This window comes from Pan paniscus, chromosome 7 (genome assembly GCF_029289425.2).
Source record: "Pan paniscus chromosome 7, NHGRI_mPanPan1-v2.0_pri, whole genome shotgun sequence".
Classification (NCBI taxonomy): domain Eukaryota; kingdom Metazoa; phylum Chordata; class Mammalia; order Primates; family Hominidae; genus Pan; species Pan paniscus.
Genome location: NC_073256.2, coordinates 52,550,919 through 52,695,097, shown reverse-complemented (window position 1 = coordinate 52,695,097; position 144,179 = coordinate 52,550,919).

The following is a 144,179-nucleotide window of genomic DNA, read 5'->3' as shown; positions in this document are numbered from 1 at the left end:
TATCCCCAATTTCTAGGGCACATGGTAGGTACTCCATAAATATTTTCTAAGAATGAAAAAGACCTTGGGTATTTACCTAACCTCTGAATCTGTTTTCATATATAGTGAAATAATTACCTGTACCATAGGCTTATTGTAAAATTTAAATGTGCTAAAAAATGGAAAGTGTTGTATACAATGTTTTTTAGCATGTAAAAGATTTAGGAAGTTATATATTACCACTCGTTACATTTTCATTACTATGATCACTACTATTACTAGCTAATATTTCCATTATTGATTGTTCACAAGTGACTATAGATTTTACATTAAATTGGGACTCAGTTGGAAGATTTATAACCTTCAATTAACCCCTAATACACACAGGTCCATAAATGTGGAAAAAAATCTATGGCTTCTTCCTCCATCAGAATAAATGATGGTCTGGCCGTGTCACTGCTACAGGAGAGAATGTTGAGGGAAAGGACCGAGAAATGCGAGTTTTAAGTGAAGACTTTAGGATTTATTTCCGGACATTAAAAAAAGGTTCTTTCATTCTTCAAACGGTCTCATCCCCTAGGAAGTTCCTGAGCTCCTTTTCAAAATGGCAATGGTGGTACCCACCCTGACTTCTAACTTGTTTGTGTCTGTCCATACCTACCCTCATGCATAACCATCTAATTGGCACCCTCTGTCCTAGAGTGGCTTATAATCTAGTTTAGGTGCATACATGAGGGAAAAATAAATTTAATGTTATCATACAAAGAAAAGATTAAACAAACTGCCTTTGTTTTGAGAAAAAGAAAGAGAAAAAATATCTCTGTGAGAGTCAGAAAGACTTCACGTCTGTGACTTTCTTTTAGGTCTTTGGAAAAACAGTTGTGTGTGTGTAATGATACATTTTGTCTCACTTCTTGGCCCTTGATAATGATGATAATGATAAAAATGTTTATTATTGATATTCTTATTATTGGTATCCAGGGATGTAGATAAAAGATATCATTGCATATTTATTATTAATTGTTAATATGTTATTATTACTATTATTATTCTATTATTAAAAACTATGTACCAGGCCCTGTGCTGATACATTGCATGCTATATTCTCATTTAATACTCTCAACAAAGTCATGAGACAGATACTACTTTTATCTTCAGTTTGTAGGTAATAAAACTGAAGTTTAGCAAGGTTGAGTAACACGCCTAGAGGGAGGATGGAACTAGAACATCTCCTAGGCTCCAGTCTCTTCCCTGTATTTAGGGAGTACAAAGTTGAGCCCCAGTGCTTGGAGCACAACTGTTTATACATGCTAATTGGGATTAGGCTTACATTTATTCTGCTTAGGTCACAAATCTTATTGTCCAGGCATACATGTCAAGTCTGATCAGCAACAACTGAAGCTTGGAATTGAATTTCCTGTGCTCTTTGCCCCCAACAGCTTGCAGGTTAAAGCTAAATGTATGTGTTATCCATCTCCACAGCTGGGAACCAGGGACATTTATTGGCCTAAAAGTTAAATAGCACAGGAGACATTCTCATCCAAACCAGACTCTTTTGTCTTCTTCAGTCAGACTTGTGGTGACATTCAAGGAAACCGTGCCCCAAGCAAAGTAAAGGTACTTTTCCAGGGATCTTCTCTGGGAAGGAAAAAAAAAGGATGCCTAGACAGAAGCACAATCATACAGTTTTGGTAGTCCCTTTCCCTTCCTGATAGAAGAAACTGAGAAACAAGGTGAAACTAATTTATTGATAGACATCAGATATAACCAGATTTATGTTGCATAAATGAACACAGGTCTGGTGGTCCTGGCCCTTCCCTGCAGGATGGAAATGTTAGTCCACAGCTCACAGTGCCAGGTGATTGATTGCAGGGTCTGAAAGAGGCCTTCGTCAGAGTCAAGAGTGAGTTACAGAAGCAGAGTTCTATGTGTGTGCTCAGTACCAATGATGGTCAGCCCATAAACCTCAGGCAGCTCCAGCCCACATTCGCTCCCACATGTGAATACTGATTTCATGCTGGTTGATTTTATTCTTATGGGCCTAAAGAGAGGACAAGAATGAAGAAGAAACCATATAACTAGAACAACAGAAATCATAATTACTGGTGCATTCTACACAATATTATACACCCTAAGAATGGCAGAGAGAAGACAGAACTATTTCTCATTGGTTTCATTTTTCTCTATCAAGGTTAGTTTTTAAAAATACATAAAGTATGGGAACAGAAAACAAGACTGAGAAGGAATTACAGCCTGATATGGTTTGGCTGTGTCCCCACCCAAAGCTCATCTTGAATTGTAGCTCCCAGAATTCCCATGTCTTGTGAGAGGGACCTGATGGGAGATAATTGAATCACGGGTGCAGTTTCCCCCATACTGTTCTCGTGGTAGTGAATAAGTCTCACAAGATCTCATGGTTTTATAAGGGGTTTCCCATTTTGCTTCTCATTCTCTCTCGTCTACCACCATGTAAGATGTGCCTTTCGACTCCCACCATGATTGTGAGGCCTCCCCAGCCACATGGAACTGTGAGTCCATTAAACCTCTTTTTCCTTATAAATTACCTAGTCTTGGGTATGTCTTTATCGGCAGCGTGAAAACGGGCTAATACATACCCCTAGCTAGAATAAAGCCTCATAACATAATGTAAACTGATCTCCAATCCCAGAGGAACCTCCTAGGTTTAGATGAGGTCACAGGAACATTTTTGGTTAACCTTGTTGACAGTGAACTCTGGCATCTCTCCAAAGTTGCATACTTATTCAGACAAATTTTGTCCCAATTCTTAATATACAAATATAGAATCTAAAAATATTACTTTATAATGTCATTTCCAGAAATAATGGGAGATGTATTAATGAACAAGTGTGGGAACAGAGGGACCCTATACTGCTTTTCAATAATTATTACACTTTTTCAGAAACTTCTATCCAAGTCCTGTCATTCCCTTTTGTGTGGCTGTGATGGAGCCAGCGAGAGGAATGCTGTGTGTGGACACCATCAAACATCTTGCCGAGATCTGGAGACAAGAAGTCTCTCCAAGTGTTTTTGTGGAAAAAAAAAAAAAAAAAAGAGAAAGACATTCATGAAAGATAAATCACTAAGTTACATTTATTAGCAAATTTTGAATTGACTAGCAGTAGAACCTCAAATACCAAGACTCTGACTTTTGCCTTATTGGGGTCTATGTTTCTTGTTTTGCATTTTTTAAAAAGTCTTTTGAAAAGGTATCTTTTGTCTAATTTGCAAAGTAAGGCAAAGTTGAAAATCAAATAATAAAGTATTGAGAAACAGGATGCAAAAAGGACTGCCATATTTGTAAAGTAAAATCATGAATTAAAAAACTGAAGTTCAGCAAGGCTAAGTACCATCAAATAACACTAAGCTAAGAAACATATTTGTAAGAAATGCACAGGAAAAGAGACAATATTCATAATATGTAAAGTTTTCCCACAAGCTAATAAGAAAAATGCTAAAACTCCAATAGATATAAATACATAATTCATAAAAGAAAAAAGATTATATACTAAGCTGTTCAGGAAATATGTTGAACTATACCAATTAAATAGTAAAAATAGTAATATCCTATATTCTCCCATTAAAATATCAATAATTAGGAACTTACGATGTTTCATTTTAGTAAAGATAGATTTGATGAACTTATGATAGAGAAATTTAACAATCCCGGTCAGTATACATTTGGCACAGCACTCTAATCCTTTGACACATTTTTTCACTTCTAGGAATCTTTCCTAAAGATCTATAAAACCAGGCCAAGATTTACATGCCAAAATGCCCACCTCCAGCATCATACATGCAAGCAAAGAGAAAGAAGAGAAGGAGAAGGGTGTGGGAGAGAGAAAAGCAGGAAGAAAGAAGAACAGGTGAGAGGATGAAAAGAGGTAAAACAACATGTCCAAACTTAAGAGTATGGTTAATTAATTATAAGACATTCATTAAATGGAACTTTATAGATGACCATAAACCCAATGCTTTTCAGTATGTTAAATTACATGAGAAACTACTATGATTAAGGGTTATTTAAATCCTAGTGCCAAATTTTCATTAATCTCTATTAAAAATCATCTCTACCGATATCATTTAGCAAAGCTGTGATTTAACAAAATTTTGTATGGAAAAGATGAATAATTTATTCCTGCTACTAGACTGTGAGCAAGTTTCCAAGTAAGTGCCATAGCTTTTTGACACATTATCTAGACTGCATGAAAAGCACTTAGTTAAGTGTTTGTCGCATAAATGATTACAGACTCAGTATGTGGCTTAGCCCAAGCTTCCTAGAAGACAAAGCCCAAGACAAAGCTTAGATGCTTTGCTTTCATAGAAATACTAGGGCAGCAAGATTGGAGATAGGGACATGAGGCGGGGAAGGAGAAAAGCAAATAAAAGCCTGTAAGTAATAATGTCACCCATATCTGCACAAGAAAACTTAGCTGATTGTTCCTTCATGCAGAATGTCTCCATGCACTTTGAACTGATTAAACACATTAAAACATCTCATCAGAAGAAGGAAGGACAAAGAAATATACTGGCTCTCTTCTTTCATCTGTCATTGGTCACATTTTGTCCTGGGGGGCACTAATGTTCTCACACATCTATCTGTATCACCTGGCCCTTCAAGTGTCCACTGGAGAAGCCAGATCTCATGCCCCAGGGCACTTCATCTGGGTCCTAAAGCCATGAGTTGAACCAGAGCTTCTCTTGCTGTAGATGGGTTGAGTCCGAGTATTTGAGGAGCTGAGACTTCTGCCACAGGGGAAACAACAAGGGCAGTGCTGGAGAGCAGTCTAAGAGAGGGGAGGGAGGGATGGCTGGAGAAGTCATGAGAGGTGTCAGCTGCATCAAGACTCTACAGAGCAAGTGGCAGAGAAACCTGAAGGCAGGTGGAACCAAGCAAAACTGGAGAGGTACATAACTTGGGTCTGATATAATTTGTGTTATTATTTTGATATCACAAATCTGACATATTTAACTGCAACAGTAGAAATTATATCCTGGACAAATCTCATAATCAGCCTCTTGTGACTCTCTAAATTCAAACCATAGATGGAGCATTGGGTTCACTTCCAGTTGTCCTAATATAAGAAAAAATAAACACAAAAAAGACATAAGAAGCAAGTGACAGCCATAATAAGGGAAAGTCAAAAACACACTATTTGGGTAAATGTTGAAGGCACTGTGAATATGTGTCAAGGAGAATAAGAGGAAGAGGAGGAAGAGAGAGAAAAAGAAGGGAGGAAGAGGAGAGAGAAAAAGAAGGGAGGAGGAAGAGAAGGGGAAGAAAAAAGAGAAAAAGGAAAAATTGTTAATAGTCTTTAAATTCTCTATTAGCTATTATATTACGAGGTTATTCAGATATTCAACTGTGATGTATGGAATTAAAGAATTTGAAGCCTGGCTAATTAAATGCAAGCAGGATCAACGGGATGTGTTTCTTATTCAGAGAAGCTAATAAAATTTTTATCATTGCTTTCCTTTACTGGGCATCAGTTACCTCTGACAATATATAATGCTATTTCCAGAAAGAACATAAAAATAGTAAAATAATAACAAAATACTAATAATAACAACAACAATCATGAAATAAGGTGATTGTTTTGCACACATACAGTATACCAGAGGTACAAAGAATATTGATGCCCTTTATCTTTTGTTTTTTAACAACAATCCTGTCTTAAGCAGAAGAGATGAAACTTGGAGTGATATAAAAGAGGAAGAATGATTCTGGAATACGGGGATTGTAAAAATGACTGCAGCCTTAGGAACGAGAAAACTACAGTAATCATTGGTTTTGTGTTAATCTTACAGGCAGCAATGTCTTTGTTCCTGGGTTAAATGTGAGAGTGTCAAATCATCTATTTCCTATATTACCCTCTCAGGCTGTCAACTGTAATACCCATGCTGAACTCCAACTAGTCATTTTCCTAGGCTTCTAAGAGACATCAGTCATTTCTGATGGGACAATTTCTGCAAACTTCCTTGAGTATTTTCATGCAGTTTCATTCAAGTACTGATCACCTCTCCATCCTGACCATTTATCTGAGCCCCATCAAGATTGGATTATATTCCTCTTTCCTTGACTATCTCCAAAGCTTAGCGTCTCTTATCTGCCTCTTGTCTAATGCTTTGGGAGAATTTTCTCCAAATCTGTTTTACCCAGAATCCATTAGATGTAATGTTAGCTTGCCTGATCTCAAATTTGAATATTCAAACTGAACCTATTGTCTTTGCTGCTGTTGCCTTTTTTTAGTGGTATATGACATTTTTAGTGATATATGACTGGAAAGCAATTAACCTACTGTATTAGTCCATTCTCACACTGCTGTAAAGAAATGCCTGAGACTGGGTAATTTATAAAGAAAAGAGGCTTAATTGGCTCATGATTCTGTGGGCTATACAGGAAGCATAATGCTGGCATCTGCTTGGCTTCTAGGGAGGCCTCAGGAAACTTATAATCATGGCGGAAGGTGAAGGGGGAACAACAATTCACATTGCCAGAGCAGGAGGGAGAAAGAGAGTGGAGAGGTGCCGCACACTTTTAAACATCCAGATTTCATGAGAACTAACTGTTGCCACAACAGCACCAAGAGGAGATGATGTTAAACCATGAGAAATCATCCCCATGATCCAATTACCTCCCACCAGGCTCCAGCTCCAGCACTGGGGATTACATGTCAACATGATATTTGGGTGGGCACAGAGATCCAAACCATATCATCCACCACGATTTAAATTTTGCAAGACATATCACCTCCAATAAACTATGTGCTCCTACTCGGCTGAGAACTGGTTTTATTTTAACCTATATTTTAGGTTCAGGGGTACAAGTGCACGTTGTTACCTAGGTAAACTTGTGTCATGAGGGTTTGTTGTACAGATTATTTCATTACCCAGGTGTTAAGCCTAGTACCCATTAGTTGTCCTCCCTGATTCTCTTTCTCCTCCCACCCTCCAGCCTCTGAAAGATCCCAGTTTGTGTTATTCCTTTCTGTGTGTCCATGTGTTCTCATCCTTTAACTCCCACTTATAAGTGAGAACATGAAGTATTTGGTTTCCTTTTCTTATGTTAGTTTCCTAAGGATAATGGGCTCCAGCTCCATCCATGTCACTGCAAAGGACATGATTTCATTCTTTTTTATGGCTTTATAATATTTCATGGTGTATATATACCATATTTTCTTTAGTCTATCATTGATGAACATTTAGATTAATTCTATGCCTTTGCTATTGTGAATAGTGCTACAATCAACATACATATGCATGTGGCTTTATAATATACCCAAAAGAATATAAGCCTATTATAAAGAACTGGTTTTCTTTAAATACTTTCTTCTCATATCACTATTCAGACAAAGCCTCTCATGAGGCCATTACACCTGCAGAATGACATCCCAAAGCCTGAGCTGGCAATTCAGGCACTCTGCGACTCTTCTGCCCCTTCATCAGCACCCTCCACATTGCCCAAACTAAATATGTCTGATCACATTAGACCTGCCGCTGTTGTACCTTGATTTGTGCCCTTCCTCCTTCTCATGGTGCCATCATCTTCCCATAACTTTCTAAAGTCTCCCAATTCTCCAAACATCACCAAGTCAAATGTCCTCCTGGCAGCCCTCCATGATTCTTTTATCTCACAGTGGTGTCTCTCTCTCTCTCTCTCTCTGCTTAAGATTTGTTACATTTATTTCTTGGACCATTCCTATGATAAAATGGTCAAGTTCTGCTTGGTTTTGCAAAATACCTTTTTATGGATATGAGTTTCATTTGTGTCCACTAGATTTACTATACGATATGTTTCCTTATAATCTCTAGAAGTTGTAGCACATATTGGTTGCATAGGATTCAATTTAGAATTATTCAGGTGTTTATTATTTTTATGCCAAAGTTTAATCATTTTATATATGCCACACAAACATACGCACACACACACACACACATACACACATCAATAAGACATATCTAAAAGTGCAATTTATTACTCCATTCTCTCACTACTATAAAGAACTACCAGAGACTGCGTAATTTATGAAGAAAAGAGGTTTAATTGGCTCACATTTCTGCAGGCTGTATAGGAAGCATGGCTGGAGAGGCTTCAGGAAACTTTCAATTATGGCAGAAGGGGAAGCAGGCACATCTTACATAGCCAGAACAGGAGAAAGCAGAGGTGGGGTGGGTGGGCACACGCTTTTAAAAAACCAGATCTTGCAATAACTCACTCACTATCATGAGAACGGCAACGAAGGGGAAATCCACCCCCATGATCTAATCACCTCCCGCTAGAACCCACCTCCAATACTGGGGACTATAATTTGACATGAGATTTGTGTGGGACACAGACCCAAACCGTATCATGCAATAATAGTCGTCTTTGGGAATGAGAGGGGAAAAAAAATTCTCCTCCTTCCCAAAAAAGTCTGGCCTGAAAAACTATTTATCAAATGAGCCAGTTCTTAATTGTTTTGTCTATATATAGTATTATCTAATTTAACCCCCACTCTAAAGCCTAAAACACAAGTCTTAATCTCTCCAAGATTCCGTTCCCTCACCTATAAAATAAAGATAAGAATTTTATCATTACACAACCAGTATACAACAGAGCAAAGATCTGAACCAACTTTTGTCTGACCCAAAGTCCCTGCTCTGTACACCATACTATGTCACTGCCTGTGAGAATTAGGAAACTTAAATTCTAAACTTACCTTTGGCCACCAACCTTCTGGGTCATGTCCTTGAGCTTCCGAATCCTGAATTCTAAAATAATAGAGGCTAGACTACATCAACAGCTTTAAAATATATATATTTTATTATGACCCACAGTAAGAAATTGTACATTAAATTTCAATTCTCTCTCTATATATAAATACCTATAAACATGCATATATGTACATATACACACTATATTAGCCCGTTCTCATGCTGCTATGAAGAAATACCTGAGACTGGGTGATTTATAAGGAAAAGAGGCTTAATTGACTCACAGTTCTGCATGGCTGGAGAGGAAATGTGAAACTTACAATCATGGAAACTTACAATTATGGCAGAAGGCACCTCTTCAAAGGTGGCAGGAGAGAGAATGAGTGCCAGCAGGGGAAATGCCAGGTGCTTATAAAACCATCAGACCTTGTGAAAACTCACTCACTATCACAAGAACAGCTTGGAGGAACTGTGCCCATGATTCAATTACCTCCCACTGGGTCCCTCTTAAGACAGGTGAAGATTACGGGGATTACAACTCAAGATGAGATTTGGGTGGGGACACAGCCAAAATTATATCACATGCATATGTAAAAATACGCAATTATATGGAGAAAATGCAAACCTTTTTATTAACATTTACTATATGAATATGATCTATTTCCTATTATTCTTTTTTTATCCTATTCTATCCCATTTTTTAAAATGCTTATCTACAATCCACTAAATTCATTTTAAAACCACTTAGAATTTGACCCCAGATTAGAACACTTCTGAAATCCTTTTTTTCTGTACAGTGTAAGGTTCTGACTTTGACCTGGATGACAGCCGCAGGGTAGAATCCTAGTCCATGGACTCAGTCTGCCTTCACTTACCAATAAAAATACAGGTCAACAAACTGATGGAGCTCTGGACCATGAGGTTTCATGCAAGCTTAATCGCTGACATATCCTGTGGACTAAGGCATACCACCTGTATCTAAACCTTTATCTATAAATTGAGAAGAATGAAAACCCTCACTGATCTCACAGAATTGCCACAGGGAAAACTCAGAATGTCTGCAAGCCCTTTGGAAATGCCAAATGACCCCTTTCGAAGTACTTCTTTCAATGCAACAAAAATGTTCTATAGCGGGCACCATCATAAAAGTGAAAAGAAAATATACTGTCTATATCTTATCAAATTCTCACCTCTGGGTCCTTGGCAAAACCTAGGTAGATGTTTTCATAGTGCTCTATCCTAAAAAAAAAAAAAAATACATGATTCCTTTATGCTAAAAAAAAAGAGTAGAAAAATGAGAAGAGGTGATCCCTATTTCAGAAACCTTGTGTATAACCTCAGAAAAAAAATTCTTTTTAACTGTATTATGGATTTGAGTATCTTTTCAATATTTTATGAAAAACAGAGCTCTGAGGAGGTAAAGTAAGTTTTGAAATCTAATTCAGTCTATTGGGTCCAGAGGAAGTAGGCTACAACTGAAGGTGGCGTTTCCTATTGCATGCGATGTTCAAGCCAAGAGTGGGTGACCACTTGGTTAAGAAATTGTAGAGAGCTTCGATATATGCAATGCTAGGGAACTAGGTGCCATTTACTATGACTGATTTATCTGGCAAAAATGTATTTAGCACTATCCTATGCCAATTGGAAAGATGGCCAGTTATTCCCTTTTCTGTAGTCACGTCCTTTGCCACCTGACTGTGCATCTCTTCTCAACACAGCAAAGCCTTCCCCCTTCCCGTGCCCCTGAATCTGGACTGATGGACAACATTGTGCCCATTCTGACCCCAGCCTTTAAGAGGCCTCACTCTCTTATGACCCTGACCAGCTGCCATGAGAAAAAGTCTGGACCAGCCCGCTGGATGACAAGTAATAATCACCCACATCACAGCAGCTAATAGTCATCTGACCACAAGACATGTGAGTGAGGCCATCCTAGACCAGCCAGGCAGTCCCCTATTGACCTAACAGCTGACCACAGATAGATTATCAAGCCCTGCTGAGATCAGCAGAGGCTTACCTAGATCAGCAGAACTAACAGACCCACAGCTTTTTTCTTTTTATATTTTTTATTTTTTTTGAAGCAGAGTCTCACTCTGTTGCCCAGGCTGGAGTGCAGTGGCATGATCTTGGCTCACTGCAACCTCCACCTCCTGGGTTCAAGCGATTATCCTACCTCAGCCTCCCCAGTAGCTGGGATTACAGGAGCGTGCCACCATGCCTGGCTAATTTTTGTATTTTCAGTAGAGACAGGGTTTCACCCTGTCGTTCGGTCTCAAACTCCTGACCTCAAGTGATCCGCCTGCCTTGGCCTCCCAAAGTGCTGGGATTACAGGCGTGAGCCACGGTGCCCGGACTAGACCCACAGACTTTTATACAATAATAAATACTTGTTTAAGCCCCTGAGTTCTGCGGAGTTTTCATATACAGCAAACAGCTTCCCAGCCAGACCCTGGGCTAGGCTAGACAGCATTGAACAGGATGAACAACTAAAATGTCTTTTCAACCCTAAAACTATTTTATTTTTAAAAATCCCAAGCCCTATAACTTTAAGTACCACCAGTACATGTATATTTGTCTTTCAAATGAGTTAAAAACTAACTATAAACCAAAGCTCTAGTGTATTCTCCCTGCCGGCCAGTGAGCATGAGCACACTGTTGCAGAGAACACTGCTCTAGCTTACTTCAGACCTCAGGTTTCCACAGGTGGCACTGTGATCCCAGCATACAGAAAAGGCATGGCTGCTGCCCACTTTCACTTCTCCCATGAGGCTTCCAACCTAGGAAACCACACAGATCCTCAAAGCAGCTTTGCCACTACACAGATGTCCCCTGCCTTCCCTATGTTGTTGGATTCTGCTGAGCTCTGCCTCCATTTAAAAAGCATTAGTACCTGACCACACTGCCTAAAGGGACACTGGGGCCTGGGAGAGGAGGTCAGCTGTAGATAGACTCCTTCATTTATATCTCCCTTGAGCCCAGGATGGTGTTCATTCAGGCTCTGAATGCTGTTACAGTATAATTAAGAGGATAGCTTAGGATGCTCTGCTTTCTAAATCAAACTAGAAATCTCCCCTTCTTTTTATCTCTGTATTATTCTTCCTTACTTATGCCAAGTCGGGGACATCAGAGAATTCTTTTTTAAAATGTGCTCTGTTCTGTAACAACAAAGACAGAACAGCCACTGAGAGAAAAAAACAGAGCTGAGTTCCTCCTGGTCCCTCCCACTCCAGGTGCAACGAGACAGCTCTGGGCTACCCAGGCCTTCCTGTCTCCCATTGTTTCTGGCCGCCTGCATGATTTTACCTTCCTGACACACTCTTTGACTTTTTATGAAATGATGAGGAATTAGCTTAAGTCTCAGTCAGATGTAAAAACAATATCTGTCACTAAGTCTCTCTGCTATGTCTGAATAGGAAGAAATACCTAATATTTTCAGACAGGGAAAAGGGAAAAATAGATGAACAGGATGGACAAATAAACTTTGTAGTTTAAGTAAATTCAAATCCACTTGACATTTTTCATATGCTCTGCAAAGGACAGGGCTTGTGTAATAAACCTGTTACCAGCCACCTTCCTGCCACTGCTTTACAGGAGTTTGTTCTCTAATGATATTGTAAGTGTTGAAATGGCAGCTGCATGCAATATTTTACAAAGTAAATAGTTCTAAGCTCTTGAATAAAGGGAGAAGTTGATAACTGGAAAAAACTATTCACTCAACATTCATTCAGTTATTGGGCATAAATCACATACAAGTACATTATAGAGGCTGAAGGCACTACAGAAAACAATATTCTAGAAAATGGAAAGAAAGGACCCATTCATCCTTAATTCTCTCCCCTAGAAAGAAGGCTTTGGGCAAGGGATATTTAGCTCAGGACAGATGCAGGGAATATATATTTTGGCCTAATAAAACTAATGTCTTAGTTTATAAGTAAAGATATTAATAAAAGCCATATTAAATAGCTATATCATATAATTATATGGCAGGCACTGCTCTAAGTAGCTATATTCTTTTTATTAACAAGAAATCAGACCTTGTTCTAAGGGCTTCTGGTGGATCACTTGTGTGAAATGAATACAAAAGGTAGATTTTGATAAATTTTCCACGCCCTCTTTTTTGGTGGAGACCGGCCATGAACGAAGTCCAGGCAGCTCGACTTCAGAGGCTGCACTACACATTGTAACGGCTATAGTACACTGCCCCATTCTAGGTTTATTTGAGCTAAATATTGTCAAAGATATAATAATATGAGAGATATTATTTTTTCCTATAGCTAGGAAAGGAAGGGGGGTTCTCAGGTAGAGAACCTGATAGAGAGATGTGACAAATTTCAGCGAGTCTAGTGAAAAATTAACAACAGCATAGAAAAACAGACACGTTGAGTTCATCACTTGATACCATATTCACAAAACCAGAGGTAATCTCCCATTCCCATCGTGCCCCCACACACCTCAGGTGCCAGACTAATTTTTATCTCCATTAAGCAGCAGTGTGGTATCAGAATAACACCTGAATAGGCAAAATAAAGAAGGCACAATGGCCCTGCACATCAGAGTCACACAAATGTAAATTTGTGAAACCTCATAGAAGCATCACTAAAATTTATACTAATTCAAGAAGTCTAATTTGTTTAAAGACCTCATCCAGGAAGGTCCCTATCATATTTCCCCCATTTCTGACCTAGAACTCAATATTGGAGAATAATGAACGTTTTCTCCACCTGTCTGATTAGAAATATTCTCTTTTGCATTTTGGGGCCTACCATAATTTGAAGTGTTATCTCTGTTGCATTTTTCAAATGAAATTACTTTATAAATACCTCAAAGGCTATTGTGAGAATCAAATTAGTTAGCAGATGTGAAAGTATTTTGAAAAGTTCAAAATGTTATAGAAATAAAAAGTTATTTGACATGCTGTTGGAATGATAACAACCTAAGTGTGCTAATAGGCATTGCTTTCTCATTATCGAGACAGACTGGGGTAGAAATCACACTAGATCGAGTCAGCCTTGTCATGTTCAGATTCCAGCTCTGCCACTACCTAACGAGGTGACCGTAGGCAAGTCTCTCACCCATTCCCAACCGTGATGTTCTCATTAGTAAAGTGAAAAGGTGAAACGAGAAAATTGGTGAGGTCCTTTTGAGTTCTAAATAGAATTTCTTGTTGACACTTTTTCCAACACAATTTTTCAATTATTTCAGGAAGACGAATTTTACATAAATATATATTTGGGGAAGAAAAAAGATATATATCTTTTATATATACATATGGATTATAAAAAATATGCATATTTATATATAAAATATATGGAATATATATATATATATCTTTTATGTATATAGGGAAGCCACTTTTGAAGCCTGGTTCTAAAACAATAACACAGTAATTCTTATGTTGGAGTTAACTTCATTCCAGCCATTTTGAATCTACTTTCAGTCATCTGGGTACATTTCTTTGGGCCTATCTGGCTTGTAGCAACTACGTCACCCACCTCTTCTGTGAAGCTTTCTTTAATTTCTCTAATCCTAGCTCAGGGCTTCCTCCTTGATTTTCCTATAGCTCTTTGAGCTGCTTCATCAGCAGTCTCACCATCATCACCATTACCATTTGGACAACAACAATCATTCCTGGGAATCTGTCCACTCTATACTAGGTGCTGTTGTAAGAGCCAATGCATTATCATTGATGCTCATAAGAACTCTGAATGGCTGGCTTAATTCTCCTTATTTCACAGATTAAGAAAATGAGCCTCAGAGGTTAAATACATTGTTCAAATTCGCACAATTCAGAAAGAGGTAAAACCAAACATCACACTCAAATCTAACTGCAAAGACCTTTTTTCTTACTAAATCATAATGTCTCATGACTTCTAGTCTACCAAGAATGTTTGTACTGTAATAATTTGGAGGCGGAGCTTGCAGTGAGCCGAGATTGCGCCACTGCACTCCAGCCTGGGAGACAGAGCGAGACTCCGTCTCAAAAAAAAAAAAAAAAAAATCCTCCCTTCTAGGTTGTAAACTCTTTGGTGGTTGAGAATATTTGTTCGTTTTTATGTTTCTAGTAAATGTTACTATCTCTGGTCTGAAATGCTTGGGACCAGAAGCGTTTTGGATTTTAAATTTTTTCAGATTCTGGAATATTTGCGTTATACTTACCGGTTCAGTATCCCTAATTAAAAAATTCAAAATCCGAAATGCTCCGATGATCACTTTCTTTGAGCAACATGCCAGTGATACAGGAGCTAGATAGAAATTATTTAGGCAGATAGGGTAAAGTCCTCAGCAAAGCTTCCCTTTTAATAAAAAGCAGCCCCTCCATTATTTGTTTTCTAACAAAGAGCAGCCTGAAAAACTGAGCTGCAGACATAGACAAGCAAGCTAGAAGCTTGCTCGGGTGAATGCCTGCAGCTGTGCCAATAGAAAAGGGCCACCTGGAGGCTCGACATGGCGGTTCCACCTTCCTTTTTCTTTGTCACCAAGTGTACAGTAAGGAACAGGCAACATGGTGCTGGTCAGGTAGAGAACCCATCTGCATAATAAAAGATTAAAGTGGAGGTAGCCAGATTTTCGTGCACTATGCAAATAGCACAACTGGTCTGATCAATCTTCTGTGCCCTATGTAAATCAAACGCCGCCTCTTCAAGCTTATCTACAAAACCTCTTACTGTTCACTGTGGAAGCGGCAACCCATTTTCGCTAGGACCCCCCTCTCTGCAGCAGAGAGAGTTTTTCTTTCTTTCACCTATTAGACTTCCTCTCTGAATCTCATCCTGGTGTATCTGCATCCTAGTTTTCCATGCCCGTGGGACAATAAACCTCAGGTATCACCCCAGACAATGATGCCACTTCACCAGCACTCAAAAAGTTTCAAATTTTGGAGCATTTCAGATTTTCGGATGAAGGATACTCAATCTGTACCCAGCACAATACCTATAACATAGAAGATGCTCAATTAATGTTTGTCAGTTGAATAAATTATATCAAACACAGGGCCATTTTCTTCTGAGTATTATATTTAATACACAGTAACATGATTCCCTATAATAATGCACCATTTTATAGTGGCATTTTAAATCAAGTTCTTGGGCCTATAAATTAAGTAGTATGGGATTTCTAGCTGCAGATATTCTAAAAAGCATTCCTAAGTGCTTCAAAATAAATTCTTTAAAGTCTCAACGTTACCATAAGCTCTCACTTAGTAAAGCAAGATCTTCAAACAATTATATGCTTCACTGTAATATCATAAGCACATAAAAAATAACTGTAGTACAAAGAATTATCTTTTATCTGTCATGGGTATTATGGTTTCACCTTCAGACTTGCTTCACTGCCAATGTAACCTCTTTCTCAAGCTCACTCATTTTTTCCCAAGTGAATTCTGGACATTTTTATTCACCCTTCCAAGAATTATTTCATGCCTAAGCCAATCTTAGCAACTTCCTCCCTGCAAGCATAGTTTGTGGAGTTTGTCTTGTATGGTTCCCTGCTACTTGGCATTAAGGAGCTGAATAGATACATGGTTTGATTAAATAACAACAAATAACAGTACTGGCTTTGCTGCTGATTATTCACCTTAATTACATCACTTATCAATGAAGAACAATATGATTTATATCTATTGTTGACTTTCAGGACCTACCTAAGAAGACTTATAAGGACTACATCAGTACAGATATTTTTACTCAGTTGCATGCTTCACATAAATCTGAGTATTTACTAATAGAATACTCTGTGCTCAGCATTGTCAAATACTGCAGCAAATATGAAAAGCAGAAGACATGGTCCCTGTTCTTACGACCAGAGAGAGAGAAGAGTTATACAGAGAGAAAAAATTAGAGAACAATGCAAGGCAGAATATAATCAAATTCTCACTTGTTTAGAACAGATAATTATCCTGTAGCACTTCAAAAGAGGAAGAGATTATATTGTCACTATTGGAGCCCATGAACACATGGGAAAGCAATAAACTAATTATTAGGCTAATGCTTCCTAGAGAAGGCCTATTTGATATAAAACTATTCGGAATCCCTAGGCATAGCAAATGCTGTTGTGGTTGTGTTTGTTTTTCCCATAGATGTCTCTTCCTCCTCATAGCTTCAAACTACAGTAATTCTCGAGGCTTAGCTTCCAGAACTCCATTGATTTGTACCCTCCTTTCTCTCTTAGGGAACTATTCCGATATAAGCCCATGAATTTTATGCCAAATCTTTGCTTCCATATTGTCAATCTAACCTCTTTCTCAAGTTCTAGTTGTGTTTCTGAACATTATCATTCACACTTTCAACAATTATATATAAATTAACAAGTGCAAAATCGATCATGATGTCTTTCTCCACACAAGAAGCCCCCCTTCCTCACATTGATATTTCTATCAGCCAGGCAATCTGAGGTATTTTTTAGTCCCATCCATACAACTTCTATCCATGTTTTTCATACATTTCATCTTCCTCCTATTATTTTGTCTACAATCCTTACTAAGACATTGATCACTAAAATATACTCTTTAACTAGTCTCCCTACATCTGATTTCTACCTCTCCCACCCTCGTTTTCCCAACCCCTCCATCTGTCTCCAGAAATTTATCACCTGTGATGTGCACCAAGGCAGGCAACGAGCTGGGACTGAAAAAGGACATGCCTTGACCCTGAAGCCAGGTAAAGACGCATTCGCATCTCACCCCAACTTCTTTATTTGCCCTGTAAAATCTCTGAGATTTATTCTCATCTTTAAGCTTGGAATAGTACTATATATCTAGCAATACTATGAATATTTAAATGAGATAATGTATAAAAGTCCAACACAAAAGAAGAGCCTAACTAACAATCTTTACAATAATAATTATTACTAGAGGATGTAGTAAGGTACTCAAAACCCTCCATGAGGTACCTTCAATCTGCATGTCTGCATTAGAGAACAATGTAAAGCAGAATATAATCAAGTGTTCACTTGTTTAGAACAGATAATTATCCTGCAGCACTTCAAAAGAGGGAGAGATTATATTGTCACTATTGGAGCCCATGAACACACAGGAAAGCAATAAACTAATTCTTAGGCTAGTGCTTCAGTACCTAAACCAAGAAGGTCTACCTTCATATTTCTGCTTATATGTTTTTTACCATAGGTGAGATGTTTCCCCTCACATTTCTTTCAACTAGAACAAATATTATTTATTCTTCAAGACACTTGTCTTGTCACTGACATCTTTAATGAGGTTTCCATGCCCACTCTAGTCTAAAGTGAGCCCACCCAACAGATGACTGGGTCATTTGTATTTGTTTTCTATACTAGCCTTTCAATTTAAACACATAGTGACTTGTTACACATTTTTTTACTGATATTTAATGCATGTCACTATATTGGCTTCCCAATTAGAATAAAAGCCCATGAATGTATGGAATACAATTTATACCCATAAGCCCAGTGCTCTTCTCAACGTAGGCACTTGATAAATATTTGTTGACTTGATAAATACAGGACTACATTAATAAAACAAAGAAGTGAGAGTTGGCAAAATAATTAATGACAGAGTCATATTTTTGTGGGAGCTGAATGCTAAGAAAAGGCAGTGGCATGATTAAAGTGGAAAGTGGGGAAGTCTGATACATCAGTTCTCTCTACAGTAGATTCTGACTGAGGACTTGAAAAGCAGAGAGATTAGACAGGAGTCTTCGTTAAGAATTATAAGAAAGGAACTCAATCTGGAATAACAGAAACATGGTAATAGTATAATTCAGTGAGTATTTTAAAGAAAGAAACAAGACAAGGTGAATCAATAAATACATCTTGAAATGTAAGCAAAAAATAAATGAGTCAATGTTTCAAGATTGAAGCTGACCCTGTGAAAGAAATGGGAAAAGTCTAAAGACAGTCTGTAGTGAATGAGAACACATTTTTTTATATGCTGCGAGTATTGTAGGACATGCAAATATGGATGTCTAATGGGTAAGCTTTGCAGTCAAATTAAGAAAACGCCTTATAAAGTATCAGTGGAATTGGTGAAAACTCCCAAAAGATGGAATTCTGTCTGTCATCTTAATGCTTCAGATAGTTGCACGATCTTTAAACTTGTTCAACTATGAGATAAGAAAAAGCCTCACAATCATGCTTATTAGTTACCCAGTTCAGACCTTCAATTTGTGTAGCTAGTCTAGAAAACCATAAGAACGAAGAATGTAAATACAATAGTATCATTGTTAAAAGTAGTTCTCTCACTTTCAGACTTTCTCTGCCCTTTTCTACCAAAGTTACAAACGGTTGGGCATGGGTTTGCATGGGAAAGAAAGAAATTTACCTAGGCAACTTCTTATGGCTAAAAGGAGTAACAAGGACTGCATTTACCCTCCTACCTGAAACACCAAAAAACAGACAAAAGATGTGCAACAATTGTTTTTAAATACTACATATGGACAATAAGGATAGTAATCTCTGAGAAATGAAAAACTATAAGGTGAACCTTAAAACTGTCCCAGTTAATGGCCTGAAATATTTTTTAAGAATACAAAACAGGGAGTTTGAGACCAGCCTGGCCAACATGGAGAAACCCCATCTTTATTAAAAATACAAAAATTAGCTGGGCATAGTGGTGCATACCTGTAATCCCAGCTACTCAGGAGGCTGAGGCAGGAGAATCACTTGAACCTGGGAGGTGGAGGTTGCAGTGAGCCAAGATTGTGCCACTGCACTCAGCCCGGGCAACAGAGCCAGACTGTGTCTCAAAAAAACAAACAAACAAACAAATAAAAAATACAACACAGGGAGAAGGAACCCAAAATATGGCACAGTCCCAGGGTCGAGGAGCCAGAGCCGAGAGTCCTAGGACATCAAAGCAGCTAGGAGAGAGAAAGCTATGCAAAGAAAATGCCAGAAACCTACAAATGGTAATGAGAAAGTCCTCCAGGGTCAAGGAAAGAACCATCCAGAAAGATTCAAGGAAACTGGACCTGGGCTCGAGCAGGTCCAAAATAGCGCCTGTTCCCATCATTCAGACTGAAAAACATAATGACTGACAGGATGTTGTAGTACTTAGAATAGTCTTGTCCAGACAGTGGGAAATAATTAGTCTTAGGCCAAGCATGGCTCACCTAACAAACCTTAAAAGTGAGAGATGAAAGGAACAGATTGTTTCCAAGTAATTTACCTGCAACTCAAAACAAAGCTTAAAAAATACATGTAAGAATACAAAAATACCTAGCATCCAAAAAAATAAAATTCACAATATTGGATATGCAAAGAAGCAGGAAAAAACAGTCCTGAATGAGGAGAAGAAGTAATCAATCAGAATGAAACCAGAATGGACACAGATGTTAGAATTAGCAGGCAAAGACATTAAAAAAGCTATTATAACTGTGATCCGTATGTTCAAATGTTAAGTAAAGACATAGGAGATATTTTTAAAACCATCCAAATATAACTTGCAAGGTGAAAACTGCAATATGTGAGATGAAAAATACACTAGATGGGATTAACAGCAGATTAGATATTGCAGAAGAAAAGACTACGGAATGCAGCAATAGAAACTAAAATGAGATTCAGAGAGAAAAAAAATCTTTTTAGAAAATAAAAACAGCATCAGTGTGCTATTGGACAACTTCAACTTCAAGCAGCTTAATAGATGGATGATCAGAGGCTGTGGAAGAGGAAAACAAGAAATATCTGGAAAAGAATGGCTAAAAGTTTTCCAAATTTGATGAAAATTATAAACATACAATTCCATGAAGTTAGATGAACTCCAAGAACAAAACCATGGACAAAACTAAATAAAAGTACATCATAATCAAATTGCTTAAAACCAGTAATAAGGAAAAAACTTATCAAAATTCAAGCAAGACTTTTACAGATATAGGTAAGATTATAAAGTCTAGATGGAGAAGCAAATTAACTAGAATAGCTAAAGCAATTTTGCAAAAATCGAGACTATAGTGGAACGGCCACTCTACCCAATATTAAGATTTATTATGTAGTTACAGTAATCAAGAACAGCACAAATATGCCCAACTGATTTTTGACAAATACTACAAAGGCAATTCCATGGAAGAAAGACAGCCTTTTCCACAAATGGTGTTGGAACAATTGACATCCATAAGCAAAAAGATAAATCTCAAAATCTTATGAAACATACAAAAATGAATTGAAAATAGAACATGGCCTTGAATGTAAAATGTAAAACTATAAATACTAATCGACTACTTCAAAACATTTACATGTGGATGGTCTGCTTCCTTCCACTCGGAGAATGTTCATTACATGACAGCAGGAATTTTATGTTTTATTCACTGCTATACCCAACATCTATAGCTGCTGACACTTAAGTGGCATTTAATAAATTATGTTTAAATATTACACAGAGACTACAGTATTAAGAGTATTAAATTACTCTTCTTTGCAATGCCAGCAAAATTCCAGACTTCTGAAGAACTGTATTCCCAAACAAAGATTAAGGCAGGTTGTAAGGAGAAAACATGTATTAGATTACCAAAGTCTAGAGGCCCAATCTCCCTTCCAGAGAACCAACCTCAGGGAATATAGAAGCTCCAGAGAACCTACTTCCTTTCCAGAGAATCTACTGCAGGAAATACAGATGATCCAGAGAACCTTCTGCAGGGAATGGTAGCCAATGCCACATCTTCTAATCTACTGTGGTGTTCACACCAGGACATCCTTCCCTGAGCTGCTCCTCACCAATCACTGAGAATAAGGAATTACTTGAAGCAGGCAATTTTTGTCTCTGGAATTCTTCCAATGGGTAGATTTGGCTTGAGACTCTGCATCAGTCTGGCCAAGACTTTCACAGAACTGCACTGCAATATGAGGCTATTTCTGGCCATTCCTTCCTTCTCTGCCTGTTCTCACAGGTGTCAAATCTGCATAGTGGTCTCGGGGCTCTTTTTGATTCTTCCTGACATTTCTTTCCAGACATCCCCCCACATTAAAAAAAAAAAAAAAAAAAAAAAAAAAAAGAAACCTGGCACCTCTAATCCTGTTTTCATATCTGATTCTTGGGAGAACTGATCTAACACACAAAGGCACGTAAGCCTGTTGGTGGTGGAAAAACATCAGTTTCTTCACATAATTTTCCTAAACACAGGGGTCATCACATGACTGCAAAAGGAAGGTTTGAAAAAGTCAGGGAAAGAGTTTTCATTAGACAGTGTATTAGTCCATTCTAACATTGCTAATAAAGACAACCCTGAGACTGGGTAATTTATAGGGGAAAAAGGTTTAATTGACTCACAGCAAATTAAAGGGGACATGTTTGCCTCCCCTTCTGCCATGACTGTAGGTTTCCAGGACTCAGGAAACCTACAGTCATGGCAGAAGGGGAAGCAAACATGTTCTTCTTCACATAGCAACAGCAAGGAGATAGTGCCAAGCAAAAGAGGAAAAAGCCCCTTATGAAACCATCAGATCTCATGATAACTCAGTATCAGGAAAACAGCACAAGGGTGACTGCCCCCAGGATTAAATTACCTCCCACTGGGTCCCTCCCATAACATGTGGGGATTATGGGAACTACAATTCAGGATGCAATTTGGGTGGGGACACAATCAAACCATATCAGAGAGTTAGGAACTAACTAGACCACAGGGCTTCATTTATCTGGGAGATCAGTCCCAGGTAGGGTGTTCCTGCTTTGAGTTTATCTCAGGATGCAGAATGGTTTTTCTTTCCATTTATGGTATGTGATGTGATTATTATTTATCCAATAGGGCAAGGTGCAGATTTTGCTTTCTCAGAGGTACAGATACCTCTGAGAAGTTTCATTGCCCTGGGTTTCTTCACACTGGTTCCAGTTTGCTGGTTACCTTTAATACACTCTGAGGCAAGTTCGCTGAACATTTCTGGGCCACAAATATCATCTGATCAAAATCTCTACTGTTAGAGATGGGATACCCTAGGAGCCATTTTGCTGATTCTGCAATCTGTAAGGCAATAGAAAATAAAACATCTAGTACTATCAAGATCTTGCTATTTTGGTAAGCATCTCAAAAGGGTAAAAATAGAAAAGTGTTTTGAAGCAAATTGTTGCAGTAGTGTTTTCTATATTGTGTTACTCTGAAATGTGTGTACATGTTTCTGGTGGGGGTAGGGGGAGGTAGGCATTTCTCAAAGCAAAGTCCTCTCCAATTCCTAGTGATGCTTATGAACACAGGCAACCCAGCAAGAAACCCCTGAATTCGTTTCTCAAGCGTTGTGACCCCGGACCGCCAGATTCTCTCTGCATTAGGCCCCAACTAGCATTCAAACTGCATTGTCTCTTGAACGCCCTCACAGAACTCAGTATGAGGCCTTCAAAACCATTGTATTCCAGCCTTTGTTTGAATGGGGTTGTCTTTTCCTCATTCAGTCTGCAGTTCATTCACACTGTCGGAGTGAATCCCACTGTTAGCCAGACAGGGGTCCCGAGAGAGGACATGTTGGGTTCTGTATGTTTAACTTTTTATCCTTTGTGTCAACCAGTTATGTTTCTAAAACATTTCCAATCCCCTAGCTTCACAGAAAACAAATAACTGTGCACAGCCCCCCTTCTTCCTTCATCCCTCATAAATAATCCCCAAGAAGGAGGATGGCCGCAGAGAAAGGGCCTGAATGCTGAAGAGTTTGGTACAGCCAGCTCTAGCTCCACCTCAGAGAATCATTTTGCAGCCAGGCCATGAAGCATAGGAATGAATTCCAAACTTTTCTAGTGTGATAGAAACAGAACAGAGTACTACCTTCCAGGCACAGTAGCAATAATTTTTTTAAGTCAAAATCCTATGTCACGGGAAGAGTTCAGGGCATAGAGTAATGGTTCCAATTTGGTCAAGTGTTTTATGTATGATTGAGACAAGCTAACATGATTATCTCTCTAGGCCTCAATGTGTCTATGTGTTATGAAGCAGTATTACACAATGGTTAAATATGTGACTTTGCAAGCTGGATTGCTTAATTTTGAATCCAAGCTTTGCCACCAGGAAACCTTGGGCAAGTTACTTGAAGTTTTTGTATTAAGTAGCTTATTCTTTCCTGTCCTGTATAACAACAACAAAATCTCAGTGCTTATCACAATAAAGGTTTATTTCTCACTCATTTGCATTATGGCTATAGAATACCTATAGCTCTGAGGCTTGGCTCCCCATATCTTCCTCATTGAGGAATTTAGCTGAGATAAAGCCTACATCTTGGCCACATAGCGGATGTGTGATATAAAAAAGCCAGGTCCAGCCATGTGACGGCTCTTCCAGCATTTGGCTGAGAAGGGCCTATTATCTCTTCCACTCACATTTCATTGGCTTCAACAGTGATATCAAAATGCAAAGAAGTACCATCAGGTGTCACTTAACAATGAGGATATATTCTCAGAAATGCATCATTAGGCAATTTTGTCATTGTACAAACATCTGAGTGTACTTACACAACTGTAAATGGTGTAGCCTACCATACACCTAGGCTGTATGGTAGAGCCTTTTGCTCCTATCAAACCTGTGCAGCATGATACTGTACTGAATATTGTAGGCAATTGGAATACAATAGTATTTGTTCATCTAAGCATAGAAAAGGTACAGTAAAAGTACAGTATAAGAGATAGAAAATAATACACCTGTCCAGGGCACTTACCATGAATGGAGCTTGCAGGAGTGCAAGTTGCTCTGGGAGGGTCAGTGGATGAGTAGTGATATCATTTGGATTTGAGTCCCTGCCCAAATCCCATGTTGAATTGTAATCCCCATTGTTGGAAGAGGGGCCTGATGGGAGGTGATGGGATCATGAGGGCAGAATTCCCCCTTGTTGTTCTTGTGCTAATGAGTTCTCAGGAGATCTGGTTTAAAAGTATGTAGCATCTCCCTCTTCTCTCTCTTCCTCCTGCTCCAGCCATGTAGGATGTGCCTGCTTCCCCTGTGCCTTCCACCATGATCATAACTCTCCTAAGGCCTCCTCAGCCATGCTTCCTGTACAGCCTGCAGAACTGTGAGTAAATTAAACCTCTTTTCTTCATAAATCACCCAGTCTCAGGTAGCTCTCATTCATAGCAATGTGAGAACAGACTAATGCAATGGGTGAGTGAATGTGAAGGCCTAGGGTATTACTGTACACTGCTATAGAATTTACAAACACTACACTTAGGCTACACTAAATGTATAAAAAATATTTTTCTTTCTTCTATAAATTAACCTTAGCTTACTATGACTTTTTTACTTTATAAATTTTTTTTTAACTTTTTGGCTGTTTTCTAATAATAATTACCTTAAAACACAAATACATTGTACAACAGTACAAAAAATGTTTTCTTTCTTTTATATTCTTATTTTTAACGTTTTCTATGTTTTAATTTTTTTTTTTTTTTTACTTTTTAAACTTTTTTTGTTAAGTACTAAGACACACACCCACATATACATTAGCATAGGCCTACACAGGGTCAGGATCATCAATATCCCTGTCTTTCACCTCCACCTCTTGTCCCTCTGGAAGGTCCTCAGGACAATAATACACATGGAGCTGTCATCTCCTCTGACAACCATGCCTTCCTCTGAGAAACCTCCTGAAGGACCTGCCTGAGGCTGTTTTACAGATAACTGTTTTTCAATAAGTTGAAAGGGTACAGTCTAACATAATGATAACAAGTATAGCAAACATGTAAGCCAGTAACAGTCATTTTTTATCATTATCAAGAATTACATACTGTACAGAATTGCATGTGCTAGACTTTTATAAGACTGGCAATGCAATAGGTTTGTCTACATGAGCATCACCACAAATGTGAGTAACACATTGCAGTACCACATTATGTTGGCTATGACAGCACTAGGCAACAGGAATTTTTCAGCTTCATGAAAATCTTATGGGACCACTGTCCTAGTTGCAGTTCATCAGTGGCACATGACTGCATATTCCCTTCATATGAAGGATAAACAAGTCAAACAGCAAAGGGCAGGGATCCCTGGTCCTCTTACATGAAAGGAGGTAAATGCTTGTGTACAAAATGTAATCTACCTCTTGCATCTGACTTCCTCTATCTGTAAAATAAAACTCATAATAATAGTACCCATTTGATCAGGTTGTTATAAAGATTAAATGAGTTTTCATATGAAAAACATTTAAAACGGCACCCAGAATACAGTCAACCCTCATTCAATGTTAGTTATTATCTGTCCAATAGGAATAATGTAACTTTTTTTTCTACCTCATGGGGATATCTAAGGAGCTTATTATTAATGTTTTTGTTAGAGATACTATGTGAGATAAGAGAAATCCTATTAAGTACCATATAAAACTAAGAAATTTTATTGTATTAATGGCAGTTAATAATGTAGATGTGTGCCCTTTACTCATCTCCATGGAGATTTCATTGAGAAGGCTTCAAAGGGTGTTGTTAATAGCACAATATATCTTGGAGATACCATCATCATCATCATCAATAGCAAAATAAATCATTCATGAAGTCCCTATTATACATGAAGGCTTATACTCAGCATAAGAGATGTGAAGATAAATAAGATCCAGCCCTCTACGTGCTTACAGCCTTCTTAGAGAGACCTTTTTTCTTTATGTGCCTTAACTAAGTACCCACAGAAGAGCTCCATGGGTGGTGGAGCAGGCCATAGCTGCTACTGGAAGTCAAAGGGGGAATGACCCAGAGAGCCACAAGCTGGGAAATAATTCTCAGAGAACAAGACACTTGAAACAGCGCTTTAAGGAAAATGGGATTCATCTAACCAGACTAGAATAGAAAAGACAAATAATAAGAGGAAAACATAAGGTACAATGTCCCCATTTTCAGGAAAAATTGAAACCCTGAGAAAGCGCAACAGATGTTATCAGTTGGCAAAATGAAAAACAAAATTAGGTTCCCTGGCACCTGGTACTGGGTGAAATTCTCCTCTAGACCTCTGGGTTTCTGGATAAAAGTGTCTCATCTTCTGCTGGTTTACTTACTGTATTTATTTCAAGATTTCATCTTTCTCCCTGTCATCCATCTTTTTATACTGTCATGTGACATGTGAAACACATTTTAATTCAGTTACAATAGTATTTATCACCTGTAAGCATCTACAATGTATCTTTTATAAATAATATTTTTTAATCCTCATAGAAACCAGTGACTTATTTAACATTATCTCCAAATTCACCTACTAAAGGGTCACATGAGTTTTCAGACCGAGGCACTTTCTCCCCAGGGCTGATGCTCTTTTCCACATCACTATACTCTCTCCCACTAGAACAGAAAGCAAAATGTATGTGTGTGCATGTGGGTACATGTGTGTGTGTGCAGATCCATAAGCATGTTCTGCCACATGTGTGTGCATCTTCATGTTCATCTGCTTTGACATGGCCACAGCACCCCTGGAAATGCCTTCAGTTGGTCAAATGCTTCTTCCCACTTGCTAAATGTCAGTGCATCTGACGCTGGTTCTTAATGCTGTTGATTGATTGCAAGTCAATTGCTGACTCTGAAGAATATAGAAAACCATAAGAATAATTTCCTTGTTAGTTTATTTCAAAGCCACTGATGATTCTGCATCATGGTCACATTTTGGAGGCTAATGAGCCTAAGTGATCTAGGCAAGGGCAGGGGATTGCAGGGAGCCTGCTTGGAAGGCAGAGGGAATTGTTAGGCCTCAGGTGTCTCATCAGGGATAATGGGGAATACCTCAACTCACGTGTGTCTCAGTGGTTCAGTCTCTCTGGTGAGAGCAATTTAGTAACAGCCAAGTAATTCTTGCTGTCACACAGCTGCCTTGTGATCATGCCTAGCCCTTTAATATGAACCCAAGAGCATATGGGAGAAGATCTGAAAGTCATCTCTAATAAGATTCCCGGTACTGTCCACTTCCATCACCAAGCTCTCAGTGCATGTGGGTGCAGTGAATGCATTGTGGAGACACATGCACACATACAGAGCATTCCATAGGTCTCTTAATCATACCAAGACCTCATAAGCTCATTAAGTTCATTATTCCCCAGATTTTGTTATATAGTGCCTGAGTTTTAATTGGAACTTAAAAAATTTGTGGAGGGAAGAATGAGAAAAAAGGAGGAAAAAAACTACCCACACGATGGAATTTGGAAAAAAAAATTTAGAACCCAGTGCTTAATCTACAGTGAGATTTTTCATTATAATGTCAAGTTCTTTACTCATGAAATTTTCTATCTCTTTCCCTCAGGCCACTGCAGATCTGCCCATCTGTTTTAATTTGGATTACCACAAAAGCAGAACTTGATGCAGGGCATTTGAGCAGGCAGTTTATGTGGCAGGTAAGCCAAGCAGAGTGAGAAGCTAACAGAGTAAGACAGTGCAGGAGGTAAAGCTAATATAAGGGTGAGATACCAAGGTCACCCCTGTGTAATGGGAACTAGATTTTTCCGGGATCTTCTGAAACATACTATTGCCGTAATTGCCAACCAGAAACTCAATGGAGCTCCATTGCCAAATTGGATCAAGGTTTGATCATGCACCAGGAAGGCTGAGTGGGCTCCTTCAAGCATCCTACGTGACAGTACCAGAAAGTTCCTAGCGAGTAAGCAAGAAATCCATTGTTTAATTGAAGCTCAGTGAGGTCATCAGAGACAGAAATCTAACCAAGAAATCTATCAAAGAAGTCTAACACAGTCCATTCCTTGAGCCACTTGAATCTAAGTTTACGCCCTAAATAGATTCTTGCCATCACAGAGCCCTTAGGTTGGTAGTAAGCTTAGTCTTCACAAAGGACCCAATATGAAATGATTAAACAAGTTAGTCTTTACTACGGCAACTAGTCCCAAATCCGTAACTTAGATTCAATTCATCATCCTCTATTTCCACCATCCATTCCAAATGTGCCTTGCCCTCAGCCAGAATTTCAGTGGATCTAGATGTTTTCCTGTTAGGGTAACACACATCTTTTTTTCCTGAGAAGTTTCATTTTCTAATTGCCCTACACTCAGCAGGCCATGTTTACTGCAGTTGTCCATTCATCCTTTTTACTGAGCATGAAAAACACCAAAAGACACTCCAGTGTACCATTGAGTTCCCTGGATAATCCTCCCCATCACTAAATGTAGTAACAAAGCTAGATCTTTATAACAATCAGGGTCAATAACATCCCACTGGAAAACCTTATTCATCCCCTCATGTAAATGTTTTATTCTCTGGGAACCAGAACCTCCAAACGAACAATGCCTAAGGTTGCTGCATGGATGAAAAAGATAAATTCCACAAGTGGATCACTTACAATTATTGTAAGATGAACCCATCCAAATTTCATCCTTTGGTTCTTTGAGCTGTGTTCCTACCTAATGGGGACATAGGATAAGATATTGGTTTGTTGGATATACTGAATCCTAGAGGAGAACACTCCAACTCCACAGAATTTGTCTTTAAATTGTCATTTTATTCTTTTAAATATAATTTTTAGTTTTTATTTATGAAAATACTGGCAGCAAGAAAAACAGGCGTGGGTGGGTTCAGGCACTGGGCACAGTAGCTCTCCTACAGGAGGTGTTCACATGGCTCACAGGGAACTGCCTACGTCTCTACTTTTGCAGATAGAGAGGGAAGCAAGTCTGATTTTTATGCCAAGAAGAACTCCAAAGCCTCCTTTCCCTAGACATAGGGTTTGGAGAGCTTTGCGCCAATCAGCTGAGCTGGATTTTCCAGCTGGCCTAGGTTCAATATATGTCCATTAGGTAAATAAGTTGTCATTTTAACTGACCTTTTTGAAGCCTATTTCAATATTCCATAAAGCTAGCTAGTTCTGTGTGATATGGAATAGGGTTGAACCAGTGATTTCCATGGTTATGCACATCTGGTTCCATTTTCTCAAACCGGTAAAATGCACACTCATAGGAAAATTAAGTGTAGTTAGGGCGAGAATGAGGGAGGAAACAAGTGGTCCTAAGAACCGACGATAACTAGTTGGAACAGATACTGCATCCCCTGAAAGGAGGAATGATTGACAGACTCAGGTAAAGCAAATGACAAAAGGAACCCAGTTTTTGAATTAATATAAGGGAATTCAAAAGATTTTCAGAGCATTTTAACACCCACATCTTGATTTCTGCCACCACTTTCCAATAAAAAGAACTAGGACATCTTGGAGAAATAGCAGATTTTAAGACTGTGGCAGAAACTTTACAAGATAAACTGGAACATCTTGTAAGGTAACAATGTAATATAACACACAATGATGGAGTTGTGTGGAAAGGACACAGAACACAACTGAAAGAGCTCCAATGCTCAAAGAAGAAACCACTTGTGCAAGAAAATAAAGTAATATTGGATTACAACCCAAACTATAATAAATGTCCATGAGTCCATAGTAATATAAATAAATAACTAAAATAAACAAATGGGGCAGAATAGACCAATCTCCTGGTCAGAAGAATTTCAAATAATTTATCCAGATAGTTTTGCCTCAAGGAGATGGAGCATATCCCTCCTATGTGGGCTATGCATAATGACTTCCTTCTAAAGAGCAAAGTGTAGAAAGCAGAGAAGAAAAGCAATGTTACAACGGAGAAATCTGACGAGTCTAAGGTGTAATGACCACTAAATGTAGTGAGGCATCTTGGTTGGGATCCTGGAACAGAGAGAGTATTAGGTAAAAACTACAGATACCCAATATACTGAAGACTTTAGTTAATAGTAATGTATATTCATTCATTCATTAATAGCAAAAAAATGCACCATACTAATAAAATAATAGGAGAATCTGGATTGGTATAAGATGGAGAAAGGATCCCAAGCATAAAAATAAAGAAAAATCCTGAAATTCCTTCAAGAAAAATTCCAGGCATCCAGCTAGCCCCAGAAGTGATTAAGTAAATTGTTAAACAAGAAGGTAATAGTAGCTGAAGAACAACAGCCAAGGAAGTTAAAGCTGCAGAGATAGATGTTTGCTTTCACTATAGAAACTGAAGATAACATCTTAACATATGTCCCTTAGTTGCCTTTCAGAGGCTCCCACTTAGGAACCCCACCAAATGGATGGACCTGCTCTTCAACCCCAGGTAAGCAGGCAATGAAGACTGAACTTTAACCATTGTTCTTCGTTCAAAGTTTCTTCCTGAGGGACTTGGAGCAAGTCACTTCCTCTACCCAGTTAACATTTTTCTACAAATATTACCCCAAATTTTGTAAACAATCTTCTCTTCCTTCACCAATTGCAAATCAGAAAATTGTTAAATTTATCTCTGACCTGTAACCCCCATTTCAAGGTATCCCACCCTCTTGAGTGTAAATCAATGAGTAACCTCCATGTATTGATTTATGAGTTTGCCTGTAGTTTCTGCTTTCCTGAAATGTATACATACCTTTACAAATCCTTGCCTTCAAGCCATTTGGGAAGTCAGGATTTGAGCATTAGCTGCCTAGTTCTCCTTGCTTGGCACCCTGCTGCGAAAGCCTTTTTTTTTCTATTGCTGCAAACCTTGGTGTAGTTGTCTGATTTTACTGTGCCAAGTGAGCGGACCCCAGTTCAGTCCAGAAACAGGTATTTGACAGGTTTGTGAGAACTCTTTGTGCAATTTCACAATTTTTCCATAAATACAAAACTGTTATTAAAGAGTTTATTAAAATAAATTATTTTTCTTTTCACAAAGCTTTTTACCAGAGAAGATAGAAAAGGGAGAAGAACACTTGAACTTGGAAAAGGCGAACGAATGAAGATCAAAACTATCTTAGCTAGATTTCCTTGACAAAGGAGAGAATGAGGCAAGGACTTACATTGTTACAGGAAAAGGGGCCCCGATCCAGACCCCAAGAGAGGGTTCTTGGATCTCGTGCAAGAAACAATTCAGGGCGAGTCCACAGTGCAAAGCAAAAGCAAGTTCATTAGAAAGTAAAGTGGTGAAAGGACAGTTTCTCCATAGACAGAGTAGGATGTTCCCGAAAGTAAGAGAAGGAACGCGTCTACCCTAGGTACAATGCTGCTGTATATGGGGAGATGTGTTTTGTGATAAAGGATTACTTTTCTTAATTACTATATTTTGCAAGAATCGATATTATTATCTTTAAAGCAAAATTAGGAATGCCTTTGTTCTCCGGATACCAGGATATCTGGACACTCCCAAGTCTGGGCCTGTTTTAGTAAACATTATTAATTTTTTCCTTTAACCATCAACATCTAGAGGCTAGGAACACCTAACTTTCTGGGAATGCAGCCCAGCAAGTCTCAGCCTCATTTTCCTGGCCCTCACTCAAAATGGAGTCGCTCTGGTTCAAACGCATCTGACATATCCCCCCCTCCCTTTACAAGAGGACCCTTAATCCTAAGGGTTGCAGAGGGATGAACATCCATCTTCTGTAACTTCTTCAGGCTGAATAGGGGCAATGATATTCCTGCCTAACTATCAGGGTCTCTTGCATTCAGGGTAGAGCAAAGCTCAGTCAGAGCATTGGTATGGTGAAGGTCATTCATAATTCCGAGTTCTGACAAAAGGTGATATCTGGGAGATTAATAAGTGTCCAATTTAAGAAAGCATTGAGTGAGCTTGTTTTGCATTCTTACACAAAGAGTATAACCACAATATATTCCACAACAGCAAAGCAAAATAAGTGAAATCATTCCAAGTAAACTAAACAGGAATGCTTTCCAAACACTGGGCAGTTGTGGGAACCAAGCCTATATACGGTCAACTGATAGTGCATCAATGGCAGAGATGTGAGTGTCTAAAGCTTTCATAGCCTGGGTAAAATTATGTGAATAGTCTGGAACATACACACAACATTCAGTTTTGATCAAAGCACAAGTTCCCCCTTGGGCCACTGTTAAAATGTCCAAGTCATAGGGTTTTGTAAGGCTACCTGCCTAATCTGAAAAGTTTCCTCAGTTAGGAAGGTAAGGGCATGGGATGTATTATTGAAAACCACAGCCATGTCCTTGGCTAAGGCTTAAACTCATAACTCAATACTGACTGCAGCTGCCAGTAGGGAAAATATAGCAATCAGACAGAACCACCAAGATCCTCGCTTTTGTCGCTTATGGCAAGCTTTTACAATTTCCCAGTTAGACGGGAGAGAGTCCAATAAGGTGAGGATACAACCCAGCAGATAAGGACCACCTCATATACACCTTCCAGTACAGTTATAAGGTAAGTACGACCAGCCAAGAGTTCCACAAGCCCATAACCATTCCCAAGGAGAAGGGTAGGCATTCATTTTTGGCAAATTTTCTTGCCACCTCATCCACATCTGGTCTGTTAGAAAAAGGTCTGATTACATTGTTGAAATTACAGCCATCTCATATCATGGGCTTCTGTCTGGTGGTGACTATTATTGTGCCTTTCAAAACACAGAGGCATTTTGCCTGATACCTGCACTTGAACAGCTGTCATTCACCCAAGTTCATTACATATAGCATAACCTAAAGTTGGGGTGGAGTTTAGCTGTTTTCTAATTAGATTAAAAAGGTGTCTTCTTGTCTCTTCATAGGAAGGAAAGGGGCTAAGGTGGCTATGATACATGGGAAGAGAGGGGCTATGTTTATAATTATGTTTATAATGTTCAGTTTCCCAATCATAATAAAATCCCCATAAACTTAGTTTGGCTGGTTAAATATGCCAGGGTAACCCGGAAGTGGAGGAAAGTAGCAATTCTCCACATACCCAACAGTTTGTCTGATTATGAAGCAAGGCTAAAGTCTATGCCCATTCAGTAAATAAGTTACTTTCTGCATGATTTCAGCTTATACCTAAAAGTAAAATGCCAATCCATATCTTTATGTTATGCATCCCTTTTATTTCTTCTGAACAGGAGTCGGAGGTCACTGATTGGCTCACAGGAATAAATGGGATCATTCTCTGGTGTTCCATCGGTCTTTGGGACTTCATAAGAGATAGGTTTAATTCGAGATAAGTGGACCCAGCTATTTATTCCCAGAAGTTTAAGTGCAGTTGGGGTACTAAGGAGAACTTGATAGGGTCCCTTCCATATTAGGGAAAGTTAATCTTCTGGGGATCCTTCCTTCCAAGTTTTTAATAGGACCCAGTCTCCCAGATGTGTTGTAACAAGATTCTCTTCCTTAGTGGGGGAAGAGAGTTTTTGATTTCCATATTCAAGGAGTCTATTTTGCACTTGTCCTAAGTTGATCACATAATTCTGTAGCTTGAAAGTAACTATGTCTATTAGGAGGTCTGTAGTTAAGAAAGGCCTTCCACACATAATTTCAAAAGGGCTGAGCTGCAGATTTCCTTTAGGGGCCACTCAAACCCATAATAAGGCCACAGGTAATAAAGACAGTCAGGTTTCTGATGTCTCTTGGCATAGTTTGGCAAGAGTCCTTTTCAGAGTTTGATTAGCTCTTTCTGCTAATCACTACTTCAGGAGGCCTGAAGACTGTGCCCTCCATGCTGAGTAAAGGCAGTACTGAATTCTTAGGGCTGAAGATGTGTTTTGGATAATTGTCACTGTGAAAGATGGGCCATTATCGATCTGTAAGATTTTAGGCAGCCAAAATCTAGGAAGCATTTCCTTTAGTAAGAGTTTGGAAACCTCAATTGTCTTTTCAGACCGGGTAGGAAAAGCTTCAATCCAACCGGCAAAGGAGTCAACAAATACTAACAAATATTTAAATCCTTTACATGGGGCCATCTGAGTATAGTCTACTTGCCAATCTCCACCAGGGTAAGTTCCCCTAAGCTGAACAGGCCTTACGAGAGGAGGAAGTAAAGATTGGTTATTTGGGTTATTCCGGGCAGATAGTTCACAGGCACGAGTTATCTGCTTCACTGTTTTAAGTAAGCTTTTTCCTATAAAAAGCTGGGACATTAATTGAAACAGGGACTCTCTTCCCAAATGGGTAGAATCATGCAAATGCTGAACTATTTTCCACTGATTAGCACCTTGTGTTAACAGTTTGTTGCCCTGTTTCCCTGGTGCACAAAGCTACTTCCATCTGTAAACCAGGATTATCTAGAGGCTCATCATTGAAATCTGGATGGCTGGAGTAAACTTGCTCCATAACTTGTATACAAGAATGATCTAGGGTGCCTGTGGGTTCAGGCAAATAGGTAGCTGGATTCAAAGTCTGGCGTAGTTTAAGAATTATATCAGGAGCGTCTAGCAACAAAGCCTGATATTTATTCACAGGAAAGAAGGAGGAGCAATTTCTCATCTACCTTGTGATTTCCAAAAGATACTACTGTATGCAGCTAAGTTAACAAATCGCTTCCCAACAAGGGGGTGGGGCATTCAGGAAAAAACCAAAGCCCCTGAAGAGCACCTTAAAGGATAGGTAAAATGGCACATATGGGCTTGTCCATCTATCCCCTTGACCATACAGTTTTGGGGTGAATAGACCCATTATAATGGGTCAAAACACAGTAAGCATTCCAGAAGGAAGTGAATATTCTTACCTGCCATGTCAAGGGTTACCCATGTCTCCTTGAGAGATATGGCTAGTTGTCTCACAGGAGCTGTGGTGGAAGGTCTCGGGCCGCGTCACTCTTGGGTTTGCCTGGCTATTTCAGCCATCATTGGTTTGGGTGCCGATGGCTCCCTTCAAAATGCTGGGCAATCCCTCTTCCAATGGCCAGTTTTCCTAGAGTGTGCACACTGATTAATGCCCAAGGCATGGTGATTCAAACACTCAACTTTGGGCTTCCCACCTTTCAGCTTCCCTTGCTCAGGCCAAGGGCCAGGAGGGCAGCCCCATGTGGGAGGTGAGCTTAAGGCTGCAGCCAAGAGCTGCACCTTGTGGGAGGTCCTTCTTGCTCTTTCTGCTTCCTCTGTTTTGTCCCTGTTATTAAAAACTAAAAATGCCACATCCAAAAGCTGCTCCATAGGAGTTTGGGGACCCATAGCTGCTGTTTGTAGTTTCCTACAGATATCAGGAGCAGACTGGATTATAAAATGTACTCCCAGAAGGATTTGTCCTTCCCTTGAGGCAGGAAAACTGTTAGTATATTTCCTCATTACCTCAAGGAAATGTTATTGAAACAAAACTGGATTCTCATTTGTACCCTGAGAAACTTCCTTAACCTTTTCAAAATTAACAGGCTTTTGCATACATTTCTTCAACCCTTCCAACAAACAAGTGACCCTATGATCTCTCCTCCCCAAGTCCTCACTGCTCCTTTGACAGTTCCACTCTGGGTCTTGATCTGGAACTGCTGTACCTCCTGCCTGATATATATTATGGTTCGGGTTATGAGCCAATACCTCCTCTGCATGGGTCCTATCTGTCCCCAAAATGCATCGTTTCTCTTCCACTGTACAACACAGATACAACAAAACATGCAGATACTGCCAAGTTAAACTATAGGTCGGAATTAATTTCTCAAACTCATCTGTGAATTTTCCTGGATCTTCAGAGAAACCACCAAGCTTTTCTTTACATAGAGTCAAATTGGACATAGAACAGGGAACATGTACTCTTCACAGTGCCTTCTTCCCCATTTGCTGCCTCTTTAAGTGTACAAAGGTTTTTCTTTGGAGGTTGATAGGAGGCTCCACTAAGAGTAGTACTCGCTGGCTAAGTTCCCCAGGGAGTGGTGGGTATAGAGTGGGACTAGATGGGTAAAGCAGGAGGGGATGAAGGGTTCTCAATAGAACTTTCAGGTTAACTACAGGGAGAAAGGACTGACACATCTGAAACTTCAGAGCTGACAGAGGAGGTTTTGCTCCACCCAAAACTGCCCACTGAATTGGGGAAGGGGGCTTGCATTAAAGGATCATCTAGTATGTCTAGCTCTTTTTCTTCTTTTCCATTTATCAAACATGCACACACCTGCTGCAGGGTTTTATCCTGAATTAGCAGGAAAAATGCTTGGACATATGGTATTTCATCCCATTTTCCCTCCCGCTTACAAAACAAATCAAGTTAAAGTATAGTATTAAAGGACATTTAATGGTAGGAGGCCATTTCTCTTGTTTTTCCAAATAATACCAAGGCCAAACAGTATTGCACAGAAACACCAGTTTTTTCTTAAGCCCATTCCGTTTAAACTGGTCCCAGTGTTGAAGAATACATCCTAGTGGCGAGTTCTTTGGAATCGTTGCTGTCGTTCCCATGAAGGAGTCAGGTGACGTTGAAAGAAAAGTTCCAAACCTCTGAGATTGGGCTGCCAATGGCCAAGTAAAGGATGATAGAGGTTTTTAGACTGGCTGCATTAATGAGGGGATCCCTGCTGAAAATTGGATTCTCTTATACACATTATCCAAATAGTATAAGTGAGCCAAGCCATGAGTCTTAGATAAACCACAACATGTATTTCAACAAAAATATCAAATAAGGCAAAGAAAATAAAGAGGAGATTTAGATGGGAATGACGAAGCAGGTTCTGGGAAATAGTGGCAGTAAGGATTGGACAAGAAAAGCTGGTTTGCCCAAATTCAAGAAAAAACTGTTTGTTTGATTTTTTTGGTTTTTTTGGTTTTTTTTTTTTTGGTTGTGTGTGTGTGCAAAATGAAACAAAACAGCAAGAAGAAAAGTCCCCTGATTTTTATCCTAGTGCTTCTCGATCACACCTAGTCAGCATAGCAGCAACAAAACATAACCACATCTAATCTTATTGCTCATAGCTACTAAATACCAAATCTCAATCAGCAATTTTAGAGACAGGGTCTTCAATGCTTTTTGTTCCCAATGTTTCACAAGCAAACAGATGGAAATTGGGAGGCACACGGAAGAATAAGTTAAAATCTTTAAGTCCAGTTAAATGAAATCTCCTGAAAATGGCAGTGAAACAGAGACAGCAAACCAAGAAATTGATTCATGCTGCAAGGAGGACAAGGCAGGTTAATACCTGTCCTCATGAGAGTTCATGAGGGAGATTTGCAGGCATGCTTTTTTTTTTTTTTTTTTTTTGAGACAGTCTCGCTCTGTCACCCAGGCTGGAGTGCGGTGGCGCGATCTCCGCTCACTGCAAGCTCTGCCTCCTGGGCTCCTAGGTTCACGCCATTCTCCTGCCTCCACCTCCCGAGTAGCTGAGACTACAAGCACCCACCACCACGCCCAGCTAATTTTTTGTATTTTTAGTAGAGACGGGGTTTCACCGTGTTAGCCAGGATGGTTTCCATCTCCTGACCTCGTGATCTGCCCGCCTCGGCCTCCCAAAGTGCTGGGATTATAGGCGTGAGCCACCGTGCCCAGCTGGCATGCTCAATTTATGACAAAGACACAAGGCATTATAGGTCATTCTAGGTGAGAAGGAAATGAAGAGAAGGGAAGTAGAAACTGATTCAAGATTCACTCAAAAGGGCAGATCCAATTCAATGAAAGGCTCACTCCAGAGATGTGAGTAGGTTGGCCGAGTACCTTTTCATGGGGACACTATTTTCTACCAGAGGTTTGGAAGCCGTTGCTATAGTGAGCAGAACAGAGTCCCAAAAGACCCAAGCAGTTCTTTGCAGGTAGTTTATCATGTGCTAGCTAACATGCACAAAAGTGGAAGGAAGAAAGGTCAAGGGGCAAAAACTCTAATCCTTGACAGGCCTCCCAGTTGAGGTGCTGTCCTGAAATAAGCCAGCACACTAGGAAAGAGTCTGGCAGAAATCTAGAGCAGCAGCTGAGATAAAACTTGCAGTGATCACCAATTTTTCCAGTTCTATTCCTTCTGGATACACACCAGCATTCTATTACCCCATCAGACTTCAAGTCATGCTGGCCATGTGTCTTGCTGTGGCCAATAAAAGCAACGTGAAGAAAAGAGACAGATGGATACACACCAGCATTCTATTACCCCATCAGACTTCAAGTCATGCTGGCCATGTGTCTTGCTGTGGCCAATAAAAGCAACGTGAAGAAAAGAGACAGACACAGGACTTCACGGAGGAAGTCTACAAATACTAGTGCATCATTCAATATATTTTTTTTCTTCCTCTGACCCAGTGACTGATGACATTTCAGATGGCACAGGCGTCTATGGTATTCATATCTGAGTAAGATATGGAGCAGAGCTCCCAGCAACCTGAAATGGGTTCTCCAGGGGAACAATAAACAGATATATATTTTACTAAACTGCTGAGATTTGGGGGCAGTTTTTTACTTAAACATAACCTAGTCCATCCTAAGAGATAGAGAAAAGCAGGATATAAGCTCAACCAACCCAAAAAAGGGGAGCACAGTGAATTAGAGTGAGCCCTGTGTCCCAGGACTTAGAAACACCAGGTGGCTCATTTTCTTGGCAGCAAAATATCTCCAAGGGAAAGATGAGAAGCCAGCAATCATAACTGGGCCCCCGGAGCCCAAGCCTTATTCTATGCTCCTGTGCATGTGTCCAGCAGGGGCATATGAGAAAGGTACCAAGGTTGCCACTACACTCTCCATCTCTGGCCAACTTGGCGATATGGTTAGCCTTTGTGTCCCCACCCAAATCTCATCTTGAATTGTAATCTCATAATCCCTATGTGTCTAGAGAGAGGCCTACTGGGAGGTGAGTGGATCATGGGGGTGGTTTCCCCTGTGCTGTTCTTCTGATAGTGAGTGAGTTTTCATTCATGAGATCTTATGGTTTTATAAGGGGCTTCCCCCTTTGCTCAGCACTCATTCTGCCCTGCTGCCCTGTGAAAAAGGTGTCTGCTTTCCCTTTGCCTTCCACCATGATTATAAGTTTCCTGAGGCCTCCCCAGCCATGTGGAACTGTGAGTCAATAAAACCTCTTTCCTTTATTAATTACCCAGTCTATGACAGTTCTTTATAGCAGTGTGAGAATGGACTAATACACCTAGCCATGAAACTAGGTTAGTATTTTAATCCACAGATGGGGACAAATCACCAGCTTACCCATGAGGACCTGGAAAAAGCAAGTTCAGAAAATAAGAAAAATTAGGTGGTGGTTGACATTTTTCCTCCACTGAATTTGGTCACCAGTCTGTTCTTGAGATCTTTTCTCTCTTTGAAGTTTGCCTTCTCTCTCTTTGGTTCCAATTTCCCATCTAAAGTGAATCTCATGAATGCCTGTGTGCTGCTGTCATCCTCAGGCCAACACCTTCCAATGACCAGAGGAAAACTGGATAAACTCTGGTTTCAAAGCAGCCTGTCTTTTTAATGTGCCCACCAAGTTTCTCCTCCCTGTGTAAGGATAACCTTCATGGAGCAGAGATAACTGATCATCAGTGATCCCAACAATAAATCAAGGTGCTCATTCCACTCCGGTTACCACCCACTTCTCAATCTCTGTGTGAAAACCCACCACTCACAGGCATCTCTCTCCTTCCTTCTGTCCGCTGCTTCACTTCACCCTCACACTTCTCTACTTTTTCAATATTAGAATTATGTACATAATAAAACAAGCCATTTTCAAAAAAAGGAAAAGAAGGTCATTCATTCTTTCACAGGCCCAAGAGAGGGAGCTGGGGAAAATAGCCCCAAAGCATTTTACCATGGATTGGTTCTCCTAGAATCCTTTAGGTTTTCCTGTTACATACTAAGGACCTCTTCAAAATGGCAGTCTCCATCCTCCAAGAGTCACAAACATAATAGGTTTCTCATATTGCCTGATTTTTCTAAGCTTCCCAGTTCCAATAACCTCCGTCTTCTCTTGCATCTGGAACCTTTTGACTTTACCTATTGATCATGTGACCTCTTCCATTGCCCATCCTCAGCCCATCAGAGTCCTCATCTCTCAAGAGCAGTGAGGACCACTTTGGGTGACTCTTTCAGGCTTAACTTTGAAAGTTCACTTTTCTAGTAGGTTTTGTAATCACGACTCCAAAAAGACAAGCTGTTCTTTACATTTCAGTTTCTACAACGTAAAAGCCAAAGACTTTCCGAGTTTGAGGTACGTCAGTCAGGGGTCACTTAGAAGCCCAACTTAACAAGATTGCTTTCCTCACTGTGTGAGCTATTTAATTCCTTTTAGCTCTGTTCTGCTGCTGACTGATTGGCAGGAGAATTGTTTCAAGGTGACTTCCAAGGGACTGTATGTACCCACGTGCAGCATGTTTGCTGGAAATCACAAGCGATAAGAACTATGGTTTAGGTCATTATTTTTACCCGAGTAAATAAGAAAATAAACATACCTATCTGTACTTTTTATTTTAATTTGGCTTCATATGTTTTATACAGCCCATATTATTATTATTTACTGTGGTTTTCTTTTGACTATTTCTCTCTAGCTGTACCTAAGTGCTGGAGTTTTCCAAAGTATATCCCTGTTCTGCTTCTTTTCTCCCTTGACATACCCATCCTGTAAGCTTCTGCACTTATGTCTGGCCACTTATAAAATATGAACAGATTCATGTGTATCTGTTGCTTTCATGCAAACAATTAAAGAACTGGTACATAATTATCCATGCTGTCTCTTTCAGACTCACTACATGGAAGGAAATTTTGAAATGGTGGCTTGGTAGCAACCTTTCTCTACGTGGGTAACTTAGTGCCTGTGATGCACTAATCTCCCTGCCAAATTGACTTAAAAAGAAATAAATATTAGTGTTTTAAGGCTCTGTGATTCGCAGCTTGCTTGTTAGAACATAGTAACCTACCCTACCATGACTGGTTAGTGGGATCCACCTACCTATGCAATCGAATATCACTAATGCTTTCCTTTCCTTGACTTTCTATACCCAGGTGGTAAATAAATCCTGATAGCTCAAACTTCCTAAAGTTACTTTGACTACTGGAGTATTTTTTAAATCTGGTTTGTTTATTCATTTTTATTTAATTTCTAGAAAATCCTTATGAAGGATTTTTTATATAGTCACCTATTTTAAATAATAAGTCTTTAAGAATATCGGCATTATTTTATTTATAGGACATGGCAATCTTAGAAATTGAAGCATGTAAAAGCATATCCAAAACATAAGAAACTTCATCATAGAAGGAGAGTAACTCTTCCCAAACCACTACTTTATGAGATAGATATGCCCATCCCTAGTATATAGTTCCGTCAAGAGAGATTGCAGATAGAAAGGAAAATCAGGACAAGAGGATGACAGACCAGAAAATTACCTGCTTTCCCAAGCCTTTCAGTCTCTAGAATTTATGACAATCTTACTTTCTAGAGTGAGCCCAAACACTAAACCTAACCAGAAGCTAACTCACCCTATTTTTCTCCACACTCTTTCCCCTCTATAATTAACCACTCCCTGTGAAAGCAACAAGCCAATATTATTATCCCTAATTAAAAAAAATAAATGTAAATAAGGCAGAATGACCATTTAACTAGATCAATTCTGCACATTTGTAGCCCAGAAAGGTTGCTTCCCAGGGATTCTGGTTAGTAGCTAATTTCTCCTTGCACATGGACTGCCTCCTGCTGTCTGTCTGCCATTCTTTTTGGTGTGGACCTATAAGTTTAGAGAAAAGTGCTGCCTAAAAATAATATTACTAAGCATTATTTTTATTAGTTCTCTTTTTATTCCTATGAGAGTCTCTCTAGGGAACCCCATGTTATATTTGGAAGACAGTAACATGGATATGCAAAATGGAATGAGTGGTGGCTGTATTTTCTCTTCAGCTACTAAGCACCCAGGAGTCTTACCTGGAGCAGTATTTAAACTCACATATTTAAATCTAAAGAATAATTTTTAATGGCTGGTGCCCTACAGGATTTACTGACTATTATTCCCACCTTAGACATAAATAACCAAGTGACAGGCAAGAGAAGAAAATTAGTTGCTGGTACAGTCTCCATAAAAAACTATAGAAATTGCTGAGATTATATTTTCCTAAAGTAAAAATTAATAATAGTAAATTAATATTAATCATCGGTTGATTATTGTTTTAAGGCAAATTCTTCCAAGATCAAAATGCATTTAGGCACCTCAGATTGCTTTTTCTTCTCTATAAATTCATTTTTGAATACTTATTTAACCATTTTAAACAATTTGAAAAATTGCTAGCTATTAGGATTCTATAATTTTTTTCAGAATGAGTATTTTTAAAGTTGTAGATTTAAAAACATAGAAGGAAAATGCTGACATTTTCTTTAAGCAAAAAGTTTCTTTTCTCCTCTCTAGCTCCCTCTTCCTCAACACCTCCCCATCTTCCCAACTCTCCACCCCTCAGGAATCTGTATTCCTGTATATGAGGGTGTGATTGAGGAAGGTCAGAATTTAAAACATTAAGAGAAAACCCACCTGAAAAAATCCTTGAGAAAGTCTTCCTCAAATATGCCTACTTCCTCTGTGACATGCAGAACTAACTGGAGATCTCCTGAAGAAAGCTGATAGAGTTCTCAGGTAGTCATGGAATAGGTGGGCTCTGGCCAGGGAATCACAGCCATAAATGCTGCCAGCAACAAGTTGAGCTTTGGAACTCATTATCTGAGTGGAATGGAAAACCAAATATCCTATGTTCTCACTTATAAATGAGAGCTAAGCTATGAGGATACAAAGGCATACGAATGATATAATGGACTTCTGGGACTTGAGGAGGGGGAAGACTAGGAGCAGGGTAAGAGATAAATAAACTGTATATGGGGTACAGTGTACACTGCTCAGGTGACAGGTGAAATAAAATCCCAGAAATCACCACTAAAGAATTTATCCATGTAACAAAAAACACCTATACCCCCAAAATTAAAATGAAAAAATTTTTAAAAATTCACTGAGTGATGAACTAAGGATAAGCTTGCATTCTCACTAGAAGTAAACTAAAACCTGTACCCTACTATATCTCCCTCTAGTCCATTTTGTCTTTGAACACTTGGAAAGTGATTGCAGCTGCTTGAGGCTGTAGCTTCCACACATTCCAGGAAGCACTGCACTCACATCCACCCCTGCTACCCTGTATAAGGAGTCCCCATACCACCTCTAAAGTCTTCCTTTTTGAACATACAAGTGACATTTTATGTGCAGTGTTGGCCCTAGTTGTTCGCTACTTTGGGTGTCATTTTCTATCATGGTGTTATTTCAGTCATGGTTGCTTTCTCTTGTATGTGCTTGGATGAACACTAAGTAGAAATTTCTAGAAAACAGAGGATAGAGCTATTTGGAAAATCTGGTAACAAGAAATTCAGAATTAATCATGAAGAGAATGGAGCAGAGCTAAGAGATGCCATCAAGAGAAGAGTGACTGTCCAGAAATCTGGGAATCCGCATGGGAAAACATCCGAGTGCTTAGCATGGTCCTCCCGCAACACAATGCAACCCCAGGCTTCCTCCTCACCCTCCCTTTGTCATGCCACCTCTCTTATTTACTAGACTTAGGTCACATTTTCTTTCTCTGTTTTTCAAATATGCCTGTTCTTTGTTGGGATATCTGCACATGTCTCTGTGCTTAAAATACTCTTGCCCCCACAGTAATATTCTCTTGTTTCTACCTATCCTTCAGGTCCCAGATTAAGAGCCACTCCATGTGGGAGGCCTTCCATGACCCTCCAATCTAAACAAGATTCCCTGACTTTTATGCTCTCATAGGCCTCTGCAGATCTTTACACTTAACTACAGTTTATAATGATATGCGTGTCCTTCATCCACAGACACGCAGTAGTACATGTAATTTCTACCTCTTCATTATGCTATCAGCTTCAAGAGGTGTGGGGCATTTGTTAGTTTTGCTAAACGAATAGAGCTCTGTAAAAGCACAGTGCTTGGTACTTACTAGGATGAGTCATGGTTATTGAATGAAGAATAAACACTTGAGCAAGCAAGTAACAAACTAGTAAAGCAACAGAGGAGATTATATTGGCAAGAAAGAGTTAGTAGGCAAAGACTATTTTAGACGAAAGCTGTAACAATAATCCTAGTTATGTGCTTATCTTTTTGTACTTCCCAATAAATTTAACCTCCTTCATTTCATTAGGGACCCAGAAAGAGAAGCATAGTGAATGGGTACATGAAAGGCAACTGGCAGCTTCTGACCTACTCTGGAGATCCTTTTCTTGTGTGTTAAGTGGTTATTTTTAGTAACAAAACCTTGCATTTTTGTCACATCTTAGGCTTTCCAACAAGCTTTTCTATGACCTTTTTGACATGCTCACACCTGAGACATTTCCTATTCTGGTTCCAGCTGGATTTTCAATGTTTCTATAATAGGTTTTGCAGACTTTTCCAATATTAATATCTCTTAGGAATTTAAATCTTGTCTGTATATTAGTTGGGTCCACTCCAATTTGGTCATTTCTGTTCTATTGATACTCATTTTTTTAAACATAGAAACTATAAAAACAAATGATTTAATTAGAAGTAAAAGGTAGGGTGTGTGCCTTATTACATTAACATGAAACGTAGATTTCTTTCTGCTATATCCTCACCTTCCCCAGGAACTGCTAAATCTCAGTCTTGGTTATGGTCTTATGTGGCCTCAATCTATACTAAGATCCTATAATTACCCTTACCTAATTTTCTAATACAGTCCTAATATTTTCTAGAGCCCTCTCCAAAAGGTCAGTACAGACTATCACTGCATTTGTTTAAGTCCACTTAGTAATATTTAAGACTTTCCACTTTCACTGCAGCCGCAATTGCTGCTACATTACTCTTTCCCTTTTCATCCATCTCTGTCTCTTTAAATTTGTGCATCCATGCATTGTATTACATTGTTGCAGGGAAGAGCAGTGTTTTTGTCCAATCTGAAAAACCAACACACTAATTTTTATCTGATGTACTGTGCACATTTGGCTCCTGGCGTTATTCTGTGCTGAGCTCAGTATTCTGCGCACTACAGTAACTGCTGTGGTTCCTTTGCAGTCTTCATAGCAGCCCTCAGGTACAGATGATTCTTTTCAATCTTGTTGGCCACCATGACTACATGGCAAGGAGGTACAGTTGTGCTGTCTGTTATGGCTTCACACTGTCACTGTCTCTGGTTTTACAAGACTCCTGGGTTTCAACAGTCACTCCAGTTTGGTTAATCCTTGGGTCCCAAGGATTTTCATAATCTCATTTAAGGTAGGAAGGAACAACTTATAGGAAAGGTACGTTGGGAAAACTACTATTTTCTAAAGAAAAAAACATACGCCTCTTTTTTGTATGTTGTTTTTATACCTTTTGTCAACATGTAAGAACCCTGAATCATGCTGAAATTGCTATTTTCATAACAGAAGTCCTTAACTATTTTTTCTTTTGATTTTAACTCTTTTCTGAAGTGATCTCTACTTATATTTTCAACTAAATTAACATATTTGATATTTATGTCCATTCTATGTATCAAACAGGGCTGGTACTACTATTTTCTTTTTCAGATAATAATACTGAACTCAGGATACTTATTTATTAGAGTTGGGGTCTCGCTCTGTTACCCAGGGTGCAGCACAGCGGCATGATCGTGGCTCACGCAGCCTCAAACTCCTGGGCTCAAGCAATCCTCTCACCTCAGCCTCCCAAGTAGCTGGCACTACAAGCATGAGCCACCATGCCCAGCTGAACTCAAGATATTTAATTTACCAATGGTTACACAGCTTGTTCAAGACAACTAAGAAAATGCAACTCAGTCCTGATTCTAAGCTCAGTGTTCTTTTGGCAACATTATGTAATCACTGTGCTAGAAATAAAATTACTCCCTTTATCAATGCCATTCTGTGCTTTTCCTCATGCACCCAGGCATTTCTTAGGCTTTAGGGACATGCATAGCTATGCATGAAGGGAAGAAATTATGAGGAGCAAATAATGAAATATTGATTAAAAGGTAAAAGAATAGAATAGAAGGATAGTGGTCTAGAAACTTTAGCATGAATTAGAATTGGGAAAATAAACTTAGAGCTTTCAAAAGAAAAATAAAGCATGTAATTGTGTTTTCTCTCATATATTTCCAGTATACACACTTATTTCAATGGTATAAGCATTTTGCAGGCAGAGGCTTCTTGACATCTTGAAAACTGATGACACTAGAATGTACTGATGAGCCAATAATTGTGTGTGGCATTTCTGAACTCTAGTCCTAACTCTGTCACTAGATACATGTCTTCCTATTCTAAGATATTCTATTTTTAACACATTTTCCAAGAAGGAGAAATAATTTTTTTTCTCCAAAGGAAATGTAGACATTAACAAAATGTTTTGAATAAAACTGGAAAGTCTTTAACATCATTGCTATAGCAATGGAGTACTCCTAAGCCCAGTAACCAAGAAACCATGAAATTATTCAACCTAACTTATGTTCATCTCGAGAGAACTTATCACACACAAAGCCTGTGTGCCCTTGAAGAGCTTTTCTGTTGAAGTGGGTTGTACCGATTATATACTGTTCTCTTTCAAAGAAATTTCTCAGTAAGGAAAAGATAATGACAATTGTGAGGGGTTTCTGTTTGTTTATTTCACTGTTTTTGAGTTATAAAAATGGTAGCTGTCACTGAAAATGTGTGGGAGGTATAAATGGGGGGAAGTAGATTTAATAAATAAATGACTAACAGAAGGCTGTTAGAAACTGTAGCCATCTTAGTTAAAATATTTCTCAAGAGCACTCAAGAGAAGGACCGATCAAGTATTACCAAAGGTCAAAGATAGCCATCATCTTTCTTCTCACAGTACACTTAAAAATAAGCTTGACAGTGCACCACAAAAGTCAGGAAACAGGGATTTACAGATAGAAATGACTCCGTTAGTTTTTCTGATTCATCAAATGAGATCCTAGTCTAACAAATGATTCTGGTGAGGATGATCAGAACCTAGCTGGAGGAAACTGCCCTAGTCATATAGCTTCTTCAGATGACTTTTACTTTTTATTTTCTATTGTCAGGTGTTGGCTGCAGGTTTGATGGTGCTGTAAGAAACCTGCTGACCTAGTGTATGACTCTTAAGCAAAATCAGGATCATTTGGGATTTATTAATGCTGATTTCACTTTGGGCAGGAGAGCCAGGAAGAGTTGTCAACTCATGTTTGTGTCTGTCCCATGACTGAGTAAATGTATGTTATTCTCTACTTACAGAAAATGTCACTTGGCCTGCTCTTGTGTTGCTAAAATGGGATAAGGATTAATGGTGCAGACAGTTCTGTCAACCGTACTTTAAGCTGTCTAAATGGTTTCTACAAATTCCCACCTATAATGGACAAGGTCAAAAGCATCGAGGAGGTGTCACCTCATTAAGACTGAAATGCATCTGGCTCCAAGCCCCATGCAACTAACCCTGATACTAAAATTAGTCATATATATACTTGAGTACTCCATCTTCCTATATCACATTTGGTCCCATTAAGCACAGAGGACAGTTAATAAAGGAAGAAAAATTATTCCAGCTAAATTAATTGAGCTCTAGTACAAAGGAGGGTGAGCATTGCCTTTCAGTCTATTTCTAAAAGAACAATGGGGCTTTTATTGTCCATAATGCTGAGTGCCTGCACTCTTATTTAATTCTCTCTTAGGCTTCAGGTATAAGATTCCCCCAGCGGAGGGAGCTCAGAAGTGTGTTTCTGCCTTAGTTTCTTCAGGAGAAAAGTGTGCTGCATACATCTAAGCAAAAGAAAACAAACACACATACAACTCAAGCACATGAAAAAAAACAAGATAACTCATGGTTCATCATATGCTATCAGCGAACTTGCATAGTGCCTTTCTCTGTAGCCATCTGGGGGCAGGAAGTTTAATATGTTCATGACCACCCCCCCCCCCACAAAATACACAATACCTTCTAAGCATATTATCATCAGAAGAACAAGTTTATCTTCATGCTTACTTATGAAAAGAATAAACCAAGTTTAAGATTGGGAGAGACATGGAGATCATTTAGTTCAATACCATCTCTCAAAAAATTTTAAGTCAGTGAGGTTTGAAGACTTACCCAGTGATCTGCTAGTTCATGAAAAAGCACTGATCAGGCCGGGCGCGGTGGCTCACGCCTGTAATCTCAGCATTTTGGGAGGCCGAGGTGGGTGGATCATGAGGTCAGGAGATGGAGACCATCCTGGCTAACACGGTGAAACCCCGTCTCTACTAAAAATACAAAAAATTAGCCGGGTGTGGTGGTGGGCGCCTGTAGTCCCTGCTACTCGGGAGGCTGAGGCAGAATGGCGTGAACCCAGGAGGCGGAGCTTGCAGTGAGCCGAGATGGCGCCACTGCACTCCAGCCTGCGTGATAGAGTGCGACTCCGTCCCCCCACCAAAAAAAAAAAAAAAAAAACAGCAGCACTGGTCAAACCCTAGGTCTCCTAGAAGCTGTGACACTGCAATTTCTGCTATTTTCACTGAACTGCACTACTTCTGGCCATACTAGAAAGAGTTCCCTAACATTTTCCTTGAATGTAAAAAAATAATGCATTTTCTATGGCCAAGTTTTCACACTTCAGCAGGCCTAAAAATCACCTGAGGTCTGCAATAAAAATTCAGACTCTTGAGAGATATACCCCCAACCCACCCTCAGATATTCTGATTTAAGAGGATGATGCCAAAAAAAAAACAAAAAACAAAAAAAACTACTTTAAAAATCTACTTTAACAGGCCCTCAGATGATTTTAATGCAGGTAGACCATGAAACCCACTTTGAGAAATACAGTTCTACATGACTGATTATAACAATGATGAATAGGTTGAGAAACAATAAGATTCTTTTTCTATTTTATGAGATGCAATTAAATAACCTCCCTGTCTTTATCTCACACCCTGAGCAAAAGTAATTTTTATCTTCTCAACAAAACCTATAATTAGAAAGATTTCGAAGGACTTCTTGTCTTATCCTCTCTGCTTCCTTTCAAATTCTATGCCATTGACTCTATTTTTTTCAGTCACATTCTGATGCTAAAATGAGATTTAGGGATGATCAAAATACAAATATACCTGAAGCCATAATTTCACTTTATCACTCTATTTTCCTTAAGTTAGTTCAACCTTGCATACAAACAAAATAAGTTCAATTATCTGTGGCAGATTCTGTGAGGATACTTAGAGCAGGAGTTCCCAACCCCCAGGTACCCATCTGTGGCCTGTTAGGAACTGGGCCACACAGCAGGAGGTGAGTGGCGGGTAAGAAAGTGAATTTTCCTCTGTAGTTGCTGCCACTCCCCATCGCTTGCATTACCACCTGAGCTCTACCTCCTGTCAGATCAGCAGTGGCATTAGAATCTCATAGAGCATAAACCCTACTGTGAACCACACACGCAAGGGATCTAGGTTGCACACTCACTATGAGAATCTAATGCCTGATGATCTGTCACTGTCTCTTATCACCCCCAGATGGGAACAATCTAGTTGCAGGAAAACAAGCTCAGGGCTCACACTGATTCTACATTATGGTAAGTTGTATAATTTTTTCATTATATAAAACAATGTAATAATAATAGAAATAAAGTACACAATAAATGTAATGTGCTTGAATCATCCCAAAACAATCTCCTGCCCCCAGTCTGTGGAAAAACTGTCTTTCATGAAACCGGTCCTTGGTGCCAAAAAGTTTGAAGACTGCTTACTTAGAGACACTAAAAGTAGTCCTTTACGTAGCTTCAAGAAGTAGGGGAGGTAAAGCACCAGCATCTCTTAGGACATTTACCATTCTTATTGTTGTGATAGAGCAATTGCAGTACAAAGACATGAAAATTCAGAGTGGGAAGAATACTTTTAGCTCAGGGAAACAATGCAAAGCATGTAACAGCCATAGAATCTGAGCTGAGAATTGAAGAACAAGTCAGGAAGGGTAAAGGGGAAGAAGTAATTATTGAATGTGTACAAAGTGCCAAGTATTTTGACATGACAGAAAAAGAGAAAGAATGATGCAGTATTATTCCTCTGGGAAGAAAGAATAGATCTCCATTTAGTGATGCTCTGTCACTGATGAACAATTTAGATACTGTGAAAATAGTCTGTGCATGGCCAGGATAAGCTAGGAATGGACTCCTAGGGAGAAAAAAAACACAGTTTTTACCTTTTTGAAAAATGTATTTGATATGGTTTGGCGTTGTGTCTCCACCCAAATCTCATTTCACACTGTAATCCCCACATGTCAGGGGAGGGTCCTGGTGGAAGGTTATTGGATCACACAGGCAGTTTCCAACAGTTTCGCAACATAACTGTAGTGCTGTCTCATGATAGAGTTCTCATGAGATCTGGTTGTTTAAAAGTTTTGGCACCTTCCCCTTTGCTCTCGCTCTCTCCTGCCACTATGTGAAAAAGGGGGCTTGCTTCCCCTTCGCCTTCCACCATGACTGTAAGTTTCCTGAGGTCTTCTCAGCCATGTGGAACTGTGAGTCAATTAAACCTCTTTTCTTCATAAATTACCCAGTCTCAGGTAGTTCTTTGTAGCAGTATGAGAACAGACTAATATAGTATTCTTTAACAAAACCAGAGAAAGTTGATCTGCATAATGAAGTTTTTGTTTTTTTGTTTTTAATTTTCTCCAGGTAAGAACAGAAAAAAGTGGGGGCAGCAGAACAAAGTGTTAGGCAGATCTGAGGTCAACAGTGAGGCAGAACCAGGGATTAAGGCCAGAAGGGCTCAGGTAAAACATGCAAATACTCACATCCTGAAAGATACCAGGAGGGATGCTGGCCTATTTAATGTATAACGGGTGATGTTAATAAACTAATATTGATTAACGTTAAATTTTAAAGGATGGGTTAATACCAACTGAATGAGTTAACCACATCCCAGGGCCTGACATCCAGGTACCATATTCTGTATCGTCCTTAATACAAACAAACGAGGTAGGACTTATTGCTGTATTTTTTGTAAGAGGAAGCTGAGGCTCAGGGAGTTAAAATGACTTGTTCAAGCTCAAACAGCTAGTAAATGATGTCACTGTACAGTTAGAACCCAAAATGGTCTGATTCTAAACATCCCTAATCCTTCTACTATTTCCTGCCACCTCCTAAAATATTTGAACTTGTGGAAATACAAAGTGAACTATTTTGTTTTGGTTTATTAAGGTGCTGAGTGAGCAAAGCTCTGCCCAACACAGTAGCAACATCAAGAAGACGAGAGAGAAAATATACCACGAGTAGGTTAAACCTCAGTCAGCAGAGTTAAGACTATGGTGACACCAAGAAAAGGACATGGGCACATTTTAAGCACTTTTTTTTTAAGCACTTTTTTTTAGTCTCTCAAGAAAAAGAATTAATGGGTTGATAATTGCAGTGCTCAAGCTATGAGCTCCTTAAATGCAAAGAATTAAGTTCTCACACCTTGCAGGATAAATGATAATTTGCCAGTAAAAAGAGACATATTAGACCTGTCATAAATGGGGTTTGTAATATTCAGGGCCACAATGGCAAGCGAATGAAAGTTCCACATTATCGGTTTCAGCTTTTCTGGTTAAATTAACATCTCCAACAATACAACCTTCTGGAAGGAAAGGAAGAAAGGACCGGGGAGTTAGTGGGGGGGAAAATATTCTGATGATGAAAATGTGCTACTAAATTAATCTAACTTTATTTGTTATGAGTAAGAAGAAAACACTGAGACCAAAACACAGCTGCACATATTTGATTATCTAAGCTCGTCTCTGTGTTTCTTTTGTAAGTTGCTGCCACTTCTCTCTACTTCTCCCACACAATTGCATGACCCTGGAATTATCACTCTCTAATCTTCCATAGGCAATCCCACTCTCTGCACTCTGCTTCTTCTTCCTTTTCTCCCAGAGCATCTGTTTCAACTGCAGCTTCCACATCCTCAAACCTTCCCTAAACACCTCAGCTTAACCATAATCTTTGCCCTAGTCCCTCAGCCACCTCTTTTCAGTTGCTCTCTGATTTCTTCCTTACCTTTATTTTTCTTCAAATGTGCTTATCATTAGCTAGAATTGTTTTACAGCTCGATGTGTCTGTTGATTGTCTATCTTCCACCACCCAGCCACAAACTCAAGAGCCATGAGAGCAGGGACATTTTCTGAATTGTCCCAGAATCTAGAATATTTTCCAGGACCCTTAATGCCTAAAAAAAAATTTTTGAGCATTAAATTTATAAGAGAGGTAAGTATATGACTAGGGAAGGGAGAAGTCACATGCAGAGCCACTGACAATTTTTCTGTTTCCCTTCACTGTAATCTCCCTGGACTAAGAAGCCAGTTGGGCCAGCTGTTACCATCCCAGCCCCTAGAACAACATGAAGTTGTGTGTTTGGAACATCTTAGTACACTGAGGGTTAACAAGGCTATTTCGTAACCTCTTGAAAAACCCATGGGCTACTTGTACATCTGTTGAGATAATTTTGCTTACAAACCCCTGGCAAACAAAGCAAAACATAATGGTGTCCAAAGGATATAAGAAATGGGTGGATTTAGAAGCAAGGGAAAGTCTTCTTCATTGTCTTCTTCACTGGTCTGGCCACAGTCTGTCTTGTCTGAGGTCTATTTATGTTTGCAACTCTTCAAGATTTAGAGAACTTTCCTTCCCGAAAACTTGTTTATAGGCTTAGATGACCATGTAGTGTTCCAATTTGTCCTGTGCCAGCCCCATGCAGTGCTGTTTGCTGCACTTTTGTGGGCTGTTGCCATGGCCTCTACAGATTAATGGGGACCTGGAACCTTAAACAGGGGAGCTAGGACGGGGTCTCTATGCAGATACTGAAGAAACTATCTTGACTCTTCTGACAGATCTCTTTTGGCCAAGTCATCCTCCAATGGGAAGAGAATACTCTTTCTTGATCCATTTCTTATAATCCCATGTCTAAAACATAGAAGCAGGTCAGGGAGGCAATATTGAAGAGGAAATTTCATCTCCCTTCATGACATTAAATTTTTTTAGATGTGAATCTTGGGAAAATTAAATTTTCTAAATTTTAGGAAATTTATCTCCATCACTGATGTAATGATTATTATATTATAGGATTGAGAGACTACAGTGATATTTTTAACATAACACATTATACATAGTAGACACTGAATAAAAACATTTTTTTCATAACTTATTTGCCCAGGTGTTTGAAGTTATATGCCCAGGTGTACTCATTTATGAAACCTCTCCAACCCTGCTCTTGTGTTTAAGTGAGAATCTGATTCCTCTTTCCATGTGTTCCCTTAGGCACCATGTTTCCTGAAATTGTTGGGTGCAAATAGCGTTTCCTTCCCCTACATCACAACTCTACCGATTCCAAACCCAGTACACTCACTGTTTTGTGTGGGAAGAGTGCATCATGCATGAATAGCTCCGCCTTTTGGCTACTTTCCTTATCAGAGATTAATAAAATATCCTGTAGCAAATGAATGATCAAGAGACACAAACCCCAATAACCTCACTTTTGAAATTAACATTTTATATGCATTCTCTCATTTAGGCCTTCCAAACCCGTGAGGTAATTATGTTATTGGAATTGAGAATTTCTACAGTTCAAATAATTTGACCAACTTGACTCAGTAAGTGACAGAACTGGCTTCAGTACAGGTCTGCCCATCACTAAAGCCCAAATTTGAAGCTCTCACTCTATTGCCGTTTTTGATAACTCACCATTTAATTACTCTCATGAGAAAATAGACCACATTCTCAGGAGGACTTAATAACATCCATACTGAAAACAATATTTCAAATATTTTGGATATTATTAGGCCTTTATTATGTTATATAATGTAAGTAAAATGAGACTCATTTAAGACAAATAATCTCATTAGAATCACTGATTCGAGAATTAGAAGTAGCCATAAGACACCGAGTTCCTGTCAGTACACATGTCCAAAGCAAAGTATTAAAACCTAATGAAATACAAGTTGCCTCATAAATGAAATAGAGATTTGACTTACTTGTGGTCAGCTAATCAGTTGAGAACATTCATTGCCTGAGAGCTAAAGATGTGCACTTACAAGCATCCTGCAGGTGTTATCTTGTGACTAGATTGTAATAACACAAGTTCTCTTTCCCAGAACTTAAAAATGGAATGCCTGCCTGACCTTGGAAAAAAGTATACTTAGTCACATCTAAAATACCTAGGAGGCATTCTTATGTCACTTCTGTTCCAGAAGCACTAAAGCTCTGAAATGCCTCCATATTTGATGAGTGAACAGCTGATTGCCTAAGAAGACAGCCACCATCCAACATTTCTGCTAGTCTTTTAATTCCTGGTTGTTTATGGACTCAGAAGGCTATTCAGAAAAGTCATAAAGATAGTACTTAGAAGATATCAGTCAGATAATGCAAATTTTTTGATATCCTTTTGGTAATCTATGGGGCATCTATAAACTAATGGAAGAATTTCACTATTCCTAAACTTCTGAAACTAAAATCTGTAAGTCAGACTTGCAATAAACAGAACACTTCCTTTCATTACAAATTATGTCCATTTAAACTTCATCAGAACAGATTTTAAATAATTATAATAATTAGGCTGGGCATGGTGTTTCATGCCTGTAATTCTAGCACTGTGGGAGGCCAAGGCTGGGGGATCACTTGAGCCTAGGAGTTCAAGACCAGCCTGGCCAACGTGGTGAAACCCCATTTCTACTAAAAATACAAAAATCATACAGGTGTTATGGCACATGCCTGTAGTCCCAACTACTCAGGAAGCTGAGGCACAAGAGTCGCTTGAACCCAGGAGATAGAGATTGCAGTGAGCTGAGATTGTGCCACTATACTGCAGCCTGGGCAACAGAGCAAGACTCTGTCTCAAAAAACTAAAAATAAGTAAAGAAATAGTTATAATAATTATACTCATGACATTATAGCATAAAAGTTAAAATAGTACTCCTAGTGTTCCTAAAATAATGTGATAATATGCCACACATATGACAAAAAAGATAATTAGTTTTTGAAATGACAGCTGCAAAAAAATCTCTTCCTTTTAACATTGGAGAGAAAAGACATGTTTTTCAATTGTGATGTGTGCTGTTTCCACTTATAAATTTCTTAAGAGATTATAGAGAGAATAACACCAAGATTTCAAAGACAAACCATGAAGCAATATACTTGCCAAAATCACTTTTCAACTGAGTACAACTATAAGAGGCAGCAAAAATTGTAGGGTGTGAATACTGAACTATGGAAGTGCACACATCATCCTACCCCAGGCTTGATTCAAGCCTGAATATGGACTGAAAAAAAGAAGCCCATGGTGCTACAGCCCAATGGGTTCTTTCTGTGTGCTGCACAGAAAAATACAATACACCAAGACAGCAGGTATTACAGCAGAGAAAGAGTTTAATTATCACAAGGCAGCCAAGCAGGGAGGACAGGAGATATTTCTCAAATCCCACTCCCAGAGAATTTGGAGACTAAGGTTTTCAGGGATAGTTTGGTGGGCAGGGTGGTACATAATGGGCACTGCTGATTGGTTGGGATGGGGATGAAATCCCAGGGGGGTCAAAACTGTCTTTGTGTGCTGAATCAGTTCCTGGGTTGGGGTCACAGAACCAGTTGAGTCAGCTTCTAGATATGGGTCACTGGTCTGGGTGGCATCAGCTGGTCCACCAGAATGCAAAGTCTGAAAAATATCTTCAACACCAGTCTTAAGTTTCACAATAGCAGTGTCATCTATAGGAGCAACTAGGGAAGTTACAAATCTTGTGACTACCAGCTATGTGATTCCTGAGCAGTATGCAATTATAAAAAGCAAGTTAGGGAACAATGACTAGTTATTGTTTAACTGTGCCTATACCTTAGCAGAATTCAGGCATCTATTATAATACTAAGCTTGTGGCCTTGTATTGGTTCCACAAAGGCAGTTTTAGTCCCTGAACAAGGAGGTTGTTAGTTTTGGGAAGGGACTATTATCCTTGCTCTAAGGTAGAACTGTGAACTAAATTCCTCTCATAGTTAGCCTGACCTACACACAAGATTAAGCAAAAGCAGTTAGCTTATGAAGCTAGAAGCAAGATGGAGTCAATAATGTTAGATTTCCCTCATTGCTATAATTTTGCAAAGTTTCAAGGAATTTTGACATTCCCAGCCTGTGTAATGTTGCATTTTTACTAAGGCCCCTCAGGGGTTATAAATCTCTAATTCTATGAGATGTCCATGGGAATTCACAGAATATTTATAGAATTATTTCTTTATCCTTCTTGGATGGAAGGCTTGTAATGGCCACAGCCTATGCCTTTTCCTCATTAAATGTTGATTGAGATTAATTTTTTATAACTTAGATGACATGTAATCTCAGGGAAGTAAATGTTCCTGCTTTTCCCCCCAGTTTTCTGTGGACAAAATAATCTCCCAGATCATCCAATGACCATAAATGCCCCCATCTATATCATAAGACTTTCTCTCTCTCCTAAACTCTAGAATATTTCCAGCTGTTTTCCATACATTTCTAAAACTCAATTTTAGTATAATGAACTCTTCACCTTCCTCTTCTGGAAAACTGCCTCTCTGCTGAGGTTTTCTATCTCATTTAATAAAGTGCTTCTATTCTAATTACAAGCACACATTTTAAAGTCATCTACAACAGCTTTCTATTCTTCACCCACTGCATCCAGATAGTCAGAAAATCCTAATAATTCTAGGGGGTTTTGTAATATTTATGCTTTTAAACATGCTCTTGGTTTTTTGTTTGTTTTTATTTTAACCTAGACTAATTCAATAGCCTTCTAATCAGCCTGACAAATTCTAAACATTTGCCTCTTTGCCCATAATATTCCAATCCCTTATCAACCAACCATAGAGATCTGGTTATTTCATCTCTCGCCTCAAAAACTGTATAGCCTCCTCATTGCTTCCAGAATAAAACCCCAAATTCTTGGGTTTTTTAAATAACCAATTGCAAATTATCATTCTAGTCTGATTCCTCTGTATGTAACACTGTATGCTAGTCAATTTCAAAACACACCTTTAGCTTGTGTGTCTTAACATTTTTGCTCCTGTTGCTCCTTCAATTCTCAAGTCTTTATTAAAATCCATCTCATCCTTCAAGACCCAATTCAGTTGCCACTATGCCTTTGGATTGTCTAACCCCATGTCAGGAAAAAAAAATGCCTTTTCATTTGGAAGCCTATAATTTATTTATACATACACTTAGCACTTATTTCATTCTACTTCCATGCTATCTCAAAAGGCAACATAAAGAATTTTAAGAGTTCATGCTAATGATATTAGAAAGATGTGGGTTACAACTGCAGCTCTACCCTTACTAGCAGTATGACCTTGGGCAACATACTTAGTTTAAACTATCTCAACCTCTTTTCATCATCTCTAAAATGTGGACAACAATAGCTATTCCATATGATTATTATGTCAATGAGAAACTATATGCTTATAAATACCTGCTATCATTTAAATAATAGGTGTCAGAAGGAAATACTTTCTCTAAACAGTTTTCATTAAACAAATTCCTCTAATATTTTTACTCTAAAGGCATAAAGAGAAGCAACTTAGAAAATCTGACATAACAACTCAACAAAAAAATTGTTTGAATTTTGCAGACAAATTAGATAAGGTTCATAGATTATTTTATCCTTTATACATCCAGAGGTCACAGAAAATATTCTTCAGGATACAATGAAGGGCATGACATATATTTCCTAAGAGAAACTGGTATAATTATCACTAGTTGTTTATGTGTGTATTTACTCATCTCCATTCCTGCCTGCTAGATTGTAAACTCCTTGAGGAAATGAAACTTGCCTTACTCATTCTTGGATAATCTCACTGCCTAAGTGGAGTGCATTGCAGAGTTAATAATGTTGAACCGAGTTAAATTAAATTAAACTGAAGCTAATCAATTCTATGCTGTATGCATCAAAGAGAGAAAGATTTGCAATTTGTCAGTCACTTCCTTCCTGCTCTGTTCCATCCCCTTGACCTCCTGCACTTTGTTTATTTTAGCACAAAAAGCATCTCATAGTCTTCCTTTTCCTTTTCTTCCATTAGCTTCCATCTGTTGCTTCTGCTGTATGGCATCTTCCTGGAAAGTGTTGCCTTCTCTAATTATTTGACTTTGGTATATTCCCCCCTCCTTTGTAGTGGACATGTTATTTGTACAATCTGTAAAATGTTTCATTAGCACAAACGGGGTGTGCTTATTATTCACATGTGTCATTATGCTGGAACTGCAATTGCTTTTCTCATTTTGGCACTCCCACACCTCCTCAATTTGTCTTCCTTTTGCTCATCTCCCTTCAAAAACAGCCTGACTCCAGTTATAGTTGTTTGGATTTGTAACAGATTAGTTGGGCCTTCTGATGTCTGTATAACTTCACAGAAAAGGGAAATATGCACCAAGACTTTTCAGCCAGGGGGCTTTTAATTGTTTTCCTCAGCTCCCAATACCAGATAACACAAGGCACTTCCCAATATTAGTCCACAGCATGTTTGCTGACCTATTATCCATCTCCTGAAAGCAATCAGTGAACTCATCCATCTGCTCTGTCAGTATGTATTCCTCTCCTTTCCCCAGTGAAGTTAAGAAGACTAAAACCCTTGGGTAATGGTAACCTTGTTATCAATAACAGCTCTTTCATAGCATATTATAGTCAAAGTATTATTTCTACCAGCTTGAAAGTTGGTAGTCAATAGCAGAATTTTTAAGTCATTTCTCTTAAGTCAGTATCTAAGAACCACCTCTCAGGCCTAATAAACACACAAAATTCTGTTCCACACCCCCAGAAATTCTAATCAGTGGGTCTGAAGTGGGGCCAAGAATGTGCATTTTTTACAAATTCTCCAGATGATTGTAAAGCATGTAGTCTGTACACAATATATTGAGTAATACTTTTAGAAATGTGATATTTAACAGATATCTGGCTGAATGTGGTGGCTCACACCTATAATCCCAACACTTTTGGAGGCTAAAATGGGAGGATCACTTGAGTGTAGGAGTTGGAGACAAGCCTGAGCAACACAGTAAGACCCTGTCTCTACAAAAAAATTAAAAATTAGCCAGACATGGTGGCATGTTCCTGTAGTCCCAGCTACTCAAGAGGCTGAGGTGGAAGGATCACTTGAGCCTGGGAGTTTGAGGTTACAGTGAGCTAGGATCGTGCCACTGCACTCAGCCTGGGTGACAGAGTGAGACCCTGGTATATACACACACACATACATACACACACAAATACATATATACATAAATATATGTGTGTGTATACATATATGTATATATGTATACACACACATATAAATATATATTCACACATATATATATACACACACACACGCCAGGTATCAAAACAACCATAAAATTTAGAGAAAAATAGAAATGCATTCAAATAATCATTAGGGAATAAGACAATAGGTAAAATGATTAGATTTTTAGCCAATTTTTTGTTAGATCATGAAGGCTAGAGTCAGAATCTAAAGTTTAAATTGTGTAAATGAGTGTCTGAGACAACTCTTAATTTTCTGAATTTTGATGTGCCAATAAGTAGAAAACCATGACTCTTCTCTGAGCATCTGTTGTCATGTAATACATTAGCAAAAAACTTAGTGACTTAAAATCAGTTTGAGAGTTTCAGTTTCTGTGGGTCAGGAATTTAGGAAACATTAGGGTGACAAACCATCTGGTTTGCCCACAACTTAGAGGATTCTTAGGAAACATGACTTTAAGTGATCAAACCAGGAAAGTTCTAGGCAAACCAGAATGAGTTGGTAGATCACTTTAGACTTCACTGGATGGTTCTGGCACAGGCTGTCTCAGGTAGTTTTAGTCAGGATGTCAGCAGGATCTACCATCATCTGAAGGCATAACCCAGACCAGAGGGTCTGCTCTCAAGACAGCACATTTACAGGACTACTGGCCAGGTGCCTCAGCTCCCTGCTGGATGTTGGTAGGAGACTTCAGTTCTTTGCTACAAGGTCCTCACCATAGGTCCTCTCCACAGAATCCTCACAACCTGAAAGCTCACTTCACTCAGACTAACCAACACAAGAAGATAGGTATTAGGAAGGAAGCTGTAGTGCTTTTTTTGCGATCTAGTCTCCAAAGTCATACATCATTATTTCTGCTTTATTCCATTTGTTAGAAGACAATCACTAAGTCCAGTCCACAAGGGAGAAAAATTAGGCTGTATCCCTTGAAAGGAGTATCAAATAATTTGTAGTTATATTTTTAAATTTCTATTTCAATAGTTTTTGGGGTACAGGTGACATTTGGTTATACTGCTACATTCTTTAGTGGCGATTTCTGAGATTTTGGCATACCTGTCACCTGAGCAGTGTACGCTGTACCCAATATGTAGTCTTTTATCCCTGACCCCCTTCTCAGCCTTCTCCCCCCAAGTCCATTATATCATTCTTACGCCTTTGCATCCTCATAGCTTAGCTCCCACTTATAAGTGAGAATATACGATATTTGGTATTCCATTCCTGAGTTACTTCAGTTAGAATAATGCCCTCCAGCTCCATTCAAGTTGCTGCAAAAGACATTATTTTATTCCTTTTAATAGATAAGTATCCACGGTGTATATACGCTACATTTTTTTATCTACTTGTTGGTTGATGGGCACGTAGGTGAGTTCAATATCTTTGCAATTGCAAATTGTGCTGCTATAAATATGCATGTGCCTTTTTTTTTTTTTTTTTTTTTTGAGAAGGAGTCTGGCTCTGTCACCCAGGCTGGAGTGCAGTGGCGTGATCTCGGCTCACTGCAAGCTCCACCTCCCAGGTTCACGCCATTCTCCTGCCTCAGCCTCCCAAGTAGCTGGGACTACAGGCGCCCGCCACCGCGCCTGGCAAATTTTTTTCTATTTTTAGTAGAGATGGGGTTTCACCGTGTTAGCTAGGAAGGTCTCAATCTCCTGACCTCGTGATCTGCCCGCCTCGGCCTCCCAAAGTGCTGGGATTACAGGTGTGAGCCACCGCGCCCAGCCACATGTGCGTTTTTTATATAATGACTTCTTTTCCTTTGGCTACATACCCAGTAGTGTGATTGCTGGATTGAATGGTAGTTCTACTTTCAGTTTTCTTTAAAGAATCTCCATACTGTTTTCCATAGTGGTGTTACTAGTTTACATTCCTCCCAGCAGTGTAAAAGTACTCCCTTTCACCATATCCATACCAACATTTATTATTTTTGACTTTTTATTTTTGGCCATTCTACTAAGGTGATGTCTCATTGTGGTTTTAATTTGCATTTCCCTGATAATTAGTGATGTTGCAAACTTTTCAAGTTTATTGGCTGTTTGTATATCTTCTTTTGAGAACTGTTTATTCATGTCCTCTGCCCACTTTTTGATAAAATTATTTGTTTATTCTTGCTGAATTGAGTTCCTCACAGATTCTGGATATTAGTCCTTTGTCAGATGCATAATTTCCAAATATTTTTCCCACTCTGTGGGTTGTCAGTTTACTCTGCTGATTATTTCTTTTGCTGTGCAATAGCTTTTTAGTTAAATTAGGTCCCACTTATTTATTTTGGGTTTTTTTTTTTTTTTGGTTTTGGTTTTGCTTTTGTGATCTAACTCATGTATTCTTTGCCTAAGCCAATATTTAGAAAAGTTTTTCTGATGTCATCCTCCAGAATTGTTATGGCTTCAGGTCATAGACTTAAGTATTTGATCCATCTTGAGTTGAGTTTTGTGTAAGGTGAGAGATGAGGATCCAGTTTCATTCTTCTACATGTGGCTTCACAGATTTACCAGCACCACTTATTGAATAGGGTGTCCTTTCCCCAATTTATGTCCTTGTATGCTTTGTTGAAGATCAGTTGGTTGTAAATATTTGCCCTTATTTCTGGGCTCTTATTCCGTTTCACTGGTCTGCATGCCTATTTTTACACCACCATGCTGTTTTAGTAACTATAGCCTTGTATAATTTGAGGTCAGGTAATGAGATGCCTCTAGATTTGTTCTTTTTGCTTAGTATTGTTTTGGCTATGAGGGCTGTTTATGGTTCCACATAAATGTTACGATTGTTTTTCCAGGTCTGGGAAGAATGATTATGGTATTTTGATGGGAATTGCATTGAATCTGTAGATTTCTTTGGGCAGTATGGTCATTTTTGCAATATTGATTCTACCCATCCATGAGCATGGGATGTGTTTCCACTTGTCTGGGTCATCTCTGATTTCTTTCAGCAGTGTTTTGCAGTTTTTCTTGTAGAGATCTTTCACTTCCTTGGTTAAGTATATTCCTAAGTCTTTTATTTAATTTCATTTTTTGCAGGTGTTGTAAAAGGAACTGAGTTCTTGATTTTGTTCTCAGCTTGGTCATTAGTGGTATATAACAGTGCAACAGATTTGTGTACATTTATTTTGTATCCTGAAACTTTACTGAATTTATCAAATCTAGGAGCTCTTTAGATGAGTCTTTAGGGTTGGTAGGTATACAATCATATTATAGATGAAAATAAGAGTGTGATTTCCGCTTTTCCAATTTTGATGCCCTTTATTTCTTTTTCTCATATGATTGCTCTGGCCAGGACTTCCAGTACTATGTTGAATAGAAGCGGTGAAAATGGGCATTCTTGTCTTCTTTCAGTTCTCAGAGGAAATGCTTTCAACTTTTCCCCATTCAATATGATGTTGGCTGTGAGTTTGTCATATATGGCTTAGCACAACTTTTGCTGTATCCCAGAGGTTTTGATAAGTCATGTCACTATTATTCAAACAATTCAAATTCAAAGAATTTTTAAATTGCCATCTTGATTTCAATATTAACCCCAAAATCATTGAAGAGCAAATTTTTTTATTATACTTGAAGTTTTAGGGTACATGTGCACAATGTGCAGGTTTGTTACATATGTATACATGTGCCATGTTGGTGTGCTGCACCCATTAACTCGTCATCTAGCATTAGGTATATCTCCTAATGCTATCCCTCCCCCCTCCCCCCACCCCACAACCATCCCCGGTGTGTGATGTTCCCCTTCCTGTGTCCATGTGTTCTCATTGTTCAATTCCCACCTATGAGTGAGAACATGCGGTGTTTGGCTTTTTGTTCTTGCAATAGTTTGCTGAGAATGATGGTTTCCAGCTTCATCCATGTCCCTACAAAGGACATGAACTCATCATGTTTTATGGCTGCATAGTATTCCATGGTGTATATCTGCCACATTTTCTTAATCCAGTCTATCATTGTTGGACATTTGGCTTGGTTCCAAGTCTTTGCTATTGTGAATAGTGCTGCAATAAATATACGTGTGCATGTGTCTTTATAGCAGCATGATTTATAATCCTTTGGGTATATACCCAGTAATTGGATGGCTGGGTCAAATGGTATTTCTAGTTCTAGATCCCTGAGGAATCCCCACACTGACTTCCACAATGGTTGAACTAGTTTACAGTCCCCCAACAGTGTAAAAGTGTTCCTATTTCTCCACATCCTCTCCAGTACCTGTTGTTTCCTGACTTATTAATGATCGCCATTCTAACTGGTGTGAGATGGTATCTCATTGTGGTTTTGATTTGCATTTCTCTGATGGCCAGTGATGATGAGCATTTTTTCATGTGTTTTTTGGCTGCATAAATGTCCTCTTTTGAGAAGTGTCTGTTCATAGCCTTTGCCCACTTGTTGATGGGGTTGTTTGTTTTTTTCTTGTAAATTTGTTTGAGTTCATTGTAGATTCTGGATATTAGCCCTTTGTCAGATGAGTAGGTTGCAAAAATTTTCTCCCATTCTGTAGGTTGCCTGTTCACTCTGATGGTGGTTTCTTTTGCTGTGCAGAAGGTCTTTAGTTTAATTAGATCCCATTTGTCAATTTTGGCTTTTGTTGCCACTGCCTTTGGTGTTTTAGACATGAAGTCCTTGCCCATGCCTATGTCCTGAATGGTATTGCCTAGGTTTTCTTTTAGGGTTTTTATGGTTTTAGGTCTAACATGTAAGTCTTTAATCCATCTTGAATTAATTTTTGTATAAGGTGTAAGGAAGGGATCCAGTTTCAGCTTTCTACATATGGCTAGCCAGTTTTCCCAGCACCATTTATTAAATAGGGAACCCTTTCCCCATTTCTTCTTTTTGTCAGGTTTGTCAAACATTGGATGGTTGTAGATATGCGGCATTATTTCTGAGGGCTCTGTTCTGTTCCATTGGTCTATATCTCTGTTTTGGTACCAGTACCATGCTGTTTTGGTTACTGGAGCCTTGTAATATAGTTTGAAGTCAGGTAGCGTGATGCCTCCAGCTTTGTTCTTTTGGCTCAGGATTGACTTGGCAATGAGGGCTCTTTTGTGGTTCCATATGAACTTGAAAGTAGTTTTTTCCAATTCTGTGAAGAAAGTCATTGGTAGCTTGATGGGGATGGCATTGAATCTATAAATTACCTTAGGCAGTATGGCCATTTTCATGATATTGATTCTTCCTACCCATGAGCATGGAAGGTTCTTCCATTTGTTTGTATCCTCTTTTATTTCATTGAGCAGTGGTTTGTAGTTCTCCTTGAGAGGTCCTTCACATCCCTTGTAAGTTGGATTCCTAGGTATTTTATTCTCTTTGAAGCAATTGTGAATGGGAGTTTAATCATGATTTGGCTCTCTGTTTGTCTGTTATTGGTATATAAGAATGCTTGTGATTTTTGCACATTGATTTTGTATCCTGAGACTTTGCTGAAGTTGCTTATCAGCTTAAGGAGATTTGGGGCTGAGACGATGGGGTTTTCTAGATATACAATCATGTCATCAGCAAACAGGGACACTTTGACTTCCTCTTTTCATAATTGAATGCCCTTTATTCCCTTCTTCTGCCTGATTGCCCTGGCCAGAATTTCCAACACTATGTTGAATAGGAGTGGTGAGAGAGGGCATGCTGTCTTGTGCCAGTTTTCAAAGGGAATGCTTCCAATTTTTGTCCATTCAGTATGATATTAGCTGTGGGATTGTCATAGATAGCTTTTATTATTTTGAGATACGTCCCTTCAATACCTAATTTATTAAGAGTTTTTAGCACGAAGAGTTGTTGAATTTTGTCAACGGCCTTTTCTGCATCTATTGAGATCATCATGTGTTTTTTGTCTTTGGTTCTCTTTATATGCTGGATTACGTTTATTGATTTGCATATGTTGAACCAGCCTTGCATCCCAGGGATGAAGCCCACTTGATCATGGTGGATAAGCTTTTTGATGTGTTGCTGGATTCAGTTTGCCAGTATTTTATTGAGGATTTTTGCATCGATGTTCATCAAGGATATTGGTCTAAAATTCTCTTTTTTTGTTGTGTCTCTGCCAGGCTTTGGTATCAGGATGATGTTAGCCTCATAAAATGAGTTAGGGGAAATTCCCTCTTTCTCTATTGATTGGAATAGTTTCAGAAGGAATGGTACCAGCTCCTCCTTGTACCTCTGGTAGAATTTGGCTGTGAATCCATCTGGTCCTGGACTTTTTTTGGTTGGTAAGCTATTAATTATTGCCTCAATTTCAGAACCTCTTATTGGTCTATTCAGAGATTCAACTTCTTCCTGGTTTAGTCTTGGGAAAGTGTATGTGTTGAGGAATTTATCCATTTCTTCTAGATTTTCTAGTTTATTTGCATAGAGGTGTTTATAGTATTCTCTGATGGTAGTTTGTATTTCTGTGGGATTGGTGGTGATATCCCCTTTATCATTTTTTATTGCATCTATTTGATTCTTCTTTATTTTCTTCTTTATTAGTCTTGCTAGTGGTCTATCAATTTTGTTGATCTTTTCAAAAAACTAGCTCCTGGATTCATTGATTTTTTGAAGGGTTTTTTGTGTCTCTATTTCCTTCAGTTCTGCTCTGATCTTAGTTAATTCTTGCCTTCTGCTAGCTTTTGAATATGTTTGCTCTTGCTTCTCTACTTTTTTTAATTGTGATGTTAGGGTGTCAATTTTAGATCTTTCCTGCTTTGTCTTGTGGGCATTTAGTGCTGTAAATTTCCCTCTACACACTGCTTTGAATGTGTCCCAGAGATTCTGGTACGTTGTATCTTTGTTCTGTTAGTTTCAAAGAACATCTTTATTTCTGCCTTCATTTCGTTATGTACCCAGTAGTCATTCAGGAGCAGGTTGTTCAGTTTCCATGTAGTTGAGTGGTTTTGAGTGAGTTTCTTACTCCTGAGTTCTAGTTTGATTGCACTGTGGTCTGAGAGACAGTTTTTTATAATTTCTGTTCTTTTACATTTGCTGAGGAGTGCTTTACTTCCAACTATATTGTCAATTTTGGAATAGGTGTGGTGTGGTGCTAAAAAGAATGTATATTCTGTTGATTTGGGGTGGAGAGTTCTGTAGATGGCTATTAGGTCCGCTTGGTGCAGAGCTGAGTTCATTTCCTGGATAACCTTGTTAACTTTCTGTCTTGTTGATCTGTCTAATGTTGACAGTGGGGTGTTAAAGTCTCCCATTATTATTGTGTGGGAGTCTAAGTCTCTTTGTAGGTCTCTAAGGACTTGCTTTATGAATCTGGGTGCTCCTGTATTGGGTGCGTATATATTTAGGATAGTTAGCTCTTCTTGTTGAATTGATCCCTTTACCATTATGTAATGGCCTTCTTTGTCTCTTTTGATCTTTGTTGGTTTAAAGTCTGTTTTATCAGAGACGAGGATTGCAACCCCTGCCTTTTTTTGTTTTCCATTTGCTTGGTAGATCTTCCTCCATCCCTTTATTTTGAGCCTATGTGTGTCTCTGTACGTGAGATGGGTTTCCTGAATACAGCACACTGATGGGTCTTGACTCTTTATCCAATTTGCCAGTCCATGCCTTTTAATTGGAGCATTTTGCCCATTTACATTTAACGTTATTATTGTTATGTGTGAATTTGATCCTGTTATTATGATGTTAGCTGCTTATTTTGCTCGTTAGTTGATGCAGTTTCTTCCTAGCCTTGATGGTCTTTACAATTTGGCATATTTTTGCAGTGGCTGGTACCGGTTGTTCCTTTCCATGTTTAGTGCTTCCTTCAGGAGCTCTTTTAGGGCAGGCCTGGTGGTGACAAAATCTCTCAGCATTTGCTTGTCTGTAAAGTATTTTATTTCTCCTTCACTTATGAAGCTTAGTTTGGCTGGATATGAAATTCTGGGTTGAAAATTCTTGTCTTTAAGAATGTTGAATATTGGTCCCCACTCTCTTCTGGCTTGCAGAGTTTCTGCCAAGAGATCAGCTGTTAGTCTGATGGGCTTCCCTTTGTGGGTAACCCGACCTTTCTCTCTGGCTGCCCTTAACATTTTTTCCTTCTTTTCAACTTTGGTGAATCTGACAAGTATGTGTCTTGGAGTTGCTCTTCTCGAGGAGTATCTTTGTGGCATTCTCTGTATTTCCTGAATTTGAATGTTGGCCTGCCTTGCTAGATTGGGGAAGTTCTCCTGGATAATATCCTGCAGAGTATTTTCCAAATTGGTTCCATCCTCCCCATCAGTTTCAGGTACACCAATTAGACGTAGATTTGGTTTTTTCACATAGTCCCATATTTCTTGGAAGCTTTGTTCATTTGTTTTTATTCTTTTTTCTCTAAACTTCTCTTCACGCTTCATTTCATTCATTTCATCTTTCAATGCTGATACCGTTTCTTCCAGTTGATCACATTGGTTACTGAGGCTTGTGCATTCATCACGTAGTTCTCGTGCCATGGTTTTCAGCTCCATCAGGTCTTTTAAGGACTTCCCTGCATTGATTATTCTAGTTATCCATTCATCTAATTTTTTTTCAAAGTTTTTAACTTCTTTGCCATTGGTTCGAACTTCCTCCTTTAGCTCACAGTAGTTTGATCTTCTGAAGCCTTCCTCTCTCAACTTGTCAAAGTCATTATCCGTCCAGCTTTGTTCTGTTGCTGGTGAGCAGCTGTGTTCCTTTGGAGGAGGAGAGGCGCTCTGATTTTTAGAGTTTCCAGGTTTTCTGCTCTGTTTTTTCCCCATCTTTGTGGTTTTATTTACCTTTGGTCTTTGAAGATGGTGATGTACAGATCGGTTTTTGGTGTGGATGTCCTTTATGTTTGTTAGTTTTCCTTCTAACAGACAGGACCCTCAGCTGCAGGTCTGTTGGAGTTTACTGGAGGTCCACTCCAGACCCTGTTTGCCTGGGTATCAGCAGTGGTGGCTGCAGAACAGTGGATGTTGGTGAAACGCAAATGCTGCTGCGTGATCGTTCCTCTGGAAGTTTTGTCTCAGAGCAGTACCCAGCCATGTGAGGTGTCAGTCCGCCCCTACTGGGGGTTGCCTCCCAGTTAGGCTACTCCGGGGTCAGGGACCCACTTGAGGAGGCAGTCTGCCCGTTCTCAGATCTCGAGCTGTTTGCTGGGAGAACTACTATTCTCTTCAAAGCTGTCAGACAGGGACATTTAAGTCTGCAGAAGTTATTGCTGTCTTTTGTTTGTCTGTGCTCTGCCCCCAGAGGTGGAGCCTACAGAGGCAGACAGGCCTCCTTGAGCTGTGGTGGGCTCCACTCTGTTCGAGCTTCCCGGCTGCTTTGTTTACCTACTCAAGCCTGAGAAATGGTGGGCGCCCCTCCCCCAGCCTCGCTGCTACCTTGCAGTTTGATCTCAGACTGCTGTGCTAGCAATGAGCGAGGCTCCATGGGCGTAGGACCCTCCAAGCCAGGTGCAGGATATAATCTCCTGGTGTGCCATTTGTGAAGCCCGTTGGAAAAGTGCAGTATTAGGGTGGGAGTGACTCGATTTTCCAGGTGCCATCTGTCACCCCTTTCTTTGACTAGGAAAGGGAGTTCCCTGACCCTTTGTGCTTCCCGGGTGAGATGATGCCTCGCCCTGCTTCAGCTCATGCATGGTGCACTGCACGCACTGTCCTGCACCCACTGTCCGGCACTCCCCTGTGAGATGAACCCAGTACCTCATTTGGAAATGCAGAAATGGCCCGTCTTCTGCGTCATTCACGCTGGGAGTTGTAGACTGGAGCTGTTCCTATTTGGCCATTGTGGCTCCACCCCGAAGAGCAAATTATTTAACTTCCATGTATTTGTATGGTTTAGGACTCTTTTTTTTTTTTTTTTTTTTTTTGGAGCTGCTGTCAGCTTTATTCCACTGTTGTCTGAGAAAAGACCTGATATGATTTTGATTGTCTTAAACTTATTGAGACTTGTTTTGTGGCCTGTCTTGGAGAATGTTCCATGTGCTGATGAATAGAATGTATATTCTGCAGTTGTTGGAAAGAATATTCTGTAACTATCTGTTAAGTCCATTTGTTCTAGAGTATAGTTTAAGTCCATTGTTTCTTTGTTGACTTTCTGTCTTGATGATCTGTCTAGTCCTGTCAGTGGAGTCCTGAAGTATCCCACTATTATTGTGCTGCTGTCTATCTCATTTCTTAGGTTGAGTAGTAATTGTTTTGTAAATTTGAGAGCTCCAGCATTAGGTGCAAATAATTTAGAATTGTGATAACTTCTTGTTGGAGTAATCCTTTTATCATTATATAATGTCCTTCTTTGATTTTGTTTTTTACCATTGTTGCTTTAAAGTCTGTTTTATCTGATACAAGAATAGCTACTTCTGCTCACTTTGGTTTCCATCTGTGTGGAGTATATTTTTCTACCCTTTACTCCTAAGTTTATGTGAGTGCTTATGTGTTAGGTGAGTCTCTTGAAGATAGCATATATTTGATTGATGGGTTTTTATCTATTCTGCCATTCTGTATCTTGTAAGTGGAACATTTAGGCCATTTATATTCAATATTAATATTGAGATGTGAGGTACTATTCTATTCATCATGTTAGTTGTTACCTAGATAGTTTGTTTTGATCATTGTTATTGCTTTATAGCCCCCGTGAGATTTATGCTTTAAGAAGGTTCTATTTTGATGTTTAATTAGCTTTTGTTTTAAGATTTAAAACTCCTTTTAACATTTCTTGTACTGCTTGTTTGGTAGTGGCAAATTCCGTCAGCATTTGTCTGAAAAATACTTTATCTCTCCCTCATTTATGTAGTTTAGCTTTGCTGGAAACAAAATTCTTAGCTGACAGTTCTTTTGTATAAGGAGGCTAAAGATAGGACTTCAATCCATTCTGGCGTATATGGTTTCTCCTTAGAAATACACTGTTAGTCTGATAGGCTTTCCTTTATAGATTACCTAATGCTTTTGTCTCACAGCTGTTAAGATTCTTTCCTTCATCTTAACTTTAGATAGCCTGATAAATTTGTGCCTTGGTGATGATCTTTTTGGAATGAATTTCCCAGGAGTTCTGTGAGTTTCTTGTATTTGGATGTCTAGATCTCTAGTGACCAGGAAAGTTTTTCCTCAAATATTCCCTCAAATAAGTTTTCCAAACTTTTAGATGTCTCTCCTTTCTCAGGAACACTAATTATTAGGTTTGGATGCTTGGAGACTTGATTCTTATTTTTCGTTCTTTTTTGTCTTTATCTGATTGAGTTAAGTGAAAAGCCTTGCCTTTGAACTCTTAAATTATTTCTTCCACTTGTTCTAATCTATTGTTGAAACTTTTCACTGTATTTTGTATATCCCTAAGTGTGTCTTTTATTTTCAACAGTTCTCATTGTTTTTTCCTTATGATATATATTCCTCTGGAAAATTTTCCATTATATCCTGGATTTTTTTCTTTAATTTCTTTTCATTGGTTTTCACCTTTCTCCAGTATCTCCTTGAGTAGCTTTATAATCAAGTTTCTGAATTCTTTATCTGGCATTTCAGAGACTTCTTCTTGGTATGGATCCATGGCTAGGGAGCTAGTGTGATCTTTTGGGGGTACTATACAACCCTTTTTTGTCATATTACCAGAAGTACTTTTCTGGTTCGTTCTCATTTGGGTAGACTATTTCTTCAAATTGTCCTTGGATTTATTTTTGATTGAAATGTTTCCTCCTCCTCCTCCTCCTCTCCCTCCCTCTCTTCCTCCCCCTCCTCCTCCCTCTCCCCCTCTTCTTCTTCTTCTGACTTCAATGCTTATAATTTATTTTAGCCTAATTTGATTCTTGGTACTTTTAGGAATGAAGATTCTATATGAGTTCCTTAATTATATAGAGTCATTGTGTGCTGGCTTTCCAAAATGCTGGTTGTAGTAGTTATGTACTTGGTGTGTGGACAAGTTCACTGTCTCCTATGGGATTGGAATGGCAGGGATCTCTTGAAGCTTATCTCATTCTGTCATGGTGCATACTTTATTTATATATTTATTTACTTAATTTTTCCCCAGTATTTTATTTATTGAGTTGATGATTCAGGCTTCAGGCCAATAGGGGAGTATCTCTGGGTAGGCACTGGTTATAGCTAAGGCAAGTGGGTAGATGTAATACCCAATGGTGAGCAGAGGTCCCAACCCTGATGAAGGTGCCTGGAGGAGCTCTCAGTTAGATGTTCTGTGGTTTTGTCAGGGCAAAGTGTGGGAACTAACTCAGCTCCCCTGCCAGGCCAGCAGAAAAGCTATCCACCTCCCAGTTTCACTCCTGTTCCAGTGTTCTGGCTATTCAGATTACACAGGCACCTCCTTTCATCTGTAGGGATATCGATGTTCCAAGTAGAGAGGAATTGTGACTGCCTCTCATGCAGACCTAAATCTGGAGAGCATCTCTCTTGTGGGTCTGCAACCACACTGCATTCTCATGGGAGAAGCCCCAGCTGTGTCTGCAGTGGTGTACAATGCAGGGAACAAGGACTCTTTCTCCAAGGCCCTTCACCATCACAGAGGCTGCCTGCCTGTTGGGGTAGAGATGCAGATTTTCCCTATTGTGGCCAGCACAGCAATTGTGTCTCTGCTATAAGAAACTTCCTACCATAAGAAAGATCTGGAACTCAAGGCCTGCTATTCAGATTCTATTGTCCCACAGGGTATTCCCTTGATGAGATACTCTCCCCCTTTCCCTAGGAATGGTACTTCCTGAGAGCCAGACTACAGTAATTCTTATTCTGGGTCTAGCCACCCAGTGGAGCTACCAGGCTCCAGGCTGGTGCTAGGGAATGCCTGCAAAAGATCCAGTGATATGACCTGGCTTCAGGCCACCTAGCAGTGGATACCAGCAGCAGCTGTACCGGAGGTGGCAGGGGAGTGATGTAGACTCCGTGAGGTTCCTGACTGTAGATAGGCTGTTAGTGTGCTGGCTTTCTTGAAGGCTGGTTATATTAGTTGTAAACTTGTCATGTGGACAGACTCAGGATCTCTTTTTAGCCAGGGTGTTCCAGGCAGTGGTGTTAACTGAGATCCCACAGCCATTTTCTCCTTCCCAGGTGCAGTGTTATTCTGCCAAGAGGTGCTGTAAGGACCTGAGTTGGTTGGCCTCCAGCCAGGAGGTGGTGTTTTCAAGAGAGCACCAACTTTGGTAGTAGCAATGGGATTTCAGCTTGCCATAAATTGCCTGGGGGAAATATTCTGGCTTCTCAGGTGATGGCCATAAAGCCCCCCAAAAGTTTATGTTCTTCATGTAAAGCTACAGGGTAGGTAGAGAAATACCATCAGGTGGAGGCAGGATTAGGCAAGTCTGAGCTCAGACTATCCTTGGGCAGGGCCTGTTGCAGCCACTGTTAGGGACAGAGGTGGTTCTCAGGCCACTGGGGTAATGTTCCAGAGGGGATTATAACTGTCTTTGCTGTGCAAAGGGAGTGGGAAGTAGTAGGCAGTAGTAAGCCTCACCCAGCTTCCACACAGTTGGTGAGGCTGGTCTCACTCCTGCAATGCACCATCAACAGTGCCACATTTAGATCCAGGCAGCATGTTCACAGAATTCAGACCTGCCCCAGGCCATAAGCTCCCCTGCAGAGATAGCAAGCATGTCTTTCAGCCCTTGTCCCTCCCCATCTGCTCACAAGGCCAGGCACCCAGCTCCTGCGTTCATGTCTGCAGTGCAATTGCTGCTCACCCCTGGGTTCTGTTCAAGGGAGTTCTTCCCCCTCAAAATTATATCACAAAATTCAGTTGGAGGCTTCTTTCACCCTGTAACCCCTCCCTGTGTTCATTTGCTGACTTCCCTGAGGGTCCCTATGAGATATAGTCAGAAATGGCTTCTCTGGGCTCACACCAGAGACTGGGAACGCCTACAAGGCCTTTTGTGCTGCAGCTTCTACTTATATATTTCATGCCACTCCCTAAATCTGTTCCAGCTCTGGGCAGGGATAAGACCTTCTCCTCTGATTTGGATTTTCAGGTTCCTTGGTAGGGATGTCTACTCAGAGGCAGGCTCTCCCCCTCCCACACTCTGTTTTTTGCCTGTCTGACAGAGTAGGCTGCAGCCTGCTGCTTCTTTCAAAGGTTCTGTGGATGCTTTCAGTTTTCCTGGTAAGTTTCTGTGGTTTTGGGGGCAAAAAATCCAGTGTGAATCTTCCCACTATTCTGTCCGTCCAAGTGGAAGAGGCACACTAACACTGCCTCCTATCCGCCATCTTGGAAAAAAACACTGTAGTTATATTTTAAATAACTACAGCTCCTAATATTTTCTTCAAAATCACAATTTTCCAAGCTGTTTTAATGACTGCTATTCCTACCCTCCAAAACTGAAAGAATTTCATGTTAGAAAACAATAATCTTTTCTGGACTTTTCTTTTCATAGCTGCATTATAACTGACCTTTCTGACTTTTAGGAAATATGTTCTTGTTGCTTTAATACAATAAAATAAACTTTAATGTTATTTTACTCACAGAAAGCTCATATTTCTAAGGTAAATGCCAGCAGGTTTCCTTCATAGCTGAAGATAACATAGAAACTTGGCAAGTTCACAACTAACTAGATCGATGTGGTCAGTCAAACCAGAAAATGACAGTACCAAATTTATTTTATCATATTTCCATTTTCATTTTATTTTTCTGTTGAATCCTAGCTGAGCAAAGAGAAAAGCTAAACTCTAACAAATTAGCTATGTGACCTTAGGCAAGTATCCTTTCTTGGTACTTTTTGTACACATAAAATGAAAAAAAAATGTCTAAAACTTCCTTAAGGTTCTTTCTATTTGTAGTATTGAATGATGATCTGAACCACTAGGAAGTTTGCCAGATCTTAAGGCAAAATGAACAAAGCCTATTTCCCTTTCTCTTATTGCATCTATAAGGGTGGAGTATATATTAGTGTATCTGCCCACCCAATTGATGAATTAGTATCCTACTCCAGTTACCCCATGAAGGTAATACAGTGCCATAGAGATAATAAAATTATCTGATGATGGCTGGGCTCGGTGGCTCATGCCTGTAATCCCAGCACTGTGGGAGGCCGAGGTGGGCGGATCACGAGATCAGATCGAGACCATCCTGGCTAACACGGTGAAACCACATCTCTACTAAAAATACAAAAAATTAGCCAGGCGCCGTGGCGGGTACCTGTAGTCCCAGCTACTCAGGAGGCTGAGGCAGGAGAATGGCATGAACCCCGAAGGAGGAGCTTGCAGTGAGCCGGGATACCGCCACTGCAGTCCGGCCTGGGTGAAAGAGCGAGACTCCGTCTCAAAAAAAAAAAAAAAAATTATCTGATGACGTGGATGAGTAATATATTATCAAAACATGGCTGTAGTAACATAGTACTCCCAAAAGCAGACCAACTATCTTTGAAAACAATAAATTTATGAAAAGTGTGACACAGTCACAGATGCTACAAATCTTCCTTACTATCCAAATCCTGGAGGCTACACAAAGGTATGCACTGTAAAGTCCCTTTTGTTCATTACCCATTTTCCATGCCACATATTACAAACTGATATTTCATACATATCCACTCAATTCTTTGGTCAAAGTTCCTCTGCATCATCCAAGAGAGTATATAATCTTTACTTAACAATAAGTACTAATAGCCTTAGTGCTGTGATTATTTTAAATTTTGTTTTAAAATCTTCTTCCATATTGATGCTCCTTGTCCTTTGTGTTCGTAAAATCTTCCTAATACCGTCTAATACAGTTAGTTGGGTTTCTTTTTCCCTTAATTGGTTTTTCTTAAAATGGAGTAGTTTGTTCTAATATTTAAAGAAGCTTTTCATACCTAGAAATATCAATAAATAGTTCAAAATAGTATCCTAAGCTGGGTGCAACAGAAGACACCTGTAGCCTTAGCGACTCAGGAAAGTGAGGTGGGAGAATCATTTGAGCCCAGGAGTTCAAGACCAGCTCAAGACCACCCTGAACAAAATAGAAAGACCTCATATCAAGGAGAAAAAATAGTGTCCTAAAAGTATAACAAAAATTCATATATTCATCCTAGGAAATTAAACATCTCAGCAGTCCCACTCATTTCACATAAGTGCTTTCCCACATGTTGTTTTATTTAATCTTTACAACAAATCTAAAATTTATGAAGCAAGTACTTGTATCTCCATTTTACAAGTAAAGAAATAGAGCAAAGACACAATGAAAAAAGATAACCAGAGGCCAATGTCCCTGATAAACATAGATACAAAAATCCTGAATGAAATAGCAGCAAACCAAATCCAACAGCACATCAAAAAGTTCATTCACCATGATAAAATAGGCTTTATTCCTGGGATGCAAGGTTGGTTCAACATATGCAAATCAATAAATATAATTTACCACATAAACATAATTAAAAGCAAAAATCATGTGATTATCTCAATAGATATGAAAAAAAACCTTTTGATAAAATCCAACATCCTTTCGTGATAAAAACCCTCAAGGAACTAAGCATTGAAGGAACATACCTTAAAATAATAACAGTCATCTATGACAAACCACAACTAATTTCATAATGAATGGGCAAAACTGGAAGCATTACCCTTGAGAACTGGAACGAGACAAGGATGCCCACTCTCACCACTCCTATTCAATATAGTACTGGAAGTGTTAGGCATAGTAATTAGGCAAGAGAAGGAAATAAAAGGCATCCAAATAGGAAACAAAGAATTCAAACTATCTCTCTTTACAGAGGCTTTAATTATATACCTAGAGACCCAAAGACTCCTAAGCAAAAAGCACAAAGCCAGAGGCATCACTTTACTCCACTTCAAACTACATTACAAGGATACAGTAACCAAAACAACATGTTACTGGTACAAAAACAGACACATACCAATGGAAGAGAATAGAGCACTCAAAAATAAAACTGCATAGCTACAACCATCTAATATTTGACAAAGTTGACAAACATAAGCAATGGGGAAAAGACTCCTTATTCAATAAGTGGCAATGGGATAGCTTGCTAGCCATATGTAAAAGAATGAAACTGGACCCCTAATTTTCACCATACAAAAAAATTAACTCAAGATAAATTAAAGGTTTAAATGTAAGACCTCAACCTATAAGAATCCTAGAAGAAAATCTAGAAAACAGCATTCTGCCCATCAGCCTTGGGAAAGAATTTATGCGTAAGTCTTCAAAAGCAATTGCAACAGAAACAAAAATTGGTAAGTGGAACTTAATTAAACTAAAGAGCTTCTACACAGCAAAAGAAGCTATGAACAAAGTAAACAGACAACCTACAAATTGGGGAGAAAATATTTGCAAACTATGGATTTGACAAAGGTGTAATGTCTAGAATCTATATGGAATTTAAACAGTAATCAAAAAAAACAAATAACCCCATTAAAAAATGGGCAAAAGACATGAACAAAAACTCAAAAGAAAACGTAAAAGTAGCCAAACATATTTAAAAAAAAGTTCCACATCACTAATCATCAGAGGAAAGCAAATCAAAACTACAATGAGATACCATCTTACACCCATCAGAATAGCTATAATTGGAAGGTCAAAAAACAACAGATGTGTAGAAACAGAACACTTATATACTGTTGGTGGAAGTGCAAATTAGTTCAGTCACTGTGGAAAGCAGTTTGGCGATTTCTCAAATAAAACAGAACTGCCACTCAACCCAGCAACCTCATTACTGAGTTTGCTGAGGAAAAGAATTTGTTCTACCAAAATGACACATGTATTCACATGTTCATTGTTGTGCTATTCACAATAGCAGACATGGAATTAACCTAGGTGCCCATAAATGGTAAATTAAAGAAAATATGAGATATATATATAGATAGGTCGGTATAGATATATAATGGAATATTAAGCAGCCATAAAAATAAAAATGAAATAATGACCTTTGCAGCAACATGGATGCAACTAGAGGGCATTATCCTAAGAGAATTAATGCAGGAATAGAAAACCAAATACTACACGTTCTCAGTTATAAGTGGGAGCTAAACACTGGGTACTCATGGACAGAAAGATGGTAACAACAGACAGTGGGGACTACTAGAGGAGGGCAAGAGGCAAGGGATTAAAAACCAACAATTGGTCCATGCTCAGTATTTGGGTGATGGGATCATTTGTTACCCAAACCTCAGCATCATGTAATGTACCCAGATAACAAACCTGCATATGCGCCCCATGAATCTAAAATTATTGTTGAAAAAAAAAAAAACTTCAACAACTCTGAGTCAAAGAGTGATTCAGTAAGGATAGATTCTGAATACAAAACACTTTTAAGAATACCTCAATTTGTATTTTCCTTTTAATATATGCACAAGAGTGTTATATGATGAAAGAATTAATGTCCAGCTAAGTCTAAAACAGTTCTTTCAATATGTATGCAAGAAAATTCTATTTGATTACAAAGCATTTAGCAATAACAAATAAATAAAGGAATTGAGGCCTAAAAAGTTTGTGATGTCTCCAAAGTCACACTATCTAGAGTTAAAAAATAAGCGGCACATATTCTAAATCCACACTGAAATACGTAAGTCTTCTATATCCTGATTCCTTTACAAAATGCTAGCTATACAGTATTTATATCTCATACATAAACACAATCCTTCATAAACACAGAGAACATAAATTTTCTCCCCACAGATAAAGAACAAACAACTTTGAGAGAGCTGTTACTAGGCAGAGTAAATGAGTCAATGGTTAATGACAGAACATGATATACTATTTTATCTGTCATGCAGCACAGGAAGTTCAGGGAACTCTAATGCAAGAGCTGTCCAAGTTGTAAAATGTTCTTTGCCTGTAATTCCTCCCTACTGTGTGACATCCTTGGCAGTACACAATAGCCTAACCCTTCTGCCTTAATCACAGGATAGCTCAACATGTTCATATCAGTTATCTTCAACATGTGGCACACATAGCAGGTACAAAGTAATGACATTTAACTAGTGCAAATTCAAATATGCAAAGCCAAGTAAAAATAATAAATAAACCTATTTAGACCACATGGTTCTAAGCACAAGCCAGCCACTTCATCTGGCAGAAAACCAAGGAAACAGAAATTTCTTTCAACACCGAAGGAAAAATCTGGCTTGCATTGGACTTACTAGGATGGTGCGCTATGCGTAAATTCCTATGGTGTGTTCCTTAGGGGAGAATTTGAAAGATTGTTCTAGAGTAATTGTTACTACATGCAAGTTGTGCCATAGACCATGACTTTGAAGCCTAACTCCAGAGGAAGAGAACAGGTGATGGGAAAGGTGATACACAAAAAGTAGTCAAAGACAGTGTCTATCTTTCTAGGGAGTTAAGCTTGACTCTTAGAAACACATCTAACTTGGGGGCATTAACAATATAGAGGGAACACAGGTACCCCATATTGGTCTTGGTGACCATCATCCCAGTGAGATAGACTCATAAGAAGACCTGGCTCGACCAATGAATTATGGTCCACAGACACACCTAACTGTGTTTTCTGACACCAAAGTAGATGCAGAACTTCAGTCAGCTAGCTTCCTCTTTATTAAACAGAGCATAAGAAAAGAGCACACTGAGTTACACAGGATGACAAAAACTGCAAAGATCAAGGAGTCATGTTTTCAAAGGGTTTCCCATAAAAAATCTTGCACATTCGTCTTTTCTCTGCACCCCCACCCTGATCCTATTCCCTTTTCTTACTGGAAAAGACAATAATTGCATTAAGTGATTAAGTGTTTCTTTCTTCTGACTCATAGTTCATAAGACCACAGCATGAATTTCAATTAGCTTTTCTCACTGTGTGAAGGGGAAAAAAAAGAAAAAAGAAAAATCAGACCTTGGAGAACAGGGTTGTTGGAAAGCATTTTCAATGCCTGCACATAGTTTTTTCACCAGGGCAAAACTGCAATAAGATGGAGAATGGGCCCAAGAATCAAATGCTCTTTAAGTTAGCAGTTCTGATGTTAGTTCTCTATTTGAAGAAAAGTACCACATGGAGAGATTATTTGTGGTTAGAAATCTTAGGTCCAAGTTCCAGTTGAATGGCTACTAGCTGTGCAACTCTGAAGAACTCCTAAAACTTTCTGAAACACTGTTTCCTCATTTATTAAATGAAAAAATATTGATACATACATCACAAGCTGGCTGTGAGAATGAAATAAAATTGTATATATAAACTGCTCAAACACTATGGATAAAAGACAATTGTTACGGGAAGTCAGGGACCCTGAACAGAGGGACTGGCTGAAGCCATGGTAGAACATAAATTGTGAAGATTTCATGGACATTTATTAGTTCCCCAAATTAATACTTTTCTAATTTCCTATGCCTGTCTTTAATCTCTTAATCCCATCATCTTCATAAGCTGAGGATGTATGTCACCTCAGGACCCTGTGATGACTGCGTTAACTGCACAAATTGTTTGTAGAGCATGTGTGTTTGAACAATATGAAATCTGGGCACCTTAAGAACAGGATAACAGCAATTTTCAGGGAACAAAGGAGATAACCTTAAAGTCTGGCTGCCTGTGGGCCGGGCAGGACAGAACCATATTTCTCTTATTACCAAAAACAGGTAAGAGAAATATCACTGAATTCTTTCCCCAGCAAGGAATATTAATAATTAACAGCTCCAGGAAAAGAATGCATTCCCAGGGTGGGGCCTCTAAAATGGCCGTCCTAGGAATGTCTGCCTTATGCAGATGTAGATGGGGATGAAACATGCCCTAGTCTCCTGCAGCACCCCCAGGCTTGCTAGGATTAGGAAATTCCAGCCTGGGGAATTCTAGTCAGACTTGTTCTCTGCTCTTGAACCCTGACAATGTGTGCACAGTGGGGCATGGAAGTTCATTAGTGATTCTAGTTTTGCCCTGACCTTCTGCCTTGTGATCTTTTGTCGCCCTTGAGGCATGTGATCTCTGTGACCCACACCCTATTTGTACACTCCCTCCCCTTTGAAAATTGCTAATAAAAACTTGCTGGTTTTACAGCTCGGGGGCATCACAGAACCTGCCGACATGTGATGTCTCCCCCAGACACCCAGCTTTAAAATTTTTCTCTTTTGTACTCTTTCTCTTTATTTCTCAGACTGACTGACACTTAGGGAAATAGAAAAGAACCTACGTGAAATAACGTTGAATTATTGGGGGTGGGTTCCCCCAGTAGACAATTGTGCATAGTGGTCAAGACTGACAACTCTAGAGATGGGCTGCTGAGGTTTAAAATGTGGCTTCACTACTTGCTAGCTGTGTGACTGAGGGATACTTACCTAACCTCTCAGTGCCTCAATCTCTCTTCTGTAAAATGCCAACGTTGTGATGCTGTGATTATTAACTACACACTTAGAATACTGCCTGGCACACTGGACACACTACTTAAATACCAGCTACTATTCCTGTGTAGCTGGTATTGATGCTTGTTTTGAGTCACAATAATGACAGCAGCAAGAGTAAAGGGACAAGATATAAGGAATAGTGCTATGGTTTGGATATGATTCATTTGCCCCCCACCCCAAGTCTCCTGTTGAAATTTGATTCTTAATATTGGAGGCGGGGCTTGGTGGGAGGTGTTTGGATCATGGGGGCAGATGACTCATGAATGGCTTGGTGCCATTCTTAAAAAGAATGAGTGGTTTCTCACTCTTAGTTCCCACAAGAGCTGATTGTTAAAAAGAGCCTGGCACATTCTCCTCCTCCTCTTACTTCTTCTCTCACTGTATGATCTCTGCACACAGTGCCTCTCCTGTGCCTTCTACTATGAGTGGAAGCAGCCTGAGACCCTGAGCAGAAACAGATGTTGGTACCATGTTTCTTGTACAGCCTGCAGAACCATGAGCCAGATAAACGTATTTTCCTCATAAATTACCCAGCCTCGGGTATTCCTTTATAGCCACACAAATGGACTAAAATAATAGAAAGAAATTAATGGCACTGCCCAAAGTAACGTCTCTCTTAAGAAAGGAAATAAAATAGTGTATTTAAATAATCCAGATATATTAAGAATTTAATAATTCAGACCAAGTATTTAAAAGTAAGGCCCAATTGTTCATAACTGCTTTACAAGGAGGAAGGAAGGGAGTGTTTTCCATTTAGAACATTGCCCAGTTCCTCAACACCAATTGTTCAGTGTCTTTTTCTAGTGAGTACATCTCAATACACACTTTTAGGACTGTCCTGTGGTCACTGGGGAGGAAGGATGGACCATACAACACTTAGGTAGGGTTGATGAGACCACAAAACAGATAGAGTTAGTTTATGATACTAACTAGGGTAAAGAGGCATAATCCTTTATTTATAAGTCAGCAATCCTACACCACCCCTCAGAGCTATTTAAGAGGATAACATATATAAACATTCTCATGGTATTTGTCTAGTAAGCACTTCAGATCTATAAATGGTAACAGTGTTTGCATTAGAGGATGTAGAGTTTAACCTTCTCTGACTACTGGCAAATAGTGCAGAGGGGACAATTTCTCCATGAACCCTTCTGCACTTTGGAATTTTCCATTTAAATTAATCCTAATCCCAAAGGAAGGGAACAGGCTATGGGGGATCAGGACAAAAGTGATAACAGTAATAGTAGTAATATTTTCATGTACTGCACTGCAACAGTGTGCAAGCACTGTGACAAGTGTTTTACATGGATGGGCTCATTTAATCCTCCTGAGTATCCTAGGGAAGTAGGTCTGTAGAAGGAAACCAAGGCTTGAAGAAAGAAGCAACTTGTACAAGGTTATATAATTAGAAAATATTGAATCTGGGATTCAAGCTCAGTTCTCCCTGACTCCAGAAAAGGGTTCTTATGCCCATATGTTATCTCAGAGATAGGAAAGTCCTTATTTTTTTTACACACAAGAGGCCATAGCAGCGACTGATCTGGTCAGTAAATCAGTAACATTTGTTTTGTGCTCACTGTTGTACAAATTTGTTGAATGAGTGAGTTCATATGGGAATCTGCTTTTGTTGCTTCTGCTGCTGCTATTGCTTTTTTCTTTGGTAATTGATGACATGAAAAAAAATCACAAAGAGTGAAAATAAGCCCCTTTTCTGAGAAAGCTAAAACCCCTGAGATGCAAATGAAATATTCAAGGAAGAGAAGGTGCGTAAAAAGAAAAGCTAAGGCCCTGCCTGCTGCAGGCAAGCATGCTTCCTGATGGGTGGGCTGCAGAACCAGAGGTAAGACATCGGTTCCTTTAGCAGTGGTCCACGGCACGAGCCCTATGGAGGAGCTGTTGGCTGTGGCTTCCCCTGCAATCTACCATAATGCAGGGAGAGAGTGTCATTAATAATCATTAGCGTAAAGCTTACAGGTGATACAGCAGATGTTGCCTGGCAGGAAAATTGGCAGCATCTGAGAACACAAACAGGGAGGTAATTTTTATCATGGGACAATTCTCAGAAGATGTCCAGCCTAATTCAAAATGTGTTCACTCTCCCAGCCTTCACATGTGATGGGATCTTAACCTCATCTGACTTGCCTAGGAGTTAGATGCCCCTCCTATGGGCTCCCAATACTGTACAACCTACTTCCATCGAAACCTCGATTCCACTGAATTATGATTTTTTGTGTGTTTATTCCTCTCACTAGATTGTGAGTTCTTTGAATAATGAAGGCATCTTTCATTCATCTTTATGTCTCTAGCACTCAGCACTTGATAAGTGCTCAGTTATTGTTGAACGAATTAGTGAATAAATGAATGAGTGAACCAATAGATGGATGAATGGATGGATGGGTGGGTGGATGGATGGGTGGGTGGGTGGATGGATGGATGGATGGGTGGGTGGGTGGGTGGATGGATGGATGGGTGGGTGGGTGGGTGGATGGATGGATGGATGGATGGATGGATGGGTGAGTGGGTGGGTGGGTTGGTGGATGGATGGGTGGGTTGGTGGGTGGATGGAAAGGGTAGCCTACATGCAAAGTGTTTCAACCAACCTTCACCCTCAGAAGCAAACCTCTCAAAAATGACCGTGAAAGCACTCTACATTCACAAGAATATCACCTTACCTTAGGAAAACCTTTTATTATTTTACCGTGCCTGCACAGCCACAACCCTATTTAATTCTCAAAAACAGACTTTTATGACACATTGGGAGAATGTAATCAACTCATTTCACAAATGAGAAAAGTAGCTCACAAAGGAAAAGTGACTTTCCCAATGTCAAGCAGTAGGAAGGTGGCAGAGTTGGATTTTCATCCACACTTCCTGATGACCACCCTGTGGGCTCTTCCTGACACTACACCACACCATTCCCAAGTATTATTTCCCTGCGACTAGGGAAGCAGCTTTCACTCAGAATGAGGCTCTACCATGTAATTACCAACCTGAGCAGACTTCTGTATACTTGCAGCATAGAACACAGAATCCTTAAGCCCTCCTGCCCATTCACTGTTAGAGGAAACTGGCATTTCTGTTCTAGAATTGGTGACTAGAGACCACAGATGAGGACAAAGAGGCAATAAGCATCCCACATTAGACTGAGATTCTTTAATGATGGGAGCCAGGCACCTTCCTGAGGTGGGAGAAAAGAGTGTGTTCTCTCTAATCTCCAGAGTCAAGTGCCCTAGTAAAGACTAGCAATGATTGTGAGTAGAAGCAAATGGCATTCAATCTTCATTTGCTTATCTAATTTAAACAGAGAACTTTTTATTCTGCTCTATACCTAGATAAACATGAGAGGTTTCACATATTATGACACAGAGAAGGAAAAAATGTATAGCAGCTCTATGACCAGTAGCTGTATTTGGCATAGCAAGAATGAGAAGGTTTCCTGGGAGTCAAGTGGAAAAGTAAAATGATAGACTGATTTTCAAAGATAATTGAATGTTCACAAAAGGCCAGGTTGTTATTCTAAGGTTAGAGCCCTAGTTGGGGAATGTGACATCCTGATACATGGGAAAGTGTGATGGTTAATGTTAGGTGTTGATGTGACTGGAAGGGGGAATGCCTGTGTCTGGGTGTGTCTTTAAGGTTATTTCCAGATGAGATTAGTGAGTGAGTCAGTGAACTGAGTGAGAAAGTCCTGCCCTCAAAGTAGGAGCAGCATCCCATGGGCTGAGGGCTCTACTAGGACAAAGCAGGTGGAAGAGAGGAGATATTCAGCTTGAGACCTCTTGCTTCCTCTCTGTCTCAGAGCAGGATGCCTTTTTCTCCTCCTGCTTTTGGACATCACACTCCAATTTTGTTGGCCTTTTGGCACCAGAGGCCTCCCAGGGCCTTTCAGGCCTTCAGCCTCAGACTAAGGGCTGCACCATCAGCTTGCCTGGTTCTCAGGCTTTTGGAATTTGATTGAACCATGCTGCCAGCCTCTCTAGTTCTCCAGCTTGCAGGTGGCCCATCAGGAACTTCACTTTTGTGATTGTGTGAGCCAATTTCCCCTAGTTGGTTTCCCTTCATATGCATCCTAGTGGTTCTCTCCCTCTGGAGACGTACCCTAAACACAGATAAGTGTATGATCTTGAAGATATTGGCTTCCAAACTCTCCTGAACATTCATAGTTGTAAACCCAGAAAATCTGAGAGAGGTCTGATTTAATTTAGAAGGTTTATTTTGCCAAGGGTGAGGACGCGTGCCCATGACACAGCCTCAGGAAGTCCTGATGACCTGTGCCCAAGGTGGTCAGGGCACAACTTGGTTTTATACACTTTAGGGAGACACAAGACATTAATCAATATAGTAAGAAGTACACTGGTTTTGTCCAGAAGGGTGGGGAAAACTTGAAGCAGGGAGGGGTCTTCCAGGTCACAGGTAGGTGAGAGACAAATAGTTGCATTCTTTTGAGTTTCTAATTAGCTTTTACAAAGGAGCCAATCAGAATATGCATTTACCTCAGTGAGCAGAGGGATGACTTTGAATAGAATGGGAAGCAGGTTTGCTCTGAGCAGTTTCCAGCTTGAATTTTCCTTTTGGGGGCCCAAGATATTTCCCTTTCACTTAGTCTATACATACATCTCATACCTCCCTCTTAAGAACTAGCAGCCAGGTGCAGTGGCTCAGGCCTGTAATCCCAGAACTTTGGGAGGCCGGGGTGGGCAGATCATGAGGTCAAGAGATTGAGACCATCCTGGCCAACATGGTGAAACCCCATCTCTACTAAAAAATACAAAAAATTAGCCAGGTGTGGTGGTGCGTGCCTGTAGTCCCAGCTACTAGGGAGGCTGAGGCAGGGGATTCACTTGAACCCAGGAGGTGGAGGTTGTAGTGAGCTGAGATCGCACCACTGCACTCCAGCCTGGTGACAGAACAAGACTCCATCTAAAAAAAAAAAAAAAGGAAAAAGAAAAAAAAAAAAAGAATTAGCACTGATTTGGCAGTTCCTCAAAAAGTTAAAAAGAATTACCATAAAATTCAGCAATTCCATTCCTAGATATATACCCCCCAAAAAATGAAAACAGGGACTCAAACAGATAATTGTATTTCAGTGTTCTTTAGAACATTATTCACAACAAACAAAAGGTGAAAACATCCCCAAAATCCATCAACTGATGAATGGATAAACAAAATAAGTTATAGGCATACAATAGGTTATCCAGCCGTTTGAAAAATGGAGTCCTGACATGTGCTACAACATGGATGAAACTTTTAAACATCATGCTAAATGAAATAAGCCAGACATGAAAGGACATTTTGTGATTCCACTTATATATGCAGAATAATCAAATTAATAGAGACATAAAGTACATCAGAATTTGCCAAAAGCTGGCCAGGCATGGTGGTTCATGCCTGTAATCCCAGCACTTTGGGAAGCTAAGGCAGGTAGATCACTTGAGGTCAGGAGTTAGAGACCAGCCTGGCTGAAACTTTTTCTATTGATTGGAATAGTTTCAGAAGGAATGGTACCAGCTCCTCCTTGTACCTCTGGTAGAATTCAGCTGTGAATCCATCTGGTCCTGGACTTTTTTTGGTTGGTAAGCTATTAATTATTGCCTCAATTTCAGAGCCTGTTACTGGTCTATTCAGAGATTCAACTTCTTCCTGGTTTAGTCTTGGGAGAGTGTATGTGTCGAGGAATTTATCTGTTTCTTCTGAATTTTCTAGTTTATTTGCGTAGAGATGTTTATAGTATTCTCTGATGGTAGTTTGTATTTCTGTGGGATCAGTGGTGATATCCCCTTTATCATTTTTTATTGTGTCTATTTGATTCTTCTCTTTTTTCTTCTTTATTAGTCTTGCTAGCAGTCTATCAATGTCTAAAACACCAAAAGCAATGGCAACAAAAGCCAAAATTGACAAATGGGATTGAATTAAACTAAAGAGCTTCTGCACATCTGCACAGCAAAAGAAACTACCATCAGAGTGAACAGGCAACCTACAGAATGGGAGAAAATTTTTGCAACCTACTCATCTGACAAAGGGCTAATATCCAGAATCTACAATCAACTTAAACAAATTTACAAGAAAAAAACAAACAACCCCATCAAAAAGTGGGTGAAGGATATGAACAGACACTTCTCAAAAGAAGACATTTATGCAGCCAAAAAACACATGAAAAAATGCTCATCACGACTGGCCATCAGAGAAATGCAAATCAAAACCACAATGAGATACCATCTCACATCAGTTAGAATGGCGATCACTAAAAAGTCAGGAAACAACATGTGCTGGAGAGGATGTGGAGAAATAGGAACACTTTTGCACTGTTGGGGGACTGTAAACTAGTTCAACCATTGTGGAAGTCAGTGTGGGGATTCCTCAGGGATCTAGAACTAGAAATACCATTTGACCCAGCCATCCAATTACTGGGTATATACCCATAGGATTATAAATCATGCTGCTATAAAGACACATGCACACATATATTTATTGCGGCACTATTCACAATAGCAAAGACTTGGAACCAAGCCAAATGTCCAACAATGATAGACTGGATTAAGAAAATGTAGCACATATACACCATGGAATACTATGCAGCCATAAAAAATGATGAGTTCATGTCCTTTGTAGGGACATGGATGAAGCTGGAAACCATCATTCTCAGCAAACTATCTCAAGGACAAAAAACCAAACACCGCATGTTCTCGCTTATAGGTGGGAATTGATCAATGAGAACACATGGACACAGGAAGGGGAACGTCACACACTGCGGCCTGTTGTGGGGTGAGGGGGACGGGGGAGGGATAGCATTAGGAGATATACCTAATGGTAAATGACAAGTTAATGGGTGCAGCACACCAACATGGCACATGTATACATATGTAACTAACCTGCACGTTGTGCACATGTACCCTAAAAGTTAAAGTATAATAAAAATAAAAAAAAAGAAGGCCAGGGGAACTTTCAGAGGTGATGAATAGGCTTATGGCACAGATTTTGGTGATGGTTACATGGGTATATGCTTATCTCCAAACTCAAATTGTATAAATTACATATGTACAACTTCTTATACATCAAACATACCTCAATAAGGTGGTATATTAAAAAAGTAAAAAGAAAAGACTATTCACTGCAGCTTTTCTATCTCTATTTCTATATCTACCATTACAGAGTGAAGCACACACCTGCTAGGCCTCTGGTAAGTTTTGGAGGCAACACACTGCACACCTAACAATACTGTTCCAGATCAAACACTGGGAGTCATGGAAACTGCTGAATGTAAGTGGAGCCTGAAGCAGGAAAGTTGTCATCATCAGGTTCGGGTTGCCGTGTAAATAGCCCTGCCACGTGGAGAATAGGTTCTCACAAACCCTCTGGTGTGTGAGGTGCCAAGGATGGAAAAAAGATGTATTTATGGCAAGCCCAGGGGGAGAATCACAAAGCAGAATCTGGGTTTCTGGTACAAAGCCTTGACTTCTGCTGTGGAAAATTATGTGTTGGGAAAAAAAAAACAAAACAAAAAACAGCTCTTGACATGCTCCTTGGTTCTGGTAGAGATGGAATACTTAAAACACCCAGTAAATGGGCATGCAGAGCTCCCCATCATAAGCTGGGTCCTGTCTCACCCACTAAGTAATGAAGTCAAGCTGGTCCAAAGGCAGTTCAAAGGGAGCTTTATTGGGAACAGAGGACACGGGCAAGCTGTATGAGCAGGGAGTACCATGTTATCCATCATGGTTACACCACCATCTCTCTCTCAGCTTACACAGATGGCCATGGGAAGTCCTGTAAGATGACCTAAGGAAGGAAGAAAAAGCCCAAGTCTGGATTATGGTTGGAAAGACTTGCTAGGAAGGTAGAAGCCAAAAATGGATAAGAGCTGCCTTACTGTCTCACTCAAAGGTAGCCTTGGAAGTCGGTGGACAGAATATCTTCCCAAAGGGTGGTTTGGGTAGTGCACTGATCAACTATTTTGCATGAAAAAAGAAAAGTCCTGAGGGATATATAGACACACACATAGAGACACACACCACATACATATTTATACCCATACATATATACACACACATATACATACATATGTGCGTGCATATATATATATATATATATATATATACTCATGTCAAGGCCAAGAAGGTAAAAGACTGGGGGAATAAAGATTTCTGATAGAAGCATGTAGAAGGTAATATAGGCACAAATATTAAATGTGATGCCACCCATTTCCCATTAAGACCCATCAGAACGCATCTACCACAGAAAAGGCAGTAAATTTCCAACCAGATGAAATGAATCAGTCAGTTGATATCAGTCAGCCTTTGTCAGCTGCCACCCTCAAGCACTGGAAAAAGAGGCAAACGAACAAAGTGGCAGAGACAGAACTTTGCATGGAACAAACACCATGGACTCCCACTTACCAAGGTTGATCTGGCCATTGTCACCTCTGAATATCCAACCTACAAGCAACAGAGACCAAAGCTGAGACTGGCACTATTCCTTGAGGAGATCAACTGGCCACATGGTGGCAAGTTGGCTACAATGGGTGCCTTTCAGCCCAGAAGAGTCAGTGATACATTCCCATGAAAATAGATACTTATTCTGGGTATGAATTTGCCTCAGCCAGCATCATCATCCAAGGACCAATAGAGTGCCTGATTTATAGGCATAGAACCCCACACCAATGTAATGTTTAACCAAAGGAGCCACTTTACCGTGAAGGAGGTTATGAGGTGTGCCCACAATCATGGGACTTGCTTGTGGTACATGCTCCTGCACCACCAGAAGCCCCCATCTTGGTATAGTATTGGAACAGCCTGTCCCCACACCTCCCATCTCCCTGGCTATAAGCCTGACATATGATAGCAAGGAAAGCTTGGGATGATATATGAGATTAAATTTTAAACTGGTGTTTTAATAACTGAAAATATCTGTAAAATTATGGAATCTTCCCAAAATGAATTAAGGGATGTGCTCTCAATGGGGAAGGGAGATTTGGCATAGCATGGTTAGGAGCTCTAACCATAGAGAAATAAAGCCATTTCGTGTTTGTATCTTTCTTGAGAGTACTCGATAAACTGGTTGCATTTATTATTGTCTACCCATCAGCAGCAGGGCCCATCTGGGAGGGCACAGATGTTGCACCCATACTGTACAATTTGGTGTCCACAGATTGACATTCTCCAAAGGTTTCCTTTTCTCTAATGGCTGCTGAATTATTCACAACCCCAAGTGCTTTCTGAGCCTGGATTGTCATTATTAAGTGTCCTTTCTGCAACACCCATCCCCTCTCCCTTCATAAAAGAACCTTCTTCCCTATTGTCTTCCTCATTTGCAATTCATTCTCCTAATCACCACAGCTTTGTCTGGACCAAAGAGCGTCCTGGACTCTTTCCATATAATTCTCCCTCACTTCAATTATGGGAGGGAGAAGCAGCAGCTGACTCGCTTCAAAGATTCACTCTTTAAAAAAATATTTATTGTTTCCTGATTGGAAAACACTTTAAATAAAGTGTCCTAAATATACTTAACTGCTCTTTCATGTTAATTTAATACCAGAAGGAAATTTTTAAAAAAAGACTAATTGAGCTTTAACAATATGCCTTTAAAAAGTCAGAAATTTTTAAGTGGCTTTATAGTGCTATGGAGTTTGGAAATCTCTCAGAAGAAGAATTCATTTATTTGTTATTGTTTTCCACCTTACAGAAAATAAGACTACATATGCATGTATATGTATATACACCTATATATGTATATCACTAAATATGTATGTATGTGTGCATATATGTGTGTATATATCCCAAATTAACAATCTTTGTACTGTATAATATATGTTTGTAATACACATATACGTACACATGTCAAACATATATGCATGCATACCTCACAGCTATAATTTACACACACACACACACACACATAAACACACCCCCGTTACAGAGAATATACATATATATTACCAAAAACAAAAAAAATTTGAGCCATCTTTGGCCAAAGAAGGCTAAAAGAGTCAGTACAGATACACTAGGACTTCCCTCCTCTAACTATTTATGAACCACCTTCTCCATATTTGCACAAGATCCCATTCCCCCCTCCTACACAATGACGTTTAAACTGCATCTGTCTTACATCTCCCATTTTTCATCTCTACTGGTTTTTCCTGTCAGCATAAAGCATGTTATTACTTCTCCAATTTAAGAGATTATAATAATGATAATAAACCTCTTCTTAGTTCCTCTTCCCCCTCCAGATGCTGCCCCATTTCTCTGCTGCCTGTTACATTAAAACTCTTTGAAAGAGTTACCTCTGTTCAGTATCTTTCATTTATCTCACCCAACCATCCCAAAACTCATTTCATTTAGGCTTTTGCCACCAAAGCTCCACTGAAACTGCTCTTGTCAAGGTCACCAGAGACGTCGTACTGTGAAATTCTGGGTCCATTATTCTCATCTTACTTAACCTACCAGCAGCTTCTGTCATTCTTTACTTTCTCTTAGATACATAATTTTTTTTTTTACTTTTCCTCTAGGACCCTATGTTGTTCTGATTTTTCTCCAAACTGTAACCATACTTCATTAATATTTTTGTTAATTTTTATTCTTTTTTTCTGACTTCAGGCCTTAAAGGTTTAGTCCTTGAACTCTTTCTCTTCTCGATATCCTCTTCTGGTCTCTCAGTTTTATCATCTGAGAGACCAAAGTAGATGCCCCTTAATCAACTAAGAAGAACCCTAAGGTTAAGGAAACAAAAGGTACCTATAGGTTGAGGGTTCAGGGTCTGGCTGGCATAGAAAATTTCCAAATTCCTACAGCTACAAGAAAAACTGCACTCTTGCTAAACTCCCTAACAATAGGAGCTATCAGGAAAATTATCAGACCCTTCCTAACTCTGGTTTACAACCCAGACCGCTACAACTCTGCTGGACAGAGGACTGACCTTAGATTCTTTTCTAATAAGCAACTGCAGACCTTAAGCTGATTTCAGCCAGCTTTTAGAGGTTGCACGCAAATCGTTTTGTGTCCTATAGTTCACCTTTTGACATAAGGAGCCCAATTCCACTTCATTTTAATGCTAAGTACCTACCCCCAAATTGCCATGAGATGTATGTTACATGTTTATCCATTCCACGTAACTTACCTCCCCTCATAAATATATATAGCTTCTCCACCAAATCTGCTGAATTTGTAGGACTCTATTTTGTAAAGCAGACCCTGTGAGGCATAAAACCCAACTGGCCCTTCTCCTCTTCAAAGAAAGAACACCTTTGATTCACACCAGAGACTCTTTTCAGTTTGTGAACTGATATTCCCAGTAAAGCTGTTCTTTTTATCTTTTAGCCACCCTGGTGGTCTTTTGGATGACATTTTTGAGTTCTACCGAGAGGCTGATCATTCCCAATTATTATAAAAATCTCCAGCCCAATCCTCTCCTCTGAATTCCATGTTCCCATATCCAGCTGCCTACTAGACACAGGCCTAATCAACATCTCAAATTTAACATGTCTAGAATTGAAATCCTGATCTTCTCCCCAAAACCTGCTCTCTTAGCAGTCTTCCCCAGCTCAGGTTATAGTAGTCCCAACCTTCCAGTTGCTGGGCATCATCTTTGACTCTCCTCCTTCAAATCCTGTTGGTTCTCCTGCTACTTTCCTGGCTCCAGCCACCATCATGATTTGTGTGGATTATTGTAATGCCCTCCTAATTGATCTTTCTGCTTCCAGCCTTTTTTACTCTACAGTCTGAGCTCAGTCATAGTAATCCTTTTAAAATGTAAGTCAGATTATTAACACTCTGAAACCTTCAAAAAACTGAGCCTCGAAGCCCTCCAGGGGCTTTCCATTTCATCAGAGTAAAAGTTAGAGAGGTCCTGTGTGATGCACATCCCCAAACTCTCTGACCTCATCGCCTCCTACGTTCTCACTTGCTTATTCTGCTCCAGCCATGGGGACCCTCCTTGCTTTTCCAGAACAGGTTAGGCATGCTTCCATTCCACCTCAGGGCCTTCTCTCTGCCTGGAACATAACTGTAATGGTTACCACCTTCACTCTTTCAAGTGTCTATTCAAATGCCATCGTTTTATTGAACTCCCTTCACTCAATTTTTCTTCTTCTTTATCCTGCCTTGTTTTCTTATAGCACTTACCATTTTCTAACGTGTGAAATAATTTAATTATATTTTGTATTAGGCTCCTCCTAATAGAATATAAACTTCATGTAAACAACACATTTTTTTCTGTCTTTTGTTTTTCTACCACCCTACCTCTTGTGCCTAGAAAAGTATCTATCACAGAAATGTTTTATAAAAATTTAGTCAGTAAATTAAAGATTCAGTTCAACTGTCCTTTACTAAGGACTCACTTTGTGCAAAGCACCATGCCAGGCAGTGATGAGAACATATTGGGATGAATAGAACAAGCTCCCTGCCCTCAAAGAACTTATTGTGGTCAAGTATTAATAGAGTTAGCCAAGCAGACTGCCCATGAGGCATGATTGTTACTGCCCTACAGAGATTCCTCTTTCCCCAATTTACCTCACATACAAATTCACTGATGCTTAAAATCCCATAATTACAGATAAACCACTACACTTCTGTGATCTTGAACAAATTATTTACATTCCTAAGTCTCAGATTTCTTATTTGTAAAGAGAAGTAATAGTGCCCATCTCATAGGTTGTTGTGAAGACTAAATGAGATAATCCTTTTATAAAGGCTTAGTGAAGTCTCTAGCATGTAGTAAACATGAAAAGATGTTAGCTATTATATCCATTCTCTTGACTCAAAATCCTTATCCTTATTAAAATGCAAAACCTCTTCATAGAGATACTAGATATTTTTGAAAACCAAATACAGCAATTGCTGAAACCATGATGCTGAGTTTCTTTTAGGCAAGAAGAGGGCAAAATAATCTTATATATCATGTTAATTACCATCCTCAAAGGGAAGATGTTTGTTCTTGACTAAGTTCTCCAGGAAGGATTCACTAAGGACCAGAAGAGGTACAGGAAAAGAAAAAAACAGAGAAATAATCCCACCTCCTTATGTAAAAGCAATGGACAATTTCACATGTGTCCTTGGGGCTGCTGTTTCTCATTTCTTTTTAAAACTAAGAATAAACAGAAGAAAACAATGATAGACATCACATTACTAAAGTATTTGCTTATAACACTTACCATTTTCTGACATGTGAAATAATTTACTTGGTTCTAAAACATTTGTTGAGCCACTATTAAGTGCTGGCTTTTCTCAAATATTTTATATATTTCATTTCTGAACACCTCTGAGAGTTATGTATTATTCTTATTTTGTAGTCAAGGACAAAAAGGCTCAATGATATTACATTGTCCAAAATCACAGTAAGAAACAGAGAAATCCAGGATTCCAAGCTAAGGTTCTCCATCTAAACCCTATCACTACCCTATCTTATAGTCAGTAAAGTTAACCATGAAAAAACAAATGCAAAAAACATACTGGACAAATTCCCTAAAAAGGCTAGGGAAAGACTCATAGTGGCTCACAGCAGCAAACCGTGAACATCTCTTTCCAGCTTGGTGATCAGTGACTTTATGTTAGTACCCTGAAATCAGTAGTCATGGGAATTGTTCTGCCACTGAAATCAGCAACAGCTACAAATCAGAGCCAGTTTACCAGCACACTGTAGAGAGTGCTTAGGCATTCTTGGAATCCAAGAATGCCTGATACTAGTGTCTCTGGGAGCCATTCACAGATTTTACACAACCAGAGAGATAGGCCCAATCAGCGTTCAAGGTGTAACAGTCTTCCACTATCCTAGAAGATTCCTGCTGTCAATATTATATCATGAACAATCCATCAGATTCCCTCCTGAGAGCTGATCTCAACAGGGCATAAGGAGAGAGGATCTGAGGACCCTTGTTTAACTGAAGGGATGAATGGAAGGGAACCCACCTGTGCAGCAAATAGACTCAAAACGGGGAACCTGGGAGGTGCTGAGGACCAACATCACTGGCCTCAGCATTGCCTGTGATGGTTTTGGCCACACAAGAAGCCAGCATTGGCATCCCAGCCTGCCGAGAGTAGGGAGGAGCCAGGACTCATGCCCTACACTCGACTCCAACCAATTATACCTTTTATCACACCTTTATCTTTCTTCTATTTTACCTGTAGGAAAACTGAAGCATGAATAAGCATACTCAATAAAGCCAACTTAAATGCATATAGATAGGGATTTAGCTAGAAAAAGTGATCTGAGGTTCCAGAGGGCTGGAAGATTCTGGCAGAACTGAGCCATTTTCTCTTCTGGTAAACAAAGGAAATGTCCCTCCTCAACCCAATAGTCACTCCCTGGCTATCACTGGATAAATGAAAAAAGTCTTTACAGAAAGATTATCCAACCTAGCCTACAAATATAAACAGGTTTTGCTGTTTTTTGTTTTGGTTTTGTTTTTTTCTGGGGGTGGTGGTGAGGGGAGGGTTACAGTTTTCTAAGTTGCTGTTTCTTATTGCACTAAGGAAAAAGAGAATATCAAAAGAGTTTGGTTGGTTAAAATCCGCTAGGGACGTATTTCTTCCTGACACCTAGTATTATTCAAATGACAGCAGATATGACTAAAAGCATTTATCACACTCCCTGACTTGCTTTAATCTCCCACAAAGGGAAGCTGTGCTCATTGCACCGGGCAGGGGGGATAATGAGGCAGCCGCCCAGGCTGCCAGAGTGGGGCATTGATTTTAGGTACTAAAAATAGAACCTGCTGCCATTTCCAGCCGGCTGCCCTGTGTCTAGAAGTGGATTATCAGCTGAACAGCACAAGTAAAGGGAGATGTTTCCAGGCAATCAGATTGGCTTATACACAGAGCATTAATTCTCCAGAAATATGACGTGTTGACCAATCAAAATGGCTTCCTCTTCAAATAAAGTCTGTAGTCTCTAAGGCAGCATTTGCAGCTTCAAATAGCAATAATGGCCCCTGCTTACAGGGCATGTTCCAGGAATTAGCACCTGGGTCAGGTTAATGATATAAATCACAGCTGCTCTTAACTGGTCATTAATCCCAAGTAAATACCCAGCAACTCGATTTTTGTGGCTTTAGGATAAACCTGAAATCAAATGGCCCAGTCAGACCAAGCAGCTTTAACACAGAAAAAGCTAATGACCACAAAAGCCTCTCCCTCTGGGTATAGTGGGGGTGCAGTTGAGGGGGGAGCTAATCCAAAAAGCATTTTTTCTTTCATGATGTGCGAAACACTGATTTCCAAATAGATGCTTGTCACCCTTACTAAGTAGAGAGATGTCACCAACCCACAGTCAGTGAGGAATGAGCTGTAAGTTGTTTTTCTAGTTAGTGATGATGGATTTTGAACTGATTCATTCACATCTTCTGACCTCGCTCATCCCCCACGCTATGATCAAATAGCAGATGTCTACAGAGCTACTAGTTCTTCTTAGGCTGCTGTCTGTAACTACATGGCCAGCCAAGTTAACAAGGGATAAAGACCTGGCTGGAGTCTTGCACTGTGCTGATGGGGTCAGCAGAACTACCCAACTGAAACTCAATGGATATGACTGATCCTTGTAGAATGCATTTCTTTTAGCTCTGTAATTCTCTTCAATCATCATGCCTGATCATTTTCAAATTGTATCCTGTGATCTTTGGGGTTTCAGAGAGATGCATTATAAACTTCGGAAGGGTGGGGAGCAATGAGCAATGGAGAGACAGACTGGTGAGGGAAGATCAAGTGAGCTGACTCCAGGTTTAAACTTCAAAGAATCTGTGCTTTCACCTGTTTCATAGATTAAAGGTCTCTGTAAAATTTCATTTACAAAAATAGTTCTGCTGCTAAAATTACAGTTCAAAAACATCTGATTGTAGCTGGCTTTCTCATCTTCCAGATGAGGAAATGGCTCCCCCACACTGTATGGTTTTGGCAGCCCTCCAAGCATGTAAAGTTCAGCCATTCCTCCTTCCCTTCAGTTCCAACAGCTCCTGTTACCTGTTTCACTCTTGAAAAATTTATATCACTGCCTTGTTTTGCTAATTACCATTTTCTCAAAAAAGCTCTATCTTCCTCAAGGGCAAGATAATAGCTAACATTTCTTATCCTCTGTAGTGCTTAGCATAATGTCTTATCCAGAATAAACATTGATTTCTTGGAGAAATGACCAATGGCAATGGTATTGAAGGCATTTGTCAAAGAAATATAAGACCTAGCTAACAGTGGCTTAAACAGTTTTATTTTCGTGGGTTTGGGGATTTGTGTTGGTTTATGCTCATTTGTTTTTCTTTTGTCTTAACATTATCAAAAAGTATTAAGGTGGTAAGGTACTGACATTTGTTAAATGGTTCAATGACATCAGAATTCATCTTTACCTAATGACCTCAAGATAGTTAACATAACTCCAGGCTTTATTTACAACCATGTGCAAGGGGAGGAGGAAAGCAAAAAGTTATGTCAAAAGTTGTTCCTTTAAAAAACAAAGGTCAAGTTGTTTCCAGAAGCTTTCTAGTGTAACCTCTTGTAAATCTCTGTCAAGAACTACAAAGAGTCTGAGATTTTACCCAACTTGTAAACTAACATGTCAGCATGCCACAGATGCATGAATGCAGGAAGAAAATATAAGACTGCTGGTCAGAGATAAAGAAGTTTATCACTCATCGCAAAGCATGCAGCATGTGTGATATGTTTTGGCTCTGTGTCCCCACCCAATCTCATCTTAAATTGTAATCCCACATGTCGAAGCAGGGAGGTGACTGGATTATGGGGGCGGTTTCCCCCATGCTGTTCTCATGATAGTGAGTGAGTGAGTTCTCACCAGATCTGATGGTTTTATAAGTGTTTGGCAGTTCCTCCTTCACATGCTCTGCCTCCTGATGCCTTGTGAAGAAGGTGCCTGCCTCCCCTTCTGCCATGATTGTAAGTTTCCTGAGACCTCTCCAGCCATGTGGAACTGTGAATCAATTAAACCTCTTTCCTTTATAAATTACCCAGTCTTGGATATTTCTTTATAGCAATGTGAACATGGACTAATACAATGTGCGTCAGCATATTTATGTCAGAGCCCATTGCTCCCAAGTCCCATAAGGGTGACATCAAGGGGCCCAGATAGATGCCTGCACCAGGAGTGGTTTGCATTCCAAGAGAGGAAATCTGAGCTTAGAGAACCCAAATCTTTTATAATGGGCAGTAAGAATGCCTATTGTTTGCTCCAGAAAAAAAGATACTGTCTCTTTCTTCCATGACTGATTACTATACAATCTGGAAAAGATAATCCAGAGAAAAAGGGAGAGTCAGTGCCTCTGCTCTTGAGATGTTCAGAAACATGAGAACCCTATGAGTTGTCCATCTACATTGTCTCATGAGCAAAGACTAGAACCTATGGCAATACCTGTCTGTATTTTAATGTGATGATAGAATAATTATCCTTTGAGTGACATAGTGGCAATGATATTACACCCAAAAATAAATTCTATTTTATCAGATGGCTCTGAAGTAAACTTTCTCTATGTAGCTGTAATAATATCAACTCTGTTTGTTAATTTTCAACTTTCATGATTAACCAACAAAAACATCGAAGACTTCATTGTAAACTAGAAAGAGTAACTGTAGCCACACCAGGCCAATCTGGATGAACTTTTATGTAACAGAGTTGTGAGTTGTTTTTCAGCTGCCACAGACCCTCAGACTGAAGGTCACATAACCTAAGCATGCCCAGATGAACAAAGCATGCAACCACAGCAAGAACCTAAGTGCTTGGGCAGAGAAGCATAGACTGAATTAAGAAGTGGACTTTGCATGACAGGATTCAGGATCCAATAAGATTGAGCTCTGGCATCACCCCATGGCAGGATCCAATTAGATAACACTCCTTCACTTCACCTCACTGCAAGATCCAATCAGATCATCCTCATTACCCTATGCTTATAAAACCCAACCCAGCCCCCAGTTCAAGGAGACAGATTTCCTCCTGTCTCTTTGCCCGTTGACTTGCACGAAACCTTTCTTACCGCAAAAACCCAGCACTTGGTGTTTGGCATTGCCCATGGACAAACAGATCCAGTTTGGTTTGGTAACATAAATATCATCAACCAAAATATTTCTGGAATGGTGTATTAGGATGGATGGAAAAGTATACACACAACACCACTTCAAACGAATTGAGAAAAATTGAATAAAATATAACATTTAAGTTTTCGAAACCATAACTAAACTTGGCACCAAGAATAGAAAATTCTCAGGTGATAGAAATAAAAGGAGGCTGAAATCACAGAGTAGCTACTGTGGACTGAAAGCAAAATACCTCACAGTATTGTGGAAACCACAGTGGGTTTTAAAAACTAGGGAATGGGATACTGTCTGTTCCCTGCAGAGAGGGGAGTCCAGTCCACTGCCCTCAAGAGCATAGGAATCCAGAGACATGATTCCCGCATAAGGCCAGGAGTCACAAAGCCTTCTCCCAGCTGTAAATAGGGTCTAGAAGAACCCCACGTGACACCCTGGGATTTGACAAGGAAGGATCCCATCCATTCAGGTCCACGTTTTTAAAAAGTCTGAATACAGGCCAATGCCATTTGCAGGGATAAGATCTGAATTCATACGCTCCAAGGACACGTGAATTCCAAGCCAAGGAATTTGCATGAAAAATGGATTCAGAATTTATCAGAGACCGGTACAAAATCACACTGTAAGAATGCTTCTACAAACAAGACTTGTAGCAAGGACTTTCATGGAAAATGGCCATCGCTGAAAATGGATTCATAGCCAAACATGATAAATTACGTGAGGAAATGAAGTGTACTAAAGAACCATTAGGAAATGCAAGTAGACAGGAAAATGTACAGTCTAAAACTAGAAATAGTAATGCAATATGAGAGAGGCTTTGAAATTAGCATGTTTAAAATGCTTAAAGAGACAAAGAAGAAATAGAAACAGGAAAGTATAGGACAAGTATATGAAAAAAACTGGCAGATTTTTCTAAAGATTAAAAAGAATGCCATAAATAAACAATACAATGAGGGAAATTGAAATATTATGGGTGGATTTAACAGTACAAACAAAAATAAAATTAATGAATTAAAAGAAAAATCTGAGAAAATACATTAATTCAGCACATAGAAAAGGAAAAAGTTATATGTAGGCTAGAAAGAAAAGGCACAACACACATCAAATAAGCATTCCTAATGGGGGAAGAATAGAGAAAAAGGAAGAATCATTAAAAGGACTAAAGATAGATTTTTCAGCATTTAAGACATTAGAAAAGCACACCAAATCCTCTGCAGAATAAGTCAAAATAAATCTATACCTAGCCATACCATAGTGAAACAATAGAACATCAAACACAAAGAAAAAAATTGTAAAAACAGCGGTATTTGTTTTGGTATATATATGTTTAGCTACAAAGTAAAAAGAAATACAATGCTTTCAAAATGATTGAAATTCATTTTCTTTTCTCATGTAATAATCGAAAGCACCTCAATCCAATAGAAGTATAAAGCAAGCCACATATATAATTCTAAAAATTCTAGCAGCCACAGTAAAAAAGTTAATGTTAATATTTTACTTTCTTTAATGCAGTATATCTAAAATATCAGTTTAGTTCAATGTATAATCAACACAAAAATAATTAGATACAGTAGTCCTCCCTTATTTACAGTTTCACTTTCCATGGTTTCAGTTCTCACAGTCACTCTTAGTTTTACTTCATAATGGCCCTAAAGCACAAGAGTAGTTTTGCTGGCTATGTGGACCTGCCAGAAGAGAAGCTGTGAAGTACTTTTTTTTGCAGGGGGGTGTGGTGCGGGGACAGAGTCTCACTCTGTCACCAGGCTGGAGTGCAGTGGCACGATCTCGGCTCACTGCAACCTCCACCTCCCAGGTTCAAGCGATTCTCCTGACTCAGCCTCCTGAGTAGCTGGGACTACAGGCATGTGCCACCACACCCAGCTAATTTTTGTATTTTTAGCAGAAACGGGGTTTCACCATGTTGGCCAGGATGGTCTCAATCTCTTGACCTCGTGATCCGCCCGCCTGGGTCTCCCAAAGTTATGGGATCACAGGCGTGAGCCACCATGCCTGCCCGAAGTACTTCTTTTAAATGAAAACATGAAAGATCTTCACTTAATAGGAAAAGTAAAAATCGTACACTGAGGTTGCTAAGATCTACGGTAAGAACAAACCTTCTATATATGAAATCGTGAAGAAGGAAAAAGAAATCTCTGCTAGTTTTGCTGGCCCACCTCAAACTGCAGAAATTACAGCCACAGTGTTGTCAGTGGTAGTCTCTAAGTTCCTACCACAGGCTGTTCGTCCTCTCTCCCTGCTTCACTCTTCTCTCTTGCCTGTGCTTTAGGCCTCAAACTGATCTCCTGGCAGTGCTCAGGGCATGAGGCTAGAACCCTGCCCTGTGACTTTCCCATCTTCATGGTCTGCCAGGGCATACCATGCGGAGGTGGACCAAAGACACAGGCCTTTACTCAGTAGGCAATCCTACCCCTTCAGCTGTCTTTTTACCAATTCAGGGTGGGAGAGAGAAAACTGCAGCACTCCAGCATTTGAGCTACTCAGGTGTTTGGAGCCAGAAGGGACAATGTGTTTTAACAACCTTCAGAGCTCTGACCTTAAACCTGTGGCCACCCCAAGTCTGGAAGCCTCACCTCTTTCTGGCAGTCATGTGGGCAGGGGGTCCTCAAAGGGAAAACATATTTAGACAGCTGTCCCCAAGTCTACTAGCCATTGGCAGGGGGTAGTGATTTGGCCCTCGCCCTCCTCTAGAATGTTCCCCATGGGAAAGAGGAGACTCAGCAGCTTGTGCCGAGATCCCAGGCAGAGGCCAGGGTGGAAGCTTCCACAGGAGCCCCTTACCCTTGCTCAAAGCCACTTTGTGAGGTGACGAGAGCCAACACCGTCTGGGGGAGCTCTAGTGCTGCTCGGCACACCCCAGTATCAGGTCAGATCGTCATAATCAAAAAATGTTAATGAAGTTTAAACCCAGCTTTTGGGGAAGCAGGACAAACTACCACCCCACCACATGTGTGTGATTTCAATATCCCACTGCAATTTCCATTTTTTAAATAGGAATTTTCAATCCCTTGTGCTTACCTAATATCTGCTTTGAACAGTTCGAGACACTGTTAGTGTTTTAAAATGCATGCATGTTAAGATGAATCTCCAACCTGAGGAAAAAAATAAAACTCAAAAAGCTTTATGTGGAAAAAAAAATACAACCACAGTGCATGGTAAGAGCTTAAGATGGAAAAGGCATTACATTTGTGTGTGGAAGATATGACAGAAACGTGTTCCAATTTCAGGCATCCACTGTAGGTCTTAGAACATATCCCCCGTCCATGGATAAAAGGGGGGATTACTGTATTTTACATGTTTTTGCTAAGTCTTTAAATTCTTCACATTTATAGCAGATCTCAATGTGGACATTATATTTTCATTTACTGTGAAAAAGGTACATTCACATACCCAAATTGTTACAAACATTTTCAAAAGTTTTCAACTCCCAAATCAAATATTAGCATTTAAATTTAAGTTATTCAAAATGAAGTAAAATTTAAAATTCAGTTCCTCGGATGCACTGGTCGTATTTTAATTAGTCAATGGCCACATGTGACTATTGGCCACCATAATGACAGCATAGTTCTGCAGGTAAGTGTTCTAGGACTGGTTGGGCATCTGGGTCCAGTATAGCTTCTGTAGTTCTTGGCATCCCTGGAAGTAGGAAGCAAGGGTCCATGTACATTTTTTAAAGCCCCTTACTAGAAGGTGCATACGCATACACCTTGGTATAACTTAACCACATAGTTAAACCAAACTGTGAAGGTGATATCTGTGAACCCATATGCTAGCTTTTTTTTCTTTTTTTTTTTTTGAGATAGGGTCTCACTCTGTTGCCCAGGTTGGAGTGCAGTGGTACGGTCTCGGCTCACTGCAACCTCCACCTCCCAGGTTCAAGCAATTCCCCTGCCTCAGCCTTCTGAGTAGCTGGGATTACAGGCATGCACCACCATGATTGGCTAATTTTTGTATTTTTAGTAGAGACAGGGTTTCGCCATGTTGGCCAGGCTGGTCTCGATCTCCTGACCTCAAGGGATCTACCTGTCTCAGCCTCCCAAAGTGCTGGGATTACAGGCATGAGCCACCACGTCCGGCTTAATTCTATTTTTAACTAAGAAAAAATAGTAGATAGCCACAGATAACTTACTGGATCTGCTACCACACCAGAGATTTAAAAATCAGAAACACATCATCTAACAGGATCAACAAATTGGCAACAGATACCCCATTGATAAGACAATGCAATCATATTTTCAAAGTGCTAAAAGAAATAATTATTATCCTTGATTTCTACTCTAAGTCACACTATCACTCAAATGTAAACATAAAAAATATATTTTCAGAAAAAGTTTAAGAGTGTGCTACTCTCAAAGACCTCACAGAAAAAAATACTAAATGGTTTACTTTAACACAAGAAAGCTAAACATGGAAGGAGCAGCCTGCAAGAGCAATAGAAATAGGAAAAAAAAAACAAATTTTTCTCAAAATCTTTTCTATATATTCACTTTCTAAATCCCTTTTTTGTTGAGAGATAATAAAAGCAAAGAAATGAATGTTATTCATCCTGACAATAAAAAAAAGTAGAGGTAACAGAGGTTACATGGGTGGTGGGAACAGGGACTATCAATATACCCCATGGTGTAACCCATGGAGAAAATAATTGTGACTTAAGTCACCTTTTTGCAGTTGCAAAGTTAACCAGTGAAGTTGGTTAAACTCAGAATATTTGTGTAATTATATGGGAGACAGGCAATGTAAGTGAGATTATAAGGTTAGGGTTAGCACAAGGGTTGATGTTGAGGTTAGGTTTCCAGCAGAAAGTCGAGCAACATCTATAGTAAATATATCAATAAAATATATACCAATAAAGAATGGTATAAGGGCTGGGCACAGTGGCTTACGCCTATAATCCCAGCACTTTGGGAGGCCAAGGTGGGAGAATCACTTGAGCTCAGGAGTTCGAGACCAGACTGGCCAACATGGCAAAACCCCATCTCTACTAAAAATACAAAAATTAGCCAGGCATAGTGGCAGCCACCTGTAGTCCCAGCTACTCAGGAGGCTGAGGCAGTAGAATTGCTTGAACCTGGGAGGCGGAGGTTGCAGTGAGCAGAGATCGCACCACTGCATTCCAGCCTGGGCAACACAGTGAGACTCCGTCTCAAAAAAAAAAAAAAAAAAAAAAAAAGGAGAAGAAGAAGAATGGCATAACCTTACTATTTTGAATTTGCACGTTCAGAAAAACTAAAAGGGAGTATTGAAAGTTCATTCCAGGAAATAAGACTGGGATTAGATCAGTTGGAGCAAGAGATTGCTGCTTTTCATTGAAAATTCTTCTGTACTAATTTTTTACATATCTGTATAATTTTATTATATATAATTATAATTTTATTTTTAAAATTTTTAATAAGCTGGGCACTGTGGCTCACGCCTGTAATCCTGGCACTTTGGAAGGCTGAGGCAGGTCAGAAGTTCAAGATCAGCCCAGCCAAGATGGTGAAACCCCATCTCTACTAAAAATACAAAAAAAAAAAAAAAAAAAAATTAGCCGGGCGTAGTGGTTGGTGCCTGTAATCCTAGCTACTTGGGAAGCTGAGGCAGGAGAATCCCTTGAACTCGGGAGGCGGAGATTGCAGTGAGCCGAGATCACACCACTGCACTCTAGCCTGGGTGACATTGCAAGACTCCGTCTCAAAAAAAAAAAAAATTAATTAAATATACATTTATGTATCTTGAATATTTGAAATCATTATGCTAGCAGTCCAGCATTGGGAAATGAAAACAAAGATTTCTCTATGAAATTAACTACCCGTGTTTTCTAAGCAACAGCCTTCTAAATCACTGATTCCTTTATATAGATTTGTAATGCTAAACTGGTTCTGGTGGTATATCTCCTTAAAGAGATGTGAATGATCTTTTGTCTACATAATCCATTATAATTAGGATTCATGATGCTGCTGTCACAGATAAAATGACATGTTGTTCTTTTTTCTTTCCCTCAGAAATTTGCTACCTACTTGAGACTCCAACCCAACCTAATCCAAGCCACTAAATGCTCTCATAACTTATCCCAAGCACCAATCATCTCCAGCATGGAAACTAAGATGGCATCCTTACTGGTCATATTGTTTCTCTTTACTTTCTTATAAAGAATTATCCACACAGAGGCCAGAGAGATCTTTCACATGTTCCCAGTCATATGCCAAAGCTGAAGACATTGATCTCATAGAAATAAGTAGAACAGAGCCGGGCGCAGTGGCTCATGCCTGTAATCCCAGCACTTTGGGAGGCCGAGGTGGGCGGATCACAAGGTCAGGAGATAGAGACCATCCTGGGTCACACGGTGAAACCCCGTCTCCACTAAAAATACAAAAAATTAGCCGGGCGTGGTGGTGGGCGCCTGTTGTCCCAGCTACTCGGGAGGCTGAAGCAGGAGAATGGTGTGAACCCGGGAGGCAAAGCTTGCAGTGAGCCGAGATCGCGCCACTGCACTCCAGCCCCGGCGACACAGCGAGACTCCGTCTCAAAAAAAAAAAAAAAAGAAAAAGGAAATAAGTAGAACAGAGGATACTAGTGACTGGGAAGGGCCGGGGAAGGGAATGATATGGTTTGGATGTGTGGCCCTTCCAAATCTCATGTTGAAACATTATCCCCAGTGTTGGAGGTGGGCCTAGTGGGAGGTGTTTGGATCATGGGTGGTGGATCCCTCCTGAATGGCTTGGTGCCATCCCCATGGTAATGAGTCAGCTCTGCTTGGTAATTTTGTTAAAGGATACAAAATTACAGCTATATAGGAGAAATAAGTTCTAGCGTTTTATAGCACCATATGATAACTATAATTAACAATAATATATAGTTATAAATTGCTAGGAGAATATTGATTATTTCCAACACAAATGATAAATGTTTGAGATAATAGATATGCTAATTACCCAGATGTGATCACTATACATTGCATATATGAAAACATCACTGTCCCTCATAAATATGTACAACTATTTTGTCAATTTAAAAATCAAAGTTAAAATAAATATCAGACTGCCTCACTTCCTAAATTAATCTGCTTCAATGGCTTCCCATATCACACTGAGAATACAATATGTTATTTCCATGGCCCAGCCTGCCCAGGACTTGGCCTGTGCTTCCCTGTATAACTTCCTCTCATTCCATCCTTGCTTACTCAGCTATTTTTCTGTTTAATAGCCTAAGCTTTCTCCTGCCTTGGGATGCTTCCCCTTATTCTACTCCATGCCTGGAAATCTCTTCAACCCATTTCCACATGATTTGTGTCTTCCTGGCATTTAGGTCTCAGCTCAAAATTTACCTCCCAATCTTAAGTAGCCACGCTGACACCCAAGTTATTTTCTTATTCTGGTTCTTATTTGTATGAAATTTTCCACTTTATAAATAATTGAAATAATCATGTTCACTATTTTTTTCTTTGTTTTTTGGTGGTGGTGTTTATCTCTCTATTACATTCTTGGCCCATCACCAGCAGGGTTTCTGCCTGTCCAGACCCTAAAAGTGTTGGACACATAGTAGGTGCTTAAATAATATTTTTGAAAGAAACAATGTTAGATAGATATCTTCTCACCTACCACTAGATTGTAGACAGATTTAAAAATTCTATGACCTTATCTATAAAAACTAAAGAACCTACTGGATTATGTATCTCATACCTAGTAGGGTTAGACAATTTCCTTCTCTGTTCAAAACCTTTAAATACTGCTTTGCACAGCAAATAAAGTACAAATTCCTTAATATACCTTTTAATGCCATCAACAACACACCCTCTAACTATTGTCTGTAACAGGAAAGAACCTGCATTCAGATTTTCCAATATAAAACTTTGGGAGGATGTTTATTTAAAATGATAGGAAATGCCCTCCTTTGATAAGATAATTCCAAAAAGTAGTTGCATCTTGTTAACATTGTTGCCAGTAACATAAGAGTAATACACCCATGAGAATAAATATTTTTACAAACAATTCCATGTAGCTCTGTTAGTTTCTATAGATTTAATTTTTAAACAGAATGAGCCTATGAATGATTGATTGTGCCAACACAAATCCTCACATGTATCTGGTTATAGGTACTTACTATCAGTTTTTTTTTATCTAATTGAAAATAGAAAATAAAACAAGAGGAAATTGTTCACAGTACTTTAAATTTCCCTGCAACCATTCCCTCGTCCACTGGCCACAAACTAACCTTCTGCAGTTCAGCCCCTAGAAATCAGTCATATTCTTAAACATGTTGCCTGCTTTCTCACCTACATACTCTGACAAACCTATCTGCTTAGAATTTTCTTCTCTAGAAACCTTTTTTGAAGCTATATAGGGAACTCCTTGCCCTTCAGATCTGGGCAAAATATTCTATCATGTTGGATTCCACGTCCCTCCCCCATTGTCTCTCTCCCAACATTTCATTATTTTTAGTAATTTTGTTAAAGATATGCAGGCTGATGACAGGCAGATGGAGGGATCATGTCAAACCTTCAAAAAAGGTTTTTGACTGGACAAAAAAGCTGTCTCTTTTTAGTAGTCAGAAAAAATGTTTTTCTCTTTCCCAAAGTCTCCTCTGGTTTATCAGATCCAAAGTAATTGCTATCTAATCTATACTACATTACACTATTTATGCATACTTTTAAAATTATCTTTTTTCATAATTTATAATTTATATGTCTTCTCTCCTCTATTACAAATTCCACTAATCCAGATAATATTTTAACAGTCCTATGTCTATAAGGTGCAAATAATAATGCCTATATTATCTGCACCCTAAGAAAATAAAAAAAATCAAAAGGCCATGTAGATTCACATGTTTTATAAACTGCAGTGTGTTCTCCAAGTGTGGATTAGGTTATTATTGATATAATTTGAAGGATAAATTAGATGCACCAAAATTTCCACTATGAAGTGAACTGTATCTGCTTAGAAAAGGGCTGAGTGTGCAAGATACAACTCCTACAAGGCCTAAGGATAGAACTGATCTGAGAAAAATGGGGGAAAGAAATTGCTAGTTACTCTGGAGAAGGAGGGAAGAGAAAGAGAGAAGAAGATGCAGATTCTGTGAGATGTCAAAAAATTGAATATTTGCTGACATAATCCCTCCATCTGCCTGTCATCAGCCTGCATATCTTTAACAAAATTACTAAAAATAATGAAATGTTGGGAGACAATGGGGGAGAAGCATGGAATCCAACAAAATAGAATATTTTGCCCAGATCTGAAGGGCAAGGAGTTCCCTGTATAGCTTTCTGGTTACCTGACTGTAGGCTTTAATAGTGGTCACAATAGTAGTGATACTTGCCCAAAAACAACCTCAGTGCTATTCACATAGCAGATTCATATTTTGTTAAATAAAGAATATTCACTTAGAAATATGGACACATTCTTGAACAAAGTGTTTCACTAGGGCATTAATTTTCCAATCTTCTTAAAAGTGTAATTCTTCACAATGGAATCTTTGTGGGTCCCATTCTATAAAAAGTTACAGATTTAATCCCTCAGGATTAAATCTATAGTTTAATGGAGATAATTTATTGTTTTTGTAGTAGGGTGTGATACTGAAGTTTCAACAAAAGCATCACTGTAAGACGTATCAGATACCACTGTGAATGTGGGATGATTCTCATGTGAAAAATTTATAAGAGATAGCTGAGGCATGGTTTCATAAATCTTGGACCTTTCAGAAGGATCAAGGATATAAGCCAAGTTAGAAAGTAGAGAAACAAGAAGGATTTGTAAGATTTTCCTTAGAGAGAGCTGTTGAACTGCAGAGTCCTCCCCAGTAAAGGTGGGGGCTATGGGGAGATGCAGTGCTGGTGACAGAGATGCTAACATTTCACCCAATCACAGCAAGAGGGAGCTTTGGAAGAGCTTTCTATGTGTTCCATGTGATCCTGATATGACTCTAAAATAGCTATCCTATGGCAGCAGGATAAACTGACATCATTGGAATCCCCCTACACCTTCTTAGTCTTGCAAGCAAAATGGTTACAAGAATGTGTCTTTGATGCAAATATAGACTCATGAGAAAGAGATCTGGGCCATAGCCCTTTAAAATCCTATCCCAAGTCAATAAGAACACAAAAAGAACAGCAATTGAAGTAAACCACCAGAGAATCAGGTGCTTAGAGGCGCGTGGCAGCCTGAGAAATAAAGTAACGATACCTAAGTTTCAAGAGTTGACAATAACTGGAAGTTGTGAAGAATCCATTGACGTACCAAGAAAGAGTCCATTCTAACCGTTGTCTAGGCCCAGAGAGCTTGAAGTAGCCCAGTTAAAGTAAGGTCTTCTTTATCCCTTTATCTCTCAGTCTCTTATCTCCCAAACCAGAGGCCCAAAATAGTAAAAGTCACTCACTTGTGAAGGAAGTGAGTGAGAGAAAAGAAACCAGCCCTGAAGGTAGCCTGCAACCCAAGTACATATCCAAGGAAAGGAGAGGACTTTTAATGGAAGATTGAAGAAGACTTATTAATATCTTGAACGGAGTACTGAACAGTTACAAATAAAACAAACAGAACAGAGTTAGTGCTTTGTGACTCATGATCTTATGACTACGTTACCTAAGAATGAGCAGAAAAATTACAGGATATGTCAAATTTCCCTCTTAAGAACAAAGAAAAATAACTCACCCATGGATGAAATGTAAATTGGACAGGGTTGGTAAAAAAAAAAAAAAATGTATTACACCCTGAGAGTTCTAGATTCACTATACCTGTTACATTTCTAAAAACCCTAGAGCATATCTTTAAAGCCTCCAGAAGATTAGAATCTGGAATATTACAGTTTCAGTTTAGGCCATTTAACAGTCATCATTTATTCTAGAACCATTTATAAAGTGTCCCTACTTTGGGCTGAGCACTGGATTAGAAGCTGTCTCCTACATTACATCCATTATCCTCACAGCAATACTCACTCTCCAGTAATATAAGATGCCAAGGCCTGTTCACATTCTCAATATCACTTAATCCCCCCAAACACATTGCAATATGGCCAGGATAGGATTATTATATCATCGTGCTCCAAGGAAAATAAAGCTAGAGGCATTAGACAGCTTATCAAAGACAACAACACTAGTGAGCTATGGAGCTACCCCTCCTCATCACAGTACCTGACTCTGTCTCCTGTTCAATACAGCTATCACACTCAGCTTTTTCATCTGGCACTTCACATGTTTTTTTCAGAGATTCTGTTTAATATATGTTTATAGCTGACTGCATTTGTTTTATTCTATCTTGACAAATCTTCATATGTAAATTTCAACCATTTTTCTATTTGTGGCCTACTCGGTTAACATTAGTGCATAGCTTTGGACCTTCATCTACAAGGTAATATGATTAAAAAAAAAAAGTTTGGAGACTCTCTTTTTTCTTTGTTTACAGCAATGTTTTCTTACATTTTTTTCTAACCCAAATTTAAAAATTATTTCAAAGAGCTCCTTTACAAGAAAGTAGGCATCTAACACAATGCAAATTTTTAGAAAGTAATCATTTTAATTCTAAGATCTGTCAGTCACTGTTGAGCTAGTAAACTCTTCATTGCTGCATTGCCAGTATATTATCTGAAATAGGTGTAGTCTATTAATCTACTTGGTCTGCCATCACAGAACGCCACAGAAGAGTGGCTTAAGCAACAGAAATTTATTTTCTCACAATTCTAGAGGCTGGAAGTCCAAGAACTTGAAAGTCATCACTCCCATCCTTACAACAAGGAAAATTCTGAACAAACTGAAAATCAACAACCTTATTAGATCTGTCAGAGAATTAAGGCCACAGAAAAACTGCTATCACCGAAACTGAAGATAGAGAGGCAGATACAGAGATTCACAACTTTACAGATCAGAAGCCCAGGAGGAGAAGTGCACAGCAAAAACCATATTGGTGGGAAGATTTTAAATTATAATTGACAAATTACTAGAGGATCAGTATTGAATAGTTTGAGAATTAAAAACTCAGAGGGTGCCCAGTTTCAGGGGGTCCCCAACACTTTTGTGAATTTTACCTCTGGTAGCTCTGTCATTTATTCAGTGATTATAGCTTATAGGTAAAGGAAATGAATGACAGAAACATTATAAGTGACAGGAGGAAGAAATTAGGGATACTCTGTTTTAAGGTACTTGTACTATCTGTGAGGCATGTGAAAGAAAAATAGAATCTTGGGGCCACAAACTCACTATGCCAAAGGGAAAGTTAATCTTGGGAACTGAGCCGCCCACACTATTTCCCTTTTGTTTTCAAACAGGTAGCTGTAATTTCACATTCCCATGTCACAGCCTCATTTCCTCTACTCCCTCGTTTCACATGTTTACTTTATCTTGCATAAAATGTAAATTTACTGAGTGCAAGAAAATGCATAATTGACCAGCTTCTTTTTTCACATGTAAAATGTAGATTCACTGAAGCTCATCAGAGCCTCACTAGAATGTAACCATCTGCCTCACAACCTATACTCCCCTCCCTTTTGTCTCCCTTCTGCTTGCTCTTTTCCCTTTAAATACAAAAGTTCACAAAACCCTCTTTGGAAAAAACATAGATCACAGATGCTCCTGTGATTTGAGTTTTTTCCTGGGCTTCCTCAACCTTGGTTAAATAAACTTCTAATTGATTGAGATACCTGCCTCAGTCACTTTTTTTTTCTTTTTTTTTTTTTTTTTTTTTTTTTTGAGACGAGTCTCCCCCTCTGTTGTCCAGACTGGAGTCCAGTGGCACGATCTCGGCTCACTGCAACCTCCGCCTCCCAGGTTCAAACAATTCTCTGCCTCAGCTTCCCAAGTAGCTGGGATTACAGGCATCCACAACCAGGCCTGGCTAATTTTTTTGGATTTTTAGTAGACACGGGGTTTCACCATCTTGGCCAGGCTGGTCTTGAACTCCTGATCTCATGATCCACCTGCCTCAGCCTCCCAAAGTGCTGGGATTACAGGCGTGAGCCACCATGCCCGGCTCTCAATCACTTTTTGGTTTACAGGGAGTATAGTTATTTGAAAGTGGATTTTGATTGGTCATTAATGTATATTGCAAACTCTAGGGTAACCACTAAAAAATATCTTTTTAAAAAGATATTTGTTATAATTATAATATGTTAAGAAAGGAAAGAAATGAAATCATGTAAAATGCTTAAAATCAAGGAAGGAAGAAAATGAGTAGAAGCAAAAAAAAGGACAACAAATAGAAAATACATACAAATATAGTAGACATTATTTCAACTAGATCAATAATCCCTTTAAATGCAAATGTTCAAATACACCAATTAAATGATGGAGATTGTCAGAGTAGATTTTTTTTTAAAAAAAAGACTCAACTATATGTTGTCTAAAGGAAACTCATTTTGAAGATCCAGATAGATTAAAAGTAGAGATGAAAAAACATATATCATGCTAACCCTGACCAAATAAAGCTGAACTACATATATTAATTTTGGACAAAGCAAAGTAAGTATGATAAAGGCTCCTATTAGATTATGTTATAGACTTTCATAGAATATTTAGAATCCTAATCTTGAAAATTCTTGTGGGTTTTATATAAAGATTTTTCTCCTAACCCCACTTTGTCCTAATAGAATTTTTTTTGTCTGCTTACTTAAAAGTATTTTTTAGACTTCAAGTTACAATACAGAAGTCCCAGAGGGTATATACTGATTCCCCAGTATATGGCATGATTCAATTTTTAAACTAGTCGGGTTTATGACTTCAGGAAAATTTCCAAAGCACTTCAATCCTTGTCCTACCTGGTAAGTAGCTAATCTAGGATTAACAAGAAGGAATGGGGTCATACTGCTACCAGGGAGTAGCCATCACATGGCTAGAGTCATTCCCCAGAATCTGAAGTTGGCTCTAAGCTTTTAATCTGGGTACCTCAGTTAGCCACATTCAGCTGATGGACAGAAAGTATCAGCTGGTTACAGATAAGTCAGATCAAGGATGGATCCAGGTTTTGTAGGGCCTAAAACCTTTTACAATCTTGAAGGCCCTAAGAAAAATAACACAAAATTTCAAATATAAAACTAGGGTACAAAAATAAATCAGGAAAGGATCATAACAAATACAAATTTTTAAAAGCTGGCAGATGTCACAAATATGACATATATTCAGAAAATAGCATAACATTTTCACGAATTAACTTTGTGACAAATATCTATGATATTTTCTTCTCATTTTTGACTGCTCATACTTCAATCACCTCTTCATATAGAGTCAAGCATCTCATAACATTTAAATCAACCAGGGACCACGTATATGATGGTGATCCCATAAGATTATAATATCATTTTTACTGTATCTTTTCTAGGCTTAGATATGTTTAAATATACAAATACCATTTTGTTACAACTGCCTACAGTATTCAATACAGTAAAAAGCTGTACAGATTTACAGCCTAGGAGCAACAGGCTACACCATATAGCCTAGGTGTATAGTGGCGATATCATCTAGGTTTGTGTAAGCATAATCTATGATGTCCTCACAATAAAGAAATTGCCCAATGACACATTTCTGAGAATGCATCACTGTTGTTAAACAATGCATGATTATAATTGTTTTATAAAAATAATTTTCCATTAAGAAGATTTTAAATATCTCATTCAACTTCAGTTGTTTAAGTTTTCCTTTTATTATCAATAGTTTAGAAAAGGTTCAGCATCACAACTCAATATTGGTAAATGTCACATATACATATAGGATTGCCAAAGATAGAAAAACCTTTCTTTTATGTCCATTAATGTGTGTGTGTGTGTGTGTGTGTGTATTTTAATTTTATTTCAATAGTTTTTGATGTACAGGTGGTTTTTGGTTACACGGATAATTTCTTTAGCGGTGATTTCTGAGATTTTTGGTGCACCTGTCACCTGAGCAGTATATACTGTACCCAAAATATAGTCTTTTATCCCTCACCCCCACATCTTCCCCCCAACAAGCTCCCAAAGACTATCATATCATTCTTATGCCTTTGTATCCTCATAGCTTAGCTCCTAACTTATAAGTGAGAAGATATGAGATTTGGTTGGAAAAACCTGTCTTAAGTTTCTTTCATATCAAAGCTGTAAAATTTCAGAGCAATTAAGTTTTCTTGTATATTTAAATCTTCTTTTAAGTGATAACCCCATAACTAACTACCCTACTCTGGAGGCAGCATAGCTCTGGTAGGAATATTCCTGGAATCCTTTCCTAAACTGGGATGGCTGGCAGTAATTTAACTATCCATGGAAGGAACAGATATCACAAAAATGTAGCTAACTAAACACAAACTAAAATGTCCTTAATTCAACTTCTCCTTAGAGAAATCCTTAAAATGTCCAAGGGCCACTGGGGACAGTCGATCACTGGAAAGAAGGGAGTAGGAAATGAACAATGACAATTAAAAATATTTTTTGCAAATTTTGTAGAACATACACCCCGTGAACACATTGTTAGGCCCCCTCTCAGGGCCTTGGATAGGCCTGAAACTTAAGCTTAATGGTATATCTACCTCTAGATCAGAATTCAGCATAAAGTTGCCTTAAGGAAGCAGAATAATGTGGACATATGTTTCTGTGTGGCCAAGAAGCTGAAGATGACGTCGAGGATGTCACTACTCTATATCCACTTACATGGGAATACCTTCAAATCCTTTAAAATACCCAAGTTTACATATTTTTTCTCATTTTTTATTTTCCTATTTATAATCCCTCCAAACTCTTCCCTGTGGAGTCTTACAATCCCCCCACTCCTCTTCACGTTTAGTAGAGTAGAACAATGAGTTTTGTTTTTGTTTTAAATGCAGACTGTTGATTTCCAACTAAGGATGGGGGGAAAGTGAAAACAATGGAAATAAAAGGTCAAAGAATCCCTCAGGTAAGTCACAAAGCTATTTATATATTTTTTCAACTTCCTGTCTAAGAATTGGCTGAAAAGTGACAATTCAGAATGGTTGAGTGAGAAAGAATGAAAAAAATCACAATTCTGTGACATGACTCGGGCTCCACACCCCGCCGGTCAATGATTTACAGAATTAGATACCAACCCAGAGAGGGAGAAATTAGCCAAGACTGGCACTGAAAAAGGCAAGACTGCACAGTGAGAGGAAATGGGACAGATAGGACCAATAAAGTAGGAGAATTTCCAGGGATGGTTACAGATCACGACTCCACACTTGGTCACTGCACAGATCCGGGATGAACCACAGGAAGGAAGGGGACAGAAAAAGGTCCAGTTGGAACCCTCTGTGGTGTGAATCAACAGGGAGAAACTCCAGGCACAAGAGTCAAGGCCCTAACTTTCATCTGAAAATGATGCTTTCGTGGAAAAAGAGGCAGCAAAGCAAAAAAACAATCTCCTCTCAAGAATGACTACATTAGCATGCTGACAAAAGAACAAATACCCTTGCCACAAAAAAATAAACTACAATGGTGCCTTCCATAGGGATTGGTTCCCGGAACCCCCTTAGATACCAATATCTGCAGATGCTCAAGTCCCTGATATAAAGTGGCATAGTATTTGCACATAACCTATGCACATCCTCCTATAAATCATCTCTAGATTATTAGTAATACCTACTACAATGTAAATACTACGTAAATAGTTCTTATACTGTATTTTTACTTATTTTTGTTTTATCATTTTTTAATTTTTCCTGCCCTCCCACCCCAGAATATTTTTTCTTCTTTGTTGGTTGAATCTGCTGATGCAGAACCCATGGATACAGAGGCCAAGTGTAACTAAAATCCAACGAAAAAATGCCCAACATTTCACTGTTTTTTTTTTTAAGATTGAAAAATAAATTCACCTTCCCCAACCTGTTTTAAAAAATACTTTATATCCTTAAGGAGCTCTGAACTTACATATACACCAGAGATTTCCCATAGATACACAATCTATCATTTACATAGTTTATGAGAAAAAAAGATATTTAATAGTTAAAAAGGCAAGAAAAGAAAGGCAAGATTTAAATGTAGTGGTAACAAATGTTTTTTGTGGTAATAAATGCTTTTTTCTTCCTTCCAGCTTTGTGGAAGTGTGGAGATTCACATTCAAAATGAAGAATTGTTTCGTGAAATAATTTGCAGAGGCTCAATCAAGAGAAATGAAATTACTTAAAGAGCAATTTCAACATAGTGAAAGCCTGCTAGGGAGGTAGATGCAGGTTTCTTAGTCATCAAATGCCATGCTGACCCAGATTCAGGGCAGAGTGAACACCAAGCATTTTGAAAGCTGATCGAATGGAGAGTCTATTTTAATTTTTTTAAGCTGCCATTTCTTTAAAAAGAAAAAGAAAAAGAAAGAAAGCCCCAGGGCATGCAAAGAGTAAAATATACTGATCATTAAAATATTTAAATTCACCAACAGCAGTGGTTAATAAAACATCAAAATGAAAGTTTACAAAAAGTAGTCTCAACTTGTCTAAAGTAGCACACTCACCCAGCCAGCTCATTCTTCTCAACCTCTTTCACTCTTCACCCTCCAAACTTCAGGGGAACACAGTTCCCCAAAGTTTTGGGGAACTTTCCCAAAAAGTTTCCTGCAATTCAACAAAAATGTGTAAGTCACTCCACAAAAGACACTCTAAGGTTAGAAGGATGATCCCATAGAATGTTTGCTCTCTGTAGATATTTAATTAATGATGGACATATTAAACTCTGACTTGTACCATTTATTTGTCTCCAAATTCTATAGAGTAGGGTCATAAACTAGGGAAATGGGCCAAACATAGTCTTCAGGAGAATTTTTGTTTTGTCTCCCCATCTCTTCAAAAAACATTTGAATTATTTACCAATATTTTTTAAACTAAGAGATATCTCACATACACACACACACACACACACACACACTCACACTCACATTAGTTTGGGGTTAATGCCTAGAACATAGTGGTAGTTACCTATTAGATAAGGAGCTCAAAAACTCACCATAATCTTAATAGGTTTTTTACACTCAACCACCTCCCTTATTTAAGGAACCAGGCTGGCTCATGCACATATTTCAGTTTGGAAAGCCAACCTAATTGTCCCGTAGAACTGATATTTACAGGCTTTTTTTTTTTTCCAACAATAAACATAGAGAGTGTACCTCCCTGGTCTTAAAACTTGAAACTTACATTTGTCTCATTTGAGTTCTATCCTCAGGAAACTGACCCTCAGGAAAGGAACTGGAACTCACATTACTGCATCTAGTAATGCCTGATCCCTCACCCATCATGATTGCTTCTTTACCCTTCCCTGATTATTGTTTTCCCACCTTCCCTGCTATATAACCGCCCCCCTCCCAAATTTAGTCCACTGGAGAGAAGGTTAGAGATTGTATCTTTTGTTCTCCTTGGCTGCAGCACCAGACTAAAGCCTTCTCTGGCAATACTTTTTGACTCAGTTATGGGCTTTCTATTCTGTGAGCAGCAAGACCTAGACCAAAACCCCTGGCTTTTTAGTAACTTTTGCAACCTGTGCTATAAAGAGGAAACAAAATGCAATGGGAATACACATAATCAACAGGCAAGTGGTGGGCAGGAAAAAAAATGGGCCATCTCATGGAAGAGCAGCACACGAGAAAGACATTGACAGACAGGCAAGATTTTACAGGTAGAAATGATGGAAAATGTCATTCCTAAAGGAGACAACCGCATCAGCCACATAACAAAGATAGGAAAGGGCAAAGAATGGACAGCATGTCTGGTAGCCTGGTATGATTTCATGACCCATATATAAGATGAAAAATAGGAAGGCTGACATGGCAGGCAGCAACCACAGAATGAAATGCCTCAACAAAATTGGTAGTCTAAATTTTAGAGTATAGAAGCTTTGAAATCAGACCTGTTCTTTAGGATAACTTTGCTATTAAATTCTAATAACCTGTAAGAACCCTTGAGTTACTGTGACAACTATCCCAAACAGCAGACTCATTATCCTTAATCATATTCTGTGTCCCTTCTTCAGTATGAACTCACCAATAACATCACATTCAACTGACAGTTTAGAACACAAGAAACTGCCTTCCTTCAGGGTGAAGATAGAATATGGATGTGGCAAGGTGTTGAAGATCAGGGTCCTCTTATCAAAGCCTCCCATAGCTATATGCTCTTGGGCATTTTCTGTAAAATATTAATGATAATAACCTTCTTCTTAAGGTCATTGTTACAATTAAATAAAACAAATGGTATAGTATTTTAAAACACTTTGCAAACAACACAATGTAGTGCAAATAGAAGTTATTATTATTATAGACATATGGGGCTGGTCAGATTCTAGCCCCTTTCTAGGGCAGTTCTTGGCCTTCTGTGTTCTGCAATCTACCTCTTACTATCTATCTCTTACTTTCAACCCAAGCCAGGGCCCTTTTATTCTATTAATATGGCCTTTGAAGGGTCGTATTAAATTGGTTCTTGTGATGACATCCCAGTTTTTAGTCCTAATTGTTGTTCTCAAGTGGTGTTTCTGTAATAGAAACACCCATTTTCTGGGGAGAAATTCAAATCTTCCCTGCAAAGACCTACATATTGACTCAAAATCATCCTTTACAAGCTTTGAGTATAACTTAAAATGCAGTTTTTCTTTTATCAACATGATGGCTTTATCAGCATAATTATTGATATTAATAATACCAACATTCTCTAACTTATATTCATATACCCAAAGTAAAATGCTGGGTAAAATTTGTCTAAATAGAAACACTAAAGACCTTAAAAATACAGTGAGATACCTCAGGCCAATTTTGGGGGGAAGAAAGTCTGTAAGAAGAGAGGTAAGGTAAAGATCAGAACACTAGAGCTGCATTTTCCCTTAGGGCAGTTGCTGATACCACAAACACTGTGTTCAAGTAGAGAGCATTAGCCACATGTGGCTAGAGATTTAGAGTTCAAGGGTGATATGGTTTGGCTGTGTCCCCAACCAAATCTCATCTTGAATTATAGTTCCCATAATCCCCATATGTCGTGAGAGGGACCCAGTGGGAGGTAATTGAATCATGAGGGCAGTTACCCTTATGCTGTTCTTGTGAGTGAGTTCTCAGGACATCTGATAGTTTTATGAAGGGCTTTTCCCTCTTTGCTCAGCACTTCTCCTTGCTGCTGCCATATGAAGAAGGACGTGTTTGCTTCCCCATCTGCCATGATTGTAAGTTTCCTGAGGCCTCTCCAGCCATGCTGAACTGTGAGTCAATTAAACTTCTTTCCTTTATTAATTACCCAGTCTTGGGTATATCTTTATTAGCAGTGTATGAAGAGATTAATACAGTAAATTGGTACTGGTAGAGTAGGGGGCTGCTGTAAAGATAACCGAAAATATGGAAGCAACTTTGGAACTAGGTAACAGGCAGAGGTTGGAGCAGTCTGGTAGACTCAGAAGAAGACAGAAAAATGTGAGAAAGTTTGGAACTTTCTAGAGACTTGGAGGGTTCAGAAGACAGGAATATGTGGGAAAGTTTGAAACTTCCTAAAGACTTGTTAAATAGTGTTGACCAAAATGCTGACAGTGAAATGGACAATAAAGTCCAGGCTGAGGTGCTCTCAGATGGGAGATGAAGAGCTTTTTGGGAACTAGAGTAAAGGTCACTCTTGCTATGCAAAGAGACTAGCAGCATTTTGCCCCTGCCCTAGAGATCTGTGGAACTTTGAACTTGAGAGAGATGATTTAGGGTATCTGGTAGAAGAAATTTCTAAGCAGCAAAATGTTCAAGAGGAAGTAGAGCATAGAGGTTTGAAAATTTTGCAGGCTGACAAGGTAGTAGAAAAGAAACACCCATTTTCTGGGGAGAAATTCAAGCCAGCAGTAAAAATTTGCAAAAGTAATGAGGGACCAAATGTTAATTTCCAAGAAAATGGGGAAAATGTCTCTAGAGCATGTTGGAAATCTTCCTGGCAGCTCCTCCCATCACAGGCCTGGAGGCCTAGGAGGGAAAAATGGTTTCCTGGGAAGGATCCAGGGACCTCTGCCATGTGCAGCCTCAGGACTTGATGCCCTGCATCTGAGGTGCTCCATCTGTGGCTAAAAGGGACCAAGGCACAACTTGAGCCGTGGCTTCAGAGGTTACAAGCCCCAAGACTTGGTGGCTTCCATGTGGTGTTTAGTCTGCAGGTGCACAGAAGTCAAAAACTGAGGTTTGGGAACCTCCGCCTAGAGTTGAGAGGATATATGGAAATGCCTGGATATTCAGGAAAAAGTTTGCTGCATGGACAGAGCCCTCATGAAGAACCTCTGCTAGGGCAGTGTAGAAGGGAAATGTAGGGTAGGAGCCCCCATACAGAGTCCCCACTGGGGCACTGTATAGTGGAGTTGTGAGAAGAAGGTCATTGTCTTCCAGACCCCCAAATGGTAGATCCACCAACAGCTTATACTGTGAACCTGGAAAAGCCATAGATACTCAACACCAGCTGTGAAAGCAACTGGGGTAAGGGGGCTGTACTCTACAATGCCACAGGGGTAGAGCTGCTGCTCAAGGCTGTGGGAGCCCACCCATTGCATCAATGTGCCCTGGATATGAGACATGGAGTCAAAGGAGATCATTTTAGAACTCTAAGGTTCAATGATGGCCTTATTGGATTTTGGACTTGCATGAGCCCTATAAGGCCCTTTGTTTTGGCAAATTTCTCTCACTTGGAATGGCTATATTTACCCAATGCCTATACCACCATTGTATCTAGGAAGTAACTAACTTGCTTTTGATTTTACAGACTCATAGGTAGAAGGTACTTGACTTGCCTCAGATGAGACTTTGGACTTGGACTTTTGAGTTAATGCTGGAATTAGTTAAGACTTTGAAGTATTGTTGAAAGGGTGTGATTCTGTTTTGAAATGAGAGGACATGAGGTTTGGGAGGGGCCGGGGTGGCATGATATGGTTTGGCCATGTCCTCAACCAAATCTTGAACTGTGGTTCCCATAATCCCCACATCATGGGAGGGACCCAGTGGGAGGTAATTTAATCACGAGGGTGGTTACCCTCATGCTGTTCTTGTGATAGTGAGTTCTCACAAGATCTAACGGTTTTATAAAGGACTTCCCCCTTTGCTTGGCTCTCATTCTTCTACTTGTTGCTGCCACGTGAAGAAGGGTGTGTTTGCTTCCCCTTCCACATGATTGTAAGTTTCCTGAGACCTCCCCAGCCATGCTGAACTGTGAGTCCGTTAAACCTCTTTCCTTTACAAATTACCCAGTCTCAGGTGTATCTTTATTAGCAGCATGAGAACACAGTAATACAAGAGGAGCTTTGTGAGACCCTCCTGATAGAGAGCTGGGGCCCCAGGTGTCACTCTATCAAGGTAAGGGTAAACTAGCTCTAAACAGTTCCTCTTCTTTCCCCAACCAGTGAAAATTCAGAGAGGGCTGCCTCCGTGGCAGACCAGAAATGGAGAAGAAAAGTGAAAGGCAAACATAAATCATACCTAGTAGCTGCCCACTTGCCCTTAAGAGGTGTTCAATGGGCCGGGCGTGTTCGCTCACGCCTATAATCCCAGCACTTTGAGAGGCCGAGGCAAGCAGATCATCTGAAGTTGGGAGTTCATGACCAGCCTGACCAACATGGAGAAACCCCGTCTCTCCTAAAAATACAAAATTAGCTGGGCGTGGTGGTGCATGCCTGTAATCCCAGGTATTCAGGAAGGCTGAGGCAGGAGAATGATTTGAACCCAGGAGGCAGAGGTTGCGGTGAGCCGAGATTGTGCCATTGCACTCCAGCCTAGACAATAAGAGTGAAACTCGGTCTGAAAAAATAAAAAATAAATAAAAAATAAAGGGTGTTCAATGATCCTGGGTATCCTATGCATAGGCTGCATGGGCAAGAGACTCTTCAACCCTGAATTGGTCCACAGCAGTTCATTCTGGAGATGTCTATCAATGTCTAGCAGAAACAAACACAAAGCTTCTCTATTCTCACAAATAATTTTTCAAGAATATCCAGGGGCTGTCATATATTACCATTTACACAAGAAAACAAGACTGCACAAGCATGAATAAAGCCACAGACAGAAAAAAACAGACCTACAATGATTTCATATATTTGAACTATCAGTCTAATAGGGGATGACAAGCATGCACACAACTAAAATTCAAAATAGAACAACATTCAAAATGAGAGAAGAATGGAATGTCACTAAGAATAGGTGAATATTGCCTTGCATGCAGCAGGGTTCAGCGTTATAGTCAAAGCTCTGCCATTTGCAATATTTCATGAAAAGCAGGAGGCTAAGAAGCCATCTGGCATTTAAAATAGAGCATTGAGCCAGGTGGAGCCATGGGAAAGGGTTACAACCTTGTCACTTGCTGGTGTTACATCTTTGAGTCACAGTTTTCTCATCTGAAAAAGGGACAATGACTATTTCAAATAAAAATATGAAACTTAAATCAGTCAGCTCATGTAAAAACCTGACATATTGCCAGTGTTTAATAACATCAGCTCCTTTAGTAGAATTGTTCAGGCAAGAGTAAAATCACAGGGATCTTACTGCTATAACATAGGATGCTGTTTTAAAAAGTAGGGCAAAATAGATTTTCCTACCCAACCATAAAATCTCACCCAACTTCTGTAGCCTAAAAAGGGCACACTCAAGCCAGCAGCCAAGTTATAAGGGAAACACAGAAAAATATTTTAGCTCCCAAATGCAGATCTCAGAAACTCAGCACAAACCAATTTCCTGTTGTATAGCATTAGATCTGAAGAAAAAAAAACAGTCTATAGGAAGGATAATCTGAAGCTATCCCAGCAAGACTAAAGTCTCTTGCAATTTCAAATGGCCAAGAAACTTACAAAGCACAGAGACAAGAGTAATCCAAATTGATTATCCCAGGGGCCCCTGTTCTTTTGGAGACCAGGTCCTCTTCCCAACTGTAGTACCCAATCAAGTAAGAAGAGTCAACATGGCTACAGGGTTCTTTACACCTGTGGTCACCATCTACATGATGAGAAAGAGTGAGCTACAATCAAGGTAACAGAGACTGAGCCATTTCTAGCTGGTGCCCTTATAAATATGCTTCAGTTGTCCAGAATAATCGCTTCCAATAAAGGCCAAGCAGACAATTCTGACAGGGATGTCCTTATGAGTTTTTGCTGCTTGTAAACCTGTCAGAATAGATGCCTCCTTGTATTTCCATCTTTCAACCAAGCTAACAAGTCAGGTTATCTTTTAGGAAATCATTTCATATGTTTTATTCGAAGCCAAGTTTGAAAGCTAGATGAACCCCCAGTGACTGATGGTTTTAATTAGACTGGTTTCATGATTTCCTTCCATAACACAGGGATTCACCATCTCTTTTACAGCTCTCTCTCACCCAAAACTACTTATCCTTTTGTATTCCCTAACTTGTTAAAAGCTAACACTATTTATCTGGTGGTGCTGGAACCTGAGAGTTATCCTCTAATAGTTCCTGTTCTAAAATACCCACAACTAACTGGCTACCTCTCCTAACAACACTACTTTCTAAAAGTCTCTAATCTGTGACTTTATTTTCATTTGCATGATCACTGCCCATTCAGGCTCTCAGCAGTGCCCACCTGGAATAAATACAAAAACGTCGGCTGGGCACGGTGGCTCACACCTGTAATCCCAGCATTTTGGGAGGCTGAGGCGGGCAGATCACCTGAGGTTGGGAGTTCAAGACCAGCCTGACCAACATGGAGAAACCCCATCTCTACTAAAAATACAAAAAAAAAAATAGCCAGGCATGGTGGCACATGCCTGTAATCCCAGCTATTTGGGAGGCTGAGGCAGGAGAATCACTTGAACCCAGGAGGCGGAGGTTGCAGTGAGCCAAGATCATGCCATTGCACTCCAGCCTGGGTAACAAGAGCGAAACTCTGTCTCAAAAAAAAAAAATCTCACTAGTGTCCCACCCTTCAGCCTCACCCTATTAGAACCACCACCTTCCTCCCAAAAAAACTGATCATTAGAAAACGCAGATTTGATCAAGTCACTCTATTTTTTGATATAATTCACTGGATCACTATTACATCTAAGAAGTAATCCAAGCTCTTCAGTATTTTAGCCAAGACCTTGCACCCTATCATTCTGTCTTTGCAGATCCTACAGGTGTTCAGGCTATAAAGAACCACTTGCAAATCAGTGATGATGCCAAGATCTGTCACCCCCCAAATCTGTGTGGTTCGTCTCCTTGGAAAGCTTTTCTACATATCCTCCTTCTCATTCTCCACTAATTCATCTGGTCAATATCTACCCATCTTTCATAACTCAACTCAAACATCAAATCATTAGAATGCTTTTTGCCATTTCCCTTTCACACTCAGGTAGAATTGATTTGAAAGCTAGATGAGCTCCCAAGGACCTACTGTTTCAATTAGGCATTATGTTTTTTTGTTCTATAACCAAGTGTTTGTCAACCTCAGTACTATTGACATTTGGGGCTGGATAATTCTTTGCCATAGGGCACCGTTCTGTAGGATGTTTAGCAAATTTCCTGGCCTCTACCCATTAGTTGCCAGTACCACAGTTCCCCAGTTCTGACAACCAAAACTGTCTCCGGACACTGCCAAATGTCCTCTATGGGGCAAGTCAATCCTTGTTGAAAATCACTGCTAGAGTACTATATTAACATCATTTCACGGCTCTGTTTTGTAGCATATTTGACCATTTCACCACTGAAAAGAATTGTTGTTGGCAGAAGCTATCTTTTTCTCATCAGTGTAATCCAGTGCCTACAACAGTGTCCATCACATAAAAGATGAGTGATAAATATTTATTGAATGAATAAAAGTAAATGAATTATCAAACATTAAGTAAGCATCATGTGGAATGGCTCTACATTCTCAAACATACTTCCAGGAAATCTCAGGGTATAAAACATGCCATTATGTGTCAAGAAAATAGTCTGTAACTGAGAATTCTCAGCTTTTAGAATTACATATAGAATCAAAATGGATTTTAGGAATGAATGAGTTCCACCACAAATTTAAGAGGCACACACAGATAAAGTGACTTTGCATATGCCACACAGCATATATGCAATAGAAAGTCATCCTGAGGCCAGGCACAGTGGCTCACACCTGTAATCCCAGCACACTGTGAGGCTGAGTCAGGTGGATCACCTGAGATCAGGAGTTTGAGACCAGCCTGGCCAACATGGTAAAACCCCATCTCTGCTAAAAATACACAAAATTAGCTGGGCGTGGTGGCAGGCACCTGTAACCCCAGCTACTTGGGAAGCTGAGCCAGGACGCAGAGGTCGCAGTGAGCTGAGATCACACCATTGCACTCCAGCCTGGGCAACAAGAGTGAAACTCCATTAAAAAAAAAAAAAAGAAAAGAAAAGAAAAGAAAGAAAGAAAGTCATCCTGTAGCAGTTCTCTTTAATCTATCCTGACAGTGTAGCTGAGACTTCTGTATGATAATTTTGAGATGTTTTATCTTGCATAAAACCTTAGCTGATACATTGGGGCCTATCACTTTTCACTGGTAACTCTACAAGCTATTTATAATAGCCCCATTCCAAACCATCTTCTCCTAAGCTCTTTGCCCCAGCAGCATGTTCTGGTTTCAACATAATACTCAACGATACTGGAGATGAGAGGCAGGCTCTGAATATGACACTTCAAGACACTGGTGCTCAGCCAGAGGAAAATAAGCCAATCTAAACAAAGCTGTAAAATGCCCATTAGACTGGAGATTTCTACCCCCACATCCATAACAATGATATTCTTGAGCAGCTCACTTATCACTGCATGCTGTAAGAGCAGCTCCATTTCTGCCCTTCTAGTACCCAGCACTGCAAACCAAAGCCAAGCTGTAAGAGTGATATACTTTTAAACTTCAAATGGACAGGTAGAACCATTAGGCATTTTCAAGACCATACAATTCATATTCTGATAGCCATGGGGATGAGGTAACCTTAGTATTCACAAAGTGCTGAGAACAGAGTCGCTTAACTGAGAGAGTGGCCCGCTGAACAGTGACCTCTTTTATTTCATCCTCTGGTATAAAAGCATCCTATCCAGTGTGATAGCAAAAAAGACGGAGATTGTCTTTCATTTTTGCTTATACAAGCTCCCTGAAATGAAAGGAGAGGGGATTTTGTTACCTAGAGGGCTTGACTGCAATTAGGTAATATATTTCCTCCTCTTCATTTCTGGGAGACAGAAAAAAAAAATTAAGGCTGTAGAAGTCCATGTGCTTTTTGAAAGAAGATAACATAAGGAAGTATGGAGCTCAAGGAGATTTCCAGACATTGCTTGGGTTAGTGATGATGAAGATAAAAGCAGGTGATGCAGAACTTTTCAAATCACCTGGGTTTTGTTCAATTCCTGAAACAGGCTTCAAGGCCTAGCTGAGGCGAAGCTGCCTTCATCAGAATTCCAGAAAGGTCTGAAAAAAATTCACCAATTGCTATTGCAGTCATTTTACCAATAAAGAGTCAAATAGAACTCGGAAACATGCAAGGCACCGTATTTCCAAAACACTTCCTTTGCTCAAACACTTCCCATTCTCCTAACATTAACCCTTGATGTTCTAAAGCCAGCTCTAATTGAAGTGAGAACCCCATCTGTGATGCATTAGTATGTAACACATCTTCATAACTTTGTATTTGAAAAATCCTTGGAACCATGTGTCTTTAGAGGCAATCCTACTGATGCAAGAAATTAACACCTTAAAGATGCTCATATAGGTAGACAAAGTTCTCTTAGACGTTTTTCTTCTTTGGATTTGTCACGCATTTATCATTCTATTTTCAGCTCTCTTTCCTTGACGGGCTTCTTCTAATGCTCATATTCTTGCTAAAATGAAGACAACAAATTGTGATGTGTGCTTGTTATATAACTGGATATATAAGATCCTTCAGTAGCATGTCTGATTTAAGCTCAGATCTTAAAGAATTACAAAGCTCAGGTAATTATGTTTTGCAATGCCTGTGAGAAAGGAGTTACTAACCTTGTTCTAGGGCTTGGGATCTAAAGAGCAGCAATTCTTTGTTTGTATGCTTACAAGGATTTTATTTATTGTTTATGTACTAACAGTGTGTAAATAGTCATAAATTATTATTTCCCTCTTATCTTTAGCAAGATTATTTCCTTTTTTCCAAAGTGATCCTAAGTATTACTTTAGAGTTCATATTATCTACATCTCTAAATGGCATTTATGATATTAACATGTTGAATATGCCACACAGCATATATGCAATAGAAAGTCATCCTGAGTCTCCCACTGACCTTGAGGAAGCTACTTGCTTACTACCTTAATAATTTATTTGTATATAAGGTAATGGATGCCTCGTTCTTTAGAAATCTCCATTATATGACATGACTATCTTTGCTTTAATGGAGAATTTCAAATCTTAGCTACAGATACAAGCAGAATGAGAGAAGTTTTGAGACAGAGCAAGGTCAGGAGTTCAATTTAACTTATCAAGGGTCTCCTTCTCCAACTTTGCTTCCTCTTTCAGCCCTCATCTCTTCCAACTCCAAATATTCCCAGGACCTCTGTTATTATCTATCCACTGGTAAATACCAAATGTATATCTCAAGCCCAGATCTCTTGCTTTTAAATACAAGCTTCTCCATCACCAACAGGTACTTCAAACTTAGCATATGTAAAACTAAATTCATCTGCCCTTTGGCTTACAGACGTTCTGTGCTCTGTAGCTCAGGGAAGGACATATTATTCCAGTCCATTGTCCAAAGAAGACAGAAAGTCATCTTTAATTCATTCTCTCCCTCACTCCACACCCAACCAATCATAAGTCAATTCTCCCTCTTAGGCATTTCTCAAATATGTCCTCTGTTTCTACTGCCATTATTTAAGTTCAAACCACCATCATCTCTTGCGTTGCATGCGAACTGGTTTCCCTTCCTTCACCCTGACCACTTCTAATTCAGCCTTCACATTATTTCCAGGGCAGTCTTCCTAAAAGGCAAATCTAATCTACCTTTGCTTTGCTTCAAACTCAATTACTCCCCTTGCTCTCTCGATAAAGTTTAACAATTTGGCCCTCATTTTCCCTCCCTCCCTCAAGTATCATCACCCCCCATTTTTAACTCCATGCCCCAAACATATTGTACAACTTGTAGTTCACCAAAAGGCCATACTTCCTCTTTCTCAGGGCCACTGACAACTGCTCCCTTTACCTAGAAAGCACTCTCTTGCTGCCCTCTCCCTTACCTAGACAATGACAAATCATTCTTCAGGTGTCCACTCGAGCTTTACCTCCTACAAAGGCATTTCCAGGCCACCAATTTTCCCTTCCACCCTTACCTCCAGAGCTGGATGATCTAGCCTCCCTCTGGAGTCTACTCGATTGCAGCGTTTTTCACTGTCTAATAACAATTTAGGGAAAGCTCATTATGTGCCAAACCCTGAGCTGATGCCTACATGAGTTATATCAGAGGTTCCCAACTAAAGGCTTATGGGCCAAATATAACATATAGGTATTTTCTTTGAGTTAAAAGGATTTAATATTAAACGTAAATTTTTTAATCAGGATATTTCTGACAAAACACTCCTAGATTTACAGCATTAAAAAAAAAAATCTATCAAATCTGGTAGCCCTGAATTCACATTTCTGAACACACCAACACTAAGACACACCTGAATCATGACTACTCCTCTTAGTGGCTGTATTAGTTTGCTAGGGCTTCCATAACTAAAACCACAGACTGGGTGTCTTAAACTATAGAAATTTACTTTCTCACAGTTTTAGAGGCTGGGACTACAAGATCAAGACGTCAGCAGGTTTGGTTTCTTCTGAGGCTTACTCTTATTGGCTTGTAGATGGCTGCCTTCTCACAGTATCCTCACATTGTCTCAAAAAATAAATAAATAAATAAAAGACAGAGTCTCACTCTGTCACAGCCTGGAGTGCAGTGGCACGATCTCGGCTCACTGCAACCTCCATCTCCCAGGTTCAAGCGATTCTTCTGCCTCAGCCTCCCAAGTAGCTGGGACTACAGTTACACGCCACCATGGCCAGCTAATTTTTGTATTTTTAGTAGAGACCAGGTTTCACCATGTTGGCCAGGATGGTCTCAGTCTCTTGACCTCATGATCTACCTGCTTCAGCCTGCCAGTGTGCTGGGATTACAGGCATACGCCACCACACCCAGCTACATTGTCTTTCATCTGTGCACACACATGCATCCCTGGTGTCTGTGTGTTCAAATGTCCCTTTCTTATAAGGACAGCAATCAGATGAAATTGGGGCTTGCCCAAAAAACCCTCATTTGACTTAATTACCTTCCTAAAGGTCCTATCTTCAAGTACAGCTACATTCTGATGTACTGAAGCTTAGGGTTTCTACATGCGAGTTTGAAGGGATGCACTTCAACCTATAACAGTGCCTTATACCCTCACTTGTACACAGTTCCCACCATACTTTCTAGTCAATCAGACAAGCACTCGAATACTCCACCTGCATTACTCATTTGAGGTTATCTTCCCAGACCCTGTAGTCCTTTGAGTTCATGACCCTATGTTATCCTCTCACTTTTATTTGTCAAACCTTCTGTGAAATTATTTCACTCTTTGTTGAAGCAAGTTCTCTGACTCCAAGTCCTAAGCTCCTAATAAATTACACTACCTTTCATCATGCTGTATGAATAGTTTTATATTTGTCTACTCCTAAATTTGAGTATCCCTTAAAAACAGGGACTTGTCCTTATTCATCACAGTAGCCTTAGGACCACAATGAAGCTTCAATGGTAAAGACAGAAAGCTCTGGGACAAGAACGCTAGAGTCTGAATCATGGCTCTCCTCCCTCCTAACTGGTGGCTTTTGATAACTTATTTAATTTTTTTGTATTTCCTCTATAAAATGGGGATAATAATAATGCCTATCTTCGATGGTGGTTGAGAGAATGGCATGAGTTAACGTATACAAAATACTCAAAACCTAACACATAGTAGTTTCCCAATAGATATCGGCTAGTATTAATGTTGTAAGGGCCTCTTGTAGAACTGCATCCATTCGTTTAATAAATATTTATTGAACACATACTACAAGCCAGCCACTCCACTGAGCATAAAAATCATAAATAAAAGAAATTTAAAAATTGAGAGAGAGGCCAGGCACAGTGGCCCATGCCTATAATCCCAGCACTTTGGGAGGCTGAGGTCAGTGGATCACCTGAGCTCAGGAGTTTGAGACCACCCTGGCCAACATGATGAAACCCCGTCTGTAATAAAAATACAAGAATTTGTCAGGCGTGGTGGCAGGCACCTGTAATCCCAGCTACTCGGGAGGCTGAGGCAGGAGAATTGCTTGAACCCAGGAGGTAGAGGTTGTAGTGACCTGAGATCATGCCACTGCACTCCAGCCTGTCCAGCCTGGGCAATAGAGGGAGACTCCATCTAAAAAAACAAACAAACAAACAAAAAAGGACCCTAATGGCAGCTTTGAGTTCAAAAAGCCATGCTTCAAAATATTCACTGAAGCTCCAAAAAGTATTTTCCATATACCTATGGCCCTTAAAACTACCTCAGTCACTCACTCATCCTAACCTCAGCATTTGAAAAAAAAAATTGGGACATCCCCTCCAACTTCCCACACTAGGTAGTTCTAAATTTGAATAATTTCTACATCAATTTTTCTTTAGTAAGTCAATGGGACTGTGATGTCAACTTTCTCCTCTCTGGTCTATTTCTAAATAAGGATTCTCAACTCTTTCATATAAATGATTCACCTTTTGCCCATGCAGTTGTTTTTTACTGATGGAGCAGGCAAAACAAAAGGCTATGCCCAAAACAAAAGGTGTGAGAATTTCCCATCATTAGCTTTGCCTTATGCCTAATCTTAGCCTAGAAATCCTGTTTTTCCTACCAAACTAGAAGTGTCTACTGGGACTAAGTTTCACAACTCTGAGCTGTGACTTCAGCTGACAATCAGATTTTTATCTGGGCCACGTGTTCAGTTGGTTAGAACATGCTGATGGTGAAGCCAAAAGCCAATTCCTGTAGGAACCAGAGCGTTCACCCAGAAAGATCCCTGATGGCATCCTGTCCCCAGCCAGCCATCTCAAATGCCTGCTCCTGGGATCAGAAAGGAGATCAGTGTTGAAGTGAAGCACACTCTCTAAAAAAACAGAAAGCACTAGCTGTGCCATCTTAGTCAGCAATCATAGTAACTATCACTTACTGCAAATTCACTTTGTGCCAGCAACTATGCTAAATGCTTTTCATATATTATTTTATCTTCACAATGCTATGAGGTATTATACTAACTTAAACTTGAGAAAACCAAGACAAGTAATATGCCCAAGGTCACAGCGGCAGAGTGGAGAGTTTATCCCACATTGGACTTAAGACTCCAGAGCCTGCGTGGCTCACTCCCAACACACTCTGCAATATTAGCACCATAAGGAGGTAGAAAACAAGGCAATCTAGGGTCTTGTCCATTCAGTCTCGGGCATGACAAATTGATTCTGCTATGGGAATACATGAGGATGCCATTGCTTTTGAAATTTTACACAAACCACTCTTTCAGTCTTGATGTCTCTGATCTCATCTTTTCTTCCACATGTAGGTTCTTAATATTATTTTAGGCTTTCTCTGCTTGAAGAACTGGCTGGACATGTTCCCTATTTCAATCTGATATTCTCCCTTTATCTCCACTTCCAGCCAGCCTGGGTCTTTCCTGCATGTTTCACAATCCCATCCTGAGAAGAGATTGGAAAAGTCAATTTTTCTAAATATCAGTTAACTTATCTACTGAGTAAGGGATTTGAACTGTATTACCTCTAATGCACCTTTGAGCTCTTATGAATTATCACTCATAAAATGATTAGCAGAATTTTTACTGGAAAAAAGTCTTCCCTTCACTAGAGAGAAGCACACACTCCGAGCCCAGCTCCCAGCTTTTACTTGATCACAGCAGTTGTATAATTGCATACCCACCTGTGAAGCACACAGTGAAAATGAAATTCTAAAAAAAAAAAAAAAAAAGACATCTTAATCCACCAGGATCACTGTCTCTGTTAACCCAAATTTTAAAAACAAACCCTATTGCTATTCTTTAAGATGACTTCTGTCCTGAATGAGCACTCCCTAGGAAGATAAAATGGAATAAAAAATAATGAGGGGAGAGAATCAATTTGGAGCAATTCTACTGTTACATAATTGTATTTAATTTTTTTCTACTCATTATTGCACCTTCAACTCAAAAGTTTTCATGCTGAAATAGGAACAATGCTAGAAAGGATTAATTTCCCCTTGTTCTATTATTACAGCAATTCTCGACTTGTTATTCTGGATGTCTCAAGAGAGGCAGTATGTTCCAACCATAATCAAGTAAATATAGAATTTGTTGGGGGGTAGGGGGTGTGAGGATATCCACTGTCTGCATAGAGTTCCACCTCACACGTTACTCTAAACTTCAAGTGCATTCTGGGGTCCTATATCTATAAAAGATATCAGAGAGACCTAGAGTCCCCTTGGGAGTGTCTGCACACTTTCCTGCAGACAGGACCTATACCTACCTATTCCTCCAAAATATCTTACAACACGAGTAGCAGAAAAACAGTAGATTTATCACTTATCAGCTGAGTGAACGTGTCCAAGGGATGTGCCACCCTGAGCTTAAGTATGTCTTCAGAATGGGAATGATGATAATAAATGTCTCACAGGCTTGGTGTGGGAATCAAATGAGATCATGGTTTGGACCTACTTTGTAGGCAGTAAAGCAGAAAGGTTAAGAATCTGGACTACTGATTCATGCTTCCTAAATTTGATTCCCAACTCATCCTTTATCAACTCTATATACAATCTTGGGTAATTTTCTTGGACCCTCTAATCCACAGGTTCCTTGTCTAGCGGATGGGAATAATAATAGCAGCACCTATCACATAGGTAGTTGTGAAGATTAAGTGATGGAATACTGTCAATGCCTGGCATAAAGTAAAAGGTCAGTAGGTCAGTACATGTTAACTATTATTAATTCCAGCATGGAATTGGATAATGAGCACTTAAACCTATATAGTCAGCAGGACTTTTGCAGGAGTTTGTGCATCCTTAGTATGTATATTAAGTGGCAAAAAGGAGAGAAGAAGAGGGAAGAGAGAAAATACATATTTCCTTGAATGGAGAAAAGAGAGAAAAAATCAAAGAGTAATTTTCCCTTAATTGATGTGCTTGTCAAGGACAAAGAAAATAAAAATACTTCTTTTATCTAATGAGGCTCAAGATAGCCAATGTTTGCCATTCATCATTCCCTAACCTGGACCCTGTCCCTCTTAGCTCAGTGGATTTTGTTCACATTTCTTTCTCGTAAACAATCTACTGAGGAAATGCAGATTGAGTCCCTTTGTGAGTATTTAAGGGTGCATCAGGGCCATAAAAACAGAGTGGTTCTATCTATATGGAAATGTAGATTTCAAATATATTCTTTCTAATAATCAAATCATAAGGGAAATGGTCCTCTAATAGGGAGTTAATAAAAGTTGATTCTTAAGGCTGCCTGGAGCTATAAGCAATAAGGAACAGATGTATAACATGAAGCATTTGTGCTTTCTTCTCTTTTTTCCATTTTCATGATCTATTCCAATAACTAGATGGCCCAAGCTTGTATTAGAAGAAAATAGATTAAGCAATCAGAGTCCTCATTTGATCAACCTGTTGCCCCAACTTCCACACACACACAGTCTTTTAAAAATTCATGTTAAGGGTTTGCCTAAAGATGCCAAATTTACTTCCTTGTTTGACTGGAGTTTTCCCCTTTTGTACAATATGCAAATGTTCCCTGTGGGAGAGTTGATTAGCCATTGATGGTGGGCTTTAATAATGAGGAAACTTATCAGAGCACAAAAACACGAATTTGGCAAAACAAGTTTTTATATAATACATACGGGAGGGAAAGGCAGATTTTTTAACCTCTTAATTTGCTAGATGCTTTCCCTGAAAATATGGCATTTTAAACCTAAGGTAGCTTAAGGAACTATGCACTGATTACTGCAGAGAAACAGGGGAAAGCAAGCTGGAGAGAGGGAGAGAAATAAAAACACATCCCTGTCTCGAGGGCTACAATGAATTGTTTCCCAAATGAGAAAATATAATAACCAGCCACTCACCTCTGGCTGTGACCAAACACAGATTTTTCCCACTAGTTTATTGTCACACTGATAATAAGGCAAAGAGTACAAGCTGGGACAGGAGAATGTAGGAGATAACTTAGCCTTCCACTCAGCTAATTTTCCTAAATGCTAAGAAAGAACTCCCCCACGAGGTCACATGGATAAAACCTTTTCATCCAGGGAAAAAGACCTTTCCCATTTTTGTTTGTCACCAAGATAAAAACTCTCACCGTACTTAAGGAAGGAAAATATAGCATTACCCACAGGATGATCTCCAGTCTATGTATTTTAACATATGGTGTAGGGGGAATACTGTAATCATGAATTTTAATGGCAATGCCCCAAGCTACTGATACCAGAAGGTGAGGCTGGCATAATAGTATGGCATAGAACATTAAGACACTATTATCAATGAGCAAGGAATACATCAATAGATAATAATAGACAGTGATACCTGCAATCAAGAAAGGTTTCATATAAAATACTCATTTGTTTTGCTTAAATAAAATGTTGCTCCTGTGAAATAATTCAGGTACCAAAGAGAACACAGGCATGTCAGTTGGATTATCTTGGGGTTAAATACTGTCCTAAAAAATATTTTGGACTGGCACGATGCTTTTTTGGTTCTGGTTTTTAATTTTGAATTTAAGCAGGGCCCACGTTCAAATTCATCACAGGTCCAAGCATTTCTTTCATCTTACCTGTAGCCAAATTCACACATTTGCATGACCTATTGCTTCCTTTGAGATTTAAGTTTGAGACCAGGAGAGCAACAGGCTATAGTTGGATACTTTTTAGAGCACATTTAAGAGTACCTATGTCTTCCATTGAAATCCACTGATGAGAGAGTTGGGGTGAGAGCTTGCTTTCAGCAAGTACACAAGTAAAGATTAAGACGTAGTTAGCAAAGCTTGAAGCAGGCAGTCATGTGAGACCCAAAGATGAGAGTCTAGGCCTTCAAAATGACAGCCACTTATCACACGTGGCTTTGGAGCGCTTGAAATGTGTCGAGTCCAAATTGAGATGGGCTGTAGCAGAAAACACACGCCAGATTTTGAAGATGTAGTACAAAGAAAGTAAAATAGTTTCCCTAATTTTTATACTGATTACATGTTGAAACGATAATGTTTGGAGTATACTGGGCCAAATACAATATATTATTAAAATTTATTCTGCCTATTTTTATTTTTAGCGTGGCTACTAGAAAAGTTAAAGTTACTTTCATGGTTCACATTATATTTCTATTGACAATGCTGGTCCAGAGAAAACCATAACTACTCCTTTAAGTGTATAGACTTGCTAATAATCATCAGAATTTCCTTAGGGAAGAGAAACCAGAGATAGATTGGGAGAAAATAAAAAAGAAAGAAAAGAAAATAGAAACCACAATATACAGCTATTATGGACTAAACTGCACTACCTGCAAAATTCCTGTGTGGAAGTCCTAATATCCAATACCTCAAAATGTGGCTGTATTTGGAGACTGGTCCTTTAAAGAGGTAATTAAGGTAAAATGCAATCATTTGAGCAAGTCCTAATCCAGTAGAAGTGGAACCCTTGTATTTATAAGAGGAGAATAAGACACAGTGTGTGCCCAAGGAAAATTATCATGTGAGAAGGCGGTCATCTGTAAATCAAAGAAGAAACCAGAGGAAACAAGTCCTGTAGACACCTTGATCATCAACTTCCAGCCCCAGACTGTGAGAAAATAAGTTTCTGCTGTTTAAGCCACCCAGCCTGTGGCATTTTGGCACAGCAGCCCAAGTAGAATAGTTTATAGCTTACAATACAAGTGTGTGTAGTAAACCATATATGGCTCATTATGTAGAATAGATTCAGGCATTCTGTATTTAGCATATTGGATCCAGGAATTAGATGGACTCTGCAGGGCTATTTATTAATAATTACACAATCCTAATAATTCATTTAATTCCCATATAGCACATGCCATCCACATTTCTGTAGGTTCTCTGGATTTTGACCTGGGAAGAGATTTTGGTTTTTGAAACAACCCCCATGATTGCTCTGCAGAAGGAACTTTGGAGGAGAGGGAGTACTGGGTCTTCGTTCAGATGATTGAAGTTTATATCCTGGCCTTCCACTGACTGTGTGACCCAAGACACCTTGGTTAACCGCTTCAAGACTCAGTCTCTTCAAATGGAGAATAAGGATGATAATGCCTGTTCCATCTGTGAGAATTACAGGGTATAAAGTATGTGAAGGTGCTTTGTATACTGTACAGTTTCACCTAAAAGCTTGGTGTCATGAGTGGAGTTGGATATTGCAGTCACATCTGCCTCTAGGAGCAGAGCCTCAAGCAGGTGTGAATCACCATCATCCCAGTGTCTTGGTGAATGGTGCTCCTTTGCAAGGTGCATTCATTCAGGTAGCAAGTCATCAAGACAGGGTCTGTGCACTACCAAACAAAGCCTGCTAAAATGTTTGAAATGCTGCAAGGTGACTAAGTAGCCTGTCTTCAGTGTCAGACAACTCATGAGATAAAATTTTTACTGAGTTAGACAATGTTTGAGAATGTTACCCAAGTTGGTTAACATTGTTCAGCAAGGCTGCTTGTGACAAATGTCACTAGACCACTGGTGGCAAAAGTGTTCAAAGTGAAACACCACCGTATACTCTGTCTTGCCTGCTTTCAATCCTTTAAGTTTAGGAGACTCTACTCTGCCTGTTTTCCAGTCTTCTTTCATTAAAAAATTATAATCTACAGTGATTCTAAGTTGATTCTTCCAGCTTCTTCACTACAAAGAATTGTCCCCTGACACAGTCAACATCTCTTGACAGAGACACTAGTGATTTTATAATCCAAGTTCTTACAACATAATGCTTATGTGGGTTGGTTCTTGTCCTTTCTTCTGAATCTACTGGCTATAATAAGTAATATTTCACTGATTATTTTTCTACATTAATTTATTGACAACTACTTTATACAAAATGCTCTAATAGCCCCCTATGTGTCATAAGAAAGAAGAATAAAGCAAGTCTCATTCTAAAGGAGTTTCTAATCAAGTAGTCATCTTACCCCAACCCCCACAGACCCAGTATGGGTCTCTTTCTCTCTTCTCTATCTCCATGACCCTCCACTCCTTAATCATATCCCCTTACCCTCTTGACAGCAGGCAACTTGCCTCCTATGCTCATATTTACCCAATTACTAATTGTCATGTATACAGGGATTTACTGATATGTCCAGTAGGCATCCCTTTTCCTGGAGACCTTGCCTGAGCCTTGCAGGAAGCTGGGGAATATTGTACAAGCTACTCAACCTCTCTGTGTTCTCAGATTCTTTGTGAAACAGACAGCAATAGCACCTACCTTAAAAACTCATTGTGAAACATACAGTTAGAAGGAATAAGTTCTAATGTTCAATAGCAGAATGGGGTGATTATAGTTAACAATAACATACCATATATTTTAAAATAGTTAGAAGCTTAAAATGTTCCTAACATGTAGAAATGACAAATACTTGAGGTGATAAATACTCCAAATACATGTTCTTGTCACATGCATGTCACAAAATATCACATGTACTCCATAAATATGTACAAATATTATGTGTCAATAATTTTTTAAACTTATTGTGAGAATTACACATTTCCTAGCATTCTGTAAGCACTCAAACATTAGGCACTCCTATGACATCGATGGGATCTATGAGCTACCTTTGAGTATCTAACCATCTAATTAGAGAAGGGTGTCTATAGCGACCATGTGCTATGTTCATCTCTAATATTAAAATATTTACTTTATTGTAATAGCCTATATACTTGTCTACCATATTAATTGTTATTATATGTAACAATTGTTATTATATGTAAAATAAATTGTTATTATTCACTAAAAGTTTATTACATATGCCAGGTACTTTGCATGTACTAACTCATTTCATCGAGCCCAACCCTATGAGATATTACCACAATCATTTTCATTTCTTCAGCTGAAGAAATTAAGACTTAGGCCCAGGTCACATACTCAAGGACACACACTTGGTAAATAAGAGAAGCAGGACTTGAGCCCAAAGTTCATACTCTCAACCAACCACTCTACTCCACCACCTCCGTGGAGGACTCAGTCTACCATCCCTGTGCCCCTGGAGCTAGTGTAGTGCCTGACTCATAAGCAGTTGCCATTTTCTCTTTGGTTAATTAATATAACACCTTTACAAGGAAAGGGATAAATTTGTTTTTGTTTTAATCAACTATACTAAGACACAAAAAAATGATGTGATTGTCACATGGATCTGTGGGTAGCTTTTTGAAGAATCAAGCTGACCTAGCTTTCTCATTTTAGAAATGTTGCCATTTCCTTTTCAGGGAGGAAAAGATATAACTGGAATAAACTGCAGGCAGATGTCTCATTTCTCCAATTTATTATTCTGGAGTGAAAACATTGAGTGACATAATGCCTCACAGGACTGTCACGACTAAGTGTGGGACAATACATCAAACAGGCATGGTTCTTGGAAACACTACCAAACAGGTCTTTGCTAATGACGGATTAAGTTATTGGGGTGTTTTAAAGTTATTAACATTATGGAAGATAGGAGAAATGTGTAAGAGCAGAATATATATTCCTAAGAGGTAATTTGTGTTTCAAATCAAGCTTAATAGAGATCCCCAAATCCCTAAAGAAAATTTAAAAATTATGAAGTCCGGCCAGGAGTGGTGGCTCACACCTGTAATCCCAGCAATTTGGGAGGCTGAGGTGGGTGAATTATTGGAGGTCAGGGGTTCAAAACCAGCCTGGCCCAACATGGTGAAACCCTGTCTCTACTAAATATACAAAATTAGCCAGGCGTGCTGGAATGCACCTGTAATCCCAGGTATTCGGGAGGCTGAGGCAGGAGAATCGTTTGAACCCAGGAGGCGGAGGTTGCAGTGAGCCAAGATAGCACCATTGCACATCAGCCTGGGCAAAAAAAGCAAAACTCCGTCTCAAAAAAAAAAAAAAAAGAAAGAAATGAAATCCTTCAATAATGAATACAATTTATTAGGGTTTCCTCCAGAAGTTTCTGAAGTAAGGACTTCAGGGCTTATGGAATAGAGTGACAAAAAAATTGGTCTGTGGTTTAGGCATGGAAAAGTGTCTAAGGGGCATTGTACATCAAGGAGTTCAGCCTTCATCAATGGATGGCAGAGCTTCATGTCAGATTTAGGGGGAAAAGAATGCTACCAAGGCGGTACTTAACACTAGGTGAAGTAGGAGGGATTGAAAAAGAGAAACCTAGTAGCATGAGGAATAGATAGAAGGGAAGAGATTTATGGAGATATATACAGGAGGAAGAACCAAAAAGATTCATTGGCCACTTGGATGAGAGAGGAAAGGAAAACAAGGTAGCAGATGGAAGACAGGAAGAGAACAGGTTAGAGAGAGAAGGAAAGATAATGACATATTGGTGTCAAGGAGGGGATGGAGGATGGATAGAGGTTGAGAGTCAGTAGGTTACAAGTCCCAAATATGGTACTTTCTACACTCCTTTTAGACTGAGGAAGAGGACCATCCCTTCAGTCTGATGTCATGTCAGTGAGGACATGATGACAACTTATTAACTACCTTGATAGCACTTGTATCTTTGTGTTATATGGTTATCTGTTTTGTGTTTGTCGAGGCCTTGCTCCCACCTATGAAGTAAAATCCTATGGGCATCATTGCCAAGAACTCCGTCCAGTACATTGTATCCTTCAGAGATAAGGCATGGATTCCAGTTCCCTACAGTGCTCTGAAAAATAACTTATTTCATTGCTTACCTGGTGGACTAGCCTTCCCTCTAAGACTCCTTCACCTCCCCCATATCAGTGTTCTATCACATCAGCCTTTGGTCCCTAGATGCTTTTTCTTCAGTCAAGAAGAATTGGTAGATGTATCAAACTAACTTGCCTTTTTCTTTTTCTTCTTTTCAATAGTTACTGTTATTACTACCATTTATAAAATATCATCCTAGCATCATACTTCCTACACAATCGAGGAAAACACTTCTGACATTCCAAATCTACCTACCAATCTCTTCCCCAAACCAAGCTTCAGGCTAGGACTTCCACAAGCTTGCTCTCTTCAAAGGAAAAATGCACTGTGAAATACAGGGATGAGTATATAGAATAGTAGTCTATCCTGCTCCAAACAAATGGGTTTGGGGAAGAAAGCTGAGTAAAAACATGGCTGAAGACAGCCCAGGAAGAGAATGTCCTGAATGACCTGAAGGCTAATTCCTCAGGATTTATCAGCCTCAGGACAATGTGATGCTGTATTCAATCCTGAATACTGACATAAAACATAGTTGGTTTGAGATGCCCCCCTAACTTACAGAATCCATGTCCTTCAAGGGCTTAAAGACAAAGAGGCCCCAGCAGCACCTCAAACTTTCCCTTCCCCTCACTGATGGGAGACAGTTTTATACAGTGTGAAGCTTCAAAAAGACTGAGATTGGTATATGAGCTCTGTCATTGAGCTTTGTGTGAACCAGAGTACCATCTTGAACTGTGCTGAACCTCAGTTCCCTCACAAGTAAAATGGAACTGATATTTCCCTTCAGAGTTAAGCACCTAATATGTATCAGGTATAAGCACAAGATCTGATATAGAACAGACCATAAGAATTTAAAACTCTTCTTCTAATTATTATCTGGAAGTCTAAGCAATGACCAATCACTATTCTCCTTACACTGTAGGGCTGGGTGGGTGGGGGTGGGAAACAGAAACCAAGGCCTGCCTCTCTTTCTCACCCACACCACCCCCGACCTGCCCCAGTCCCTCCACCCCAACTAAGTAGAATGTGTGCTGGACAATACCACTAAAGATATAAAGCATGGAACCCGCTTGGCATGAGAGAATGCACTACTTTTTCTCTCTACTCTGGTTTTCTCCTTAGAAACTAAAGTATCACGGTCTAATGGCTCTAACTCTAAGAAACACTATTTCTCACCAGTTATCACCTCTAATTTTTCTTTTTCTCCCCTCCTTGTTTTTCCATTAGTTCCAGAGTCAAATGTCCCACTCATATCCTGCCAGGTCCACTTTCAAGGGCCTTTTTGTACTTCCAGTTACCTGCTTAGCCCTGACTGGTCAAACTGATGTTGATTCCAGCCTCCACAGTTCTGCCTCTAAGCTGCCTCCAATATGAAAGTCTTTTTTTTAAAATAATAAAATAGATGCTACTATACATATATTAGTAAACATTACAATGCTCTGAGACAAAACTATCATTGTCTACCTCTTGTGTACGAGGCATCTGAGACTTGGAAAGGCAAGTATCCCAGGTTCACAGATTTTTACAGGCAGTAGGGAACTGAGATAAGAAGGCCGTTCAACCTCAGGGCTCACATCCTTTCTCCTTTTAGAAGCTGCACACTGGCAGCCCAAAGTGATGTTTGGTTTAGCCCCCACAATCTTGGCCCTTACGGTGTTTTTCTTTGTTTTTGTTTTTGTTTTTAAAAAAAACTTAATTTGCTTCTAACATTTAGGGAAAAAGGTAAATTTACTAAATTTTTTTTTTTTTTTTTTACTTTCTCTTTTAAAAAAAAATCAGAAGAGCTGGTAACGTAAGGGTTGTTTAACTCTGGGCCAACTGTTTCCTGGAGCTGAGAAAAAGTGGTTCCCTTTAGACGGACAGAATGTGGCTTCCAGCTGGCCCTGGTCCCTGCTGTGAACTGATTTTTAAAAAATATTATTCCTCACTTTCCTCACTCTTTAATTACCCACCCAGCCCTGTAGTCATTAACTTTGCCCCTGTGTTGAGTCCTATTCCTCAAGAAGAACACATCTTCCTCTCTGTGGTGGGTTTCAAAAGGCAACTGAGGCGAGGCGCAGTGGCTCATACCTATAATCCCAGCACTTTGGGAAGCCAAGGAGGGTGGATCACCTAAGGTCAGGAGTTCCAGACCAGCCTGGCCAACATGGTGAAACCCCATCTCTACTAAAAATACACAATTAGCTGGCATGTTGCCTCATGCCTCTAATCCCAGCTACTGGGGAGGCTGAGGCAGGAGAATCCCTTGAACACAGGAGGTGGAGGTTGCAGTGAGCCAAGATTGCACCATCACACTCCAGCCTAGGCAACAGAGCGAGACTCCGTCTCAAAAAGAAAAAAAAAAAAAACCACTAGTATCAGTCTCTTCACCTGAACATAGTGCCTTTTCTATCACTGTTCCTTCTGCTGTGGTGTCTTCCTGGTTTTGTCTGTGGCTCTGCTTTCTGACACCTGCCTGTCTATAACTCACCATCACCGCAATGAGCAAAGACTCTTTGCCTGCAGCCAGACTCTCATTCTCCAACTTGCTCTGATCATCCATGTTAGTGGGAGGTCCAATTCAAGTTACTCACTAGATCTCATCCACCTTTGACTACTTCCATTCTACCAATCCAGCCTGAGATTCCTCTGTATTCCCAGCCTGCTCCCTCCTTCCTGCCTCACACTGCAAGTGTGAGAGAGCGAGTGAGTTGCTGGCTGGTGCAGAAGTACTTCCCTTCCATTTGTCACCCTCTTGCTCCTCTCCTCTATCACTATGGCCCTTCCAGCACTGACCTCCCAGCAGAGCAGAGAGGGGCCCTTAACAAGAAGAAAGGATTTATCAGGGTTCCCTGAACGGTACAAGACGAGAAAATTTTTAAAAGCCCTCTGGACTTTGTGCATCAAGGATATTTTGTAGAGAACTTGACAGAGGCTTGTAAAATACATTTCATATAAGAAAGAAATTGAAAAGGGCAAAGAATGCTGCAAGTCGGACAAGTAAAAGAAAAAAGGTGTACACCAAAATATTGGGACTGAAAAATAAACTGAAAGCAGACTGCCTACGACCTTTGTGCCTAAGTGAAAAGCAAACTTCTCCTCCCTCATCGCTGAGTTTTGTCTGGCATGATGGATGATGCGGTTTTTGCTGGCACACTGCTGAAATGTTCCCGCATATAACACAAGAGCTCACATAGCACTTCTCTGAAGAAGAAAAGGCAAACTATTGTAAAAGACAGAAGACTGGTAATTAAAGAGAAAAGAGTGCAAGGCAAACAGTTACTGGTAGGACCACATGCCACCTAACTGATGTTCCCCATCACACTTCACAGTGACGGTCGCTGTCTTTAAACCTTGCAGAGCAAGACTCAAACCCATAAGGACACATTCTCTACCACTCTCCAGATAAACTCTCCAGTGTTAGAAAAGCCCGTTGTCTCCTTTCCTTACCAATCCTATCATGTATTCCAGATACCAAGCCTGTATTTCCCCTCCTCTAGATTACAGCTGATCTCTATCTTCACCCGTTTAAATCCTACCCATCTCTTAAGATCCAATTCAAACTCTACGTCTTTCCTCAACTATGCCAATCTACCATGATCCCTCCCTTCTATAAATTCTATAGTAAAACCTGTGCCCACATCATTCACCAACCAGATTATAAGCACCTCAGAATCAAAGCAAAGACCACCATTTTATGCTTAATTCAATGGCTAACATTTAGTGCTCAATAAATATTGAAAATGGTACTATGTTGTATTCTTCATTCCTTATTTCACTTCACGTTTCATTAAACTCCAAAAAGATTATTATAAGCTCCTTAAGATCAAGGATCCTGACAGTATTTATTTGGCGGTCTACATGATGCCAAGCCCATAGTAGGAAATAAATATTTACTTGGACAAGTTGGTTGACTGAAAGGAGTCTAAAGCTTTCACACAAGTTACCAATTACAGTGGTAAACGTTCATTCACTCATATAGGAAATATCACTGTATGACTGGAACAAAATTGTCCAGGCTGTGAAGAGCCCCACGGCTGTTCAATGCCGTGATCTCACCAAGCTCCAGGGGAAAGCCCCGAGTTTGCCTCTGGGATTTTTTAAATGTCCCCTCAGAATGAGTGACTGCCATCTGAGCAACCATCCTGCGAGTGGGATAGTTCTTCAGAGTTGCCTGAGCTTACCCTTGCAGGGAAGGGCATATCACACTTAATCAGTTCACACGTCTAAAGACAGTTTTGTTTTTTAAATGCCTTCGCCATGAGTTCCACCTGGGACTTGCAAATCCTTAAGAGATCTTCATTTGCACATCATCACTGGTTGCAAGACTCTGATGAGAGCTCAGCTGTCAACGGGAAATGAAGCAGGATGTCAGCCTGCTCCTCCTTCCTCCCCCTCTCCCTTGAATCTCCTAGGCAGATTCAGGGGAGAGCAGTGAAGATAAGCAGATAGGATGTGCAGACTCCGAATAAGGGATAAGAATGCACGTGGAGGAAGAAAGGCTGTCATTAGGTTGTTTTCCTGTCTGTAATAACTGCTCTAAGACCATCAACTTTAAGTAGTAAGTTTTTGAAAACCAAAAATTTTAGATACAATTTTGTATAAGCAAATCATTTGTGTGCACAAAACTCAATATTTTTGTGCAAACAGCATTTTTACATGCAAATCAAGCCATTAGTGTTTTTGCTAATTGAGTAGTGTGTGGAATTCAATGCTTTTTCGCAAGTGCAAGTGGGAAGTGATACTGGTATAGCTACAGAGAATGTTGAAGAGAGTGGCTGGCAGTCAACTGCACCATTTTCCTATAACTGGATGGTGGCTCAGTTGCTTTGGGATGCTCAAACTCTTGAGAAGTAGCATGGACAAACTGTCTGAAGTGAATATAATTTCAAGCAAGTTACCGGTTGATTGACCACTGCCAAGTGTCCTCTGCATCAGTTAGTTTTACTCCA